At 38.5% G+C, this 116,415-nt stretch overlaps 3 protein-coding genes across 11 annotated transcripts; 2 read left to right on the top strand and 1 right to left on the bottom strand.

Moving 5' to 3' along the window:
• The first annotated feature begins 1,561 nt into the window (after nucleotides 1–1,561).
• On the top strand, nucleotides 1,562–2,566 carry Gpr119 (G protein-coupled receptor 119). The gene has a single exon (XM_013118239.1). The coding sequence runs from the start codon at nucleotides 1,562–1,564 to the stop codon at nucleotides 2,564–2,566; it is 1,005 nt and encodes a 334-aa protein (XP_012973693.1).
• An 11,369-nt stretch (nucleotides 2,567–13,935) lies between these two features.
• Nucleotides 13,936–53,613, bottom strand: Slc25a14 (solute carrier family 25 member 14). Of its 8 annotated transcripts, none has more exons than XM_040744597.1 (12): nucleotides 53,467–53,584; nucleotides 53,090–53,336; nucleotides 48,990–49,037; nucleotides 47,536–47,629; nucleotides 45,807–45,954; nucleotides 42,419–42,513; nucleotides 37,808–37,893; nucleotides 34,678–34,773; nucleotides 21,850–21,974; nucleotides 19,821–19,956; nucleotides 15,434–15,514; nucleotides 13,936–14,363 (listed from the first exon to the last, which is right to left on the bottom strand). In XM_040744597.1, exons 2-12 carry the CDS (start codon nucleotides 53,162–53,164, stop codon nucleotides 14,322–14,324), a joined length of 1,026 nt encoding a protein of 341 aa, XP_040600531.1. In that variant the 5' UTR covers nucleotides 53,165–53,336; nucleotides 53,467–53,584; the 3' UTR covers nucleotides 13,936–14,321. The 8 variants fall into 8 exon arrangements, with proteins under 8 accessions (XP_040600531.1, XP_040600532.1, XP_040600528.1 ...); XM_040744598.1 differs by having other exon boundaries at nucleotides 53,099–53,336; XM_040744594.1 differs by lacking the exon at nucleotides 53,090–53,336 and having other exon boundaries at nucleotides 53,467–53,613.
• Nucleotides 53,614–58,461: 4,848 nt separating this feature from the next.
• Nucleotides 58,462–115,485, top strand: Znf280c (zinc finger protein 280C). 2 transcript variants are annotated; one of them, XM_021231057.2, is made up of 18 exons: nucleotides 58,462–58,511; nucleotides 73,521–73,670; nucleotides 77,829–77,894; nucleotides 78,230–78,354; nucleotides 80,885–80,993; nucleotides 85,497–85,634; nucleotides 85,765–85,874; nucleotides 91,500–91,720; nucleotides 95,849–96,006; nucleotides 96,185–96,285; nucleotides 96,964–97,110; nucleotides 101,363–101,494; nucleotides 105,300–105,607; nucleotides 107,071–107,208; nucleotides 108,473–108,535; nucleotides 113,355–113,473; nucleotides 113,618–113,654; nucleotides 113,777–113,929. In XM_021231057.2, exons 1-18 carry the CDS (start codon nucleotides 58,502–58,504, stop codon nucleotides 113,790–113,792), a joined length of 2,148 nt encoding a protein of 715 aa, XP_021086716.1. In that variant the 5' UTR covers nucleotides 58,462–58,501; the 3' UTR covers nucleotides 113,793–113,929. The 2 variants fall into 2 exon arrangements, with proteins under 2 accessions (XP_021086716.1, XP_040600527.1); XM_040744593.1 differs by lacking the exons at nucleotides 58,462–58,511; nucleotides 113,777–113,929 and adding exons at nucleotides 69,381–69,507; nucleotides 114,279–115,485.
• Nucleotides 115,486–116,415: the final 930 nt, after the last annotated feature.

Genomic DNA, 116,415 nt, shown 5'->3' with positions numbered 1-116,415 from the left:
AGAGAGAGAGCTTTTGAGGCCCATCCATACCTATTGAATCAAGAATATGAGTTTTCCAGGTCATTCTAATGTCCTCACAAGTTTGAACATGAGCTTGCATATGAAGTCAAAAGCCATGGAAACAAAAACACAAATTAAGTCCTGGTATAGGATTAGGCCAGATTCAAATCAGCATCCTAAATGAAGGTATCAAAGATTAAAATACCAAGCCCCCATGACACAGGCTTTTCTGAGCCTTGCTAGGAAAGACATCTGCCCAAAGCCCTCTCCAACTGTCAAAACATCCTGATGTTTGCTCCTACTCTGCACCTTGCTCTCCACTCTCTACTTAAAACACTAACCTTTCCCATTTGTGCTTTCACCTGGATTGAGTAAATAGCTTCTAACCACTCTTCTTCCCACCCCTCTCTTCTTGGTATCCAAGATGAGAACAGCAGGGAGGCAAAAGGTTAGTTATAATGTACCCGAGTAAATGGATATACAACCTAAAGTGGAGTGACTTCCACAGCTGGCCTCTCTGTCCTCATCTCATCTGCTTTGGCAACTCTCTCACCCTTTGACCTAACTCCCATGAGCTCCATCCCTGGAAAATTCCACTGCCAAATGCTGAACTCATCTCTTCTCGGAGATGATCTCAGGTCAACAGGATGAAAGAAACAAGCCTGCCAGCCATTACTTACTGACCAGAAACATAGTATGGAAACAGTTACCAACCACTGTACCCGTGAAACAATTAGAAATGGAAATTGGCTCACTTCTAAACCAAATAGAAGCTATTAACTATTCTTTGCCTTGTCTTTACTGTCCTTCTGAATCAATGAATTGGCATCCAAGGGATAAGAAACAGGGAAGGTGTGCGTCCTGTTTGACAGAATTGGCCTTAGAAGTGCTGGGAATAAAAAAATAGCTTAAATGTGTGGTAACACTCCTAAAAGGATGCTTAGCCCCTCAAATACCTTATCTCTCTTCTCACTTCAACTGATTATGATCATTTTGCTTGATTAAAAGCAATCATAATAGTGAGAATTATTTATTAAGCAAATGTTTAATTAAGCTGAGATTAGTTACTAATCTAGCACTTGAATCTTAGGAAGAAATCAAAGTTTAATATGAAGCTATGGAGGGAGAAAAGTATGATTAGAGTCAATTAGATCTCTGTCAGACAGGAAGCCTTGATGAAGGTCCCTATCCCTTCATAGCCCTTGAAGTGTCAATGAAGGGAGGGGGTTCCAATGGACAGTGTGTACCAGGTACTTGGAAGTTGTCTAGTAACTTGGATGGTAGAGGGGGAGGGACTAGCTCACGGACCAGGACAGATTTGCTCAGAGATTGCTGCCTTCAGAAAGCTAGAAAAGCAGGAGGCTGAGGACTGAAAAGGAGAAGATGAGTAATCCTAATGACATCAGGAACCCAAAGATGGCATGCTGCCAGGCTGTACTGCCAGTAATGGCCAGAACTGTGCTGGAGCTCTAAACCTACAGCACACCTTATCCTGTCCCATGAGAATTGGAGCTCGAGATCCAGCATGCCCTTCTAAGTGGAAGTCCTGCTACCTCAAGCCATGGAGTCATCTTTCTCATTTGGAGTGATCCTTGCTGTCCTGACCGTCCTCATCATTGCTGTTAATGTACTAGTGGTCGTGGCTATGCTGCTATCAATCTACAAGAATGATGGTGTTGGTCTTTGCTTCACTTTGAATCTGGCTGTGGCTGATACCTTGATTGGTGTGGCTATCTCTGGTCTAGTTACAGACCAGCTCTCCAGCTCTGTTCAGCATACACAGAAGACCATGTGCAGCCTTCGGATGGCATTTGTCACTTCTTCTGCAGCTGCCTCCGTCCTCACGGTCATGCTGATTGCCTTTGACAGATACCTTGCCATTAAACAGCCCCTCCGTTACTTCCAGATCATGAACGGGTTTGTGGCCGGGGCATGCATTGCAGGACTGTGGTTGCTATCTTACGTTATCGGCTTCCTCCCACTCGGAGTCTCCATATTCCAGCAGACCACCTACCATGGGCCCTGCAGCTTCTTTGCTGTGTTTCACCCAAGGTTTGTGTTGACCCTCTCCTGCGCTGGCTTCTTCCCAGCTGTGCTCCTCTTTGTCTTCTTCTACTGTGACATGCTCAAGATTGCCTCTGTGCACAGCCAGCAGATCCGAAAGATGGAACATGCAGGAGCAACGGCTGGAGCTTACCGGCCCCCACGGCCTGTCAGTGACTTCAAGGCTGTCCGTACTGTGTCTATTCTCATTGGGAGCTTCACTCTGTCCTGGTCTCCTTTTCTCATCACTGGTATTGTGCAGGTGGTCTGCCAGAAATGCTGCCTCTACCAAGTGCTGGAAAAGTACCTGTGGCTCCTCGGAGTTGTCAACTCCCTGCTCAACCCACTCATCTATGCCTATTGGCAGAGGGAGGTTCGGCAGCAGCTCTACTTCATGGCCCTGGGAGTGAAGAAAGGCTTCACTTCAATCCTCCTCCTCTTAGCCAGGAATGGTGATCCAGAGAGGCCCAGAGAAAGCTCCTATCACATTGTCACTATCAGCAACCCAGAGCTCGATGGCTAAGATGGTAAGGAAGGAAAGTTTCTAAGTGTTTTTCTTATTCTCATTCTGGATCCCAGCTAAGAAATAATATATGACACCACCCAAAATGAGGCAACTTGCTTCAGCAAATTGACCAACCAACCTCCCACATTCTACATCCTCAGAATGAGGTAAATGAAACTGGATCCTAACTTTCATCTATAATCAGTTTCTGCACCTGCAAAACTTTATGTTTTCCTGTTCTTTGGAAATATGCCTGTTTGCTAGACAGGTATACTGGCTTCAAGGATTATACTGCTGAAAGGGGTTTGCATACCAGATCCCACCTTTTATCATACCAGAGCAATGTCCAATAGAAATTTAATGCAAGGTGCCTACACAATGTTAATGTTCTAGCAATCATGTTAAGAGACAACATCAATGTTAATGTTTTTAAGTCTCAAGCTGTGATTCTTAAATTCTTATTTTAATTGTACATACACAAGGTGACACTTCAAGCGGGCAGTGGGCAGTATAATATACTGATCAGAGTAACATTTCCATCACCTTAAACATTAATATTGATGCTTTATTTAGCCTAGTATATTCAAACTATTGATTCAACTGTTAATCAAATGAAAATTGCTATACTTTTTTCATACCAAGTTTTGAAATCAGGTGTGTATTTTTCTCTTACAGAGTGTCTCAGTTCAAAGTAACCATATGTCAAATGTTTGAGAGCCATAAGTAGATAGTGTCCCCATACAAGACAGCACAGTACTAGGGAGATTAGGTTCTTTCCTTGTTAACTATTTATTTTGATGATTCACTACAACAATCACTCCCATCAGAGTTCCTGCCTTCCCTATCTGTATCACATGTTATATATGGCAAGTGTACATTGAATACAGGAACCCAGATTATAGAGCCCAATGCTTGTCTTTCCTCATGGAACTGAAAACGATGCTTCTTTAGTAAACTCCCTCCCTAGTGATTGTTTCAACAGTTAACATCCCCAGCCCACCACCTTTTTAACTCTCTGGTGCCCCTTCCCCTCTGTTGCCTCCTATGTCACTGGTAGCTACCTGCTGATGAAAATGCAGAAACTGAGACACTATAAGGGAAGAAAGAGGGAAAGAGGTAGGTACCAAGACAGGCACTGCCAAGCTCTCAAGCGTGAACTCACCTTGCTCCTCAGAGTTACATGTTCTTGAATTCATTCTGAGGTGTGCATTTTTCTAAGCAACTCAGTCATCTAAGATGCACCAAAATTGCACAGGAAACCAGCTCATCCATTTCTTCTGCATAGTATAGAAAATGACAGTGTTGAAGGCTGAAGATGTAGCTGCATGATGGAACACTTGCCTAGCACATACAAGGTCCTGGGTTCCATTCTCAGTAACCCCCCCAGGCAAATGCCCATACTTCCAGCTGGGAATGATGCTTGAGGTCCCTCTGATAGCAAAAGTCGAGGGCAGAATTCAAGGGAGGGGATGACCAGGAACTCAGGCATCATGCTGTACTTAATTCTTTCCTCACCCTTCTAGTCTCCACTGTGGATTATTAGAGTATGGCTCTCAGAATGCTAAGCTTAATAACCTCCCAGAAAGATACTCAGATGATAACAAAAGGTGGCACAAAGAAAGGAAAACAGTGTCGATTAACTTTTCTGGGATTTGCACCTGAAAAACCCTGAAATGATATTCCCTCACTATCTCTAAAATGATCACTTTATGTGTCCAATGTGCAAAGGCTCATTGCAAGACACCATTGGAAATCTTCATTCGAATCTGAAATACCATTCAGAAGTCATCCTCCTCTCCACAGGATGCTTTTCAATCAGGTTTTTAAAAAATTTCTGTTAGTCTTAAATTAACTCAGCATTCTCGCATCAGCCACTCAGAAGATAATAATCACTCCTTTGACATTCCATACCCTTTCAGATCCTTTCTCGATATCCTCCATCTAAGAGCCTGGTTCCTGCTGCTCTGTACCAGCCCACTGATATAACCCTGCTTTGGTAAGATGCTCTGTTCCTGCACTGTTAACCACTGGCTCAGAGGAGGAACAGGCATGCTTTCTCCACAGCAAATTGTATGTTCCTGCAACCGAACAAGTTTTTGTTTTTGAGTGGATGGCAGAACCCACTAAGCCTGACAACCATCATGTAATGGTGGTCTGTGTTACTATAAACTAGCTAAAATACAAATCAGAAGTGGGTTTGAATCAAATCGAAAACTGGTTCAAAGCAACCCCCCATTGATGTTCACAGCTGAATTCCTGCCCTTGCTACAAAGAATAGATCCCAATTTAAATTCAATTAGCCTGATTTAATCATTCCATATTATAAACACATCAAAGCATTACATTATACACCATAAATATACACACTTACTTTTCAACCAGAAATAAAAATTAAAGGTATTTTAAGAGAAAAGAAGGGTCTAAGGGGAAGCTAGGTGACAGGTGAGTTATTAGCTTCAGTGTAAGAAACCTTGCTATCTCTATGAGGAACATGTACAGCTGAGAAACCACAGGCTTCAGAGTCCAACAGACAAGTGTTCAATTAGTTAATGGTGGCACACGCCTTTAATCCCAGCACTTCGGAGGCAGAGGCAGGCGGATCTCTGAGTTTGAGGCCAGCCTGGTCCACAGAGTAAATTCCAGGTCAGCCAGGGTTACACAGAGAAATCCTGTCCTGAAAAAAAGGGGGGAGGGAGGCTTAGACTCACTCTAATGTTCAAGGCCAAGGGTGGTCTTCAGAGTGAGATCTATTTTCTCATCTTTTGAAAAAAACTTTAGATTTATTTTTATATTTTGTGCGTATGAGTGTTTTTCCTGTTTGTACATCTGTGCACCGCATGTGTGTCTGGTGCCCAGAGCAGTAGTGAGCTTCCATATGGGTGCTAGGAATAGAACTTGGGTCCTTTAGCAAAAACAAGTGCTCTTAACCACTGAGCAAACTTCCAGCCTCACTTCTTATAATTCTTGAAACAAAATTCCTCTTGTGTTAAATTGGGTCAATTGGGGCAACCCTATATAGTGAGGAACAACTCAGGCAATGTATGCCAAGATGCATAGTAAACTACAAGACATGGCTAGTATTCTTCTTCATCAAGGAAAATCTTAGCAAGTTCCAGGACAGCCAGGACTATAAAGAGAAACTCTGTCTCAAAATAGAAACAGAGAGAGGGAGGAAAGTAATGAAGGAAGGTAGGAAGAAAGGAAGGAAGGAAGGAAGGATGAAAAGAAAGAAAACCCTAAAGAATAAAACATGTAAGTGACCCATCTAAGGGAGTCCATTATATTCAAATTGCAAGGTCAATTTGTCTCAGAATTAACTGTGAAGCCTTCACCTGATGAATAAGCCTTTTTTTAAAAAAATGGTTTTTCAAGACAGGGTTTCTCTGTGTAACAGTCCAGGCTGGCCTTGAACTTGGGATTTGCCTGCCTCTGCCTTCCAAGTGCTGGGATTAAAGGTGTGTGCCACTACTATCTTGCTTTTTTAAGAGGTAAGATTTGGGGTACCTGGTCTAGAAAGAGTGTTCAGTGATTAAGATCATTTGCTGTTCTTGTAGAGGACCCAGTTTTATTTCTGAGAACCTACATGGTGCCTAACAATGATTGTAACTCTTGTTCCAGGGAATCCAACACCTTCTTCTGGTCTCTGTGGTTCACAAGCATACACTCAGGCTGGCTCTCTCTCTCTCTCTCTCTCTCTCTCTCTCTCTCTCTCTCTCTCTCTCTCTCTCTCTCTCACACACACACACACACACACACACACACACACAAATAGTTTTTTTGAAATATATTCAGGAGTTCAAGGCCAGCCTGGCCTATATCATGAAATCCAGGAGAGCCAGGGCTATACAGAAGGTAACTCACAAGTGTAACTCCAAATCCAGAGGATCTGATACCCTCTTCTGGCCTCTGCACACACTGTATTCTTTCAGTGCACAGGCATACATTTTGCCAGACACTCATATAATAAAATGAAGTAAAAATAAATAATATCCCAAATAAAAAAGCTTCCAGGAGCAGCTTATTTTAAGTTTTTTTGTAAAAATTATGCCTTGAGCAAGTTTCATATTAAATCTTTAGGAAACTAAACTTATGCATATCACCTTTCTGTTTCAGATTCAGGACTTCTCTCAAGAATATGAAATCACATACCCTTCTGTATAATGTGTTTTAAGTGTTTTAACAATTGATAAAGGCAAGTTGCCCTGACCTGCCAACACTCTTATATGACCACTCAGTCCATCTCTAGGAGTTGGCCAGCCAGAAATGCCCTTGGAATATCCTCTCTCTAGATGAAGTGTTAACAGACTCAAAGGTGAATTAAAGTCATGAGCTTGATTTCATTCTCAGCAAGTCTGGACGCTGGCCAAACTGAACAGAGACCACTGAAATGAGCAAGCATGAGAGATCCTCCAAGAACATGCATAGAATAAGAGGAAATAAGATGGCAACAGCTGGGGAAAAAGAACAGCAGTGTACTCCAGGAAAAACCAGAGCTCTCTGACTATCATCAGTCACTCAAAAAGGAACGAGAACTTCAGCATCTTCCCTGCATCTTTCAAAGGCTGCTGAGAAGTCTGGAATCCACCTCCTTTCCCATGATTCCTCCTTTGCTATTTCTTCAATATTACAAACTCAGTGGGGGTACCTACAAATGTTAACTGCCATTCATTAATTGTGTATCTGTCCACCCGTCTATCCCACAAACATTTAAGAGTTAGGTGCTATGAAACTGCATCATTGTTGGGGTTTCTTTTAGAGATGCACACTGATGTTTGAGATATATTTATTAACCCTTTTGTATTGTTAAAACTTTTACTCATTTTAGAAATATTTGAAAACACATAAAATTATTCAGGTGCTTATAATTACACCCTCCAGAGATAGTCACTTTTATTCCCCATCTTTTTTCCACTTTATATTATAGTCTGTACTTTTGTCACTGTATCTTCTTCAAAAGCACAACTATGGCTGTATGTGTGTTTTCAACAAATGAAAACATAGTATTTTAATCACTTCCTATAGCTTTCAAATTTAGTATTTCTCATTGTTAATCAGCAGAAATAAACTGTGCACAAATCTCTGATGTGCCTCTGTTCAGTTACTTAAGGGTACAATCTCCAAAGCAGCATTCCTAAGACAACAAGTAAAAAGCCTTGATAAGAATTTTGATATAGGCCTTGTGTGGTCATGCATGCCTTTAATCCCAGCATTTGGAGTCAGAGGCAGACAGATCACTCTGAGGTTGAGGCCAGCCTGGTCTATGTAGTGAGTTCTGGGACAGCCAGGGCTACATAGTGAAAACTTGTCTCAAAACAATAACAAATAATAATAATAATTTGACTTAGGTTTTCGCTGGCATTCCTTGGAGTGCTGTGTTTCCCTAAGATAGCTACTAAGAGATATCATAAATGAACCACAAATAAACAGACAACACTGACATAATTATCTCAAGGGAATCAAAGCACACAAGTTGCCAAAAGCATGAGCCATCCAAGAAAAATTGATTTAGGTTAGGTCTGGTTTGGTTTAACAAAATGAAATCTCTTGATAAGTCCTGCTATCAAGATGCATAATCTGTCTCCTGAAACTCAGAAAGCTGGACTACAGAACACAGTCGTTTAAGAAAGCCCTTCACTGTGACTTCATCAATACAGCACACGGTGTGTAATATCCAGATATCAATTTCAGTGTTATCACTCAAATTTTCCTGAGGCAGTCTCTGTGCAATACCACAAACTGCTCACAAGAGTGAGAGGCAAACATTTACACACAGAGCTAGGAGGTAAGTCTTGATGCAGTTGAAGAGGAGGAAAGACTCACTAAACAGGAAAGATGTGCTCTGTCTGTTGGATCAGGCACGGAAGGATAAAGTGCGTGAGAGTTTAACATGCCACCCAGCCATATGCTCCCTGGGTTTACAAGCTGGTAGGATCACAATCAGTCACCGGGCTCAAGCAGCCCTCTCATGAGGAAGCCTGGAAACAATCGATGCAGAGATTAAGGGTCTAAATCTGCTTTTCCATACAGAGCACCCCCATTTCTTTAAACTCTACCCCTTTACAGTGGCACAAGCAGGATTCACTTGCTCCTGAGTGCCAGAGAAAGTTAGATCATGCAGGGTAGAAAGGCTGAGCAAGGCCCCACACACGTCTGTTCTGTTTTTATATATGCTGCCTGACAATCCCATGATGTAATCCCATTTCCCATTCACCATAATAAATGTGCATCAGCCCCAGTCTCAACTGTGTTGACATTAAGGCACTGATAAGTACGCTGAGATAGCACTGTGTTAGGTCATGTAAAAGACTGCACTGCCTTACAAAACTGTTAATTGCATTTTTATGAATTTGTTCATTGAGATATGAAAATACTTCACATAGAAAAGCAATTGAATGTCCTATAAGCTCAGGAGTAATTTGAAAAGGGGTAAGATGCAAAATACATAGACAAATAAACAAGTAAATAGATAAATAAGTTGCTGCTGGATGGCCATGAGATGATATCAAGTGTGAAAATTCGATTCAGAGTATGTGGTTCTTAAAACTTTACACCTCAGGAAGTTCCAAGTACCTCTTTAAGAGGACAAGGTCCTCTTATATATAATAATATTATTTTTTTCTCTTATTGACTAAATAAGTGATAGCATCATAGATGTGCAGTAAAAAATGTTTACAATGCCGGGCGGCACACACATTTAATTCAAGCACGCAGAAAGCAGAGGCAGGCAGATCTCTAGGAGTTCAAGGCCAGCCTGGTCTACAGAGTGAGTTTCATGGCATCCAGGGCTATAAAGTGAAAACCTGTTTCCATAAAAAAAAAAGTGTTTACAATGAATAAGGCACAGCTCCAAAAACAACTGGAGTCTGATGCTAAGACAGTGAATAAAGGGAAGCATCCTTTGCAACGTTTAGATTAAAAGTTTAGAATGTATCATTATTGGGGAACAGCCATTCTAATGAAGAAGATCCTTTTTTCTCTGAAAAAAAGTGAATCTTTTAAAATATTTTTAATTTTATGTGTATGACTGCTTTGCCTACATGCAAAATACCAGCAGAGGCCAGAAGAGGGCGCTGTATCTCCTGCAGCTGAAGTTGGTTTGTTTGAGACAGAGTCAATGTAGATCAGACTGTCCTTGAACTATGTAGATCAGACTGGTCTGGAACTCACAAAGATAGCCTCACTCCAGGAATTAAAAATGTGGACCACCACATCCAGCCTCAGGAAGGCAGCTTCTTTTTTTTCCCCCAAGACAGGGTTTCTCTGTGGCTTTGGAGGCTGTCCTGGAACTAGCTCTTGTAGACCAGGCTGGTCTTGAACTCACAGAGATCCACCTGAGGAAGGCAGCTTCTTAATGTTAGCTTACACTACTAAAGGAAAACTGAAGTGATTAAAATCTTAACGAACAGAATTCTTTATGAACAGGTACAGAATAGCTTAACCATTTGTCCTATGAATTTGGTTATTACAAAATATAACTTTACACCCCTTGGTAGTGGTGGCACACACCTTTAATCCCAGTACTCAGGAGGCAGAGGCAGGTGGATCTCTGTGCATTTGAGACCAGCCAGGTCTACAGAGCAAGTTCCGGGATAGCCAGGACTATAGAGAAACCCTGTCACGAAAACAATAAATAGTAGATAGACAGACAGACAGAGATAAATAAAACTTTACATTGGAAGAGAAGGCTACAAGTCTAACCTCATGTAAAAATTTAAAATTCCAACATCTCATCGATTCTAATAGCTCCACCTTCTTTTTTTCCTTGAATGCTTTGTACTTTTATTTTTATTTAAATTAGAAATAATCTTATTTTACATATCAATCCCAATAAATCCACACTCTAAACATCTTTCTGAACCCTGTAGTGTTACCTGCTGTGAACTTTGCTGAATTTGACTGGAAGAAGGAGGGATAGGATAACATTGAAGGTAATGGAAAAGAGGGGCTGAAAAAAATGCAAAGCAGTAGGAAGTGGAAAATAAAGGGGAAATGATATAGACACAGTCAAGGTCTCCAAGAAAACCATCTAAATGCAGTATCACAGTTAGTGTCAAAGAGCCATACAAATACTACTGACCTCCTTTCTCTTATGATACTGTGAAGATCCACAAATTAATGGAATCAGTATTTTTTAGAGCTCACCTGCTATAAACTTTAAGGGACTCCTATCAGGTAAGTCAGTATATCTTTTTTTTTTTTTTTTTTTTTTTGGTTTTACGAGACAGGGTTTCTCTGTATTGTTTTGGAGGCTGTCGGTCCAGCCTGGCCTCGAACTCACAAAGATCCGCCTGCCTCTGCCTCCCGAGTGCTAGGATTAAAGGCGTGCGCCACCACCGCCCGGCAGTCAGTATATCTCTCCAATAGTCATAAAAAGTATGAGCTCATGAGCTAGACTTTGGTTAGCATTTGCTACTTTCGATGAGCAAAATGCTTCACTTTCCTATGTGCCAATTTCTAATGTGAAAAGATGAGACTAGTACCTGCCTCACAGGGTGATTTTAAGGAATTCGTTTTATAAATACATTATACTTACAACAGTATCTAGCACATAATAAATCATTGAAGTATCTCTCTCTCTTACACACGCACACACACACACACACACAGACACACACAACTAGTATGCAGGTCATGGGAAAGGCAGAGGCTGGAGATGTCCATCTGGAAATCATCAGTATATAGACAGAACTTAAAACCATGGCAGTACTTCCCCTTCTATTGGCTCCAGTTTGAAGTAATCCTTATCATAAATCATTTGTCTGGTCATTCTTTTTTTTTATGAGACAGCATTTCTCTGTATTGTTTTGGAGGCTGTCGGTCCAGCCCGTCCTCGAACTCACAGAGATCCACCTGCCTCTGCCTCCTGAGTGCTGGGATTAAAGGCATGCGCCACCACCACCCGGCCTATCATTCAATTTTTAAATTAATACATACTATAGTACCTTCTGAACCTTCACTATATTTAGGTATTTTATCTGATACTTTAGCTACAGATAAATTCACTCATTCAATTGACAAATATTTGCCATGTGTAATTTTGCTAGACATTAAGAATCCAGCAGTCAGTTAAATAAAAAATATGAAAAAAAAGAATCCAGCAGTCAATACAATTCCTTTCCATTTTGTTTGTTTTTTGTTTTGTTTTTCTAGACAGGGTTTCTCTGTGTAACAGCCCTGGCTGTCCTGGAACTCACTCTAGACCAGGTTGGTCTCGAACTCACAGAGATCCGCCTGCCTTTGCCTCCTGAGTGCTGGGACTAAAGGTGTGCGTCACCACCACCTGGCAATTCCTTTTTTTTTTTTTTACAGAGATTACAGTCTGAACAGGAATAAGGATGTTAGTTGAATGGTCACACAAATAAAATATAAAGTTGTAAACTGTGATACAGTGTAAGAAATTTTCACAAGGAAAGGTAATGACATTAGGAGAGAGGAAATCACTTAAAATTGCTATTGAGGGATGTAAGTAATAAAGAGGCCATGAATGGGGGCACAGGAGAAGTCAGAGTGAGGGGAAGGAGTGGGAATGATGTAGATATGGTACTCATGTACTAAGGTAGATATGGTACTCATGTACTAAGGTCTCGAAAACAAGTTTACAAAATACCAAATGCAAATTGTTAAAATGATAACCAAACAAACAAGGAGAAACTACTATACACCTACCAGAAGTTGTGAAAACGATGACACCAGCAAATCCAGAAAGGATGTAGAGCCACAGTAACTCTTGTTCATTGCTGCTGGGAATGCAAAATTGCACAGCCACTATGGAAGACAGCTTGGCAACTTCTTGTACGATTAAACATTCTCATACCATTCTGAATTCGGCTCCCTGACATTTTCATAAGCAAACTGAAATGTTACACCTATATAAAATCCTACACACAAATGTTTATCACTCTTTTATTATTGTGCAAACTAGAAAACAACAAAATGTCGTTTAGTAGGCGGATGGATAAACTGTTGTGGACAGATGATTGGTCTGTGTTGAGGGATTGGTCATTGGCTGATGGTACCACTGGGATGTAGTGAGAAATGATAGGTATGGCCTAATTGCCAGACATAGGTCATTGGAGGTACATCCTTGAAGGCTATATTGGTACACAGGCCCCTTCATCTCTTTCTCCTTGCTTCCTGAAAACTACAAAGCTGATAGCTTTCTTCTATGATGGTTTTCTGCCACAGTCCCCAAAGTATGGTCATTTCACCTAATTGAACTGAAACTTCTCAAACCATGAGCCAAAATAATGCTTTTCCCCTTTATATTTCTTTGATATTCTGTCACAGTGGCAAAATGTTATCTAACATAGCACTAAACCACAATGAGATATACAGCCATTAAGAGATATAGAACAGGGACAAAGAGACAGCTCAGTGGTCAAGAACACTTGTTGCTCTTGTAGACGATGCTACAGTTCTCAGAACCCATGTGGCAGTTCACAATCTTCTGTAACTCCAGTTCCAGGAGATCCAACATCCTTTCTTGGCTTCCAAGGAGCACACAGGTGGGACATATACATAAATGCAGGAAAAACACTCATGTACATAAAATAAAAATAAATAAATCTCTAAAAGACATAGAGGACACTTAAACTAACATCACTAAGTGAAAGAAGCCCATGCAAAAGAACACTATACAATTCCAATTATGTTACTCTGGAAAAGGCATTACCATTGAGACAGTAAAAGTCTTGGTTGCTAAGGGCTAGGAGGATTTTTAGGGCAATAAACCATTCTTTATGATTCTCTAAAGGCAGATGTATGTTGTTAAACACTTGTCAAGATGTATAAGGCCTTATCCAAATGGTAACATCCACTCTTCCTTTGACTCAGCTTAAATGTCAACTCCACTATGAAGCTTTGGCAAAGCCTCTAAGTAAAGCTCTTCTCCTCCATCCTCCTGCAGGTCTTTGATTATCCTTCTCATAGTACTTAGAAGCTACTATTATGGTTTACTTTCAAACCAGTTTCTACTATAACATGAGATTAAAAACAGAGACAGACTCATTCTTTATATCCCCAGCATCCAGGAAATAAAAAGCACATAACATGTGAATAAATGCACGAGTGGATAATTATGAAGACCTTAACTCAGAGCACAGGGCCATATTGTAAACCTTGGTTAGCATTTTATCTGTAGAACCTTCCAAATGATCTACTTGCTTACTTGTTTCATATTCTGGAAAGAACCACTGGTCTGATGTTTCAAAGCAGGTGGCATTATGCTGACAAATGACCTTGCAAAAACACAATGTACTTATTCTAGTCCCATAAATGTATTTTAAGAGTCTAGTCTCGATTTCATAGTCACTTTCTCTTTTTCACTTTCTAGAGATGCAACTTATAGTTAAGAAAAAAGAGAGTAAATGAACACAAAGTCAAAACAATTCGGCCAATAAATACTTTAATGATAACCAAGGTCTCTAGCATACATAGCAGTAACTGTGTTGGTAGCCATCTGCTGTAGCCTGTCTGGGGATAACCAACTACATTTAACCCACATGTGAAAAGAAGGCCCTTTTGAATGTCACCCATCAGTATCCATCTTCACAGAAGACACCAATCTGGGGTCACACTCTCAATGTTAATACTTCCTCTTAGGGAAGAGGTAACACAAATGCATAAACAGCCTTAAGTCATCCTACTACTCTTCAGTCAGACGCCCCTGGGAGACCACTGGTTCTGTAAACACATACAACTTTGTCAAAATACATTAGGAACACACAGGAGAACAGTAGAAAGGGTGGCAGGACTGGGCTTAGATTTTCAGTTCTTAGATTTGAAGCCTCTTGAGCTGCTCGTATGTAATAAAAAACTGAAAAATGAGTCACGGAAGATTTCTGAGTTCATATTGAAAGTTAAACTTGTTTTGAAAATTATACATTGCATTCTCTTAAATTAATGCACTTATTCTAAAAGGGACTGGCTTCATAAACTTAAGATAAAATGTGTTGAGTGCCTACTATGTATCTATTATGATCAGTGCACTGAACAATGAAAACAGATTATAATATAGTTTTCAAAAGCAAACAGAACAAACACAATTCCAAAGAGAGATATTCTCTATGTTCAGCCTACAGATTCTAGAAGGACAGGGAATTATTTTTCAACCCTGCTGAGTTCATATGCAAACACACAGAACCACACACAGTGTCCCGCACATGGCTCTATACATAGGAGGCACTCCAGCACAGCTGAAGGAGAGAAAATGTCCCCACGATAAAGAGTCCTACTTGGCTGTGGATTCTTTCACTCTGTGAATGTTTTGTGTCCTGCTAGGATTTTCCAGCTATTTAGGTCTCTTAGTTAGATGTTAAGAAATCTAGACCCCAACAGCATGGCATTTCCGATGAGCATCTTCTGTCACTGTTGCTAAAAACTTCATAGCCCTTTTAAGACTAGCTGTGCAAGACGTTTTACTTTATTACATTTATTTGCTTATACATTTGTTTGGCTTTTTGTTTATTATTTGCTGGGGAGGGCATGCACTTGCCATGGTGTGTGTGTGTGTGTGTGTGTGTGTGTGTGTGTGTGTGTGTGTGTGTGTGTGTGTAGTTCAGAGTACAACTTATAGGAGCCAATTTCTCCTTCCATCTAAACTCAGGTCACCGAGTATGGGGGCGAGCACCTTTGCACACTGAGTCATCCTAGACATTTTGATTTAAAGAGGAACATTTGGAACATCTTTTCTGTGCCTTTAAGTGTGTATTTGCCCCCACGGGAAAGTGTTTCTCCACTTGGTTCCATTCACACTGGTTTCCAATGGGATGCTTGAGTTTGTTACTTGCCTATTAAGGATTTAATAATCAAAATTATCTTCCCACAACCTACAATTACCTTGGACTTTGAAGCACTGGCTTCCATTCTCAATTTCTAAAAGGATACAATGATGTTCCAGGGTCCAAGTCGAAGCCAGTTTGGCCAAAATCCTTTATAGAGGGCAAAAAAGCCCTCATGTTTCCACATCTGAGGTAAAGATATAACCAAAAATAGTGAATTTCCCTTTCTTTTTACATTTAACAACTACTTTCCATGCCCACATAAACTTTGGCTATTATGAATGTCCTCTTTTCTGAAGATAAACTTTATAGTCTAAATAATTTGTACTCTAAATCCATCAAATCATTATTCAACAATTATTTACTGAGTATTCAACATACACAACAAATACTTCTTTTTTTGAAACACTTTTTATCATATATTTAAATTAGAAACGAGCTTGCTTCCCATGTCACTCCCAGCTCCCTCTCCCTCCCCTCCATGCCAGCTCCCCCCCCACCAACCTCCCCAGCTCCCCCACCCAATCCCCATTCCATTCCCCAGGGAGGGTAAGGCCCTCCATGGGGGATCTCTAGAGTCTGTCATTTCGTACCCTAACTAAATGTAGTGCATCACAAACAAACAAAAAAGACAAGAAATAGGAGTTGTTGGGTAGCAGAAGGGAGTTTTGAGGGAGAGGGACAGGAATAAGAGAGGATAATGCAGGATAATTGATCCAAGAACATTATATGAGTATATGTGATGAAATTGTGAATACTAATTACATGGGCAGTATATCTGCAGTAACTAGAGATAGTTACATAAAGTGACAGCACACCTAAAGGACCCTATCACCAGTCGTTTATGACTTATGTAGTCCTCACATCATAACATATCAGGAGTATTGTGAGTCACTGGAAGAACAGCAGAAATGAACACTGCTAGGTTATAAAAGGCATTTGATCTAACTCCTCCTCCTTTCTTGAATTATTCATTCTGAAGGAAACTAGCTATCTTAGCATGAAGAGAGGTCTACATCATAGGGAACTGAAGCATTTAACTAACACCGACAAGTCATCATTGAAGCAGATATGATAGCCCCAGTCAAGCCTTGATGACTGAAGCCCTGGCTGACATACAGCTTCTTAAGAAGTCTTATTCTAGAATCATTCAACAAGGATGCTTTTCAATACCTGATCCCCCCAAACTGGAAAAGAATAACTGTTCTTTTAAAACCCTGAGTTTTAGAGTAATTTGTTACATAGCAGTATACAGCTTATACAGTCTGTGCCCCTATAGAATGTATGTTCTAGTGTGGACAAGCAAATAGACATTGTTATAGACAGACAGATATTGGTAGATATTAGCATATTAAAACATTGTTATCCAGAAATGATAAAAGGGATGAAGAAAACCAAGGAAGGTAATAAGGACTAAAGAAAGTCACTTTCCGCCCGGGCGGTGGTGGCGCATGCCTTTAATCCCAGCACTCGGGAGGCAGAGGCAGGCGGATCTCTGTGACTTCGAGGCCAGGCTGGAACAACAGCCTCCAAAACAATACAGAGAAACCCTGTCTCGTAAAAATCAAAATAAATAAATAAATAAAATAAAAAATAAAAAATAAAGAAAGTCACTTTCCTTCTCTGACTCCATTTTCTACTTTCAAAATTGTTATGACCTGATGGTAAATTTCATATGAATGCTCTGAGGACTATGTGTGGGGAACAACATGAACTGCTTTGCATTGTGGTACCCTGATTTAGATAGTAGGAGGCCTCTATATGCACCATATGGTCTCAAGAACTGGATGACAGACTAAAGGTCAAAAGCTGATGTCATATGCTAAATTCTGCCAAAAGGTAGTTTATATAATAGACAAATATCTATTAAGTAGTGATAATATGTTAGGTGTATTGTCAGATACTGAAAAATATAAAAATTCATTTCTGCTTTTTCATTAGTGAAATGAATTTTACCATTGTTTTAAGAAATGAACACATTTTGATAAGATGATACTCACAGCCAGATTTAAAAATATCTTTTTTTCCTCATCCTGCAAATTAAGAACCTAGGAATAGGAGTCCTTATTCACCAGTTGAGATGGGGAAGACAAATAATGATATAGTAATAACACTACTGATGGGCAGCCACAGATAATATGTATTCTACCAATGGACCGCCAGCAAATTCTGAAGGAGTCAAGCCCAAATTCATGTTTTAATTATGAAAATTACTCAAAATAAAGCCAAATGCAGATAACCTAAAAATATATAATTAAATGATAAGAGACCACAGAGATAATCTAATTATCATTGTCTCAATAACAATAAAATCCCAAATGATCTAAGATCTCCGCCTACAAACTAAAATCAATCTTTAAGAATTGTAAATCAGACCATACATATTACCTTCCTACTTAAAAGTTCTCAAGTGGCTTTCATTCTAATTGTAAATTCTCTGCAACGGTCTACAGGTTTCTACATGATTTAGACTCCATTCCATTCTACAGTTTCACTCTACTATTTTCTCATTCATTCACCATACTCAGGCACACAATACTTATTTTAACTCTAATATATCAAATTCATTTCAAATCAGGCCCTTTATAATCTTCTCTTTCTTTATGAAATGGTTTTCTCAAGATTTTCATGTGGCCAACTCCTTCCCATCATCCAAATTATCCACAAGTTTTTCTTACGCACCTTAGCTGAAGGAATTCAGACTACCAAGTTGCTATTTCAATATGCTGTTATTTTCTTCATAGTGTTTACTTCTATCTAAAATTATTTGCCTATCTCTCTCAACTACAATATAACTTTAAATAGGGATGAACAGTGTTTGCCTTGTTCACTTCTATATCCCACCCCTCATATCTCTTGGAACATTAAAGTTTTGTTGAATATAAATGCACGCACACAAAAATATTATGATGCTCTAACAGTTCCAAGACTCATCTGAATGAGTACTACCTGGGAGATTCCAGGAAACATAAATTCTCAGATCCCATTTCTGATATGCTGAATTAATTTAGGTAATTCTGAAACATGTCCAACTTAGAAGTCCCACTCACTGTCCCACCCTTATCCCCTTAGATTAGTGGTCTTCAACCTTGGATGAACACACAACCACTTGTGAAATTCTAAAACTATCGATAACCCAGGCTATGAGTTGACTGAGTTGGTTTCCTTAAGCCAAAAGGTCTGAGTTTACTGCAGCATACTAACTGTGAAACTCTAAGGAAGGTGATCCCTCAGTGCTTCAATATCTATCTCATGGGGTAATGAGGAGGATTAAATGACTAAATGCATGTAAATCTCATTAGAACAGCTCCTGTCATACAATAAAATATCCAACAGATTGAGTTATTATTCAATTTACTAACATCTCCAGAGAACTTATTTCAAATGTCCCAAATATGGGCTATAATTCCCTACCATAGATTTCTGAGTTTTAGTATTTATTAGGCTATATTGATTATCTATTTGTAACTGCCAGTACTTTAGTAATAGCTATAATTTCCCTGTAGCTATTAAAATATTGCCCCATAAATAACAAGTAGCTGTTTGTTCAATGAAACTGATAACAGCAGAAAAACCATATGGCCCCTTACATTTTGTCCCTGAATTTGTTTTTATAGCAGTAATGTAACCAATACCTCTATATACATTTATGATAGTCAGCCCCAACAGAAATACTCAAAGCAAAATGTGATCAACAGAACAACCTGGAACTTAAATCAAGTATTGGGTTTTAAGGTTTCTTAAGTACCAGGATTTGTACTACAGAGTCTCTCTCTTATTTGAGGTTGGCAAATATGGGATATAGTAAATCCTATCAATTTTTAAAATTTTATGTGTATAGGTGTTTTGTCTGTCTATGAAGGCCAGAAGAGGGTGTTGGATCTCCTGCCATTATCCAGTTGTGAGGTATCATGTGGGTGCCGGGTATTGAACACAAGGCCTTTGATGAGCTATCTCTCCAGCCTCCTAATTAAAAATAGAATTTCATATATAAGTACTCATTTATGTCATTTTCATCCCTCCTGCTCCCTTGTCAACTTCCCCTTCCATGACCCTGAATATATTAAATCTTGATAATAATAATTCTACATAATAGCTGGGCGGTGGTGGCGCACGCCTTTAATCCCAGCACTTGGGAGGCAGAGGCAGGCGGATCTCTGTGACTTCGAGGCCAGGCTGGACCGACAGCCTCCAAAACAATACAGAGAAACCCTGTCTCGTAAAAACCAAAAAAAATAATTCTACATAGTGTTGTTAATATAGGTATCCTGTATTTTGAAGCATTCAAATTGGAATAATATTAAGAAGTACTATGCATTAGCAAATTGCCTAGGAGACAGGTTATTTGCCTTTGAATCATTCTCAAAGGCTACTAAAAATACACATAATGGTTGTTTAAAGTACAGAATATGCAGCAAGAAGAATAAAGACTGAAAAAGATCCCAAACATCAAGAAAAACAGAAACTGTAACCCAAATCCACAGTATACATACCTTTAAAATGCCATCCAAAGTGCCCTTGTAGAGGTCCACATGTCCCACTATTGCCCTCTGATTCATCATTCGTGTCCTTACCACGTCAACTGGGTTAGATGCCAGAGCCCCAGCCAAACCACAGGTAAAGCTAGAACTAAAGGTGAAAACTAATTTAAGAAGGTAGATTATCCCCACTTCCACCACTTTCCCACTTAAACAGAATTTAGGCCAAATGCAAAAGGTGTAATTACTCAGATCCATTAGACAAAACCCTAACCCTTCATTATAATCTAAAGAGAAAGAAAATCCTTCCTAATAAAAGGTTATCCCTTTCATTTTCCTTCTAAAACTAGGTCTCTTTTATAGAGGAGATAGTCCATAGACCTAACAACATCCCTAAGCAGGAGGTGTCCTGTACCATTGAAATCTTACATAAAATTTTATGAGCACAGCATCATATGCCAAATACATTTAAGTAGCAGAATATCATAGAGGTTATATGACAAACAAAATGTAAGATGAGAGCAGAAATAGTCCTCGTCAAAAACCGTTTCGCTTCAGAAACTCTACAAAATTTGATCCTTTTATCCTGTGTCCCACTGAGAGGAAATCTCCCTTCTGATAAGGGAGGGGCAAGAAAAGCAATGTGCTTATGAGAAATACAGGTTGATGAAACTGGGGCTGCAGCTCACTTCACAGTATTTGCCGAGCAAGCATGATGCCCTGGCATCGATCCCTAGCACCGCAGAAACAGGTGCACATCTGTAACACACTGCACATCTGTAATCCTAGCACTCTGGAGGTAAAGACAGGAGAATCAGAAATTCAAAGTAATCCTTGAAACACAGTGAATCTGGGCCAGTATGAGATATGTGAATGTAGTGATATATTATTTATGATGTATTAAAGCTTGACTAAGGATTCAGAAAAGCAAAGCAGCTCGTCACTAGCTTCTTAACTCTACCTCAAACTGAAAGGGCTGATCCTGTCTCCATGAGCTCTCACCAAGCCTCTGACTGTTGCCTCTCGTCAGCACGGATAAGGAATGAATGTTCCTATTTTCAGTGTGGCTGGAGAATAAATGTGTCATACTACTTGCTCCTTCTTTTATACCCCATTGGTGCTGGAATTAAAGGTGTGAGCTATAATGCTCTTTTAGACTGACTCAATCTTACGTAGATCTGGGTGGCCTTTGACTGAAATCCATCTACCTCTTAATCCTGAGTCCTAGGATTAAAGGTGTGCACTACCATCCCCTAGCTTCTGGCTGCTAGAACTAAAGGTGTGTATCACCACTGCCTGATCTCTATAGTTCGAGGCTGACTATGCTTTTCTGAACCCTCAGTCAAGCTTTAATAAATCATAAGTAATATAGCACTACATATGAGACTTTTCCTCTAAAGAGAGAAAGTAAATAAACTACAAGCTATCTAAGAATAGCATACAAGCCAGGTGATGGCGTTACACATCTTTAATCCCAGGAGGCAGAAGCAGGAGGATCTCTGAGTTTGAGGCCATCCTGGTCTATAGAGCTGGTTCTAGGACAGCCAGGGCTATTATACAGAGAAACCCTGTCTTGAAAAAACAAAACAAAACAGTATCATACAAACATTTAGTAGATCTCTATACTATGCACAGCTCCCAAACGGGCCAGGTGTCCACAGCATCTGAGGGTAAGTGTGGGTAATGGGTGGGGGAAAATATAATCAAAGTACTTCATATGCATGTTATATGAGCATGTTGTGTTATTATATAATACACATATAAGAAAATATCATACTGAAACACATAATCTTTAATGAATATACACTAATCAAATAATGAGAAAAATAGGAAATTCCAGAATATAACCCACTATTTTATATAATTAATAAATAGCAATTAATTTAAAAGTATAAAATATTCAGAAGGCTTTAAATATTGTCCATAGGAGACAAGTATTAAGGCCATGCATATCAGCTATAAATCACCTGAGGATATCAGTAAAACAGGCTTTTTATGTTCAATCTGTTGAACACAGAGAATGAATCAAACATAGCTCACTTACACAAAGTGTGTTAAAATGGTGTCTCCCAGCATTCCTGACAGTATCAGGTGCTTCTTGGTAATATCATAAACTGGCAGCTCTACCCCCACAACGATGGCAGCACGCTGAGCAGTTGGGACCACACCCTACAAAACCAAAGTGATACCAGACACCTGAGAAATACTATGAGTGGCATATATCTTAAAGTGAACAAAAATTGGTCAGTGGTGGAAATTGCCAGAAAAAATAAACTCAGAAATGTATAGTTCATCCTTTCAAATCAGTGACTAACACTAGGATGTTTATAATCCCCAATCTACATGCTGTACTACAAATAAAACCATTCATAACACCTAAAGCACAAGAGACAAAAGAAAAATAGATAAAACACATTGAGTCGGACTCCACCATAATTAAAAACTTGAAATTTAAAAGATACCATGAAGTGAGTGAGGAAATAACCCACACATACTTGAAAATCATAAAGAATTCAGTCATTAGAAAAATGTACATCAAAACCATACATAATGACAGTCAGGTAGTGGTGGCTCATGCCTTTAATCCCAGCACTTGGGAAGCAGAGGCAGGTGGATCTCTAAATTTGAGACCAGCTTGGTCTACAGAGCTTGTTCCAGGACAGCCATGGCTACACAGAGAATCCCTGTCTAGAAAAAAACCCACAATGGCATGCCATTTCTTTTACACCTACTGGGATGGCTGTAGTGCTTTTGAAGTAAAATAGTAAGTATTGGTAAAGATGTGAGGAAATTGGAACCCTTCCACTGCTGACAAATATATAAAATGGAACACAAACATGGTAAACAATTTGCTATCTCCTCAAAACATTAAACATAAAATTACCAGAGTACCTGCCAATTCCATACATCAGTATTTGCCCAAGAGAACTGAAAGCACATTTTCTTTTATTGTTGTTGTTGCTTTTGCTGTTGTCGTTTTCAAGACAGGTTTTCTCTGTTTAGCCCTGGCTATCCTGTTCTGTAACTCACTCTGTAGACCAAGCTGGCCCTGACCTCACAGAGATCCACCTGCCTCTGCCTCCAGAATGCTTGGATTAAAGGCGTGCGCCACTGCCTGGCCTGAAAACACAGATTCATGCAAAAGTGTAGAAGGCAATGCTCACAGCAATAGCTAGCACATTATTGAAAAGCATAAAATAATCCAAATGCTCATTAATCAATGAACAGATAAATGAAAAATACAGTATACTCCTCAAGTGGAATTGTTATTTGGCCATAGAAAGAAGTGATAAACTGGAGTGTAGGGTGTAGCTCAGTGACAGAGTATTTGCTTAGAAAGAGAGGAGGGAAGGAAGGAGAAAGAAGGAAGGCACACAAACCTAGTCCCTGAAGACGGCCACACTACAATTCTATTTGGATAAAATATGTAAAGTAGACAAATCTATATGGACAAAAGGAGAGCAATGTTTTTATAGTGTTCTGAGGATTGGCAGTCATGGGGTGACTATTAAATAGTAGGGAGTTTCTTTTTGGTAATTAAATGTTCTCAGCTTAGACAATAGTGATGGTGGCATAAATCTATGAAACCACCTGATATAATTGCATATTTTAAAGATTTTTACATTATATGAATTTTCCCACTAAAGCTGTTAGGAAAACAATAAAATCATAAAGGAAAAGGCCCTGAAGAAGGCAAAGTTCAGTAATAAGGTGGCAAGTTAAGACCTTCCCTTCAATATGACTCCCAAAGTGAGAAGTCAGGACAGCAATGTGGAATCTGTATTTCAAGGACAGAAAGAGAATGTGACAGAATCAAGAAAGAGGTGAAATAAAGCAAAAACTAAAATCACAGAGATACAGAAAGGTGAGGCAAAGAGACCTACGGAACAATCCACAGCTGCAGCCCCATCAGGAGGCTGAGAAAGGTGATAATTAGCAACCACACAAAAGCAGTAAAGTCCAGGCAGCCGGAGTGGCGACTAAGTGGCACTCCTGCAAGCATTAAATCAAATACGGAGATGTGATGTGACACTGAGTGTTCTTACATGGCCGACTAGCATTTGAAAAGCAGTCCACTGCATCACTCCCCAAATGCTGGAGTGTAATAATCAGGTATCACCTTGAGAGGGGGCCCAATGCTTGACAAAGCTATTCTACAGAACTGAAAACAAGGGGGGATCACAAGCTCAGGAATAGGGATACCTAAGACACCTAGAGATACCTTGTCACAGTGTCTGGATGGAAGATGTCCACAAGAAAAGTTAACATAGAGAGAGCAAGTTAGACACAGACCTACTGAGTTTTAAGTGGAAGGACATGTGAGGCATGGAGGATGAGGACAGAATGTGCTCCCATCCTCCGTAGTGAGCAGTGAGTCCTATCACCTGTGGGTTACATCAAAGCTGAAACTCTTACAGAGAACCTGAGGTCAGGTCCTAGCACCTATATCAGGTAGATCACCACTGCCTGTACCTCCAATTCCAGAGGGATCCCCTGCCTCAACTTTAACCCCCAAAGGCACCTGCAATCATGAACACATACCATACATAAATGCATACAAGTATACATAATTAAAATAACAAAAAAGTTTTAAAAATACATGATCATGAGCCCTTAGTAAAGAATAAATCTTGGGTTGGAGAGAGAGTTCAGCTGTTAAGAGCACTAACTGCTCTTCCAGAGGTTCTGAGTTCAATTTCCAGTAACCACATAATGGCTCACAACCATCTGTAATAAGATCTGGTGCCTTCTTCTGGCCTGTAGGCAGGCATACAGGCAGAACAGTACATACATAAAAAAATAAATCTTTTTAAAAAAGAATAAATCTTGATAGAGCAGGTAAATAAGAATTAGGTGAGAAGAATCAAACATTATTAGCTCTTTTAATGAGGCAAAAACTATGATAAGGAAAGGACAGAAGAGTACATATCTTTTCAATAACAACCTTACATGTAAATGGTATTAAGTCACTAGCAAAAGGCCACAGACTGGCTGTATGGAATTAAAAGAACAACATCACTCAAGATCTAAGCATCTGTTATCAATAAATGACTTGCCTCACTAGCAAAGACATACTGAGACTAAATGGAAAGTAACAAAAAATGACAATCAAAGCAAACGGAATTAGCTACACCCATAGATGACAAAGCTGACTTCAAAACAAAATTATTGAGAAAAACTAAAGAAGGTCCCTGGATGGGGTTATGGCTTAGTAGTACACTACTTGTCTGACATACACAAGGCCCAGAGTCCAAACTCTAGCAAAGAAAAGAAAAGAAAGATCCTCACCACACACTAATAGAATAATAAACCAAGAAAATATTACAAAGTAGATATACACGCACCACATATTGGTACACCCAATTTCATAAAACAGTCATGATCAACATAAAGTGACAAGTAGGTACAGATAAAATCATAGTGAGCAACTCCAGTAACTCATTGCCACCAACAGATATCATCTAGGCAAAAATAGTGAAGAAACCAGTTTAAACTACAATACAGATAAAATGGACAAAATAAACATAGACATCTACAGGACAGTCTACCGAACAGAAGTATCATACAAATTCTTCTCAGCAGCCCATGGAACTTTCTAAAGAATAGGTCATATTTTAGGCCATATAAATTTTAAGAAAGCCAGGCATGGTAACACCACCTTTATATCACAGTACTCAGGAAGCAGAGGCTCGAAATTCAAGACTAGCCTGGTCTACATAACAGGTTGCAAGCCAGCCAGGACTATATAAGTGAACCCTGTCTCAATTAAAGACAACCAAACACCCTATGGGGCTGAAGAAATGCCTCAGCAGTTAAGAGTACTATGTTCTTCCATAGGACCGACCAAGGTTCAATTCCCATGACCTATTTGGCAACTCACAAGTATCTGTAACTCCAGTTCTAAGAGATTCAATACCCTTGTCTGGCCTCTACAGACACCAGGTACTCATGTGGGTAAATAGACATACATGCGGGCAAAATATCCATACACATAAATATAGATTTTTTTATATTAAGAAGGGGTTGGAGAGATAGCTCAGTGGTGAAGAGTGTGCACTCCTGTTACACAGGACCTGAGTTCTATTCCCAGCACCCATGTCAGGTGGGTCACAACTGCCTGTGACTCTAGCTCCAGGGCAACAATTGGCATGGCTTCCAAGAGCACCTGTGAACACATATAGATACACATAATTTAAAATAATAAGAATAAATCTTTTTTTAAGTCTTAAGAGGCTGAGGAAATGGCTCAGTCAGTGAAGTGCTTGCCATAGAAGCATGAGGACCTGAATTCAACTCTCAGAAGCTACATTTTCTTTTTAAAAAAGGTGTGGTGTGGTGATGCATACTTGGAAATTTCAGTATTGAGGAGGAAGAATGAGAACTACCTCCAGTGAGAGACCTTGCCTCAAAATAACAAGGTAGACAGGTCTTGAGGAATGACATCCAAGGTTATTATTCTGTCACCCGCACAAATCCTCTCTCTCTCTCTCTCTCTCTCTCTCTCTCTCTCTCTCTCTCTCTCTCTCTCTCTCTCACACACACACACACACACAGACACACACACACACACACACACACACACACACACACACACACGATGCTGAGGCAGAAGAATCCTAAATTCAAGGCCAGTGTTAACTACAGAATGAGTTTATGGCTAGCCTTACCAAATGAGTGAGACCCTATCTCTCAAAATATAAAGTAGAAAGAGGGCTGCCGATTGAGTTCCATGGTAGAGGGACCGCAAGGGATATACAAGGCCCTAAACTCAACCTGCAGTACTAGAGGAAGAATTTCTCTAAACAAGGTGAGCCAAGTATCCACACTCATTGTAATGACAAAATAATAAAATCGTTGGTAGCTGGGCACAGTGGTGCACACCTGTAGTCCCAGCACTTATGTGGTGGCAGCAAGTAGATCTCTGTGAGCTCAAGTCTACACAGCAAGTTCCAGGCCAGCCAGAACTACATTTTGTCTCTAACATGTAAAAAAAAATTAAAACGACAATAAAAGTCAGTGAGGAAGGGAAACTCCAGAATTTGAGGGTGAGAAGAAAGGATGACACTAGTGTAAAAACAGAAGTGTGAGAAGCTGGAAATGAAAAGGAAAACAGTTCTTCCCTTACAGGCCCTTGTGCAGTGAGAGACCAGTGAACCAACAGAATAGTCCTATCAAACACACATGACCTCAGATGCCTGGGAATACATGACAAATCAAATTCTTATCATTTTCCCAGAGATGAGCGCAAAGGCAAACAGATCCCTGGGGTTTCTGGACATACACTCCAGCTGACTTAGTGAGTTCCAGGCCAATGAGAAACTCTGTCTCAGAAAAATGTAGATGACACTTGAAGTTGTCCTGCATGATATGAAATTATATACAGCACTGCTATTCTAAGTTTAGACAGAAAAGCATATATATATATATATGTATATATATATATTCTTTGGAAAAGATTAGAAGGAAACGTATTAAAATAGTTTATCTGTTTGTAGAATTAGAAATAAGGTTATTTCACTTTGTGCTTTTTTCATTTTTAACTATATTTTAATTTTGTGTGTGTGCGTGTGTGTGTGTGTGTTTGTGTTATGTGACTAAGTACACACAGGCATGCTACCCATGTGAATGGATGTCAGAGGACAACTTGCAGGTGTGAGTTCTCTCATTCCACCATGAGGATCCCAGAGATTGAACTCATGTTGTTATAATTGGAGAAGAGTGTCATTACCCAATGAGCCATCTCACCCATCCCTCGTTTTTATGCGTATCATTTTTTAAATTTTTACAGTTTTGTCTTTACAAGTTTGATTGAAAATTGCTGCTTTTGTGTGCAGGCAGGTGCATGTGAACAATCCTCTGCAGCTACCCACCTTGATTTTTAAGACTGGGTCTTTTACTGAGCCCTGGGCCTCACATATTAGGTAGGCTATGCTGGCTGGCTGGCCAGCAAGCCTTAGGGATTCACCCATCTCTGCCTCTCCAATACTGGGATTGAAGCACACACCATGTGCCTGGCTTTTGATATTTTCATGGGGGTTATGGTAATCAAACTCAGGCCCCTCATGTTTGTACATCAAACATTTTACCAGCAGAAATATCCCCACAATCCACATTTCTCCTTAATTATGTATAAGGGATTTGCCAAGTACACTTGAACAAAAATAGAGAATCAATGAAAATAAATAAACTTTAAGAACTGAAAACAAAGTATCATGTAAGTAATTGCTTTCTGAGGCAACTTTTATAATAAAGTATTTCATCATCTCTGAATTCCCAAACCCTATTTACAGTTGATGCGCTGTGCCAAAGTTGATCTTGCTGACCTAGCCTAACAGTAGCTTGCTCTATGACTTCCCATCTGCTTCACTCTGCTAAACAGAATGACCATTCCTGTAAGACCACAATGATGACCAACAAGCAACTAACTTAGGGATTACTGGCTGATTTCAGCCCATAGATATTATTTATGTGGCCTATACAACATTTCTAAAAGATTCCATTTGTTGTCAATTAAGGGGTTTCACATAGAAATGCAAGTTTCTAGCTTCTTCTTGAAAAGTCAAATTTTAGGGGCTAGAGTGATGGCTCAGAGGCTAAGAGCCCTTGTTGCCTTTGCAAAGAACCAAATTCACTTTCCAGCATCCACATAACAGCTCATAACTTTCTCTAACTCCAGTTCCAAGATATTAGATGCCCTCTTCTGGCCTCTGCTGGCACTATATGCCTGTGGTGCACTTACATAACATTCTGGCAAAAGACTCATGCACATAAAATAAAAATAAAGAAATGGGGAAAAAAGAAGTCAAAATTTAGCCACATGCATGCAGCTTCCCACTAATGCATGACAGCAACAGACCACAGCTAAAGAGTAGCTATGCTCTTTGAACAGGTAATATGCACACCAGCTCACCAGATAAGCCTGACCACACAACTGTCTCTCCAACTCTTATGTAAGTTCCATTTTGTTGCCACTTCTTTGTACAGAGGAATTAGAAACACCATGAAATTTTTTTCAGGACCAAATGTTACAACCAAGGCAAGAATATTAAACAGACTAAAAGGATCACATATTTGCAGGGGGTGGGGAGTAAATGAATTTCTATGATGAAATTTTTAAATTTTGAAACAAAATTCGAGTATATTAAAAAAAGATTTCCATATAGATTTGTGTGCAGGCATACTAGGCACTGAGTCTACAGACTCATGCGTGCTAGGCAAAGTATCCACCATGGGGCTATACTTTTCTTAGAACTATATTTTACAGGTATCCCCAGAACTATATTTTTACATGCAAACAAAGTATGTCCACTGTTTTGGAATAATCTTTTTGTACACTATGAAGATGTGTCACTTGGACTGATTTAATAAAAAGCTGAGCAGCCAATAGCTAGGCAAGATTTTTGGAGCAGAGAGGATGCTGGGAAGAAGAAGGAAGAGACATCATGAGATGAAGAGCGAGCAGAACGGGCAATATAGTGATGAGGTAATAAAGTCATGAGGCATAAAGTAAATTAATAGAAATGCATTGATTTAACTTATAAGAGTGAGTTGCATTAATTTAACTTATAAGAGCGAGTTAGAAACAAGCCTAAGCTATTGGCTGAGTTTTCATAATAAGCCTCTGTGGTGTTATTTGGGAACTGGCTGGCAGGGCAGAGAAAGACTCACTACATATGGCATTCAACGTCCAGCCATGTATTTCCATATATGACATGAAAAAAAACTTTAAAAAGGTTCCAAACACACAAAAATGGAACCAAATGAGTTTCCTAGTGCTACAGTCTCTTGTGCAAGCTGAGGTACACAGATGTGGCTCCCAGCCACTGCCTGAGGGCTTGAGCTATAAGCTGTATGGATGAGGAGTGGGTTGGAGGTAGGTGGGAGGAGAAGGAGAGGGAACTGTGGTTGGTATGTAAAATAAATTAAAAAATAATAAAATTTCAAATAAGATTTTGCTCATGCAGACAGAAAAGGTTACAAATATACAGTAAAGCATGCTCATATGGGAAAGCAGCTCATATGGGAAAGCACCTCCAAACAGGCTACACTGTGTTTAACAATGTATGTAGACTTAAAAAAAAGAAAAAGGGTATAGAACAGTCATAAAAATTAAATAAATAAGTAAATAGTTTTTAAAATAATAGAATAAAGCTCAAGCCTTTAATCCCAGCACTCAGGAGGCAGAGGCAGGCGATCTCTGTGAGTTCAGGACCAGCCTTGTCTACAGGATGAGTTCCAGGACAGCCTGCAAAGCCACAGAGAAACCCTGTCTTGAAAAACCAAAAAAACGGGAGGCAGAGGCAGGCGGATCTCTGTGAGTTCGAGGCCAGCCTGGTCTACAGAGTGAGTTCCAGGACAGCCTCCAAAACAATACAGAGAAACCCTGTCTCAAAAAAAAAATAAAAAATAAATAAATAAAAAAAATAAAAAAATAAAAAAAGAAAAACCAAAAAAAAAATAGAATAAGTGATTTAAAGAAAGTGTAAAGTAATTAAAAATAATGAGCCATGTAGAGATGAGAAATACACAGGGAGTCTGGATCCTGTATATTACTCTGCTGTCTTTGAATTTTTTGATTACTGATAAGCAAACGACAACTGCTAGATAAGACATAGCATTGTGAAAGGGACTGTGGAAATAAACCCACCTAGAAACTTAAGAATGCCTCAACTTTAAAATGAAACTCAAAAAATATTTTGCTTTTGGGAAGAGGTTATGCTTTTGTTTCCACAAAGGCTGTGGCTTTGTTCAAGGTTACTAGAGATCAGATTTGACAGGGAAAGACCCTCTGAAAATCCTGGTTACAGACATAAAGAAATAAACCCAAAGTAACTACAATAAAGGTGACATGTATTTTACCTGCTCAAACATAAAACAAAAAGTCATCTTTGGCTGGCTTGTGTACAATGGCACAGTCCATACTTGTATTAATACAGATATGTATCTTACCTTTGGAAGTTTATGTGTTTTCAGAGCAAGGGAAACAAACACCAATGAAAATGGGCTCAGATGATCCAGCCTCTCAAGAGTGTCTCTGTTGAATTTTCCTCAGATTTTGGTTGATTTAAGTTATAAGAGCAAGTTAGAAACAAGCCTAAGCTATCACACAAGCTTTCATAACTAAAAATCTCCATGTGGTTAAAAAACATAGAATAAAAGATATGGGTTGATTTAAGTTATAAGAGCAAGTTAGAAACAAGCCTAAGCTATCACACAAACTTTCATAAATAATAAGTCTCTGTGTGGTTATTTGGGAACTGGCATGTGGGACAGAAAAATCTACCTCAAGCCAATCTCAAGAAGACACATAACAAAATATACTTTTACTTCTTTTCATTATGTGCCTTAATAATGTTAAATAGTCTGGAAAATAAAGGTAGCTATCTTCAGCTCCTCAAGAAATTAAACAGAATTACCAGATAATTCAGCAATTCCACTTCTATATATGTACCCCAAAATATTAAATAGTGTCCCCAAAAGTATATTTTCATACCCATGTTCACTGAAACATCATTTACAATAGCAAAAAAAATGAAAGGCACCCAAACATCCATCAGTGGTTGAATAGATAAAACGTGTGTGTGTGTATGTGTGTGTGTGTGTGTGTGTGTGTGTGTTGTCTACACCCATATATACAGTGTGTCTGTGAAGTATTTAAGTAATGTGCACTCATATATATTATCCAGTCGTGAACAGAAAGGAAATTCAAAAACATTATATTGCATACATAAATCTCAGGGACACTGAGCTAAATGAAATCTCATAAAAGGACAAACTTATGAGTCCACGTATTTGAGAAACTTGACAAATTCACAAAGACTGAGGGAAGTATGGGAGTTGCCAGGGGCTAGGGGAAAGTGAGAATGGTCTTTTAGTGGTTATAGTTGCACCTTTACATGATGAAATGAATTCTGGATTCATCATGGAGTACAGAGAGGCTCATAAGGTCCCATTCCTCATTGAGGATTTAAAGGCAGTTGACAGTTGCTAGAAGTGAGGAGCTCATGACAGTTGCTAGAAGTGAGGAGCTCATAAGGCCTCACCCCTGCCTGAGGATTTATCGACAGTTAATGGTTGCTGGGGGAGGAAAGGACATTTTATTTCAGTGATGTGGACACTGGGAAGGTATCCATGCTCTTGTAAGTAAAACTAAACACATTGGTTCACAAATAAAAACAAAAGCATGGAAGTAGAGATAAACTGGAAGGAAGAAAGGGTTCAATAGGAGTAAGAGGGGAACAAGAGAGGGTAATAAGGGGTGACTATAATAAAAATATATAGGTATATTGAAATAGACACTAATTGTTTATAATTAATATATGCTAATAAAAATAATAATTTTTAACATTCTAGATATTGGTTGTAAACAATGTGAATAGATTCAACACGATTGGAGTTCTATATATTCTGTATAATAATTACCACAAATATAATTTAAAATAAAATGTCTGGGTTCACCTAACCTAATTTATAATCTCATTGCATGGTTTTTGTCTCTTGGCATCAATTCATGAAAATGTTCTAGTTAGTTCTATTCTTGTTTTAAACTGGACTAATCAAGAACGTACACCCTACTGTTATCAAAAAGCAAACCTCAAGGATCATTAATGGTGCTATGATCATTAAGTAAAAAGTTATGTCTACATCAAAAGAATACATAACACCATGTACTTTGCTTCTGTATATCTTGTGCTATGATCATACAAGTGGTGTGGCCATAAAAGTAGTTACAGTCGATTATTAGGTATTGGGATATGCACATGTTGTCAGAATTTCACCTCATAAATTACCTGCTAATTGCAAAAGGGATAAAAATTTACCTTTTACAACAGCAAGACCTGCTTGATATCATACGACTAAGTAGGTAATCTCTGCAACTGCTTAATGTGGTGTAACAAAACACATACCTCTTGCCTTAGTGCCAAAGGGTTAAAATGGATGTAATAAAGCCACTCGTCTCAAGTTTCAGGCAATAGAGGAACAAGCCAAAGACTACAAGGAAACACACTATATGATAACTATCCTAGTCTCATAAATAGGCTAATTTTTAATATGATCTAGGTTTTAAGTATTAGGTACTTTTTACTTATTTTATGTATATGCACATTTTGCATGCATATATGTTTATGCACTGTGTGTGCCTGGGTTCCTGCAAAATTCAGAAGAGGGCTTTGATTCCCCTGGAACTAGAGTCATGGATGGTTTCGAGTTGCCATGTAGGAGCTGGCATCCCAACTGTGTCCTCTGCAAAAACAGCAAGTGTTCTTAACCACTGATCCATCTCTTCACCCCCTTAAGTATTGTTTAGTTTCTTACAATTGACAATAGTATTGTTAGCACAGAGAATGTTCTTGTTCTTTTTCTAAATTATACTTTACTTTTTTAAATTATGTGTATGTCTGTGAGAGGGTATGTGCACATAAGTGCAGAAAACTTCATTACATGAAGCCCAAACTCAGGTCTCTGCAAAAGTAGTCTGTGCACTTAACTGATGAGTCATCTCTAGCTTCTTCTTATGAGACAGCTCATAAAGTGTATAGGGAACTTTCATAATGTCTATAACATACTATCATATTGTTTAGGAACATAAAGTGTGTGTTTATATACTCAAAGAGACATATCAAATACTTATGCCAAAACTTAATCAGTTGTCTAATCCAGATCATGGGTATTAATAGTTCAATTCTTTCAGCTCTATTTTATTTGAATTTTTAATGTAAGAATTAGCTGTAGAAACTTATAAAGGAAAGAAAATAACAAAGCTCTCATTTTTATGTAAAGTCTATTAATGAACTTGGCATCCTATTCCATACTCTTTTGCATACTCTAATAACAGACTTGTTTGCTTAGAATAATTCAGTGATCACAACAGAATAAAAAGTTATTCAAAGCCGGGCGTTGGTGGCGCACGCCTTTAATCCCAGCACTCGGGAGGCAGAGGCAGGCGGATCTCTGTGAGTTCGAGACCAGCCTGGACTACCAAGCGAGTTCCAGGACAGCCTCCAAAGCCACAGAGAAACCCTGTCTCGAAAAACCAAAAAAATAAAAATAAAAATAAAAATAAAGTTATTCAACAGCCTAGTGTAGTGGTGCACGCCTTTAGTCCTAGCACTCAGGAGGCAGAGGCAGGGGGAGCTTTGTGAGTTTGAGGCCACCCTGGACTACCTAGTAAGTTCTAGACCAGCCAGGACTACATAGTAAGATCCTGTCTCAAAAGGAAAAGGTATTGCAACAAAAGTTACGTATAGTGGAACAGACCTGACTTCTTAGCACTCAGGAGACACAAGCAGGAGGATCACAAGTTCAAGACCAGTCTGGGCTACTTACTAAACCCTGTCTCAAAACAAAACAAAAATAAAAAAGTTATTGCGACAATGATAGCAAAAGCAAAGTATAAGTAAAGACAAGAAGATAATGACAAAATGTTTGATATGATTATCTTTAAGTGGTAGAGAACTACTGGAATTTTTCCTCATATTTTTGTAAATTTTGTCAATATTATATGGTACATCTTATGCTTTATAAATATAAGGTTAGAAACACTGTTATAACCTTTGTTGAACATAAGTACTACAGAGACCCATTATAGACAAACATTGCTATGTTTAATCCAAAACTGACAAAACTATACTAAAACAATAAATTCACTGTGAACTTTAGGAAAGTAAGATGGCTATCTCAAATACTACTTTTTTCTCATATATACAACCCTAAACCTCATGTATGAAAATAGGAACCCTGGGTAAGTTTTGATCCTTCCATGAGTGGTAAGGAGTTTTTTCTACCTTGCTTGGGGTTAGTCACAATCTCATGGCTTAATATGAAAATTCCAATGAAGAGTATAATACAATATCAGTAAAAGAGTACTCACTCTCCACAGACCCCTGGTACCTTCTTGCTGGTATATATCAATGAAGCTGCCAATCATGCTCCCTTGGAACAAACTTCCTTGAGCCTGCATTCGAATCTAAAAAAAAAGTGAACGTTTTATCTTGGCAGAGAAAACCAAAATGAAACAAACAGTTCACTCGTTTAAAATTAAGAAATTATTTTTAAAACTCTGCTATTATGATGAAAGTAATGAACTAAATTGTATAGAAAAATACAATTTGGGCCAAAGTATATTCTGTAAAGATTTTCATTAGGCCTCATATTTCCCATAGTAGATCTATCTTTTCTGGAGTTGGACAATAGCAAGTATTTAGTAAAATATAACTGGCTTGAACCAGGAGTGGTGGCACAGTACTTTAATCCCAATACTCAGGCAGCAGAGACAGGTGGATCTCTGTTAGTTCAAGGTCCACCAAGACTACACAATGAGTTCCAGGACAGTCATGGATACATAGTAAGACCCTGTTTGAAAAAAAACATGTAATTACTTTAGTAAAAAGTTATAGACTACTCAAATGCCAAAAGCCAACATCAAAAACCTACTGGTTACAAAAATGATGACATATCCATTTAACAGAAAACAGCAGAGACATAACATTTTCCCCTAAAGTAGACTTCAGAAAGTATTAAAAATTAATTGCTAACAGAAAAGTGCTGCAAAGCAGTATATATAATTCTTACCAAAAACATGCAAAGTTTAAAAAAATACTACAAGCACAGTAAGAAGTCTAGAGAAGCATACATATGCAAATATTAGCAGAGGTTTATATATGAATGCAGAGTCTATAAATGAGGATTGTTCTCTTTTGAGTCCAATCCCCAGAACTCATGATCAGAAGAGAGCTGATTTCAAAAGGTTTGCTCTGACCTCCACATGTACATACATGTACCCCCCCTACAAAATAGTAATGATGATGATAAATTTAATTTGGAGTCTAAGAGACAGCTCAGTGATTCAGTGCCCTGGCTGTTATCCCAGAGGACCTGGGTTTGGTTCTCACCAGCAACATGGCAGCTCACAACTCTTCTTAACTACAGTGTCAGGTGATCCAACCCTCTTCAGGCTCTATGGGCACTAGGCACACGTGGTACATGTGCATACAATCAGGCAAAGCACACATACATAAAAAGCAAATATTCTTTTCTTTCTTCCTTCTTTTTTTTGAGACAGGATAACCATGGCTGTCCTAGAACTCTTTCTATAGACCAAGCTAGCTTTTAACTAGGTGATCCACCTGCCTCCACTTCCTGAGTACTGGGATTATGGTGTGTGCTACCACCATCTGGCAATTTCATTTTTAAAAAGAATGATCATTTATATCAAACAAATAATGATCAAAATAATCTGCAGTTTTATATTTGTGGATTCAACCAATCTCAATTGAAAAATACTTGGTAAAAACTGCATTTGTACTGAACATATGCAGAATTTTTCCTTGTCATTATTTCTGGATTAATAATAAAATAAACATATTTATTTATGTTTATATTATAGTAAAATCATAACTAATCTAAAGTGTATTTAAAATATCTAAGGGAATACACACAGGTCATGCACAAATACTGTTTCATTCTATGTAAAGGACTTAAGCATGCAAAGATTTTGTTATTCACTGGGGCAAAGTCCTGGAAGAAACCCCTATAGATGGGGCAGAATTTTCTCTTATGCATCATAAACTCTGCTGCAATTGCTGTTAGATGATTCTTCTACCACTTGGTTTGCATTACCCTGAATCCTGACTTGTAGTTTCTGTTATTGTAAGCAACGAACTTGAATTTATTCTCGTAACTCAGGCTTGGAGACATGGCTCGGCAATTAACAGTGCTTGCTGCTCTTCTAGAGGATGTAGGTCTGATTCCAACACACACATGGTAGCTCACAACTGTCTATAACTCTAGTTCTAGGACTTAGATGTCCTGTCCTGGCTTCCAAGAATACTACATGCAGGTGGTACACAGACAGATGTGCAGGCAAAACACCCACACACATAAAATACTATTTTTAAACTTTTTATTCATGGTTGTAAATACCTGTATTCCCAGTAAGGCCGGAGAACCAGGAATTCAAGGTCATTCTTTGCTACTTAATGAGTTCAAAGTTAGAATGGGCTAGATAAGATTCTGTCTCAGAAAAACTAACAAAAATCCTAATTTGTGGTTCCCTCGAATAATTTAATCATACATTTAAAGATTTATTAATTAAGAAGGAAAATTTTACCATTTGTCAGATAAAGCTGAAGACTGGCATTAAAATAAGTGTTTCATTCTGTGATTGGTAAAACTTTAAAGCAGTCCAATCACATTCTTATCAATCAGTACAAGCCAAGATATATCACACTGAAAGCTAAAGCTCATCCTTAATAAAAATGTGGACAAGATAAGACAGAAACAGTATAAATTTAACAAACTCTTTTTTTGTTTTTTAATCTATTTATTTTTATTTTATTTATATTGGTGTTTTGCGGTGGGTGTCTAGTCAATTGGAACTGGAGTTACAGACAGTTGTGAGCTGCCATGTGGGTGCTGAGAATTGAACTTGGGTACTCTGGGAAGAGCAGTCAGTACTCTTAACCACTGAGCCATTTCTCTAGATAAAGCAGTTATGAAAAGAAACTTCTCCAAAAACCTCTACCTCAATCTATCCCTTTGATGTTCCAGTTTATGCTACAGGTCAACATACTATCTGAAGATTTGGAAAAGATAAGGGATAGGTTTTGGTTTTATAAAATGCAAAAGGGGCTATTAGAAATACATATTCATTCTCATACCACTTGGAGAATACAAACAGTAAGGAATCTGGAAATCAATTCCCTAGAACTCCACAGCTTTGAAAATAACCCATAGGGGATTGCGAAGCTCAGGCTGAAAACTAAATTAACACCTATCACATTAAACTATTTTTGAACATCTACTATGAAGCATAATGTCATACAAGTTTACATATATTATCTCTAATTCTTAACATTTTTATACTATAAGCACCACATTATCTTCATTTCAAAACAAGAATGAATGAGACCTTGCAGAGTTCAGAGATTTGTCCAGGAATTTAACTCAAATATGAGTTAAAGCTGTGGTCTTTCAACTCCCATGGCAGACATCTCTCTTACCTTTAGAACATCAGTGGGGTTGGCTATAGTAGATGAAATCACTCCTGACACTACTCCACAGATCATATTAATTAGGAGAGTTTCATCTGTAAAAATGCAAAATAAATAAATAAATAAAGGTTCATTTTATTCAGTACTCATTTCTCAGAGTACCTGAGATACTGTATGAAGGAAATCCTTTTTAGAGAGATGACTTAAAAATGAACTTCAAGGTTTATCCAAGTAAAGACTCTCAAATATTGGTAGAGCATCCCAAATTTATACAAAATATATACACATTATAAAATATAAACCATTATTTCCTTAAAAACATTATTTTCAAGACATCATATTCTTCTACATAATTATCAGTATAGTACACAACTTAGAATGTGGCATTTTCTTTTTGACCACTTCAAACATAATGCATTTGATTTTAAGTCTTTTAAGTTTTTTGAGACTAAAATTTATGGTTTGTTTTGTTTTGGATTTTGGTTTTTCAAGACAGAGTTTCTCTGTGTTACAACCATGGCTGTCCTGGAATTCAGTCTGTAGACCAGGCTGGCTTTGAACTCAGAAATCTGCATACCTCTGCACCCAAGTGCTGGAGATTAAAGGTATGCACCACCACTGACCGAGATTATAATTTTTTTTGTTTTTTTGTTTTGTTTTGTTTTACGAGACAGGGTTTCTCTGTATTTGGAGGCTGTTGGTCCAGCAGGCCTCGAACTCACAGAGATCCGTCTGCCTCTGCCTCCCGAGTGCTGGGATTAAAGGCGTGCGCCACCACTGCCCGGCCCGAGATTATTACAACATTTCTCCCTTCCTTTTCCTCCCTCCAAATTCTTCCATATACCCCTCCCTGTTCTTAAAATTTATGACCTCTTTTTTCCACTAATTGTTATTACATATTAATATGTATATATGTATATTCCTAAATATAATCTGTTCAGTCTCAATAATGTTATTTTTACGTGTGTTGTCAGGGCTGGTCATTTGCCAATGGATAACCAATTGGTATGCTCTTACCTGGGGAAGACCACCTCTCCTGCTCCCAGCTTTCTGTAGTTGCCTATATAGTTCTTTATGTAGGGTTGATGCCTTGTGGGCTTTCCCCTGTCCAGTTTGGCATACTGGTTGGTGTCATCCTTGATCAACTTTTAAGTCTTTTTATGGATAGTCGACTTTAAAGACTTAATAACCAGATGCTAAAAGATATAATCTTATGTGTAATAAAGTTATCTAAATATTAATAATGAATGGCCTTATATCTCTCCTAGCCTCCATTTTCGTACAGAAGGCTTCTATAGTCAAATAGGGAAAAGCAGCAGCATAATTCTTGGCATTGAATAATGAATAGAGAGATTTACACATGCAAGTCCAGCACTATGCTACTGAGTTACACCCTCTGGTCTAAAAGAAATAATTTAGAACTATATTCCCTCAGCTAGAAACAAGAAGAAAGGAATAACAAGACATATTGTTCTACAGAGAAAATTCAACCGCCACCATTCCTTCTTGTGAGGATCCTATAAAAAGGAAATTAGTAAACCCATGTGAATAATCTACAAAAGGAAAATATTTCCAGGAGAGATGAAAATGAATCCTCTAGTATTCCCATTGAAGGGGCTCCAGAAAATGCTGATCTAGAATAAGAAATTGCTTCAAGAGATACTGCTAACATGAAGTGTCTCCAGCTTTCCCAGCCATCTAGTATCCCAGGCCTATGATCAAATATCCATTGTGCAAGGATCAGGCTCAAATGAAAACACATACAACTCTGCATGTAGGTAAAGTGGCCATGGGTACATCAGCATCCAGACTACAACAGACTAAAACTTGCCTATCTACCAAAAGCTCATCAAAAGTAGCATCCAGAAAATGCCCTCAAGTCCTCTAACTGATGAAGAAAACATTCATTTTCAGGACATAGTTTTTTAAGAATTATTTTAGGTCCAAATGGATTAAAGACCTCAACAAAAAAATCCAGTCACACTGAACCTGTTAGAAGAGAAAGTGGGAGGTACCCTTGAATGAATTGGTACAGGAGACTGCTTCCTGAGCATAACACCAGTAGCACAGACACTGAGATCAACAATTAATAAATGGGACCTGCTGAAGCTGAGAAGCTTCTGCAAGGCAAAGGACACAGTCAGCAAGACAAAAAGGCAGCCCACAGAATGGGAAAAGATATTCACTAATCCCACATCTGACAGAGGGCTGATATCCAAAATCAACAAAGAACTCAAGAAGCAAGTCTCCAAAGCACCAAAGGATGCAATTAATGGGCTACAAAACTAAATAGAGTAGAGGAGTCTAAAATGGCTGAGAGGCACTTGAAAAAGTGCTCAACATCCCTAGCTAGCCGGGAAATGCAAATCAAAACAACTCTGAGATACCATCTTACTCCTGTCAGAATGGCTAAAATTAAAAACACCAATGACAGTTTCTGCTGGAGAGGATGTGGAGAGAGGGGAACACTCCTCTACTGCTGGTGTGAGTGGCAACTCGTACAGCCACTATGGAAATCAGTATGGAGATTCCTTAGGAAAATGGGAATAAACCTACCACAAGACCCAGCAATTCCACTTTTAGGCATATACCTAAAAGATGCACATTCTTACAAAGACATCTGTTCTACTATGTTCATAGCAGTATTATTTGTAATAACCAGAACCTGGAAGCAACTTAGATGCCCCTCAACTGAAGAGTGGATAGAGAAAATGTGGTACATTTACACAATGCGGTACTATTCCGCCAAAAACAACAATGGAATCTTGAAATTCACAAGCAAATGGATGGCACTAGAAGAAACCATCCTGAGTGAGGTAACCCAGTAACAAAAAGAGAAACATGGTATGTACTCACTCATATATGGATATTAGACATGAATCGTGGGAGTGCCAGTCTACAATCCCACTGCCAGAGAGGCAGGGAAACAGTGTGGACCCTAAAAGAGATATGCATGGCACCCCAGAGAAGGTGGAAGGAGGCAAGATCTCCTGAGCAGATTGGGAGCACAGGGTGGGGGAGGGGACAGGGAGCCAGGAAAAAGAGAGCAAGACAAGAGGAAGGGAGAGGAGGACATGGGGGAGCAGGAAAGTCGAGTTGGGGGAAGAATAGAGGAGAGCAGGATGAGAGATACCATAATAGAGGGAGCCATTCTAGGTTTGAGGGGAGATCCGGCACTAATAAGAACTCCAGAGATGTACAAGGATGACACCAACTGGCAAACTAAGCAGTAGTGGAGAGACTACTTTAAATGCCCCTCCCTGATAATGATTTTGACGACTATTTTACATACCGTCCTAGAGCCTCCATCTAGTGACAGACGGAAGCAGAGGCAGACACCCACAGCTAAACACTGCACTGAACTCCTGGAACCCAGTGATAGAGAGGGGAGGAGTGATGAACAAAGGGGTCAAGACTGGGCTGGTGAATTCCAGAGAAACAGCTGACCTGAACAAGGGGGAGGGAGTTCTTAGACTCCAGACTGATGGCTGAGAGGCCAGCATGGGACTGATCCAGATCTCCTGAATGTGGGTGTCAGTGAGGAGACTCAGAAAATCTATGGGGTTTTTAAGTAGTACATCAGTATTTATTCCTGGCACATAATTGGACTTTGGGGACCCATCCCACAATGAGGGATGCTTTCTCAATCTGGACACTTTGGGGAGGGCCTGGGCCCTCCCCAGAACGAGATGACAGACTCTAGAGATCCCCCATGGAGGGCCTTACCCTCCCTGGGGAATGGAGTGAGGATTGGGTGTGGGGCTGGGGGGGGGCTGGGGAGAGGGGTGGGCATGGAAGGGAGGGAGAGGGAGCTGGGACTGACATGGGAAGCAAGCTTGTTTCTAATTTAAATATATAATAAAAAGTGTTTAAAAAGAGTTATTTTAGGGGCTGGAGAGATGGCGCAATGGTTAAGAGCAATGACTGCTCTTCCAGAGGATCAGGTTCAATTCCCAGCACCATATGGCAGCTCACAGCTGTCTGTAACTCCAGGATCCAACACCCTCACATAGATATGCATACAGGCAAAACAGCAATAAAACAAAAATAAGCAATTTTTTTAAAAGACTTATTATTTTAAGCCAGGGGATGGTGGTACATACCTTTAATATCAGCACTCAGGAGGCAAAGGCAGGTTAATTTCTGAGTTCAAAGCCAGCCTGGTCTACAAAGCGAGTCCTAGGACAGCCCGAGCTATTTCACAGAGAAACCCTGTCTTGAAAAATCAAAAACCAAAACAGCAATAGAAAAGAATCATTATTTTGGGGAGGACATATACCATGGCATATGTATGGAGGTCAGAATTCAACTTTATGGAAGGTGTTCACTGCTTCCACTTTTGCATAGGTTCCAGGTATCCACACTTGCATCAATTTACCCATTAAGCAATCTTGGCAGTCGACAAGTTTTTAGTTGATAGTAAAAGATAAATTTGAAGAACAGGAACGTCTAACTCACGCATCCCCTCTGTAGGGATTTAGCCCAAGTCAATACAAGTTCCCTTTTTTCCTGCAGTAACTGTCTTTCATTCTCTGGCATCATGAGATAAACACTTCACACTAAGCATGATTTCAACAATTCCTTTGAGGATAACCTCAAAAGAGAGTTAAGCATACCAACCTTCCAAACGCTCTACAAATAATCGCTTCAAGCTTTGGTAAATACCAATTTTGATGGTGCCATATGATGCCTGTCTTAGTAAGGCAGGTGCAATTCTGTCCGAGAGAGAGAGAGAGAGAGAGAGAGAGAGAGAGAGAGAGAGAGAGAGAGAGAGAGAGAGAGAGAGAGAGAGAGAGAGAGAGAGAGAGAGAGAGAGAGAGAGAGAGAGAGAGAGAGAGAGAGAGAGAGAGAGAGAGAGAGAGAGAGAGAGAGAGAGAGAGAGAGGGAGAGAGAGAGAGAGAGAGAGAGAGAGAGAGGGAGGGAGAGAGAGAGAGAGAGAGAGAGAGAGAGAGAGAGAGAGAGAGAGAGAGAGAGAGAGGGAGGGAGAGAGAGAGAGAGAGAGAGAGAGAGAGAGAGAGAGAGAGGGAGGGAGAGAGAGAGAGAAAGAGAGAGAGAGAGAGAGAGAGAGAGGGAGGGAGAGAGAGAGAGAGAGAAAGAGAGAGGGAGGGAGGGAGAGAGAGAGAGAGAAAGAGAGAGAGAGAGAGAGAGAGAGAGGGAGGGAGGGAGGGAGGGAGGGAGGGAGGGAGGGAGAAAGAGAGAAGTTAATTTTATTTCACATGCATTTGTCGATTTTACAATTCTTTTATCTGTAACTTTCCAAGCAATATAGCATGCATTTTTTCACTTACCCATGAAAAACTGACAGAGAAAGCTCATATCCCAGGTCATAAAACTAACATCAACAAAGCTAAAAGAACTGAAATTATACAGAATATATTCTCTGGCCATACTGAAAGCAAAGTAGAAACTGATAAAGATGATGCTCAAACAGTTGGAAATCTAACAATACACATCAAAAACAACATATGTGTTAGAGACAGCTGCAAAAGAATTTTTGAATGTATAGATATAAACAAAACCTCAAATACATCCTATAAAATAGATGGGACAACAACAATTAAAGAAAAAGATACCTGGTGGTGGTGGCACACGCCTTTAATTCCATCACTTGGGAGGCAGAGGCAGGCGGATCTCTGTGAGTTCGAGACCATCCTGGGCTACAAAAGCTAGTTCCAGGACAGCCTCCAAAGCCACAGAGAAACCCTGTCTCAGAAAAAAAAAAACAAACAAAAAAGAAAGAAAAAGATGCCACAATGGGAGACAGAGAGCAAAGAGATACATGGGAATGGATGGGGAAAGAATGGGAAGGAGGAAATTATATAATTCCAAAAAGTTTAAATATTATAAAAATGCAAAAAATGCATGGGATACAGTCAGGTCTGTAACCACAGCTGCTGCTTGCAGGCTAAGGTAAGAGAATGAGGAATTCCAGGCCTGCTTGAACTAAGAGTACAAGGTAAACCTGAGCAGCTTAATATGACACTCTCTTATATAAAAAGTAAAAAAAGAGCACTAGGTCCTTCACAGATAGAGCACTCACATACCACATGTTAGGCCCTAGATTCAATCACCAAACAGGGGTGGGGTGTAGAATATGCAGCCAAAGCATAGGTGAGACTATATAATTTACAGTCAAATGCTTGCTGTAGAAGAGTAAACTCCCCAGAAGACAACTTATAGAACTATGAAAAATTAATTCCTGATATTTATAAGAAACCAAGTGCATGGCACTTTATTACAGTGGTTCAAACTAACAGGATTAAATATTTTTACAAAATTAACATGGGCTTTTTCTAATTCAGTTTGATTTGGTCTGATTTGGATTGCTCAGGGGAGAAGCTTATCAGGGTGTAGAAACTTTTCACATGGTTTTTAAATATTTCACATTGTGTTTACTTTTATTTTATGTATATGGGTATTTTGCCTCCAAGTATGTCTATGCATCATACACATGCAGTGCCCATAGATGCCAGAGGAGGGCATATAGAACTTCTGGCAGTAGTTAGTCGCCATGTGGGTGCTGGGAATTGAACCCAGGTCCTAAGGAACAGCAGCCAGTGCTCTTAACTACTGAGCCATCTTTCTACCCTCACTGAATTAATAGTTTAATTAAAATTCAAAAAATAGAAATTCCCATCCCAAACAAGTTTACTGAAGAACTCCGTAAAACCACTGAAGAATGAACATTAATCTCACAAAATCTCTCCAGAAAACAGAAGAGGGAATGTTTCCCAAATCATTTTGGCTAGTACTACCTTGATAGCAAAAACCTGACAAAAATAGAATAGTACAAACTAAATCCACAGACCTATATCACTCATGAAGTTAGATGCAAAAATCCTTTAGAAGCTGGGCATTGGTGAAGCACACCTTTAATCCCAGCATTCGGGAGACAGAGGCAGGTGGATATCTGTGAGTTCGAGGTCAGCCTGGTCTACAGAGCAAGTTCCAGGACATCCTCCAAAACAATACAGAGAAACCCTGTCTCGAAAAACAAAAACAAAAACAAATCCTTTAGAAAATATAAACAAATTGAATATAGCAACATACAAAAGTTAACCCACACCACACAGGTTAAAAAAAATCAACCTTTATTTCCTAACAATTCCAGATACATCTTTAACCCGATGAAAAAGGAAGCAACAGCGCCAAAATCTCAACCTACTTAAATTCTGCTCAGAAACTGAAGATGTTCTCACTCACGCCTCCTTTGAGATTCATCCAAATTGCAGAACTATACTTTATGAGATATAAATAGAAATAAAGCAACAGCTCAAATGGTTAGGATTGAAGAAGAAGAAAAAAACAGATGATTAAATATGCATATTTCTGACTCTTTTACTTGTATCAGGAAAAGAATATTGAGGATATCCATGCTTATGAAAGAAAAAAGTAAAAGAAATGATCCATGAATCATTTACTTCAGGATGAGGATCTGTTTGTTTGGGTTTTGGGAGATTTTTTTCACCAAGAAAACTATATTTTAAATAAGCCCAACCCAAGTTACTGGTAAAATTGGTTTCTATCCTCTCCGAAATACTGGTAGCCTAGATTTAGGATGTCGTATGAAATCAGCAGCAGGGGAACCACACACTGGACAATAAATCATAAACTGATAGGTACTCAAAAGGTGATAAAAAGATTCTCCCTTTCTCCTATTCTTCACTCCTATTTAATCTGTCAGAATAATATTTTGTTCACAAAGAAAATCTTAAAAGAAGCCGGTGTTAGCCAAATCAGGAAAATTCTCACAAGAATATATACAGCTGCTTTTCCAGCAGCCATCAATGAGTGTCAGGAAGTCAGAAAAAAAGCTTATCCTACAACGATATTATCCATTTTCACATTTATTACATACAGCCAGATTAACACAAAATCCAAAGCTCAAGACTTACAAGCAAATGAAATATACAAGAGTCCACCAATAATTAGAAGTGGAAATGGTGAATGAAAATGGTGTAAGCTATCGTGCAGTTATTCATGATATAAAGAAAGAAATCAGACTTACCCTGAATACAGAGCCAAAATCCCTTCTTCTTTATAGATTCGGAACAAGGCATGAAACATCCCTCTATATTTTATTTCTTTGAAACGGACATCAATGCTCTGGCCTTGTACTTGCAGTCGTGTTTTAGTAAGGTCCACAGGGAAAGTGCCTATGACAGAACACACTCCTAAGTATTTACAAAGAGCACAGTTAGGTTTGGGCTAAATATAAGGCAATGACAATATTGGAATCTAAGACAGGGTCCTTTTCATAACACTCCGGGATCTACTACACCACCACTGTCAGAGAGTAAAGGCTAGAAGTGACATGCACTAGCCTCTCTAAGAAGCACAACTTGCCACACAGTACACCTGACACTTCTGCCAGAAATGCAAAGAAGTGTAGATGTTTCTTTCACTTTGTAACATACCAATGCTAATGGCATTTATTAGTCTTTTCCTCCCATCTTCTCCCACCTCAAGTCTCCCTATCTCTCCCTCATAAACTCTCCCCACAACATCACAACCACAGGAAAGTATTGCATCTCTGCTTTAGATGCTCTTACATGTGGTTACAATAGTGTGGGGGGGGGTGGGGGTAGCTGTGTGTGTGTGCTTACAACTTTGTAATGTTATGAGAAAAATAGTCAAACTCTCACTTGGTTCTTCTCACCATGGTGTCTTGGATATTTCAGGAGTAATACCAGAAGAATACTTGAGCCATTAATTTTTTAGTTATGTTTTATTTGTGTGCATGCATACATATGTGTGTGGGTCCATTTGCCATGCTCATGTATGGAGGTAAGAGGGCAACCTACAGGACTTGCTTGTGTCCTTCGACCACATGGGTCCCAGGGATCAAATTCAGGCCCATCAAGCTTGACAGCACACATCTTTTCCTGCTGAGCCATCTTGTCATCTCTAGCAGGAACCTTCCCTCTTCCTTATCTCAGCACACACAAGTGGCTGTTGCATGAACAAAATGGGTTTTAACAAAGATTTAAAGATCTAAAACTAACAAGTTCTTTACATATGTAGTTCTGAGCTTTTGTTACCTGGATAGTATAAGAACAGAGTATATACCAAGAAAGTCATCAAACACTGATGGATTGTAGACACTAAGGAACCATTTATGGAAAAGAAAAATCTGGAAAATAAAAAGTCACAATCTAAAAATATTTCAAAATTTAAATCAAAATAGAGATGACTCCTGTTTGATCTGGTTTGCTTCTAAAATGGAAGAGGGATTAGCAAAAAAAAAGCCTTTATAAACAGAATATTATAACCTATTAGTGTACAGGAATACACAGAAACCACTATCATATATAGTCCTTTATGATTATGCATATTTGGCTTGGAAAAATTAACAAATCACTAAGCTATCAAAAACATTTCAAAATTTGACTTCTTATTCTCATTTCCCTTATCATTACTAGTACCTTCTCAGGAATATTACTTGGTAGTTATGCAACAATAATTTTTTTGTTTTTCAAGACAGGGTTTCTCTATATAACATCCCTGGTTGTCCTGGAACTCACTCTGTAGACCATGCTGCCCTTGAACTCATAGATCCTCCTGCCTCTGCCTCCCAGGTGCTTGGATTAAAGGCATGTACCACCACCACCTGGTGCAACAATACTTTTTAAAACAAAGATGATGACACTCTTTTTATTTGTTCTCTAGTCTTCTCCAAAAATAATTGGTGCCATACATAACCATCTGTGGCATAAAACTTTTTTTCAGATTCTTACCGAATTCGGCAACAATAGAGGCAAGGCCGCCATACACGAAAGGTTTCCAGTTCAGGCCAGACATCTCATGGCTTAAAGTGGAACTTTTCTGATGCTAAAAATAAACATGAGTCAGAACAAGGCACAAGAACGAAGAGAATATTGGTTAACACTTAATTATATGATTGGAATCAACAAAACTCGCAAGTCAAACAAATGTGGGAGAAAAAATAAAAACCACCAAGTGGAATGAGACAAAATGGAGAGTCCCGTTTCATGTGCCAGATGATCATGAGTTCATTCTTTAATGTCATTCTGTATGGTAGGTGTACAGTCAATCAAAAAATCAACATGTATTCTTCATTCTCTCTAATTTAATTTTCCCCTCTTCCCCACGCAAAGATTCTTTAGCCCATCCAGCACACCCATCTGTGACATTCATCTAGACAATCATGAGTCAAGGAAACTGGAATTCCAATTACATAGGCTGAGGCATCTTATAAAAGCAGTTCACGGTATTCAGTTAGCTTGATTCAGGCACAAAGCACAAGCTCCCAACACTACCCCCTAAAGTTCTCAGCTCTCCACTGAAATTCAGCATCTCACTTCTAGGAACTGAGCTAGTTATATACCAAAGCAGCTACACAGTGAGACCCACGCTGAGCTAAGTAGCAATTCACGTTGCTTCTGGCTCCTGGCAAAATGACAGCAATGTGGCTATATCACACTTTCTGACACTGAACATCATCCATCCAGTGATCTCTGAACTGTAATAACATGCCCAAGTACTACACTTTGTATGCTATAATTCTTTAATGATGTACTTTTGTCCTCAGCCCTTCTTACTTCTTTACATCTTTACATCAAATCCTTCTTAGATCTGTCCTAAAACTCTTCAGTTTTGCTGGGGCGGTGGTGACACACGGCTTTGCAGAGGCAAAGGCAGGCAGATCTCTTGTGAGTTTGAGGCCAGCCTATTTAACAGAGTGAGTTCCAGGACAGTCAGAGCTACACAGAGAAACTCTGTCTTGAAAAACAAACAAACAAAAAACTTCAGTTTATATTTTCTGCTGCTCTTCGATCCTTCACTCTAGGATTTGCTTTTCCACAACTAGGCAAATATTTGTCAGTTGTAGCATGTACCGGAATCACTTAAAAGGTTATTAAAACATGAACTGCCAAGGCTCTCCCCGACTGGTGGTTTAGTCATGCCCTGAGAATCTGCAAGGTCTCAAAGAATACTGATGCTTTAAGAACTACTGCTGTGGGCATCACCTGCTAAATCCTGGACCACTTGGAAACACTACTTTTTCTTAAAAGAATTTCAGATTGCCTTGAAATATTTCCTTCTTTTTCAGAGCTTCAAAGTATGTATACTTCCCGATTTCAAAAGGGTTTACAGTCAAATAGGAACACTCTGAAATAAGATCATCTAACATCAAATCATGGCTCCAGATTTGCATCTTATCACTTACTAGCTGTGACTCTGGGAAAGTTATTCCATCTTTCTCTGCCTCCGTTTTCTGAAAACAATAATAATAAAAACTTATGTCATAGGGTTGCTGTGCTGTATACAAGTAATACATATTTAACAACTAGACAAATCCCTGAAACTTTGTTGAATAAGTTAGCTAGTTATGACTACACTGCTGAATTTACATCTTAATAGATAGTATTTGCTGGCCAGAATTTACATCTTAATAGATAGTATTTGCTGGCCATCTTCCCCTAGCCAGTTTGGTTTAGCACTGTTGAGCCACAGTCTGCTCTTAGAGGAAACAGCATTTTGATTGATTTTTTACAAAAGTAATTCTCTGAAACAAAGCAAAGAGCAGTCTCCTAGAGAGGCTAGCAAGTATGCAGATAAATGTCTTATTACATACTACAAAAATAGTTGTGCAAGCTTCCATTCAAACATAGTATATATTGCATATGTGAAAGATAGCCCTCTTGGAGGGAAAGTTCATTAAAACTCTAAAGAGAAAAGTAGGAATTTTTAGGAGAAATATGACTATGTCATACTTCCTAAATTTACAAAAAAAATAAATTTTATTTCAGACATGGTGGCACATGTCTGTATTTCCAGTAGTTCAAAGTTACCCTCTCCTACATAGGGAGTTTGAGACCAGCCTGAGCTATATAAGACCCTGTCTCCAAAAGAACACACAAATTAAGAGGGGGAAAACACTCTCTGGTGTCAAATTTAGAGATTTCCCTAAATAGCCTTTGATATTTCAAATGTCTGTTGTGCTCTCCCCCAGACTTTCCCTTTACAACTTCATGCATCCTTTCTCAGTACAGAAAAAAAAATCTACCACAACTTTAGTACCTACTACTCCATGTTCTAAAAAGTACTTAGTGCTTTATCATTATTTGTGTGTGTATATGAGTGCTTGCTTATATGTATGTCTCTCCACCATATGTATGCCTGATGACCATGAAGGCCAGAAGAGGGTGTCTGATCCCCTGGAACTGGTTGCAGATGGTTATGAGCTGCCATGTGGGTGCTGGAACTTGAACCTGGGACCTGTGGCAGAGCAGCTACCGCTCTTAATAACTGAGCCATTCCTCCAGCCCTCTACCCAATCTTTTAATGAGGAAAATGTGCTCAGGGTTCAGGAGCAATAACAAGTCACTAAAAGTTGGGGACAAAGTCAAACTAGGAAACAGAATGATCAGTCACTGGATCTTAGATCAGAGGTTTTCCAAAGAAGTTTTCACAATTCAGGAGTGATAGGAAAACAAAACAAAACTTAGGCTGCTTTTTTTAATCAGCATAACATATGCCATTTAAATGACTATTAAATCATACTGCTTATCCATGGAGCACTGACAAATCACCTTTCTTATATAAAATGGTAATGGTAGTAGGGAATTGATAATACTTAGTGTCTTTGTTTGACTAATAAGCATAGTGATCTTTATCTGTATCTGCTCCACCATATTTTCATTTAAATTTCATTAGCCCATAAAATTATACAAGTCTGTAGAATGTAGAAGACTGACTAAAACCAACACTGTCCCTTTACCACCTCCCCAGTCACAGCTGATAGTAAAATCTCTCACTCCAATGTCAGAAATCAAAGTCCTGGAAGACATTCTGTATCTCTTTCAATGGTACCTTATATCACCCTTCTTTACCCTAGAACAATTTGGAGGTACATGGAACAAATTTATGGCCCCACAAAGGAGCCCTTCAAATATTTAAAGTAAGCTTTCATCTTCCTCTATTTTTCTCTTTATCGGGCTAAATAATCCTGATCATTTTCTTGACTTTGTACATTTTACTTCAGTTACTATAGCTGAAATCTGTTTCTTTTGAGTGGCATATCACACAATTGAAACATTAAAGTTTCAACAAATGTCAGAGTCTTTTACATAAAACTGTATACATGTATGCAGATTATGCCCCATCTATTTTTTCTACAGTATGTGATTTTTTTGAGAAATTCATTTATCAAACATCTTAAATTCAGGCATAAAATGATGACTAGGGTGAGGTTTATTCTCTAGTTGTCCTATCTCTTCTCTTAATTAGGTAAGATTCCCTAAAAAATGACACCATATTTCACCAAACTTTTTATAAACCTCATACAAACTAGTATAGAATGAGAACAAACATACCAAATAGTTGAGTGTCTTATGTATGCAACCTGTATATAAACAATTACAGAGGAAGTCACAAAAGTGATTTACTAGACATGGGCAATACTATTACACCTTATACAACATGCTCCTGATTCCCAGATGCTCTAGATTACAAACTCTTGCCTCTTGCTTTTGTTGCAGAGAATTGCTTCATAAAGTATCCCAACTCCTCATAAAGTTATTTTGACTTGTGGAGGCTAACCTCAGTTTGGGGTGAAAGGACAGAAGTCATATCGAAATAACAATATAAATACCTAACCCTAACCCTAACCCTAAATATTTTATTATATAAAGAAGCCAGTGAAACTTGTCTTCAAAATTTGCATATCTATTCTTAGAATATGACTGTGGAAATCTTGATAGCCTAACAAGTAACAATAAAAATATCCTAAATCCATATCATATAGCTCCTACACTTACTTCAAAATCTGGCCAGGAAATTCTGGGTGACCTTCTTGGTTTCTCCTTTAAGAAAGAGCAGGGACTACAGATTCTCATGTTTGGAAGATAGCAGTAGGGAGCCTAAAATTATGTGTTAAAGGCATAATAAATACTCAAACCTGCAATTTTGGGGCTGGACAGATGGCTCAGTGGTTAAGAGCACTGGCTGTTCTTCCAGATGTCATGAGTTCAATTCCCAGCACCCACATGATGGCTCACTATATGTATTACCAAAACACTATATATAATAAATAAATAAATCTTAAAAAGTGAGGCACTGAAGTAAAAAAAACCTGCAATGTCTATGAATATAATTGGTCATGCTTTTAAAAATCACGCCTGTTTTGGTAATACATGTCTTTGAATCCAGTACCTGAGAGGCAGACGCAGGGGGATCTCTGTGTGCCTGAGATCAGCCTGGTACATATAGTGAGACCCTGTCTCAAAAAAATAAAATCACAGACAGGCAGTGGTGGTGCACACCTTTAATCCTAGCACTAAGGAGACAGAGGCAGGCAGATCTCTGTTGAGTTCAAAGCCACCTTGGTCTACAAGAGCTAGTTCCAGGACTGCTAGGGCTACACTGAGAAACCCTGTCTTGAACAACCAAAAACAAAACAAAAAATAAATTAAATAGCAGAAATATATTTTAATATAGAGAGTATTTGCCATTCCACCTACCTTCCCTGAACAATCATCTAGTGTAAGAAATTAACTATTAGAAAAAAATGAAGTGTTAAACTTATAGCAATCTATAAGAACAAGGGGAGCATGGAAAAGAAAACAATAGGCATGCATTTGAATAATTTGGAAAAGCTGTTGGAAGTCAGAGAACTTAAATTGGGTCTCAACAACTAGCAGACTGAAGCTGGGCAGGAGCAGGAAAGGAAGGTACCTGAGCGGGGTTAACAGGATGCACGAAGACAAATGTGAAAACATACACAATCATGTAGGCATCACTATAGTTTGTACTGAGACAGCAAGGAAGCAGCGTACACAATATGCTTGTTGGCTGAACAAGTAAAAGGATGTTGGAGGAAGACTAGATTATTAATAGGGAAATGAATTAATACCCTATTTTAATTAGCTACTAGGGACTACAAGCACAGTGGATTGCACACAGAAGAGGTAGGGAAATGGATTAGGAGGGTGTGAAATAGGCAGGAAAGAATGCTCATTAGCAATGGGGTTAATCTGCTAAATGGAGACAAAAGACACTTTATAATATAAATGAAGAGGAAAGAGTTAATTCTACTCTATGTATCTCTAGGGGTTGGGCAAGGAAGCACTGATAGAAAATTATAATTGTCCCTGCTGTTACCTTGTCTGAGAAACAAAATTCATGTTGATAAACGCTGTGGTCCCAATCAAGTAACTGAACTGCATTTTAACAGATGCCTTCAATGCCTCAACCTCAGGAGTGACAGGGGGTTAGAAAGTGATAGGGAGCACCCCTCACACTGATACAATGGAGATGTTTGCTTACTCCGCTTACAATCACAGCCGCCGTCGCAAACTTCACCCTTAGAAAAATTAGGATTATTCCTGGAAAGATACCCATTCACCCTGTGGGCAGCAGGATCTTGTCAGTTCCTCAGCTGTCAAAGCGAGTGCGTAGAGAGAAGGGAGGCGCCTGAAGGAGGCGGCCTCCCAGGGGGGTCGAGGAAGCAGGGTTCAATCGAAGAAGTAAAGCCACCGATGCCAGAAGAGTGAAAGACAGGGAAGGGACTCGGCTGAGGGGAGAGAAAGATCAAACGACCATTAAGCCCCTCCCAGACCGGGAACCAGGCCAGCCTGGCCCCGCGTGGCCTGCCGCAGCCCAACCCCGCTCCCCAACGTGGAAGTCCAGGAGCTCCCCCTCACCTGCTCAAGCTCAACAGACGACTGAAAAGCGAAGGCTCCCACAGTAGGAAACACCACCGCAGCGCCAACCCGGAAGCATTGAAAGGAACGGAAGTAACCAAGGCGTCGCCTCGGCAACAGTGGCGCGGCCATCTTAACTCCGCCCCCTCCCTGCCTGAAAAGGAAGGCGCGAACGAAAGGAAACCTTTAGGGTCAAAAGGCCAGTGTCCGGAGGGCTGTGGTAAAGGTCGGGAGCCAGCCACCTGCCTTTCGGGAGAGGGAGCTAAGACCTGAGAATGTGGCAGCTTCTGCAACTAATATACTCACAAGAGAAGGCAGAGGCAATGCCTTGTCACCCATCCACCCACCCACCCACCTACCTACCTGGAGCTTTCCAGAGTCAGCCTCAAAAATGCGAGACGATGGGAAGGGCATCATGTAGAGGGAGGTTGGCAAAGGATTAAGATAAAAATGGGAGAATTTCTTTTGCTTACTTTTGGGGGACCCTTTTCTTTCGACTGCTTTGGCTCGCCGAGCCTTGATAGGAGGGTTTGTGCATGGTGTTATTGTAATGTTTGCCATGTTTGGTTGCTATCCCTGGGAGGCCTGCCCTTTTCTGAAGGGAAACAGAGGAGCAGTGGATCTGGAGGCGATGGAAACACTATAAACATACACCACACTAACACATTTGCAGTTTGGTTGCATTCTTTCAGTTTTAGCATTTTTTAATGCTATAATACACAAAATTGTAATCCTCCTTATCAAAGTTTGGCATTTTCCTTATAAAATGCCTTCTATTATCTAGCCTCTCCCATAAAAACCAAGTTTTGACCACACATATTCTGTCTTGGGTTATGTGTACATTCTGAGCTACCTAATTGTATAAGTTATTCAAGAAAACAGATCATGGAATCTAGTTCTAATGTACCTTGGAAATTTTTTATAGACACTTGTTTAGACCCTGCTAGAACATCTCTTGCTGCTCCTAAGAGCCACTCTCCCCCTCAATTTATTCTTCCTATCAGTTTTGAGTTCGTTCCAGACTATCACAAAGAAAGAAAAAAAGAAATTCTCTAAGATTGTATCAACTTCAAGATACTGGCCAAGCTCCTCAGATTCACGACGGTTTCTTTTTTTTTTAATGTATTTATTTATTATATATAGTGTTCTGCCTGCATGTATGCTTGTACACCAGAAGAGGGCACCAGATCTCATTACAGATGGTTGTGAGCCACCATGGGAATTGAACTCAGAACATTTGGAAGAACAGCCAGTGCTCTTAACCTTTGACCCATCTCCCCAGCCTTCACAAGGGTTTCTAAATCTTCCTTTTTCACCTTTTTCCTATGCTTAGATGGTCAAGCCTAGGACATCATGCATGCATGCTAGGCAAGTGCTCTCCCACTCAGCTCTATCATAACCTAATATATTCAAAACATTTCCATTTCAGACTGCAGTCAATAGAAACTGTTAATGAGACAATTTAGTTTAGTTTGTGCTAAATCATTGTATTTTGTACTTGCATTACACTTCAGATTCAGACTAGGCACTTTTCAACTGCTCAGTAACCACATGTGGTAGGTGGCCACCAGGCAAGGTAGCGGAGATCTGTCTGGTGCATTATCACATATCTTCTTCAGAAAGCCTTCAACGAAGCATCTAGCTCCCTGCTACTCTACTGAGACCAACTGACATTATCAGGACCACTTGGAGCTTGTAAGAAATTCTGATAGTCAGACTCCAGTCAAGGCCTATTTAAATCAGAATTAGCATTTTGCATGATGTCTATGTGATCAGTTCGCATATAAAACCTTAAGTCTGTTTTCACCTCTTCTTGGACACATCTAGTCCGCACCCAAGAGGCCTATACTACCCGTAAGTGGTTCTAAATTATTACGAAAAAAAATTATCAAATGTTATTGAATATTCTCAGAACCCAGAACTATCATATTTAAAGAACACTGTGAAGTAGGGGCTAATTTTGGCTCCTTATCTTTTGTAGTTGTAATTATTGTTTTGTAAAAAAAAAAGAAATGGAACTTTTCATAAAAGTTAAAATGTTTTATCTTTTTACTTTTATTGTAGCAAAATGTGTTATTTTAGAATAATTTGGAGGAGAGCGTGGTGGCACATGACTTCAATCCCAGCACTGAGGCATAGGCAGGTGAATCTCTGTAAGTTCAAGGCCAGCCTGCTCTACAAATCGACTTCAAGGACTGTAACAGCTGTTACACAGAGAAAACCCATCTTGAAAAAAAATCTAGAATAATTTGGATTTACAGAGAAGTTATAAAGAAACTATGGTGTTCTCTCATCAGCTTCTCAAATTGCTAAGATTTATGTAACTTGGCATGTTAGTCAAAAAGCAGAGTAAAAACAGATTTTTTTCTCACATAATATATCCTGATTGTGGCTTCCCCTCTCTCTACTCCCAGTTCCTCCCAATATCCCCTGCCATCCAGATCTGGCCCCTTTTTGTCTCTCATTAGAAAACAAACAGGCTTCTAAGGGGATACAATATGATGAGATAAAACAAAAACTAACACATAGGAATCGGACAAAATAAACAGAACGAAGGAGACCAAGAGACAGGAGAAGAAAGAGACCTATCCTCCTCTGCACACTCAGGAATCCATAAAAACAATATACTGGAAGCTATAATATATAACAGAGGACATGGTGCAGACATGTGCGGGCCCTGTACATAGCTGCAGATAATTTGCCCTTGTCAGAGCGGGCTTAGCTACTGACGCCCTAACACCAGGATATCCATGCTGCAGTGTAGGGGTGAAAAAGCTCCTCTCTGGAGGAGGGGAGAGTAGAGAGGACCAGGAGGGTGACAGAGAGGGAGGGAGACAACTAGTGCTTCTCTTGCCAGTACTCCTTCCCCATTCCTTCTCTCCATCCTGCCAGGACTGGCCTGCCCTAGACCTTGACCAGCTTGGGAGCCCTAAGCTGTCAACTCCCCTGAGCTCCCAGAAGCTGAGCCATGTGCACGTGCAGAGGTGTGTGTGTGTGTGTGTGTGTGTGTGTGTGTGTGTGTGTGTGTGTGTGTGTGTGTGTTCGCCCATCTCCAGAGAACCATAGAGATACAGGATCAAAGCCCTCTTGTCCACCTGTAGCTCGCCCTCCCTCCCACCCCAATGCTCCATGAACACACGTATCAGTGGGAATGTTAGCCCCTAGTGCACTAGCCAGCTAATTGAATGTAGTTCCCTGGCGCATAGAAACAGGCCCGGCTTCCCCTTTTTCCACCAGTGGTCCCTTTGCCCAGCATGGGCCCTTGGATAAGTGAAGAGGAAGCTGCCTGTCCCTCAGGAAAGTGAGGGTGACCCTTTTCTTCGATGAAGTTGGTTTCAATACCAGCCTCAAATGCCTACAACCCTAGAGAGAAAAGCACTGAGTTTACCCTGTAGTTCCCAGTTTGCTTCTGCCACCTGCTGGAAGGAGATAGGCAGCAGCAAGCAAGCACCAGGGCCTCCAGAGACTCTGAGGGCCTGGAGAATAAAGCCCTCAGTAAGGGCATGGGGACAAGCTTCCAGGCCTCTCTGTACAACAGACAAGTAGAAGGATGCCCCCTGAAGAGCATGGAGCTGTAGGAAGGGGAGGAACTTCCCCTCTCTCTCTGCCTCCTAGAGCCTCCCAAAAGCAGGAGATACAGCTGCAGAGGCATGCTGTCCAGGCTAGAAATGTTTGTCATCCTGTTCTCCTTACCTCATGGAAGCTCAGATATAGAGAGGCTGAACCATAAAAGGCCCAGAAAGATGTTTAGCACACAGAAAGGAGGAATGAGAGTCCTTGGTCAGATTGAATGTGTGCCCAGTATTTCAATTTTACAAAGCAAAGTGGGCTTTAAGTTTCCAAACCCAGTGCTCATCCAACTCCCTGTTTCTGCAGTACATCCCAATATGACTTTGGGCCGCAGGATAAAAGAGCGGGAAGAAAATGGATCAAAAACTGTCTTCTTCATTTTACAGAGTAGAAGCAGCTGCCAATCTGTAGTTGGCCTGAGTGGGAAGCTCCAAACAGAGCAGAAAGGAGCAGACTTTAACACTGTTCAATTCAGAAATGGAAGTAAGAATTTTCCAGAGACAAACGGTCAATTTTGGGGTGCATGGATGGACTTAAAAAGGCCTATGCAGAAGAGACATTGCTGAGGGAGACGGTACACCTAAAGTAGTACGTTGCAAGGAAAAAGGCAAGGTTTGAGGACAATGGCAAGGCAGAAAGGAACCACTTGAACTCTAGGTTGGAATATAATGGAAATTATTTCAAGTTCTTTCTTTCTCTCTCTCTCTTTCTTTTTCTTTTTGTTCTTCGAGACAGGGTTGTATTGCCCTGGAACTTGCTCTGTAGACCAGCAGGCTGGCCTTGAACTCACAGAGCTCCACCTGCATCTGATTCCTGAGTGCTGTGATTAAAGGTGTGTGCTAGCCCGGCTAGAAATGATTTCTTCCAACCTAGAGTTGCTCGGTGTATGTGTGTGTGTGTGTGTGTGTGTGTGTGTGTGTGTGTGTGTGTGTGTCAATTGTTGCTAGAGATTTCTGTGATGATTTCAGTGATTCAACTACGACCCAGTGTCAGACCCTATCATAGCCACCCCCAGTTCATTAGTATCACACGCTAGCATAATCCCAGTTCCATGAACCTGAATAGTTACATTTCAGGGTATTGTTTAGCTATGATACAACTGAGGTCAATGAGAGTTGGTTTTAGGAAAGTTTTGTATATTCTTCTTCTGGGGGGAATGTGCTGGCTATTTTTATGTCAACTGACACAAGCTAAAGTCATTGCAGAGGAGGGTGCATCAATTGAGAAAAATGCCTCTATAAAATCAAACTGTACACAAGCCTGTAGGTTATTTCTTAATTAGTGATTGATGGGAAGGCCCATCCCAATTTGGTTTGGGCTGATGGTCCTGGGTGCTATAAGAAAGCAGACTGAACAAGCTGTAGGGAGCAAGCAACACCCTTCCATGGCCTCTGCATCAGCTTCTGCCTCCAGGTTCCTGCCCTGCTTGAGTTTCTATCCTGACTTCCTTCAATGATGAACGGTGATGATGAGAAGTAAGTCAAACAAACCCTTTCCTCCCCAAGTTGCTTTGGTGATGGTGTTTCATCACAGCAATAGCCCTAGTTTGCACAAGGAGTTTTAGAAGCAACTAACTCTTTTGCATGTATTCAGAGGAACAAGGGGCCCTGGGACTGTGGGCAGCCATCTTCCAGCCACAAGGAAAGGCAAGGTAAAATTAACCAGACATTTAAAAAGGCTAGGCAGAAGGAAAATCCCCTTTGATGACCTTATTGAGCCCCAGATAACAAATTTTCTGAATACAGTCTACATTTACTGATTAGGTCATCAGAATTTGAGGTTTCTGTTACTTATAATACAGTGTTTCTAACTAGTACAGGTCCAATGACCAATTTTTTTGGTAACAAAGACGCAAACATGAAATAAGAATATGGATTGGCCAGGTCTTAAGGAGTCCACACTCAGTGGTATAACTCCACAGTTCAGTACTGAGGCTACAGGGAAGACCCCAGAGAGGAGGAGGTATATAATCTGATCTGATAGATTAGCATTTGTGTTCCAGAGGAATGAGTTGTCACCCTCGCCAGACAACTAATTCAGAAGAAACAGCCACTTGCTCAAATCCTCAGTCATGGCAGCTCCTGTGGGGAACTAGCTGGTGATATGTTTTCATACTTATTATGACCCATAATGGTTTCTTTATACTTCCTTCTCCTTGTTCTACATCGAATTCCTTGAGGTTAGGGCTGCCAGGCATCATTGCTGCACCATTCAGTGAACACTCTTTAATAGGACACTCAAAAAATGAGAGCCAGAATGAAAGCTATCAGTCTTTTGACATATATCATTTTGATTTTTTGTATGTTTGCTTCATGCTCTAATGCAGCCTTTGTGTGTGTTATTTTGATGAGAGGATATAATATTATTGCCACCAGTATAATTCCTATAGTAACTGCCTAGTTGGTGCTAGAAGGAACAATATGGCGTTTAAAAGATGGTTTAAAAACAATGAGATTCTTCAATTCATGGCATACTAATTACAGCTGAATGCTCACTATTTTCCTCTATCAGGCAGCAAGAATATACTACTTACATAGTTTCCTGATAGAATTATTTACATTTATAGTTATTCACATTGTTAGATACAAGGAGTTCTCTAAGACCTATTAGCATTCATATTTATTTTTAAGATAAAACTCACCTAACATATAAAGAACTGTTTTACAGTGTTCAATTCAGTGGCATGCAATATTTTCATTACACCAGACATCCATCACCTCTCTAAAGTTTTAAATCCTTTTGTTATCATAGGAACAACTCCTGCTCACTAAGTAATCACTCCACATTCACCCTCCACACACACCCTGGCAACCACTAATGTGCTTGTCTCTATGGATACAACTATTCTGAATATAAGATATTTTTAAACATCATGTGATTTTTGTATCTGGCTTCTTCATTTTAGTACTATGATTTCAAGGCTTACCTGTGTTGTACCATTTACTGGGACTTCATTCCATTTTCAGGCTAAATAATGTCCTATTTATGAATGTGCCACATGCCCCATGGAATTCCATGAGGAAAAAATACTATTTTCACATAGCGAAGAAGGATTTTGTAACACAACTCTTAATACAAACACGAATCGCTACAAAATAGACCAAAGACTTAATATAAGAATTAAGATTCTAAATATCTCAAAAGGAAATATAGATGTGTTACTTTGACCTTGTATAAGGTCATAGTTCTTTAAACTTGATACCAAAGGCAAAAAAGAAAAAGTAGTTAAGCTGAGCTTCATCAAAATTAAAAATAATGTTTGGGACTTGAGAGGTGGCTCAGTGGTTAAGAGCACTGGCTGCTCTTCCAGAGATCCTGAGTTCAATTCCCAGCAACCACATGGTGGTTCACAACCATACATAATGAGATCTAGTGCTCTCTTCTGGCCTTCAAGCATACATGCAGGCAGAACACTGTACGCATAATAAAGAAATCTTTTTTTAAAAAAAGTTTGTGCCTCAAGCAAGTAAAGGTAAGGCAATACAATGAGAGAAATGTTTGGGAATTATTATTATTATGAAATTATGATTAAGATTATTAAAGAACCCCGGCACGTCAAAAATATAGGCAATTTAGTTTAAAAAGGGGGGGAGGGACTAGCAAAGAGGCTCATCAGGTAAAGGTTCTGATTGCCAAAGCTGATAACCTGAATTCAATCCCTAAGACTCATGTTGTAGAAGGAGAAAACCAAAGTTGTCCTCTGACCTCTACATACAAGAGTTACACACACACACACTGACTCACACACCACCACCACCAACAACATTTTAAAATGAGAAACTATGAATTTGAGATCGAGCAAGTTGGGGTACATGAGAGGGATTGGAGAAAGGAAAGGGGAGTGGGAAGTGATGTAATTGTATTATAATATCAAAAAGTATTTTAAAAAACAAAGCACGACTACTTCAGAGATACAGAGGTAGTTCAGTGGTTTAGAGCATTTATTGCTGATATGAGGAAATAAAAAGTTGTGGGAAAGTCTTTAGTAATAAAAGAAGAATGATAGCAGATAACAACCCACATATACTAGATGTGATAGCTATGTCATCTGATGTCTTAGTTACTTCTCAGTTGCTGTGACAAGACCATGGCCAAGGTAACTTATAAAAGAAAGTGTTTGGGGCTGGAGAGATGGCTCAGAGGTTAAGAGCACTGGCTGCTCTTCCAGGGGTCCTGAGTTCAACTCCCAGCAACCACATGGTGACCCACAACCATCTATAATGAGATCTGGTGCCCTCTTCTGTCATGTAGGCATACAGGCAGGCAGAACACTGTATACAGAATAAATAGATCTTTTATAAAGATAAAAGAAAAAGCTGAGTGGTGGTGGCGCACTCCTTTAATCCCAGCACTTGGGAGGCAGAGGCAGGTGAATTTCTGGGAATTTAAGGCCAGCCTGGTCTACAGAGCAAGTTCCAGGGCAGGCTCCAAAGCTACAGAGAAACCCTGTCTCGATAGAGAAATAGATAAATAAATAAATTAAAAGAAAGTGTTTGAATTGGGGCTCACAGTTCCAGAGGGTTTCAATGACCATCACAGCAGATAGCATGGCATCAGGCAGGCGAGAGTGTAGTAGATGAGACCTCATATTTCCACACACAAGCTTGAGGTGGAGAGAGCTAACTGGGAATTCCTTAAACTTTTGGAAACCGCAAAGCCTATTCCCAGTGACAGACCTCATAATCATTCCCAAACAGTTCTACCTACTGTGTATCAAACATTTAAATAATGAGGCTATGGGGGCCATGGCCATTCTCACTCAAACTACCACATCTGAACTCAGTCTCTGTCATCCAACCAAATTATACTAATGAAGAGAAAGGTAACACAAATGAGAAAGTTCTTCACTGACTACTCAGTTCATGTTCAGCCCTATATAGTTCATATCAGAGAGAAAAATTTGGAATGTAATGTAATCATCATACAATGCCTTTGTAATCATAGTGTTCACTGCACTGAACATCAACAAGCTAACCAATGTTAGACAGAAATCTTTTTTTGTTTATTTTTAAGTTTAAATTTAGATTAGAAACAAGGTTGCTTCACAAGTCAGCTCCAGGTCCCTCTCCGTTTCCCTCCCCTCCTCCCGTGACTTCCCCTCAACCCCTCCCAATATCCCCTCATTTCCCCAGGGAGGGTGAGGCCCTCCATGGGGGCGTCCACAGTCTGTCATTTCATCCAGGACAGGGCCCAGACCCTCCCCTAAGAGTTCAGGGTGAGAGTGCATCTCACATTGTTGGATGAGAGTCCAAAGTCCATGTGAATACTCAGGATGAATACTGATCTACTGCCCAAGGCTCAATAGATTACCTAGGCCTCCTCACTGACATCCCCATTCAGGGGGTCTTGATCAGTCCCATGCTGGATTCCCAGCCATCAGCCTGGGATTCAAGAGTTAACCCTTGTCAGGTCAGCTGTTTCTGGGGTTTGGACCTCATACTCTAATGGTTTGACTAGGAATTGCCACCATACACTCATGTGTTTGAATATTTGACCCATAGGGAGTGGCATTGTTAGAGTAGGTGCGGCTTTGTTGGAGGAAGTGTGTCACTATAGGGGTCAGCTTTGGGTCTCAAATGCTCAAGATAGGTCTAGTGTGGCACTTCGGCTGCCTGTGAATCAAGATGTAGAACTCTCAGCTCCTTCTCTGCCTGCATGCTGCCATGCTTCCTGCCATGATAATAACGGACTAAACCACTGAAACTGTAAGCCAGTCCTAATTATTTTCAGTTTTAAAAGTTGCTGTGGTCATGGTATCTTGTCACAGAAATAAAAACCCCAATTAATACACATTCCTTGCCAAATATCATTGTGAGAATCGTAATATACATGAAAGATCCTTAGTTTAGAACATGTCATTCATTCAGCATTGAGAATTCAAAACAGGAAAACCTTATAAATGTAATTAATGTAGAAAAACTTTCAATGATGAGTCAGTCTTTACTAAGCAGTGTGAGATATTTGTACACTTGGTGAAAGTGTATTTTTGTGATTGGTATAATAAAAAGCTGAACAGCCAATAGCTAGGCAGGAGGTACAGGTGGAGCTTTCAGGCAGAGGGAGGAAGAGGAGAGGAATTGAGACCCATAAGAGACCCCAGGAGATAGAGAAGAAGCAGCATGGGCAGTATAGAGAGATGAGGAAATGCTACAGAACATAGATTAAAATAAATGGACTTAATTTAAGTTATAAGAGCTAGTGGACAAATGTAAGCTAAGGCAGGCAGAGCTTTCATAATTAGTAATGTCTCCATGTCATTATTTGTGAGGTGGCCTCATCCTCTCTTCTAGATTCTATGGACACCCAGACACATGCAGATACCCAAACTCACAGAGATCCCCCTGCATCTGCCTCTTGAGTGCTGGGATTAAAGGTGTGTGCCACCACTGCCCAGTTCAGACTTTCATTTCTAAGCGGATTCAAACTTCTTCAGACTGTCACAACTATCATACTTTTTTAATTTGGAAGGATAGCACTTCCCACATACTTTTTCCTGCAAAGTACTATCTGCTAGAATATCACACATCCAAGCGAAAATTATGACACAAAATCTAGAATAAACTAATCAAGTTTCAACATAAAAACTGGGAGTGCTTTCTTTTGTTGACACTGTTATTGTTGTTACAATGTGCATTCATTCTTCACAAAAACAGTGGTGATGGAGGCCTCAAGAGTACACTGATCACTGGAACGAACTCCCTACAGTACCAGAGAAAAACTCAGCCTATGCAAAAATCAGGACACAGAAATATAAGAAATACAAAAACCAAGATAATGTTAATTGTGGGGAAACTAAGCCACAATGGGCCTGACAGCTGGCCTAGAGCGTGCGCAGCTGATATCTCCTGACAGCCAGCCTAGACTGATAGTAAGAATATGCACTGTAGATAGCTCCTGACAGTCCTGACCACCAGCTGGGGTCTGCAAGGGGCCCTTGCGAACAGCAGGCGAGAGGTGACATGGACCTATGGACAGGAGCCACATCACCTCAGCACATGCCAGCTCAGTGGATCTCCTCCCCGGGGCAGGGCTGGGGAGTATGTAAGGCTCACCCCTTCCTGGAACAAACTGAGCTTGTTGGTTCAATTTGTTCCCACACCTGCTTTCTCCTACCCATAAAGGACACCTGTTGGGATTCTGCAACAGTTATATTACAATATTATAAACCTTCAATATTTCATTTTAAAGATACCGAAATGATTGAAATGTCAACTAATAAGTTCAAAAGCCTAGAATAAAAGTTACTAGCTATCATAGTGTCAAAATAATACAAGTGAGCAGGTAGATGAAGGAAACAATTCAAGATTCGGATAAGAAATTTAACAAATTTCAGTAAGAGGAGAGATTCTGAAGAACAAAATCCAAACAAAAATCTCAGATTAAAAACTCAATTAAAAAAAAACCTCAATGGACAGAGAAACCCTGTCTCAAAAAAACAAAGCAAAACAAACAAACAATACACAATACAGTAGACCAAATAAATGAAAAAATGTCAAGGATCTAAATACTGAGAAATTATTACACTCAGACAACAATAAAGAAAAAAAGGGGGGCTGGAGATAATGGATCAGCAACTGAGAGCCCACACTGATCTTGCAGAGGACCCAAGTTCTGTTCCTAGAACATATCAGTTGGCTCACAACAGCCTCTAACTCTAGGAGTTCTGGGGAACCTGATGCCCTCTTTTGGGGGGGTGTTATTGTTTTTGTTTTTTGAGACAGGGTTTTGTCTGTGTAATAGCTCTGGCTGTCCTGGAACTCATTTTGGACACCAGGCTGGCCTCAACTCAGAGATCCACTTGCTTCTGTCTCCTGAGTGCTGGGATTCAATTTATGCACCGCCAATGCCTGGCCTGATCATCTCTTCTAGATTCTATGGACACCCAGACACATGCACATACCCAAACACATACCCATACACACAAGTAAAAATAAAAATAAATCTTTTGGAAAAAAGAGTAAGCAATCATGATCACAATTGTCAAGACCTCTGGGGCATCATTATGGTATGATAACCTATGAATTGGCCTTTAATTCCAGCACTTGGGAGGCAGAGGGAGGTGGATCTCTGTGAGTTCGAGGCCAGACTGGTCTACAAGAGCTAGTTCCAGGACAGCCTCCAAAGCCACAGAGAAACCCTGTCTCGAAAAAAAAAAAAAGACAACCCATGAATTGCCGGGTGGTGGTGGCAGTGGCCCATGCCTAGAATCCCAGCACTCAGGGGGCAGAGTCAAGTTGATCTGTTATTTTGAGGCCAGCTTAATCTATGGAGAGAGTTCCAGGACAGCCAGAGCTGGTACACAGAGAAACTCTCTTGGAAACAAAAGAAAAGAAAAAGAAACTATAAATTAATGTAATGTAATGTAATAAAGGCTCTACAACAACTCAAAAGTCAGCATTATGCCGGGCGGTGGTGGCGCATGCCTTTAATCCCAGCACTCGGGAGGCAGAGGCAGGCGGATCTCTGTGAGTTCGAGGCCGGGCTGGACCGACAGCCTCCAAAACAATACAGAGAAACCCTGTCTCGTAAAAACAAAACAAAAAAGTCAGCATTATATTTAATGGGGATATAATGAAAGTATTCTCTCTTAAATCTGAAACACAGCAAGGATTTCTACACTCACTTCTCTTCTTCAATTCAGTACTTGAACATTTATCCAGGGCAATAAGAAAAGAAAATGAAATGAAGAAAAGAAGTCACATTATGACTTCACAGACAATACCCTATATTTAGAATGCCCTAAATATTACAATAAAAGACTTTTAGAGCTGATAAACAAATTTAGCAAAATGGTAGAATATAAAGTCAACAGTCAAAAATGATAGCTTTTCTATGCACCAATAATCAATTCACAAGAAAGAAGTTAGAAATGTAAATCTTATTCACAATAATCTTCAAAACAATAAAGTACGTAGTAATAAACTTAATCAAGTGGGAGAGAGACTTCCATAATGAAAACTATAAAGCACTGTTGTTGGATTTTCCTTTACTCTAGCCCCACGATGGAATACCAAAATGTAGCTAGTTATTTTTACTCTTTGTTCTTTTGGGGACCCACCACCCAGCTCCCAAATAAATCACATGGAAGCTTATACTTTCCTATAAATGCCCAGCCTTAGCTTGGCTTATTTTTTTGCCAGCTTTCCTTAACTTAAATTTTTCCAACTACTTTTTGTCTATGAGCTTTTTTCCGTTTCTTACTTCTGCATATCTTACTTTCACTCTTACTCCATGGCTGGCTGGCTGACTGGCTGGCTGACTGGCTGGCTGGCTGACTGGCTGGCTGACTGGGTGGTTGGGTGGATGACCCCTGACATCTTCCTCTCCTTGTTCTCTTGCTCTTCCCTTCTCTTCCCAGATTTCTTCTCCTGTTTATTCTCTCTGCCTGCCAGCCCTACCTACCTTTCTCCTAACTAGCTATTGACCGTACAGTTTGGGTATGTGTTCTATAACCATCAGGTGTTACTGACAGGCAATGTAACATAGATTTACAGAGTTAAATAAATACAACATAATAGAATGCAACATAAAAGAATGCAACACATCTTTGCATCGTTAAAACAAATGTTCTACAACATAAGCAAATGTAACACCCCTTAAAATAATTTTTCACAACAAAGCACTGAAGATAAAAATCGAAGACATGCTAGATGTGGTGGCACATGCCTTTAATTTCAGCACTGGGGAGGCAAAGGTGGGCAATTTTCTGTGTATCTGAGGCCAGACTGGCCTATTGTAGTGCAAATTTTAATCAGTATTAATAATAAAAACTCAGTCACTCAAGGGGTAAAAGCTGAGAGATTAGAGAAAGTAGCATTTTCAGACTGCCTGCCTCAGACTAATTGCTGCTCAGGCTGTCCTGTGCTCCCGTCTCCTCCTGCCATCTTTCCTCTCTCTGCCCAGCCATATCCCTTTCTGTCTCCACCTCTGTAGTGCTTCAAAAGGTACTTTCTAGGAAGCAATAAGAGAAACTACAGAACAGAACATATTTCCAAATCATATGTTATGGTTCATATATGAAAGGCTCTCAAAGACCTCTAAACAGAATAATATCATTATTATACTAATATTTTATAATTATAATAGCATTAATAGCAAATGTTCAAATATTCTTCCAACTGTATCAAAAATATTTTTCTTTTTTAAAATTCATTTATTATGTATATAACATTCTGCTTGCATGTCAGAAGAGAGCATCAGATCCCACTATAGATGGTTGTGAACCAACATCTGGTTGCTAAGAACTCAGAACCTTTGGAAGACCAACCAGTCCTCTAAACCACTGAGACATCTCTCCAGTCACCCAAAATAAATTTCTTATGGTTCATTTGATCAAACTGAGACTCAAGCATGTTCCACTAGCATGCAGGAATATATACTAGGTTTCCACTAAAGAATGACTCCAGGAGCTGAATGATGGACCCTAAATTATTTTGCAGGCCCAGTGTCGAGGAGGATTTGCAAATATTGAATTAAAAGTGGCAGCAGATATGAAATGAAGCCTGAGGGAAGGAAATTATCTATAAGTAGGTCCTGGTACTCATTACTGCCTCAAGATATTCCTGTAACATAATTCCTCTGAGGGTTCCTGGATTTTTCGTTGTTATTCAAGAGATAAACATTGGTGAGATTGACAACTGAAACATTTTGTTGTTAAGCTTCATTGGAAATAGCTTGCTGCATGTTCATCCACATAAGTAATTTTTAATCTAAAAACTATTCTGTTGCCACTAAGAATTATAGATAGAAAAACCAAAACAGCCACAACAACAAAAGAATTATAGATAGGAAACCATTCTCTTCAAACCACACAGAATTTGCTATTTCTTTGCTTGGCAATGTTTACATTGGCAAAAAATGTAAGGATAAATTAAGCATTCCCACCTACACACAAATCGAGTTGGTATATATTTTGTAGCACTTAATTTTCTTTTAGGGGCTGGAGAGGAGGACTCGGGTTCAATTCCCAGCACCCACATGACAGCTCACAACTGTCTGTAATATCTGACACCTTCACAGACAGATGTGCACATAAAATTAAAAATAAATAATTTTTCTTTTTAATTTTTTAACACTGTACTTCTGATTGAGTCATCATATAAACTGCCTCTTTCTAAATTGAAATGTTTGAGACCTAATTTTTTTTAGGGTTTCAGATATAAGCAGCAATATTTTGGGGGGAAATTTAAACATTCTACAAAGGAATTCCAGGATGGAGAGAGAGAGAGAGGGAGAGAGAGAGGGAGAGAGAGGGAGAGAGAGGGAGAGAGAGGAGAGAGAGAGAGAGAGAGAGAGAGAGAGAGAGAGAGAGAGAGAGAGAGAGAGAGAGAGAGAGAGAGAGAGAGAGAGGAGTGTGTTTCCTGTTCATGCTACAGGTTGCATGTGGAGATCAGTGGATAATTTGAGGAATTCTACCTCCTTGTACACATGTGGGTGCTAGGGATGGCCCTTACCTACTGAACAATTTCTCAGGCCGGCAATTTTTACTTAACTTGCCAGGAGTTGCAGATTTTACCTTTAAAATTTTCTGCCCACACCAAAGGAGAATGTAGGAATAATATGAAATACTGTGTAAAATTTAAAAGACAAGGTTTCGAAAATAATCATGTAAACAGTATTTTAGCAAATGTTTGTCTTGTAATTTAAAAAAAGGTTGGGCATAATCCCAGGTAGAAACAGGTGGATCTTTGAATTTGAGGCCAGCCTAGTCTACAAAGCGAGTTCCAGGAGAGCCCAACAGCCAAGACTACACAAAGAAACTCCGGCTCCAAAAAAAAAAAAAAATTAAAAGAACTATATATAAGTATAGGACTCCATATGACAGGAGTGACAAGGGAAAACAAAATTTGGTTTAAAACAAACATGGTGGATATCATCGATGACGTATATACGTCGAATTAATTTCTCTTTTCTGTTAAAACATGAATGGTATCTAATCCAGCATTTTTAAAAACCGGTGCCGTTAATGTTTATTCGCAGAGAACGCTCAGAATTTCGATTTGCGTGTGCTTAGATACAGTATGGAGCCCTAACTTGGGGGTCAGTGTTCCCGCGCTCCTTCCGGCTTTCCCAAGGCGGTTATCCCGGTGTGCGCCCGAGCCTTCGGGCTGCTCGTGGCAGTGCACATGCTAGCACCCAACAGCGGTCTGGCGGCCCCTCCCACAGGGACCCGGATGTGCACGTTAGGAGGCGGGGTTTACCCATCAGGCAGTGCGCGCTGCTATATATTCTGAGCGTTCCCCGAGAACCTCATTTGGCGCTCGAAGCCTCGTCGCCGGCTGTGGTGCTTTTCGCGCTCCTCCCTTTCTGCTCGGCCTCCTCCTCGGCCTCCGCCTCCTCCCCTCCTCGTGCCCCCTCCCCCCTTCCCCCCCCTGTCCCCCCACCTCCTCCTCTTCCTCCTCCTCCTCCTCTTCTCAGCCGGCTCCCGCTCCACCTTCTCAGAGCTCCTCCGGACGTCCTGCAGAGTCGTGGGTAAGCCTCTCCGCGCCTCTCTGCCTGGGAGGCGAGGGCAGCGGCCGCGGGGCGCAACAGGGGTTTCCCGTCTGAGGAGAATTAGGGACCCGGCCGGCCGGCGGGCGGCGCGAAGCTCGGGGCCCACCATCTTGCGGCGGCCCCGGGGAGGTGAGGCGAGGGGAGGGTTTTGGGGAAGGTCGCCTGGGCAACGCGGGGCTGGTGGTGGTGGCCACGAACGGCCACCCTCTGAGGCCCGAGCTGTTCACGGGCCCCTCAGCCCGAGCTGTTCACGGCCCCTCAGGAGCCGCGCCCCGCCACATGGGCCCGAGGCGAGGCGAGGGGAGGGTTTTGGGGAAGGTCGCCAGGGCAACACGGGGCTGGTGGCGGTGGCCACGAACGGCCACCTCTGAGGCCCGAGCTGTTCACGGACCCTCAGGAGCCGCGCCCCGCCACATGGGCCGCGCGGGCTGAGGAGGCCGTTTGGCCGCCGGGCCGTTCTGCCTTGGCGCTCCCGAGACCCCCCCTCCGTCCGCTTTTTCTGTCCTTTGGGGGGGGGGTCTCTTTTGTACGGTGGCCGGCGACGGAATCCTCCCAACCGCCGCCTTGGGAACGGCTGCCGGGCCAATCCGAACTTTCGAGCCTCAGGCTCCCGCGCCCCTCTGGTTCTGCCCAACCCCTTTCCCAGGATCGCCAGCACGTTGTCTGCGCCGCTCCCCTTATTCTCCCCAAAGGGACTGCCCTCCTCTGCCTCACAAGTCTTGCTCTATTTACTTATTGTCTACACTCTAGAGGATCAAAGCCCTGAGGGCAGAGACGTGCGCTGAGATGCAAGGCTCTCCATCCTTAAGAGTGTGTGCTCGGTTTGATGAGCGACCGACAGGGCGAGCATCTCCTTCTGAGGAGGGAAACCGGCTGCTGCCTGTCCCTCGCAGTGTGCCTCAAGTGCCAATTCTTTTCAGGAAGAAGTCGTGGTGTCAACACAACCACTTTCTTCCAAATGCGGGAGACCTTGTCCAAGGACCTTTCTTTGTTTCAAAGATTTGCTTTTTTTTTTTTTTTTTTGAAATTTTTGGTTTTGTTGATTGGGGGTTGGCTTATACGTTTTAGTGTCATTAAAACTGTATTTGATACCTAAAAACAGGGGTTTTGTTTTGTTTTGGGATTTTTTTTCGTTTTGGTTTTTTGAGACAGGGTTTCTCTGTAGCTTTGCAGGCTGTCCTGGAACTCACTGTGTAGATCAGGCTTGTCTCGAACTCACAGAGATCCGCCTGCCTCTGCCTCCCGAGAGCTGATATTAAAGGCATGCTCCACGTGCACTCCACCAACGCCCGGCTTCCTAAAAAACTGTTTTAAACTACAAAATTCTCGTAGGTATTTGTAAGGTGTCTTGCTTTGAAAGTTAACTGTAAGTATAAATTCAAGCTATCTTTTTTAAAAATATACCGAAAATATTAAGCTAGATCTCTGTGATTTGCTTTAATATCTCTGCAAATGCAATTATAGCATTTTAATGTTTTACTGATATCACTTCTTTACAGGGCTGTTAAGTATTAGAGAACTGTTTTAAAGGTGAAGAAATAGCCTCAAGCATTATGTGGTCCATAAATAAAACCAGTTATGCTGTTTTTTTTCTTTTAAATTTTATTTATTTATTTATTTATACTATTTGTTTTTGTTTTTGGGGGGGTTTTTTGGTGTGTGATGTGCACACAGCAGTTTAGAGGTCAAATGACAACTTTTAGTACTAAGCAGGTTGTACTTCTGTATTTAGGAATATATGTATACATACAATATATGTGTGTGTACATATATATATATACATTCATATAAACATATCTGTATATAATGAAAAGGAAGCCACGTATTTGAAAGAGAGCAAGGAAGGATATATAGGACGGTATGGAGGAAGAAAAATGAAGAAGGAAATAGTGTAATTATAATCTCAAAAAATCAATAATTTAGCCAGGCAGTAGTGGTGCATGCTTTTAATCCCAGCACTGAGAAGGCAGAGGCAAGCAGATCTCTGATTTCAAGACCAGCCTGGTCTACAGAGCGCCAGGAGAGCCAGAGCTGCTATACAGGGAAGCCCTGTCCCAGAACAAACAAATAAGTAAATACAAATTTAAGAGACAGGGTTTCTCTGTCTATCCCTGGCTATCCTGACCAGGCTGGCTTCAAACTCAGTGATTCACCTGCCTTTGTTTCAGGACTGCTGGGATTATGTTTGTAAGGCATATCCAACTATGGTATCAAAGCATGGATAAATTACTTTAAAAATGTTAGTATGCATGAGTCTCCTTTGTTTCTTTAAATTTGGTATTGCCTTATTTGTCAGGTTTTTTAGCCTGAAGATTAGTGCCTGCTTTATATCAAAAGAGGAAGAAAAATGTGTTTTTCCCTCTGATGTTGACCATGTAATGTATAATTAAGGTGCATTAAAAATAGTGTAATTTTTATTTGTCATATTAAATCTTGCATTTCTTGATAATAGACTGAATTAATAAGTGGTAGAAGAAAAACGTTGAATGTAAAATTGAAAAACTGAATTATACTTAGTTTAACTTAGAAAATCCCAAGTAATATTTTGGGGCATAAATTAAAAATGAAGGGTGTCAATTCATAATATTGGTTACATTTGGGAGGATGAAAGGTTTTATATTTCAGGGGCATAGGAGAACTATCAAATATTTTAAAATATTATGCTAAGAAATAATTTGTGAGCTCAGAGTGTGACTCGGTAGCAGACACTTATCTCTAGCATGCATAGGCTGTGTGTTCAATCCCCAGCACTGCAAAAAAATTGTCATACATGCATAGGAGGCGAAATTTAAAATTCTGGGAAAAGGTATCAGTTTGTTGGGGCTTTTCTTTTGCCATGCCAATCCCAAATTACTGTTTTCAAGTACTGTTATTCAAGGCTATTCTAAAGATGGTGCCTCAAGGATTCCATATCTGCCTCCTGAGTGCTGGTATAACAGTTGACTGCCACATATGCTCAGCTTTTTCCCTCTCCTTAAAATAATTATTTTTTATTTTATGTATATGGATGTTTACCTGCATGTTATATCTGCATACTACATGCATACCTGTTGTCTTTGGGAACCAGTGAACTACAGTTACAGATGGTTGTGAGCACCATGTGGGTGCTGGGAATTGAGCCCAAGACCTCTGGAAGAGCAGCGATTTTTGTTTTGTTTTTTGTTGTTTTGTTTGAGAATGGTCCTTGGTTAGCCTGAAACTCACTGTGTAGGTCTAGTTTTTCTTCAACTCAAACAGAGCTGCCTGCCCCTGAGTGCTGGGACTAAAGGTGTGCACTACCATGCCTAGCTCATAACCATATTTCAAGAGTGTGGCACTAAGCTAGCATGATAGCACATACTTGTAAACCTAGCACTCAGACTGAGGCAGGACAGTTGTGAGATTTGGACCAGTTTGAAGCTATATAATGAGTTCCAGGACAGGTCAGCCCAGAAAAATCCCTGTCACTGGTTGTTCTTCCAGAGGACCTCAATTTAGTTCCCAGAACCCACACAGCTGCCAAAACACTCCAGTTCCAGATGATCCTACGTCTTCTTCTAGCTTCTGCAGGAATTGCATGCATGTGGTGCACAGACATACATATAAACAAAACATCTATATATTTAAAGCAAAAATCTCAAAAAGAAAATTTTGGCCACTGTAACTCAACTGCTGTTGTACTCAATCTTCTAGCTACTTAGCCAGTTTTTACTAACTTTGTTTTGAGATAGGACTTCGTTGTGTAGATCATCCTGGCCTCAAAAAACACTAGTCTGTTATTTTAACCTCCTGAATGAATGGTAGGTAGGGCTTCAGGGGTACACCACTACACTGAGCTCCTAGTTTAAATATTACTGATTGTTTTCTCAGTTTATTCTTCCTATGAAATATGTGGTTATTCAGTAGTTTCCCTTGGAATTATTAATGTTTAACTTTAATTAGCATACTTCCTATTACAAAAAAGTATTTTTACTTTTGAAGATAAAGGTTATTTCTCTTCTTTTGGAAATTAGATAATTCAAAAATGGCAGAACTTTTTATGGAATGTGAAGAAGAAGAGTTGGAACCATGGCAGCAGAAAGTAGAAGAAATTCAAAAAAAAGATGACGATGATGAGTTGATCTTTGTGGGAGAGATAGCAAGTTCCAAACCAGCCATTTCAAGTAAGTATTTACTTTTTTGAGTGGGAAAAACCTGTGACTGTTTTATATTCGGTACTTGATGTATTTGTTCTGTTCAAATGAAAGACTTGTATGAAAAATCAAGGTTGGTGATACCACCAGAAGTTGTCTTATTGTACAGGATTGGTTTAGTTATCCTGGACTTCTTGTGTTTCCATATGAAGTTGAAAATTATCCTCTCAAGATCTGTGAAGAATTGTGTTGGAATTTTGATGGGGATTGCATTGAATCTGTACATTGATTTTGGTAGTATGGCCATTTTTACTATGTTAATCCTACTGATCCGCGAGAGTGGAGATCTTTCCGTCTCATATCTCCCTCAGTTTCTTTCTTCGGTGCCTTAACATTTTTATCATACAAGTCTTTCATTTGTTTGGCTACAGTTACTCCAATATCTTTTATATTATTTGAGGCTATTTCCTGATTGCTTTCTCAGAGCATTTGTCATTTATGTATAGGAGGGCTACTGATTTTTGTGAATTAATTTGTATTCAGCTTTTTTGCTGAAGCATTCAGCTGTAGGAGTTTCCCAGTGAAATTTTTATGGTCACTTGTACATATACTATTATATCATCTGCAAATAAAGATACTTTGACTTCTTTCTTTCAGATTTGTATCCCTTTGATCTCCTTTAGTTGTCTTATTATTCTAAGACATCAAGTACTATATTGAATAAAAATGGAGAGAGTAGACAGCCTTATCTTGTTTCTGATTTTAGTGGAATTGCTTTGAGTTTCTCCCTATTTAAATACTGCTCCTATTTCACTAGGGGTTATAGATCTGTTTAAATTGCTTATCTGATATTGATTTGACTTTGGTAAGTGGTATCTGTTAAGAAAATTATCGATTTCTTTTAGATTTTCCAATATGGTAGAATATAGATTTTAAAGTATGTCCTTATGATACTCTTGATTTCCTCAATGTCTGTTATGTTTCCCTTTTCATTTATAATTTGGTTAGTTGAGATATTCTCTCTACCTTTTAGTTACTTTGAATATGGGTTTGTCAATCTTATTTTTCTCAAAGAACTGTATGCTTCATTGATTCTGCAGTTTTTTGTTTCTATTTATTGATTTCAGCCCTGAGTTGATTATTTCTTGCCTGCTATCTTGCTTTTGGGTGTAATTTCTTTTAGAGCTTTTCTGGTATGCTGGTAAGTGACTGGTATGAACTCTCCATTTTTCAATGTAGGGACTTAGTGCTATGAAATTGCTCTTAGAACTACTTTCAGTCTGTCCTATGAGTTTGGGCATATTGTGTATCCTTTTTTGTTCAATTCTAAAAACTTTCATTTGTCTTCACCCATTTTTCCATTCAGTAGTGAGGTGTTCAGTTTCCATGAGTTTTTAAGCTTTTTGTTTTTCTTATATCCAGCTTTAATCCATGTTGATCAGATAGAATGCTGAGTGTTATTTCAATTTTTTTGTACCTTTTGAGACTTGCTTATGCAAGTTGTAGTGTTTCTTTTATGAACTTGACACCTGCGTTTGATGCATAAATATTGAGAATTGCAATGTCCTCAGTGGAATTTTTTCCTTTAATGATTATGCAGTGCCCTTCCCTATCACTTCTGATTAACTTTGGTTTGAAGTCTATTTTGTCAGATATTAAAATGGCTATACCAGCTTGCTTCTTAATTCCATTTGCTTTGAATACCTTCTTCCATTCTTTTACCACAGGTGATGTCTTTTCTTGATGTTATTGTGTGTTTCTTGGATGCAGCAGAAGCATGCATTTTCCTATTTTTACATCTATTCTGCTAGTCTGTGCCTTTTTATTGGGGAATTGAGACCATTGATGTTGAAAGATATCAATGAACAGTGTTTGTTGATTTCTGTTATTTTATTGATGGTGTGTATTGCGTGTATTCTCTTTTGATTTGATGATCTGGGATTACTTATTCTTTGTGTTTACTTGGGTGTGGTTAACCTTTTTAGGTTGGAGTTTTCCTTATAGTACCTCCTGTAGGGCTAGATTTGTAGGTAGATATTGCTTAAATTTGGATTTATCGTGCAGTGTCTTATTTTAGTCCATCTATTTGATTGATGGTTTTGCTGGGTATAGTAGTTTGGACTGGCATCTGTAGTCTCTTAGAGTCCGTAGAACATCTGTCCAGGGTCTTCTTGCTCTTAGAGTCTCCATTGAGCAGTCAGGTGTCATTCTAATACATCTGCCTTTATTTGTTACTTGGTCTTTTCCATTGCAGCAATTTAATATTCTTTGTTCTCTACATTTAATGTTTTGATTATTATGTGCCAAAGGGAATTTCTTTACTGGCCCAGTCTACTTGTGTTCTGTATGCTTCTTGTACCTTGATAGACATCTCCTTCTTTAGGTTAGTGAAATTTCCACCCATGATTTTGTTGAAAATATGTTTCTAGATATTGGGATCTGACACTTAGGAATGGGGATGGACAAAGCGAATAGCAGGGGGATCCCACAGGAGGGATAAAAGCAGGTCATACCACCAGGTTCTGTTTAATTCCCCGGGAATTGTGGCAGAGAATGCATAGATACCTGTGTAGAGTCCCTCAGGTATCTGATACAGAGCTGGGGATAAGACTCTGGGGCATTCAACTTGGAAGAATGGAGGGAGAGGTGAAAATTTACAGCTAGCCCATCTTCCCTGGACATAGTGCCCCCCACACCAGTTTTTATAAAGAATTTAAGTATCCTATTTGTTAATATTTGTCTTTTCTCATTTTAGTTCAGATGTGGAGAAAAGGAAGTATTTGGAATGCTTAGGTTGCTTGTATCTAATAAGGATTCTCATATCCAGACAACTGCTTCATCATTTATACAGTTTTATCAGAGTTAGAAAACTTGTAATTCCAGAAATATTGAGAGTTCAAAGCCAGTCTGAGCTATATCCTGAGACCCTGGCTCAAAAATCAAAGTAGCTAAAAAATTAGCATATCAAATAATTTGAGAAAAGGGGTTTTTCTCTATATTTCCAACATGTTTTCATAGAACAGTGGTTCTTAATTTTCCTAATTTTGTGACATTTTAATACAGTCCCTCATTATGTTGCCTCTAACCTTAAAATTATTTCAGTGTTACTTAAAATTATAATATTGCTACTTTTATGAATCATAATGTAAATATCTAATATGTAGGATATATGGTATATGACCCCTAAAGTGGTCATGACCCACAGGTTGAGAACCATTGTAATAGAATATTTCATTTCCATAAGCCTATAGCAACTCTAATTTATGTTACTTTTTACTAATTCTTTGTATGAAGAAATTAAAAAAAGTTTTTTTGTACTTTTATAGAATATTTTTGTTCTTTTTACCTGTGTTAGCTTCAGAGAGGGAACCTCAGTTGAGAAAATGCCCACGCCAGATAGGCCTATAAGCAAACCTGTGTGGTGCATTTTCTTGACTGATGATTTATGTGGATGTCACGCCTGGGTGGTATAAGAAAGCAGCAGACCGAGCAAACCGGGAGGAGCAAGCCAGAAAACAGCATACCTCCAAGGCCTCTCTTGTCAGTTGTTGCCTCCAGGTTCCTGCCCTGACTTTCGTCAATGATGAAGTACAAGTTGCAAGATGAAATAAACCCTTCCCTCTCCGAGTTACTTTTGGTCATGGTGTTTTATCAATAGCAATAGAAACCATAACTTAGATATTACCTTCTTGTGATATGAAATTTTAACCAAATTTTAAAATTCTAAATTTAAATATGATTCCTTAATAATCAGAAAATTACATTCAGACAGGGGCAAGAGAGAACAGTCTGAAATGATCTAGAGTATCCTGTCAGGCCCAAACTGACTTCTAGGGTAGTGTATTCAACTCCTTAAACTAATGATATACTAAAATCTAGGTTTAACTTAATCTGTTATCTGATAATTTTCCTTTCAGAGCTCAAGTAATGATACTGAGAACCATGAGAGAAGCACTCCAATCAGCTGGTCCATAATGGAACTTCCAGATATCTAGGGGTGTGAAATGTGGCATGAGAATCGGACATGGGCTTGATTTTTGAGTAATAAGAACTTGAGTCATAAAATCTTGTCACCATTAAGGGGAATAAATATATTTCTATCATTGATTGTGTATGTCTATTTTTAGACAGTTTTCTATTATCTTAATACATATCATTTTAGTAATGAGTTTTTAAATATTCTTGCAGATATTTTGAACAGATGTAGTCCTGGCTCATCTTCAAAGGGACTAAAGAATGACTCATTCAATCCAGGTACATTATTAACATACTATCTTAATACTATATATTTGTTTATTTAATTTTTTTATTCATGTATATGTATTTGTCCCTTTGTGAGGTTTTATGTTCTATGTATGTACAGGTGCCCATGAAGGGCAGAAGGGGGCATTGAATCCCTTGAAACTGGAATTAATACGTGTTTTTTAAACACCTGATGTAGTTGCTGAGAACTGAACATGGTCCACTGTAAGAGCAGTGGATGTGCTTAATGGCTAAGCCCTGACTATTTTAATTTTAAACTCAACTATTTGACACAATTGTATGCCAATATATTCATTATATTTTTGTTTATATATATATATATATAGATAATTCTAAACCTACAAGTCAACAGTACAGAAATCCATCACCTAATCCAGTGGCTACTTTGCCTGAATTTCATCCTGAATCCAAATCTTCAGAGAGTTCTGGTTTTCAGACTGTTTCTAAACCTGTAAGTATTTTTCAACTTCACAGTTATTCAGGAGCACAGTGGATAGTATTTATCCAGCTAGAATTAAGAATGGTCATAGCTAATTATCATAATTACTCAAAGAAAATGTCATTATCTTTAGGTTTTCTTATTTGTTTTTTCCAGACAGGGTCTCACTATGTAACTCTGACTGTCCTGGAAATCACTATGTAGGCCAGGCTGACCTCAAACTCAGATATAGCCACCAGACTCAGCTTCATTTTAAAACTAAAATCATTTCATTGTGTTAAGAACACTATTATGCTGACACAATTATGTAGCAATAAAGTGAATATATTGTGCTTTTTTGTTATTGTTTTTTGAGACAGGATTTCTCTATATTGCTTTGGAGGTTGTCCTGGAACTTGCTCTGTAGACCAGGCTGGCCTTGCCTGCCTCTGCCTCCTGAGTGTTGGGATTAAAGGCATGTGCCACCAACGCCCGGTTGAATATATTGTGATTTTTATATACAGCCTTTCCTGATATATTAAAATCAACACTACAAATCCAATGGCTACCTTACCTAGAATTTTTTTTTGTACCAAAGTCTTGCCTCTCCCCCTTTGCCCTTCCCAGACCCAATAACCCATATTGTACTCCTGGTACTTGACAAAGAGGCAAAAAAAAAACCCCACACTGGAGAAAAGACAGCATCTTCAACCAATGGTTCTGGAAAACTGGGTGTCCACATGTAGATAATTGAAATTAGACCCATGTCTATCACCATGCACAAAAAAATGAACTCAAAGTGGATCGAAGACCTCAATTTACAACATGAATCATGGAAACTGCCAGAAGAGAACATAGGCAGTAGCCTGTGTGGTATAGGTATAGGAAAGGACTTTCAGGATTGACAAGGGGGATCTCCTAAAATTAAAAAGCTTCTGTACAGCTCAAGAAACAATCAAGTAAAGAGGAAACAGGAAATCAACTTTTTAAGAGAGTAAACTTAGGCATTCTTAATTGGGACGATTATTCACAAATCATGACTATTCTCAAACCCTTTGTTTAGTTCTTAAACATTTTTTAAGCCAGCGTGGTTGTTAACATGCCTGTAGTCCTAGTACTTGGGAAGCTGGGGGCAAGAGAATTGTGAGTTTGAGACCACTCTCCTAATAATAAGTTCCAGACTAGACTGGACTACATAGTGTGACTGTGTCTCACAAAATAAAATAGCCCCCCAATAGAGCAATAACAAAAACTATTAATAGAAATAAAAAATAGCGGTAATATTTAACATTTGAAGGGAAGCTGTTAACATGTTCAAATGTAAATCTTACATAATTCCTATGAAGGAGACTATTATTCCCAATTTATGGTTGAGGAGGCTGGAATTCAGAGAACCTAAATGATTCTCCGAAGGCCAACTCTTAACTAATAGACATGGGATTTCAAACCAAATTAATCCAGAGGTTTATATACATATCTGACCATATGTTTAAGTATATACTTTTAAAAAAGGCATGAGGTACCACTACATGACAGTTTTAGGTCCTTTCAATAGCTGTCTCCATATTTCATATGTCTATGTGCTGTGCATGAATGTACACCATGTTATGTGTTTTTTTATACCTACAAAAGCTGAAAAGTGTGTCAGATCCCCTGAAAGTAGAGTTGTATTCAGTTGTAGGTCTCTCTGTGGGTTCTAAGAACTGAGCCCAGGTACCCTGCAAGAGCAGCAAGTACTCTTATCCACTGAGACATCATCTCTCCAGTCTCTATCTCTTTAACTTCCTAAAAAACTGATGAAAATTTAGTAACAAGGCCAGTCATGTTGGCATATGGTTGTTACTAACACTCAGGAGGCTGAGGCAGGAGCATGAAGAGACCAGTCTGTTCTTCGTAGTCAGTAACAGGCTATGCAAGGTCATATTGGGAAACCCTGTTCCATTTCCTTTCCCTCAATTAAAAAGAGAACATCTAGTAAGAAAGTAAAATTCTTACAACCTAATCATCTCCCAACTTTAAACCTTAAGACAAGCAAACAAAATCTTTGTATTCCTATTGTAAAAGTTATATATGAGAAGGATTAAAAATAAGGAATTATATTTTATTATTTTTACTTTTATTTTCTGTAGATAGTATAGTCTGTTCATTCAGGGCCATATTTACACAGATTTGACACCTTTTCCTCATTTTTCAAACTATCTCTGGTTGAATTCACAGGTTTTCATATTTTCCTATTACAAACACTCTGTTAACATTTTCATTTCCCTAATACAAACTCTTAGAAATGGAATGATTATATCAAAGGATATGGAGTTTTGAAAGCCTTTAGTAACATACTGATGTTCTTGCAGAGAAGTTATACCAAAATTGAAGCCTTGCCAGTGTTGTCACTGTTTTTTTTATTTTAACATTTCATTTACAACTAATTTTAGTTTTCCAGAAAAATTACAAAAATAATGAATGCCATTATACTTTTGTGTTTTCTAACTTGTCTTTGTATTACTAGCATACAGTTTAGTTTACTTTTCTAATAATTAACAAAATAACTTTTAACGTTTTGCAGAGTTTTTCAATGACTTCATCACAAGATGATCCAGGTACTTCTTCTGTGTTACAATTAGACTCAACCAACGATACACCATCCTCCAGCATACTGAAAAAGAGTACAGAAGGTTTGATTTAGTATTGCTTAACTTTGTTAGTGTTCATATGGAATCTCTGTGCAAGGGTCTGAAGATGGCTGATCTCAAACTCAAAGATTCCCCTGCTTCTGCCTCCTGAGTGCTGGGATTAAAGACGTCACCACCATACCTAGCTGAGTTTATTCTCATTTAAAACTACCTGTAAGCTGTGAAATCTTAATATCATTTCTGTGAGTCAGAGAAGTCGCCTGATTACTTAAATACTCCATAACAAGCAATTTATTATTTGGAGACCATTAATTTATAAAATTGCATGGCTTTACTGTATTTCCCAGTAAACTTTCTCTATAATAAATCGCACACATATATATGTGAGATAGTTAAATGTGATAACAGGGTGGTATTATAAAATGACAAGACTAAAGCGATAATGATTCGCACATGATCAGTACCTAGTACATATCCATTGAAGGAACAGAAATTGGACAATTGAAAGAAATTCATTAAAAAATTTTTACCATGACAAAATTCTTCATGGATGTAAAGTAAATTAATATGATAGTGGAAGACTGATGTTAGATAAAAAATAAATTACCTATAATGGAATAAAGTAACTTCTCTAGTGTAGTATATGCCACCAGTGCTAGTTCACCCACAAAGCAAGATGCTACTACAGTCTAGTAGCTAATTTGATATACTTCACTAGATAGGAACATAATTATCATTTGAATTTTTATTTACTAATAAGTAGTATATTACATTTGTCAAACCAAAGGAAAAGTTGTATAGTGATTTGAATGTCCAAAATATTTTCTCACTTTGCTAAATACTTCAGTTGATATTAACCTATATCCAATTAGCAAAATAACCAAAAACCAAAATGGATAGGGAAATAAAATAGTTGTCTTAATTTTTATTTTACCAAGCCCATGGTCTCATTCCTAAAACAAGTCTCAATTTGTGAAGTTTGTTGAAGTTAAAGACAGTAACTCCTCATTATTTAAAAATTTTCCATTGAGTGTGGTGGCACATGCATGATGGTTTTTGAGACAGGGTTTCTCTGCAGCATTGAAGGTTGTCCTGGAACTCGCTCGGTAAACCAGGCTGGCCTCAAACTCACAGAGATCCCTCTTTCTCTGCCTTTCAAGTAACAAAAGTTTTTTCAAATATAGAGAAGAGAGCTTTGTCCTGAATAGTAAACACTGTTAAAGTTGGATTAAAAGATTCAAGTTTAAACCCTCTGTTTTACAGATTTGTGTAGGCTTTATCAAGTCACCCTTTTTTTTTTTGGTTTTTTGAGACAGGGTTTCTCTGTATTGTTTTGGAGGCTGCCCTGGAACTCGCTCTGTAGACCACGCTGGCCTCAAACTCAGAGATCCACCTGCCTCTGCTTCCCAAGTGCTGGGATTAAAGGTGTGTGCCACCAACACCCGGCTCACCTAACTTCTTACATTTTACTTTTCTCACATTATTAAATATAGTTTTATTAGTGCATTCATTCTCTAGACCTAATGTGAGCCATTTGGAGATAATGTTACTCATCTTAGTATTTTATTGAGTTTGCCAAAGTAAGAAAAGGGAAAGCTGTTTTGTAAACTTTGAATGATTTATTAAAGTTTATAATAATAATAATTATTAATCTGTGATGTTTGAAAGCACATCTTGTCTAGGATGACCATGGAAGGTTCTTAGAGAAAATTACATTTGAGTTTGAATTTAAAGAAGGGAAATAGAATTTTTTGTTTGTTTTCAACACAGGGTTTCTCTGTAGCTTTGGAGACTGTCATGGAACTCACTATGTAGACCAGGCTGACCTTGAACTCACAGAGATCCACCTGCCTCTGCCTTCCAAGTGCAGGGATTAAAGATATGCACCACCACCACCTAGTGGGTAATAGACTTTTTTATTTGGTTTTTCAAGACAGGGTTTCTCTGTGGCTTTGGAGGCTGTCCTGGAACTAACTCTTGTAGACCAGGCTGGTCTCAAACTCACAGAGATCTACCTGCCTCTGCCTCCCAAGTACTGGGATTACAGTTGTGTGCCACCACTGCCCCGCTGGGAAATATAATTTTTTATTTTTTATTTTTTGGTTTTTTCGAGGCAGGGTTTCTCTGTATTGTTTTGGAGCCTGTCCTGGAACTCGCTCGGTAGACCAGGCTGGTCTCGAACTCACAGAGATCCACCTGCCTCTGCCTTCCAAGTGCTGGGATTAAAGGCGTGCACCACCAACGTCCGGCAGAAATATAATTTTTATGAGAGTAAGAGTTTTGTTTTTTAACCAGACATGATGGTCCATGTCTTTATTCCCAGCAGAGATATACATATTTCTATGAGTCCAAGACCAGTATGGTTTACACAACAAAGTTCAGGACAGCCGGAACTACGAAGTGAGACTTCCATTGCAAAAATTAATAATTTTGAGAGACTCTTTTTGATAAATTTATTCTTTGACAATTTAACACAGGTATGCAATGCATTCTGGCCACACTCACTCCCCCCACCTCATACCTGTCCCACTCCCACCAAACCCCTAGTCCTCTAACCAAGTCCCCATCCCACTTTCTGTCTTTTTGTTTTGTTTTTGCTTTTGCTGTGTGACCCACTGTATTTAACTACGGCTACCTGCTCATTTTTATTTGTGTAAATAGGAAGACTTAAAAGTAGCAAATAGCAAAGATCAGAGCAGTAAAAATTAATAACTTGAAGCTGGGTATTGGTGGCATACGCTTTTAATCCCAGTACTCAGGAGGCAGAGGCAGGCGGATCTCTGTGAGTTCGAGACCAGCCTGGTCTACCCAGCGAGTTCCAGGACAGACTGGGTAGACATTACAGAGAAACTCTGTCTCAAAAACCAAACTAATAATAATAACTTGAAGGATCCGTATCTTAAACTCTATCTCAGAGTGGTTTTCTTTAATTTAGATTTTCCTGTGCTTCAAGTTATATATTAGGAAGCTGGTGAGATGGTTCAGCAGTTAAGAGCACTTGCTACTCTTCTGAAGGACCTGAGCTTGGTTCCCTGCTACCATGTCATATCAGGTGGCTCCCAACCACCTGGAGCTCCAGCTCTGCAGGCATGCATGTAACATACATTCACAGAAATGCACAAACAGCAGCTCCAGGACATCTGACAATTTCTTCTGGTTCTGCAGGCATGCACAGAGATGCACAAACACATGTACATAAATATAATAAAAGTAAATCCTTAAAAGTTATATTAAAGTGGACTATTTTTATTAACTAGCATATTGTATAATGTTACCTAGTGCAAAATGCCAAAATTTATTGATTATTCAAGTGACACAGGTATCTTAAAACAAAAAGTAACAAAATCAAAGTCAGTCTCAACTGCTGGCAGTAATCACTCAGTAACCATAGCCTCTAATGATAGGAAAAAGAATTCTGTCATTGCAAGGAATGAAACAGCATAAATACTTCAGAAATGTCTACTGCTTCTCCTGTGAATGTACACTTGAGAGCATTAAACTGTGTGGTTCTTTAGAGACTTTGTCACAGAGTACAATTTATTTTGGATTATTTTTATAATATCACTTTTTTTCTGGATATGTACCTGTTTCTCAAACAGATGCCATGGATTATCTATCTAATCCTTTGTATGTTAAGATGATGGTTTTCAAACACAACTATTTCTCCCAAGGAAATCTCTATTTAATTGCAAAAGTCAGATAAGACATAAAAGCAAAGGCTCTATCTGAAATGCCCATAGTATTTAATTAACTCAGGATAGTAGTTGGAAGGTCATTGTAGAAATTCTAGATTTTTTCATATGGATGGCTGAAGCGTTTTTGTTTTCACTTTCTACATAAGGAACAACCAAATAATGTAAACAACTTGTCAGATTATTAGTTGGGAGAAGATCAAATTCAACTTTAATTGGATAGCTCAAATTTTAAAAACACCTTTAAAGAATTCTCCTGAGGTGGGCTGTGTATCACACACCTTTAATCCCAGCACTCAGGAGGCAGAGGCAGGCATATCTCTGTGAGTTTGAGAGCACCCTGGTCTACAAGAGCTAGTTGCAGGACAGCCTCTAAAGCCACAGAGAAACACTATCACAAAAAAACAAAAAATTCTACTGAAATTTAGAATGAGTGTTTTTTACATTTGAATGCATTTAGTCACTAAAACATAAATTAATTTTAAGAACTTAGCTAAGAGAAAGTAATCTATCTACCTTTTTCTCTCTTTTTTGTTATATTATTGTTATTATTACTTTGGGTTTTGTGGGATTTATGCTTTTCATTTTTATTCAGCCTGCTTTTAATGGATAGCTTTATTTGAAAGTTTCTCTTACATAAAGTTTATTTTGTGAATCTGAAATATATGTGATCCATAGCAGTTGCTTCCTTGTATAGTTTCTGCTTTTGACTATATAATTTTTTTTTCATTTAAGTTAGCTCCAAGGTGTTTTTAATAAATTTTAAATCTAAGGCCATTTTATAGCAAGTTACATAAGTAATATTCTATACAAAACATTTTAAATATCTTCCATGATGTTCAAATCTTTGTAGGTATCGATCAAACTTCATTAGGATTAAAACATCCTTCCACTTCCAAAGTAAGCAGTGTTAATCCAAAAAAGCCAAAGACCAATGAAAGTGTTTCTGAAACAAGTCCTTCTGAGACTTTCTCCCAGGTGGTAGTATCAAGTAAGTATGAAATCTCACTTAGAAAAATGTATTAGTTAGGAACAAATTTTAAAATTGTGATGATTTTTTAAAGATGTTTAAGTTTTTAATAGATTGATTTTTGCTAATAAAAGTCCTCAATTTATTTTAGATGAAAATACCTCATCATTTCACTCTAAAACTGGAGCACCTTCACTAACATCTTGTCCAAAGTGCAATGTTAAGTTCAGTTATTTGGATCCTTTGAAATGCCACATGAAGGTAAAATAATTTCAAATTTTGAGTTTTGAAAATGTTTATAAATCCATGAAATATTAAGAATAATAGTAAATTTTTGTTTGTCTAGTTATTTAAATAATAAAGCTTTTATTGTCATTTTCATATGAGTAAAAAATGAATTTTCATAGTGATTATATAAAATTTAAATTATTCCAAATCATGAAATTATAAAATTTTAGTTCATCATATATATACTATAGTATATGATCATGCATACTCCAAAGTATGGGTGCATTGCATTTTAATTTTAATTGAAAATTAGTAAACTAATATTTTATTGACTAAATCATACCATTCTTTATACTTCTCATAAAGCAGGCATTTTGTTAATCTTCAATATTACCTAAAATTTCCTTATATTTTACTTGTTTCCATGTTCTCATATTCATTTAATATTTCTCAGTGGAAATCTTAGTTTTATGTCTTATTTTTCCATAATTTCCTAATGTAGCATTTCTTATAAAATGATAGTTTTACCTCGATCCAGGCTAGGATATATAGAGTTATAAATGAATTATACTTTTATGCACTTTTTAGCTCCTGAACTTGGATTTTAGATAGATTTGAAGCTACTAAAAATGTATGGGATTTCTACTTAAAGTGTGTTACTAGATGATATAGTATTCCATTGAATCTTTGTAAAGATAGTCTTCTCTTTGCCTGTCCAGAGAAACAGTAAGATAAGTAAGATAGAAAATATGTGGAAAGAAGGGTAGAGATAATATTCTGCTCATTGTTCCAAAGACAGATTTTTATCAAACCCCACATCTTGGAAAAAAGTAGAGAAGTAAGAATGAGTTCTCAAAATTTCAAATACAAATATCTGTTCTAGGAGCAAAACTGATGTTGTGTTAGTCCATCTACCTCCCTGAGCATGTGAGAATAATAATCCAGTCTCACATCAGCAGTACTTTCTTTGATATTTGACAATTCTACTTTGTATTCTCTTTAGGATATAATTCTCTATCTTTCTCTCATAACTTCTCTGACATTTTAAATAAGTATCCTTTTGCCTTGTTTAATGCATTTTGTCCTAAATTCCATTTAATTGATTTATCTAATCATTTACTTATTCCTTATTTTTATGTGTGTATGTCTGTGCACATTGTTGTGTTTGAGTGTAAGTGTACACATGTGGAGGTCAGAGAATACAACCTCAGGTGTTAGTCATTGCTTTCCACTTTGTTTGAGACAAGGTCTCTTTGTTGGTGGTAGCTGTGTGTGCCAAATTCTCATATCTCTGCCTCCCATCTCTCTGTAGTAACAGGAGGATTGTAGACATGTGTTACTGTGGCCTTTCTGGGTCCTGAAGATCCAAAGTCAGGTTCTCACCCATGTATTGACAATTCTTTACCCACTGAAGCATTTCCCCAGCCCTCATAATTCTTATTTTCTTGTTTCCATTTGCTTGCTAAATTCTTCTATTTATTGGTTTATTCATTTTTTGAGACAGGGTCCCTATAGGAGCCCTGTCTATTCTGGAATTTGTTATGTAGACCATACTAGCCTTGAACTCAGATTCACCTGCCTGTCTCCCGAATGCTGGGTTTAAAGGCATGCACCACCTCACCCAGCTGCTTGCTGTATTATTTTATCCTTTTATTTTCAATATTTCCAAAGCCCTTTAATGTGTATTGCTATTTCTTTCTAACCATATTTGAAAACTCCTTTGCTTTCAGGAGTTTAGTTAAACCTATTTGCGGTCATTGATGTAAAAGATGTACCGTTTTCAGCCTTGATGCTGGAAGGAAGGACTTGGTCAGGCCTCAATTTGATATGCCAGGCTTAGTTGAGACTCCCCATGAGAGCGAGGCCTTACCCTCTCTGAGGAGTAGATGGCAAATACAGAGAGGGGAGAGAGGGAGTGTAACGTGTTGTCTTCCCACCAGCCGCTATGCTATATTAATTATAAGCTGTTGGCTGTTTGCTTGGTTTCTTACTGGCTAGCTCTGACTTAAGTATTTAACCCATAATTGCTAATCCATGTGTCCTTCTCTTACCGGAGGAAGTGTCCAGGCATGTTACTTCTCCCACATCCTACATCATGACTCACTGTGCCTCTGTTTTCCAGAATTTTCCTTGGCTCCTATTCCCATTTATCTTGCATCCCTATTGGCCAACAGTGCTTTATTTAATCAACCAATAAGACAACATATACACAGAAGAACTTTCCCCATCAAGGGGGAACTGTGGTTGGTATGTAAAATAAATAGAAAGTTTAAAAGAAAAAAGATTTAACTGGTAGTATAGGTATGTGGACATAAGTGAAACCATAAGCATACACCACTTTCAGAAACTTCCACCTGTCCGTTTTGCATTTTCTGTGATAACAACATAAAATCTATCCTCTTAAGAAATTTTTAAACTTTCATTTCAGTGTTATCAGCTATGCATGTTAATGTTGTACAGTAAATCTTTAGGGCCTATTTATCTTGAATAACTAAACCATATATCCATTTAGTAATAGTACTCTGTTTGCCACTTCCCCAGATTGTGGCACTCAGCATTCTACTCTCTGTATTATTATTTAGAGGATTGTAGATTTCTCGCTTAAATGTAATCATGAAATATTTATTTGTCCTGTTACTGACCTATTTCACTGTAATATAATATCTTCCAAGTCTATCCATTAGAACTCCCTTTTCTTTCTTTCTTTTTTTGGGGGGGTGTTTTTTTTGAGACAGGGTTTCCTCTGTATTGCTTTGGAAACTGTCCTGACCAGGCTAGCCAATTCCCCTCTTTTTTTTCTTTAAAAAGTTGCTTATTTTACATCCAGGTCACAGTTTCCCCTCTCTGTTCTCCTCCCAGTCCCTCTCCCAAATCCCCCTTTGCCCCCCTCTTTCTTTTTTTGGTTTTTCGACACAGGGTTTCTCTGTGGCTTTGGAGGCTGTACTGGAACTAGCTCTGGTAGACCAGGCTGGTCTCAAACTCAGAGATGTGCCTGCCTCTGCCTCCGCCTCCCAAGTGCTGGGATTAAAGGTGTGTACCACCAAGGCCTGGCTGCCCCCCTCTTTCTTAAGACTGGATAATGTTCCAGACTGTCTATACAGCACATTTTCTTTTTAATTTGTACATTAGTAGACTTAGATTACTTTTCATGTCTTGGCAATGGATAATTCTACAGTGAACTTGAGCCTGCAGGTTTGTCTTTGATAGCCCCACTTCAATTGTTTTGGATATATACCCAGTGTGAAATTACTGGATCATATCGTTGTTACATTGTTTCTAGGAACTTCTATATATTTTTCATATTGGTTTTACTGGTTTATATTTACACTATCAGTGTATAAGAATTGACTTTCTCCACTTATCTTTTCTCTTTATAGATAGAGCCATCCCAGTGAGGTGGAACCTCATTGTATTTTTGACAATTACTGATTTTGAGTGCTCTTTTTTTGCATATCTATTCTTCACTTTGCATGCCTTTTTAAAAAGAAATGTCTTCTCAGTACCTTTGCTTTACTTATTTTCCAAATCTTTGTTGAAAATTTTAAATAATGAGAACTAATGAAAGATAAAAGACATCACAATAAAACTAAAAATGAAACTCAGTGGAAATAACTGAATGTGTGGAAATAAGGGAAAATAGAATACAACATTTTCAGTAGGATTACTAATCAGAAGAGGAAATAGATGTAGAAAAAAGTTGAATAGGAATACTAATAGAACATAACAGTTTATTATTCAGGGTTCTCTAAAGAACAGAACTGATATGTGAAAATACATATGTTTAATTTAATAATAATGATATATTTAATTTAATTATTACTATGTATTTAAAGGAAATTGTTAAAATGACTTCTTAGCTGTGGTCTGAATGATCCAACAGTGGCTGTGTCCTAAGGAAAAGTCAAGGATATAGTAGTTGTTCAATCCACTACACTGAGTGTCTCAGCAGTTTCAGTCTGGTGCTGGAGTCCCAAGTCTAGAGAGCTGCCAGTTTGCAGTCCATACTGGAATCCCAAAGAACTGGGTTCAAACACCAGCAAAGGAATGACTCAGGGACGGGATAGACTTGCCAGTGAGAGTGGGGGCAAGCAGGCAAAAAGCCAAAAGCTTCTTCTGTGTTCTTTTATGTGGGCTGCCACCAGAAGCTGTGACCCAGATTTAGGGTGGATCTCAAATAATCCAACCAAGAAAAATCCCTCACATGTGTGCCTAGCTGCTTGAGTTTTAGTTAATTCTAGATTTAAAGTCACATTGACAAGCAAGATTAGCCATCACAGTCAGTGATGTAAACTTCTTGCATAAACGATCAGATGTTAATCCAATAATTTACTGAGATTTAATTAATATGGTCATTTTCTTCTGAAAGGAATTTTTCTCCTTTCATGCATAAGCCCCTTTCTAGTTTCCTACTATCTGTGTCTATTTTTAAGTTTACAATATTTTTAATGTTTTTGTTGTGCTACTGAATCATAAGAATTCTCGCTGTTTTCTAACACATTAAATAAACAGTTTAAATATTCAACAATTATAAGAATTCAATGATTTGCAAGTATTTTCTGTCTGTGCACCACTTACATGCCTGGTGCTCCTGGAGACTAGAAGCATTGGCTTCCTTGGGACTATAGGTACAAACAATTGTGACTATGTGGGTGCTTAGAATTGAATCCCATGTCTGGAACCACCTCTCCTGTCTGCTCCAGTTATTCTTAGAGAATCCTTCTAGAGAAATGGTACCACTGAAAATTATATATTATTAAAAATTTTTTATTGAGAAAAGACATTAGAAAAGTATTCTACATTAGAATCAGTTAAGTGAGATTTTGATTTTGTTTGATGTAAATTTCCCGCATGATTTTTTTTGTTTGTTTTTGTTTTTTCAAGACATGGTTTTTCTATGTAACAGCCCTACCTGTCCTGGAATTAGCTCTGTAGACCAGGCTAGCCTCAGACTCACAGAGATCCGCCTGCCTTTGCCTCCCAAGTGCTGGGATCAGAGGTGTGTGCCTCTACCGCCTGGCTTCCCCCATGAAATAAATAGGTAGAATGCATTGAGATTTTGAGGGTATAACTGGTAACTCTTTGTGGGACACACATTATCTAGTACCTTATTTTAGGAGAATGACATATCAACTGTGCTCAGAAATCCAGTGCCAACTATGCTTTACTAAAATATAACTATGTCATTAGGTAATTAAGCTTCATACATAATATATGTGACTTAAGCTATATCTTGATGAAATGTATTGTTTTTGTTCAAAGGGCAAATTAATAAATCTTATTCTAAAAAGAAAAATTGCAAGGTAATTTAAGGTTTAAAGGTTTTCCTTTTATTTTGGAAGTTATTTCTTTCAATAAATTAGTGGTGTTTGTTATTGGATTTTTTTTTGCAGTTTATAAGGAAGAAAGCCATTGCTTTTGATGGATATATTTCCTTCATTTTTTTGAGACAGGGTTTCCTTGTTTAGCTTTGGAGCCTGTCCTGGAACTGACTATTGAAGACCAGGCTGGCCTCACAGAGATCCGCCTGCCTCTGCCTCCCAAGTGCTGGAACTAAAGGTGTACACCACTATTGCCCGGCAGTTAATATCTTTCTACACATATTTTTGACAACTGATTTTTATAAGACACAAATAAAACATGCTATTTCTCCTCTTTCAGCGTTGCTGCCCAGACATGATAAATAATTTTCTGGAGACTCTTAAGTCAGAACATTCAAAGGCTGAAAACAAAAGTAACATTGTCTTAGAAAAAGGAAAGTTGATTATGCTAGTTAGTGATTTTTATTATGGAAGACATGAAGGAGCTGTTGAGGAAGAACTGAAGACTCACACAACTTTTAAATGCTTCAGTTGCTCGAAAGTTCTTAAAAATAATATTAGGTATGTAAATATTTTTTACTTGTTTGAATATGAAGAAATGATACTTTTCATCTTGATCTTTTAATATAAATATATTATTTTTCTTTACTATCATAGGTAAACCATTTTAATACTTCTACTAAGAAAGGCTATTTGTTACACTGAAAATTGTACCAGGCTTTTTCTTTGGGGTCACTAACCAGCTCCCATATCATGACCTGGAGACTTACTAGTTTTGAATGTTTGACCTAGCTTAGGCTCTTTTTCTGACTAGATCTGTTAACTTAAGTTAACCTGTTTATCTTTACCTACCTTTTTTTGCCTTGAGGCTTTTACCTTTTCTTTCCTTCTGTATATCTCATTTTCACTGTTTTTCTATCTGGCTGACTGGCAGCTGCCTGGCTGGCTGACTCCTGGTGTGTCCCTCTCATTCTCCCTTATGCTCTTTTTCCTTTCCTAGTTATTCTTTCTGCCCAGCAGCCCTGCCTGGCTATTAGTTGTATTCACCTTTTTATTAGATCAATCAGGTGCCTTAGGCAGACAAAGTGAAATAGCAGTACATCTTTTCATAATTAAACTAATGCAGCATAAACGAATGTAAGACATCTTTGCCCAGTTAAAATAATATTCTACAACAGAAAGTTTTGTTTTTCTTGTTTTTCATAGTTTGATACCTGGATCTACCCAGCTATAATTTTTTTCCAGATAGCTTAAGAAAAGACAAGAGTATTTACTGTAACTTAGGGGAAATGACGTATTTTCGACTTGACTGAGTTACTTTCCTATTGCTGTAATAAAACACCATGACCAAGGCAAATTATACAAGGTGTTTATTTGAGCTTATTGTTTCAAAGGGTCAGAGACCATGATGGTGAAACAGGCATGGTAGCAAGAACAGTAGAGAGCTCACATCTTTATCCACAAGTAGGAGGCAGAGGAAGATCAAAACACTGGGAATGACCGGAGTCTTTTGAAAACTTAAAGCCTGCCTCCACTTACAAATCCCTTCTAATCCTTTTCCAACAGTCCACCAACTAGAGAACTAGTATTCAAACATATGAGCCTATCAGGGCCATTCTCACTCAGACCATCACATTCCAAACTGTATTAGGGTTCTCTAAAGGAATATAACTAATAGCATGAATATATGTATATTAAGAGGGGATTTGTTAGAGTGACTGTGGTCCAAGTAGTTCAACAGTGGCTATCTTTTGATGAAAAGGCCAAGTATTTGGTAATTGTTCAGTCCACGAGACTGGTTTTCTCAGCAGCCCCCAAGCTGGTGCCAGAGTCCCAGGAAAAGCCTAAAGACTGAAGGAAAAGCCTTCAGTCTTTGTTGGAATCTAGAAAATGTAGGTGCTACTATTATCACCAAAGGAATGACTCAGGAACCAGGATAGTTGAATTTGCAAGTGAGAGTGAAGGCAAGCAGGCAAAGAGCATAATCTTCCTCCATATCCTTTTATGTAGCTGCCATCAAAAGGTGAGTCTTCTTACCTCAGATGATACAGTAAAGAAAATTCCTTGTGGATGTGCCCTGCTGCTTGGGTTTTAGTTGATGTGGTCAAGTTGATGACCAAGATGAGTTGTCACATCTTTATATTTATTTTCTTATGCTGAATCTTAAATTTCTCCATATAACAAGAACTACCTTATCTTGCCTAATATCCTCCATGCTAGTCTTATTTTTCAATATTAGCTCAAACTTTTATACTAGCTCAAACTTTTTCAGCTCCTATTTATAATTTCAGCATATTTACCTCAGAGGAAAAATGATTCTTTTTTTTTTAATCATCTTCATTAGAGAAGTTCATGTTACGTACAACATGTCTGCTTTGATTTTTTTTTTACAATTTTTATAGCACATATACAATGCCCAGTGGAGTTCTGAAGGTTTTTTTTTTTTGAGACAGGGTCTCACAGTATATCCAAATTCACTGTGTAAACTAGGCTGGCCTTCAACTCAGATGTGCCTGCTTCTGCTTCCTGATTATTGAAGTAAAAGACGTGTGCCATCGTACCTGGTTGAAAGTCTAAAAATTTTATAAATTTTTGTTTTAAAATTTAAGAACTTATATTTTATTATCTGAGTCATATGGCATGTTGAATATGTAAGATAGTGACAAACCAAAGTAACAAGACAATTGACTAATATTTTTCATTGCTTTTATAGTTGGTATTTGCGGTAAGTGACTTTGTTTTCCCAAATGTGTGTGTGTGTGTGTACTTCTAATATTTTTTAGAGAAAAATTTTGAGACAGGGTCTCTCAGTTTTGTAACTCTGACTAAATCTAGAACCTACTATGAAAACTAGACTGGCTTTAAAACCACATAGATATGCCTGCCTCTGCTTTAATCCTGAATACCTAGATTAGTGGTGTGTACCATCATGCCCCATGAGACTTTTTTTTTGTAAATATAGTTTAATAAATTACTCAAAGTCTTATCTTTTATTTATTCTTTCATTCTATTCATACTTATTAAATTACCACTATTTGTAAGATTTGGGCTATACATGAGTCCATTAAAATGTTCACATGGCTTGCAGACATTATAGACACTGTACAGTATAGTTTAGGAAAACTAAAAAGCAAAGTATTGGCTAGTAGCCTTTTTCTTGTCAAGTATATTGTTTGAGAATCTCATACATGCACATAATATTTTGATCAACTCCACCCCATTCCTTCACCCTTGATACTGCCCTGTCCCCCTACTTTTTCCCTCCCAAGGTCATTGCTGTTTTTTTTCCTTAAGCCCACTGGGTCCACCTAGTGCTTGTTGGTGTAGCATGTGGGGCTATCCACTGGAGCATAAGCAGTCTTTCTGGGGCCACATTCCTGAAGAAAACTGACTTTCCTCTCTCACCAGTTTCCATTAATTGTCAATAGTTTCTCCATTAGGAATAGGTCTCCATGAACCCTTTCCCAGTCCAAGCTGAGATTTTGGCTGGATTGATCTTGTGCATACAGTCACAACTACTGTGAGTGTATGTGTGTAACAGTGCTATTTTCCCAACATTTTTAAATAAAATTGTTTAAATATTTAACAGGGGTAAAAAAGTTTTACAATAAAATGAATATCTGTTTACCAATTTGATTTTACCATTCACATTGTACTATATAAATCAAGTAAATTGATTTATGTGTCTCTTACACTTTTATTTTATATATAGCCTAAAGGTACTGGTTCACCTGCATTTTATATTAACATGTGTCCTACTTTGGGTTTCTATTGCTGTGATGAAACACCTTCACCAAAAAGCAAGTTAGGGAGGAAAGGGTTTGTTTTTTTCACAGTTTCATATAGCAGTTTATCATCAAAGTCAATGAGGGAGGGCATGAATTCATGCAAGACAGGACCTGGAAACAGGAGCTGATGAAAAGGCAGGCCATGGAAGGGTGCTGCTTGCTGATTTGCTCCCCTTGGCCTACTCAGCCTGCGTTCTTAAAAGAACCCAGTACAACCAACCCAGCAATGGCACCACCCACAATGGGCTGGGCCCTCCCCCATCAATCACTAATTAAGAAAATACCCAGCGGGTTTGCCCCCAGCCCAATCTTCTGGAGACATCTTCTCAATTGAGGCTCCCTCCTCTCTGACTCCAGCTTATATCAAGTTGACATAAAACTATTCAGTACTACAGATCACATGTAGTTAAGTGCACTTGTTAACTAATAAGATGCTCAGAAAATTTTAGATTTTTGAGTATTTCAAATCAGAATTCAACAAATAATTGATTTACTACATATGTATTCATCCACAGAACTATGTAATATTTGAATACTTTTCAAAGGAAGTTTTAGATACCTACCAAAACCAAAGGAGTAAAAAAGATAATGTACTCCAAACATGGTAGTGCATGCCAGTGCCAGTGTTTCTCTGTATTGCTTTAGCAGTTGTCTTGGAACTTACTCTTTAAACCAGGCTGGCCTCGAACTCACAGAGATCCGCCTGCCTCTGCCTCCCAAGTGGTGGGACTAAAGGTGAGTGCCATCAGGGGTTGGGGATTTAGCTCAGTGGTAGAGCCCTGGGTTCGGTCCTCAGCTCTGGGGAAAAAAAAAGACAAAATAACAGTGAGTGCCATCAACGCCCGGCATCTTTTGTTGTTATAAAACTGCACTTTTGCATCTGTTTTACTATCATTTATAGGTTCATGAACCACATGAAACACCACTTAGAACATGAAAAACAGAACATTGAGTCCTGGGAAAACCATACTACGTGCCAGCACTGCTACCGACAGTATCCCAACCCCTTCCAGCTACAGTGCCACATTGAGAGTACACACACTCCTCATGATTTTTCTAGTAAGTGACAGTTTTACAGAATTTGGTTATCTGATTATGAGGGAACCTTAAAGACCACCTATTCCTATTACTTCTAGTAGTAATAGTAATACTGTATTACTTGATGTTATGATTATTTAATATAAATCTTGTTTTCATATACATGTGAAAATGATATAATATGCTTTTTCTCTTTCAGCTATTTGCAAAATCTGTGAATTGTCTTTTGAAACAGAGCATATGCTTTTACAACATATGAAGGACACTCATAAACCTGGTGAAATGCCATATATTTGCCAGGTATACATGTTTTGGTATATACTTCAATGTGTTTGTTCAATGTCTGCATGCCATGAAATAGTATTGTTCATTTTGATTTCTGAAACATCAAATAAACTAAATAAAATTAGTATACTAAAATTAAAATGTTTCTGTGTTTAATAAAATTCCCTTTTGGTTGAACGCATGCATTGTATGTGGGTTTAATGGGCTTGATTCGGCCTTCCTGGCCATAGTTCTGTAACTACTATAATAGACAATTGTCCAACTGGAGAAAGACAAAAATGGTATTATGATATAGGGAAGAACATAGATGTTTTGGGGAAATAGGAAATACTAGAGAACTTAACCAAATATTTTTTGACCAGTCTTTTTCCAGAATTTGAAGTGACTCCCAGTATTACAAAACAACATAAAAATTAGCTGTCTCTGGCTTAGCCTTAGCCTTTAAAATCTAAGTAAGAAAATACTGTTTTATGTAGCAGAAAAAAGCATAAAATAAAGATGTTAGTGCTTGAAAACATAAATCAATGTAAGGGATGATAGATCTGAAAAGAGGAATACAGTCTAGCTATAGTTTGAAATATCCCTAGTGCAGGATATTTTTCTAAACCAATGATGTCTCACTAGTAATTTGATATAAATTGTATGCAAGTTATAAAATTTTATGTTGAACTTAAACTTTATTTCTATTTCTAGGTTTGCCAGTTTAGATCATCAATATTTTCTGATGTAGAAACTCACTTTAGATCATCTCACGAGAACACTAAGAACTTGCTATGTCCATTTTGTCTCAAAATTAGTAGAATGGCAACCCCTTACATGAATCATTACATGAAGCATCAGGTGAGATTTAGACTTTATTTCTTCATATTGTTTCATTGAAAAGATATACATAGAACATTAATTAAATTTATTCTAAGGAAACAAAATTGGCCTAATTAACAGTTTATACTGATTTATGAACTATCCACTTCTTTTTCTTTCTTGCTTTCAGGTAATACTGAGGTCCATAACAAGTGAAGTTTCTGAAACATATCACTAGAAATAGGAACTGCAGAAGAGAGGGAAAGGGGGTAAATGAGAGGAATGTATAAGCTGCATATGTTGTCATGCAAGATTCATAGGCATTGTATCTAGTAGGCAATTTTGAAAAGCAAAGGAAAGGATTTTAATTGAAAAGACTATGGTTAAAGACCTATAGCCTTGTGATTTTTCCCTTTTCATATTTTTTCCACTTGCTAGTTCATTTTGTTGACTCTGATTTTTTTGTTTTTGTTTTTTTGTTTGTTTATTTTCAAACAGGGTTTCTCTGTTTAACAGCTCTGGCTGTCCTGGAACTAGCTCTGTAGACAAGGCTGGGCTCAAACTCGCAGAGATTTACCTGCCTATGCCTCCCAAGTACTAGGAATAAAGGGGTGCACCACCAACACCACCACCCAGCCAATGTGACTCTTATTACCAGAGTGTAAACTGAATCAGGGAACTGTAATTTGGTTGTAACTTGCTTGCTATGTGACTTTTGCCAGTTCTGTTATATAGTTTCTAAGATAACAATATCAGCGTTTACACCTTTCTCTGGAGTTCTGGTTTTATATTCACCTGGTCTTTTTTTTTTAATCATTAGCCTGAACTTTGGCTCAAAACTTTAATGAAATTGAGTCTGTTACATGCTTGAAAGAGCAGTAAACAATGTCTTTGGCCAAAACAAGTTGATGATTTATTTACCATGTATTACAAAACTTTTACTTCCTCAACACCACCCCTTAATATGGCTTTGGTTCTAGTCATTAGGTAATAATGAAATTAACTTCTTGTTAACTGGGAAAACAATTTTTCACCCTTAAAAAATTATGGCAAATCAGTGTCTGCCTGCCTTCCTTTTCTTCCTCCTTTCTTCCCTCCCTCCCTCTCTCTATCCATCCTTTCCACTCTTTCTCCCTCCCTCCGTCCCTCTTCCTCTCTCTCCCTCCCCCCATTCCACCCGTTTTTTGATGGTAACTCACTGTATAGCACTCACTGGCCTGGAACTCTTTGTAGACCACACTGGCCTCAAATTCATAGAGAGCCACCTGCCTCTGCCTCCCAAATACTAGGTAATAAAGATACGCTCCCACACCCTGCAACAAAATCTAGTAAAGAATTTCCCTAAAATAGTTCTCTTACAAATACTTTCTGATAAAGGAAATGACTGGGTTTTTTTGTTGGTTTTTTTTTTTTTTTTGGTTTGTACGAGACAGGGTTTCTCTGTATTGTTTTGGAGGCTATTGGTCCAGCCCAGCCTCGAACTCACAGAAATTCACCTGCCTCTGCCTCCTGAGTGCTGGGATTAAAGGTGTGTGTCACCACCACCCAGCCATGACTGGATTTTTAAAATTGAAATTTTAATTTTGTGTGTGTATGTGCATGTATCAGAGAGAGAGAGAGAGAGAGAGAGAGAGAGAGAGAGAGAGAGAGAGAGGGAGGGAGGGAGGGAGGGAGGGAGGGAGGGAGGGAGGGAGAGAGAGAGGGAGAGAGAGAGAGAGAGAGAGAGAGAGAGAGAGAGAGAGAGAGAGAGAGAGAGAGAGAGAGAGAGAGAGAGAGAGAGAGAGAGAGAGAGAGAGAGAGAGAGAGAGAGGAGAGTCTAAAGTCTCTATATATTTCTGGCTGTCCTGAAATTTACTATGTAAGCTAGACTAACCTTGAACTCATGGAGGTGCTTCTGCTTCTATCTCCCAAATGCTGAGATTAAAGGCATGTGCCACCATGACTGGCCTAAATTTTTTTATTACTTTAATTTTAAATAGCTTGCTTCACATGTCATTCCCACTTCCCTCTTCTGCCCCTCCTCCCACACCCCCTCACCATTCCCCCCAGCCTCCCACCCTATCGCCACTTCCTTCCACATAGGGGATATCTAGAGTCTGTCATTTCACTCAGGGCAGAGTCCAGGCACTCCCTTAAGAGTCCAGGCTGAGAGAGCATCCCTCTTTGTGTTATGGACACATGATGTCTGTTTGTATGCCAGGGATAAACACTGATCCACTTCCCAGGGCCCCATAGGTTGCCCAGGCCTCCTCACTGACTCTCACACTCAGGGGTCCTGCTGGCCTCCCAGCTGTTGGTCTGGGGTCCAAGAGCTCTCCTCTGTTCAGATCAGGTGTCTCTGCTGGTTTTGCCAGCCCATTCTTTGCCAATTTGCTCATCGCTCCCCTCTCTCTGTCATTGGGTTCCATGGGTTCAGTTCAGTGTTTAATTGTGGGTGTCTGCCTCTGCTTCCATCAGACACTGGATGAAGGTTCTAGGATGGACTAGCCTAAATTTTTGCTTATGTTTAAACTGGGTCACATAAAGTTAGTTTCATGCAAGTCTACAATGTGCTTTAAACATATCTCCCCTTTCCCCACCACCTTCCTCTTTCTCACCTATCCCTCCCCAGTCTTAATTAGTCCCTTTGTTCCCCTTGGCAGTTTCATTTCTCTTTTTAGTAGTTGGTTTGGGGTGTATTAATAACAACTCTCTTCTAAGAGAGTACTTAGAAGTTGGTGACTGGTAGCCTTCAGTATCTACCTGGAGTACCTTTGTCTTTAACCTTTTTCTTCATCCTTTTACTGTAATAACAAAACTGAGTACAGCAGTTTCTGGTTCTCATAAGTAATTCTACTGAATCAGCAGGCATGGGGGTATTCATGGGGATCACTGACTAGCTTAGTCTCTAACACACTATCAAAAACTGGCTCAAATAAAAATATTTATTTCTCACAGTTCTAGAATATGGAAAGTCCAAAATCAAGGCACCAGCAAAATTGGGTCTGGCAAGGGCCTATTTCCTGATTCACAGATACCCATGTTCTTACTGTGTCCTCACATGGCAGAAGGGGCAAAAAACCTCTCTTGTATAAGATACTATCCCACTTAGGAGGGCTTTGCCTCCGTCTAAATACCTTCCAAATAAGCTGCCTCCCAATGACATTACATTGGAACTCAGGATTTCCACATAAGAATTCATATAAGACAAGCATTCAGTCCATTCATTAAATTTAGAATACCCAAGAGATAGACATTCATCAGGAAAGAGAAAAGATCTTTTCATAAGGCTTATCATATATTCTCGGTTATTTTCAGTTTGAATAATTACTCACAAAAGATCAAAAAGCCATAGCTGAGCAGTCTTAGTCTTGTAATGGAAATTACATTATTAACACACCAGTAAGCCGGGCGTGGTGGCGCATGCCTTTAACAGAGGCTGGCAGATCTGAGTTCAAGAGCTAGTCCCAGGACAGCCTCCAAAGCCACAGAGAACCCCTGTCTCAAAAAACCAAAAAAAAAAACACTAGTAATACTGAATTTGTAGTTTATTATCTTTGAAGACTTTGGTTGTAACATTTTATATAATTTTAGAAATAGTACAGTTTACATAATATTTATGCAATATTAAAGTTTTTAGATATGCTAAATATTTTTATTAACTTCTTAATAGTAAAAGTAATTACCAACTACTAATCGCTTGTCTTATGTTTGAATAGTTCATACGTCAAATTTGTAATCAAAGTGCTTTTATACCATAATAGGTGTAGAATGTTTCCCAGTAGATTTTAATATAATTTCAGGTTGGGTACTTTATATCATAGCAAATAGTTTTGAAATTCAAAGACATACTTTTTAAAAACTGGAATAAAGCATTTGTGTAGTCTACATAAAATCCTAGAATTCATCTCCAGTACTTCAAAAACAAACTAATTAATTAAGGGATCCATATAGCCCAGTAGTAGCATAAGAGCCTGAGTATGATCCCCAGCACCAAAAAGGAAATGAAAACATGGCATTATTATGGGAGATGGTAAAATTATCTATGATAGTATGTAGCAAAGTAGATGTTAGTCAAAGAGAATTTTCAGGTCTCACGGTTTGTGGTGGGTAGTTGTTGGTGTCTGTAGAATGTAGTGGTGCATACCTATATTCCTAGAACTTGGAAGACTGAAACAGGAGGATCACAAGACACCAACAAAGTTCACCACATACAGAACTTTCAAGGGCAGCTGGGGCTGTATAATGAGACCCTTTCTCATAAAAGAAAAGAAAACATTTTAATATCATTCCTAATAATTTTTACAAACAGAATAAAGGAATTCATCGTTGCCAAAAATGCAGACTACAATTTTTGACCTGCAAGGAGAAAATCGATCATAAGTTAGAGCATCGTACATTTATAAAGCCTAAAGAACTAGAAGGATTGCCAACTGGAACAAAAGTGAGTATTAAATATATTGTATTTTAACTTTTTGTATAATAAACTCCTTGGCTGGATATGGTGGTGCATACTTATAATCCTTGCACACAGTAGGCAGAGGCAGGTGGATCTCTGAGTTCAAAGATAGCCTGATCTACATAGTGAGTTCCAGCACAGCCACGGCTACATGACTCTGTCTCAAAGAAGGAGGGAGGGGGACGGAGGAATAAGTCTACTTTTATTAAGAACTAAAGATTTTATTTTTTTAATTTGTGTGTGTTATGTGTTAAAAACTAAAGTTAATGGGTTGGAGAGATGGCTAAGAGGTTAAGAGCACTGGCTGCCCTTCCAGAGGACCTGGGTTCAATTCCCAGCACCCACATGGCAGCTCACAGTTGTCTGTAATTCTGGTTTCAGGGGATCTGATACCCTCATACCAATGCAAATAAAATAAAGTTAAATAAATTATAAAAAAAACTAAAGTTAAAAGTTTTAGTGTGTGTGTGTCTGTGTCTGTGTGTGTTAAGATTCCATGGGTTACAAGTAGTTATAAGCTACCACCCTACATGGATTCTGGAAACCAAACTCTGGTCCTCTGCAAAAGCTTCAAATGTTCTTAACAACTGAGCCTTCTCTCTTTAGCCAAGTTTCATTCTATGCTTGAAAAGTAAAACCTTTAATTGTTGTTTGAGTTGATTGACAGGTGCCTTGTTGAAGTGACATTTCTTTGTAGAGTCATTGTAGGCTGAATCACTTAAGTCGTTTTAGTATTCTATAGGCTGTTTTTTAAAATCTATTACATGCCTTGACTGCTAGACTACAAAGCATTTGAGACTGGGAGTCACATTTATCTTTTTGTTGCAAGCATCTATCATAGTGCCTTGAATGTCATGGATGTGTTGAAGTTGATATTACTAAATCTACATACAAAGAAACATGTTCTTTTCCTGGATAATATTATTGTTTTTAGTGAATAAGCACACATTTGACTATAAATTTAGTTTTCTGTGTTTGCCATATTTTTTCTCTGGCTTCTTTATATAAAGTCTGCTTCTGAATATGTGGTCCAACAAATGGATGGATAATACAAAATGAAATTATTCCCAAGCTTTCGTGTTTGGCTTTTAGCACATACTTTTGTGAGTATATCTGCTATTAGAATTACCTAAAATCAGATTAACTAAAATAACATGGAGCAATTACCATGAACATCTTGAATAAGAAAAGCATTCCGGTGTAACTTCTTGCAACCCATTTATCCCATGTTGAGACTATACATAGAGAATACTAATGTGAATGTTACAACCTCTCATATTTTCCATATTATAGTACAGTAATAGTAATAATACTAGTAATAGCCATGTCCTTTTTTATAACTTCTAATTTATACAGAAGTCCAACAAGATAGGAGAGTGAGCTAGTATTATCCATGTATTGTAGATAAAGAGACTTAGATGGAATCAATTCTTCTAGTCACAGGGAAGGGACTAGAAAAATTCCTTCTTTAGATACTCATGCAGTTTATACTAACTTGTAATTATCCATTAATATCTGTGTTTACATATAAATATTACCAATTTAAAGCTATAATATTTCAATAGCAAATAAACATTTAACTAAATAATATAAATATTACCAATTTAAAGCTATAATATTTCAATAGCAAATAAACATTTAACTAAATTTCATTTAACTGGTAAGACCATTTAAAATAAATGGGAAACTGGGCCAGTGAGTAAAGGTACTTGCCACCCAACAGTGCAAATCTGATTACCTGATTTCAATTCGTGGAACCCATATAAACATAAAAAAAGAGAGAATCAGTTCCAGAGTTATTCTTTGACAACTACATGTGCACCACATATACACACACACACACATAATAAACTTCAAAAACTAGAATAAATGGAAAATATATCTAATTGTACCATGTTTACTATTAGTAATATTTGACTTTGAATTATACTGATATTTTATAATAGCTTATTTAGAATATAATTCATGTATCAGACATTTTCCATTTAAAGTGCTCAGTTCCGTGGTTTTATCAACATTCAGAGTTGTAAAAGCATCATCTTATGCAATTTTAGATCATTTGCATTGTCAGTAAAAGAAACTCTACATCCATTAACAGTGACTATATTCGAGTGCTACTCTATGAATACTTTAATCTCTTCCCTCTGAATTTTCCCATTTTGAGAATTCCATATAAAGGAGATCATATAACATATAGTCTTTGAAGATTTATTTTATTTGGTATAATATTCCTAGGCTCATCTATCTTGTGGCATGCTTCATTCCTTTCATGACTGAACATACTCCTTTGTACGTATATTTTCATTCATCAGTTGATGGTATATGACTTAATGCTTATGTCTTCTTTGAAGAGATGTCTGCTTGTCTATGTTGTTGTTTGCTTATGCTTTGGATGGCATATTTCAGAAGTCATTGCCTGCAGGCATGGTGGATCTCTGTGAATAGTCAGCCTGGTCTATATAGTAAGTTCCAGAACAGCCAGTGCTACACAGAGAACCCCTCTCTGTCTCTCGAAAAAAGTAGAATCATTGACTAACCCCCATAGTATGAGAATTTATTTTCATGCTTTCTTCTTAGAGTTTTATAATTTAAAACTTGAGATCTAGTCCTTGATGTATGTCGAATTAATTTTTATGTTTAATTTGAAGTAAAATTTCTAATGCATCCTTCTATATGTGGATGTCAGTTCTTTTTTTTTTGTTTGTTTGTTTTTGGTTTTTTGGTTTTTCAAGACAGGGTTTCTCTGTGGCTTTGGAGCCTGTCCTGGAACCAGCTCTTGTAGACCAGGCTAGTCTCAAACTCACAAAGATCCGCCTGCCTCTGCCTCCCGAGTGCGGATGTCAGTTCTTACAGCACTGTTTAAATGTTGATAGAACGGTTGTTCCTGCCTTGAATTGTTTTGGCACTCTTGTAAAACAAAGCATTTGATCATAAATGTGAGCGTTTAGGCTAGAGAGATGATTCTGTATGTAAAATACTTGTACAAATTGGAAAGCTGAAGTTTTGGATCCCTAGCATACACATAAAAAATCTGGATAGGCATGGTGGCCCAACTGTAGTCCCAGAATGTGGAAGGAAGAAACAGGGGGTTCCAGGTACAAGCTAGCTAGCTAGACTAGCCAAATCAGCAAGCTCTTTGTTCAAGCAAGAGGTCCTGCTTCAGTATGTAAGGTGGAGAGCGATTGAAGAAGACACCTGGTACCAAACTGCAGGCCTCCACATATACACATCTGTGCACCAACACACGAATACACTTACACATATTACATAACTAAATGTGAGCCCTTTCAGGCAGTGTTTTTTGTTTTGTTTTGTGAGATTTATTTATTATGTATACAGTACTCTATCTGCATGTATCCCTGCAGACCAGAAGAAAGCACCAGTTCCCATTACAGATGGTTGTGAGCCACAATATGGTTGTTGTAATTTATCTCAGGACCTCTCAAAGCCAGTGCTCTTAACCTCTGAGCCATCTCTCCAGTCTACAAGCATTGTTTTTGGGGGGGAGGTTGGGGGTGGTTTTGGGGGGGAGGTTGGTTGTGTTTTCTGGTTTTTGTTTTTTTGTTACTGGTTTTATTTGGTTGGTTGGTTTTGGTTTTTTGAGACAGGGTTTCTCTGCCTTGGCTATCCTGGAACTCACTCACTCTGTAGATCAGGCTGGCCTCAGACTCAGAGATCCGCCTGTCTCTGCCTCCCGAGTGCTGGGATTAAAGGTGTGCGCCACCACTGCCCAGCCAGGCAGTATGCCACTTTAACAATCTAAAAATACATCCTATCTTTGTTTTCATAGGTTACTATTCGAGCTTCACTTGGATCTGCACAATCAAGATCATCAAGCCCACCTTCTAGTTCTATTCCAAGCACTTCTCTTCAAGTCTCAGCTTCAGAGTCTACAAATACAACTACTAAAAACAACTCAAAAGTACTTGGAAATAAAAGTAAGATAAGTAAGCCTCAGATAGTTTTAACCACAGTGTCTACACCCAGTACAAGTAAACCAGGACCAAGTGCAACTAAATCCAAAGCCAAGACCTCCAACAAGCAAAAGAAACAGCGCACTAGGAAAGACAAATTCAGTGTAGCTTTGAAGAACTTAAGGTAACTATTCATTCATACTTACTTAATCTAAAAAGTTAAGTGTTTATTTTAATGACTTACCATGTCACAGAACCTTCTTAAACATTTTCATAATAGAAAATTATCATGTAGACTAAGATTAAAAATGGTACTTTTTTTGCAACTACTGAGCAGAATTTGAACTGCTGTGCTTATTCTGTGATTTTAATCTTTTTCACCAGTCTTAAACTTTGTATTTTTACTTAATGACATTAAATTGCTTAACTTAGCCTTTTTCTTGTTTATTTGTTTGTTTTTGAGACAGGGTTTTTCTGTGTGGCTATCCTGGAACTCACTTCGTGGACCAGGCTGGCCTCAAACTCACTAAGATTTGCCTCTGCCTCCCTTAAAACCCTGTGTCATCACCACCCAGCTTAACTAAGCCTTTTTATTCTAGGGAAATATTTATATGTGCTAAGACTTTTTACACTTGTTTTAGCTTACTGCTTCAAAGCAAATTTTCAAAATTTAAATACCTATTTGATGTTCTTTTAAAAATTCTTCTGTAATGCAAATGCAACCTGACCACAGTTTTCCTTCCCTCCACTCCTCCTGGTTTCTCCCCTCACCTCCCTTCTCCCCCAGAGCCACTGCTCCTCCATTTCCCTTCAGAAAAGACAGGCCTCCCATTGGTATCAACTGAACATCGCATAACAAGATGCAGTAAGACTAGGCACAAACCCTCATATGAAGGCTGGATGAGGCAACCCTATAGGAGGAAAAGAGTAGACAAAAGAATAAGAGAAAGTCCCCATTCACACTATTAGGAGTCCAGCAGAAACCCCAAGCTAAAACAAACACAGCATGTATGCAAAGGGCCTGGTGTAGACCCATGTAGGCTCTGTCAGTGGTTGCTGCTTCAGTCTCCGTGAACCCCTTTGGGCCCTACTTACTTGATTCTGTGAGCTGTATTCTGGTGTCCTCAAGCCCTTTGGCTCCTACAATCCTCCCTCCCCTCTTCCACAGGGTTCCTTGAGCCTTGCCTAATGTCTGGCTGTGAGTCTCTGCGTCTGTTCCCATCTGCTGCCAGAGGAAGCCTCTCTGATGATGATTGGGCAAGGCTCCAATCTATGAGTATAGCAGATTATCATTTGGAATCATTCCATTGACTTTTGTTTTGTCTTGCTGTGTATTCGTCAATCATGTTTGGTTCTACCCTAGGTCTCTAAGCCATCCAGCTTCCAATTCCTGGCTATCCAGGCAGCATTGGACATGGGCTCCCTCTCATGGCTTTGGCCTCAAGTTAGACCAATTATTGGTTGACTACGCTCACAATATTTTACATATGTTAGACTTTTACATTCGTTTTTAGCTTATTGTTTCAAAGAAAATTTTCTAAATTCAAATAACTTTTTGATAATCTTAAACGTCTTTGTTTCAATTAATTGCTAATAAGGGTCTCATTATTTTGTTGTATGACATTTTTATTATTCTGTCTCCATAAGATGTCACCAGGGAACTCACACGTGTATTGAGTGCCATTCCGAAATAAAAGATTTTCCGAGCCACTTTTCTGCAGATTTAAATTGTAATTTTTGCAAGTACACCACTAATTGTAACAAAGCCTTTACAAATCATATGAGGTAAGTTGAACATGTATGGTGTTAGTCAAAAATACCTTTCAGAGCTGGGGGTGTGACTTTCTGATATACCATTACCTAGCACCTGTAAAGCCCTAGGTACAATCCCTAGCACCAAAAAAAAAAACCTTGCCATCCAGGTTTGATGGCAAATGCCAGCACTTGGAGACAAAGGCAGGTGGATCTTTGAGTTCAAGGTCAGCCTGGTCCACATAGTAAGACCCTGTCTCAAAAAAAGAAAAGAAAGAAAAAAAAGGCCCCAAGAGCTATGTCAATAAGTAATTAAAATAAATATTTTATATTTTATATATCATATAATATGGTAGCAAGAAAGAGGATTTAGTAAGTCAGAAATATGTATGAAGTGGTAGCACTAAAGCTAAAGTAACAGGAGACCAGACTTATGATCAAGGTAAGAATGAAAGCCAAAGTCCTCAAAATATGTGGCCACATCCTTCAAAGTGAGCCACTATGTACTGAAACTAGCAGCGATCTTACATAATAATGTTCAGGAAAAGCTAGGTGTGGTAACAAACTATTTAATCCTAGCACTCAGGATGCAGAGGTAGGCAGTTCTCATGTGAGTTTGAGCTAGACTGATCTACATAGAGGTCTTTAATTTCAGCTTATGTTTAAAAAAATACCTATTTGAGCTGGAAAGATGACTCGGTGATTGGTTATTCCAGAGGACTAGAGTTTGTCCCAGAACCCACATGATGGTTCACAACTGTCTATAACTCCAGCTTCAGGAGATCTGATGTTCTCTTCTGGCCTCCATGGTCACCAGGCATGCAAATGGTACACAGACATCCATGTAACCAAAACACTCATAAAAATAATCTTTTTAATAAAAAAGAATAAAAGGAAGGAGAAAGAAGGAAAAGGAAAAAATGAAATGAGAAAAAATAAGAGGTGCCAACAAGAAGCCCATCCCTCATAATACCTCACTATGTTGTACAGTAGAGAGACAAGCTAGTTCTCTTGGGTCTCTTTTTATAAGGGATACAAATTCTATGTGTAAGGCTGTGACCGAATTACTTCCCAAATGATTTTTTCTAATGCCATCACATTGATTGAGGTGAAGGGGAGGTTAGAATTTTAATATATTAATGGGTCCTTCCTCAGACCATATCAGAATCAACATAATCTCATTATTTATGTCATTAACTTCTATCCAAAATTAAGAAATAAAGCATAGACTTGAAAACATGCCCATAAAATTAATATGACTTATTCAATAAAATCTTGTTTGTCTTTTGTCTATTAGCTCTCATAGTGACCATCCAAGTAAACAGTTTTATATTTTTAAGAGGCATTCAAGAACTCTCAGGTAATTAATTGACCCTTTTCTGTTCTTTGTATTAAACAGTTGTAATTACATTTTTTTAACCTGGTGTTGGTATACCTAATTTGAAAATCTAAATGATTGTCACTGGATATGATAAGAATTATGTTTGTTATATTCTTAGAGCAAAGGAATAGCCTATCGTGACTAACCTCTATTTAAGTGGTGCCAGATAATGGATTGAAACTTTTATGCATTTACACTGTAAAATGAAAATAAAAGTCTCTTTAGTAATACTTGATTGGGAGTAAGTTTATTAAAATGCTATAGTATTTGAAATTAATATATAGTGTTTATAAATCTCAGCTTTATTCTTTTTTTAAATGTACTTTATTATGTGTATATGGGTGTCTTGCCTGTATCTATGTCTGTGTACCTACCACATGCATGTCTGGTACCCATGGAATCCAAAAATGAGCACTGGATCCCCTGAAACAGGAATTTCAGATGATTGCGAATCACCGTGTGTGTTCTGAGAATCCAACTTGGTTCCTCTGGAAGAGCAGCCAGTGCTTTTAACTGAGCCATCTGTTAGCCATCTGTCACTTTTACTCTTTATGAAAAAGAAAGTATACAACTTTCTTACTATACAGAAAGAATGTTTGGTCACTGTTTCTAAAGGTATTGATTCTGCTTTTGTTCAGAATCAACTACGTATTGTAGGATTTTTCACTGTCTTCTGATAGTTTTTTTTTACTACATTTTCTTTTTTTATTATCCCACTTACGTTGTCAGACATTGAATTCTGGGTAGCACATAATAGATACTTAGTTAAGTTAGAATATGTATTAAAAATATGTGTCCATGATATTAGGTCAGTAGCTCATAAAAGAAAGTTTGTTGCCATTTAGAAAATATACATACATACATACATAAGAGCTGGAGAGGTGAATCATGAGTTAAGAGTACTTGCTGCTCTTAAAGATAATGAGAGTTTAATTCCCAGCACCCATGTCAGGCTTCTCATATCGAAAGCCTGTAACTCCAGCTCCAGGGGATTTAGGGATCTTCTAGGCTTTTCAGGCAATTGCATACATGTGTGCATATACCCCCCCCCCGTGCACATAATTAAGACACAATCTTAAAGTATATACATTCATCATTGTAGCACTTGGGGAAGCATGCATATGGCCCCAACACTAGGAAAACTGCAGGATAGTGAGCTCAAGGCCAGCCTGATCTACCTGATCAAGTTCCAAGCCAGCCTGTTACCTGTGTCAAAGTAACAACAAATAATAATAGTAATAATAATAATAAATATTATTTTTGCCGGGCAATGGGGGCACAGACCCTTAATCCCAGCACTTGGTAGGCAGAGGAAGGCAGGCTGATCTCTGTGAGTTCAAGACCAGCCTGGTCTATAGAGCAATGTCAGGGTAGGCTCCAAAAGCTATACAGAGAAACCCTGTTTCAAAAAAATATATTTTAAATATGACTGACTAATTCATGGGAATTAGAAAAAGAAATATATTTGGTAGTACCTTTACTGGAAATATTAATTAAGTAATAGAAAATGGGTTTTGAGAAAGGGTTCTCTGTAACAAGTCTGGCTGTCCTGGAACTAGCTCTCTAGACCAGGATGTCCTCAAACTCAGAGATGTGCCTGCCTCTGCCTTCCAAGTGCTGGGATAAGGCATGTGCCACCACCACCCATAAAATTGTTCATTCTTTAGCTATTTATTGTTCATCTATAATGTGTAACACAAAGTATCAGTGATGAAGGCTTGGTACCAACTTTCAAGAAGGTACAATTTAAGCTGAGTATTGTAGCACATGCCTTTAGTCCCAGTACTCGGAAGGCAAAGCCAGGTAGATCTCTGTGATTTCAAGGACAGCCAGAGCTACATAGTAAGGCGCTGTTTCAAAACAATGTACAATTTATTGGGAGTATATAAAGAAGTGAACATTAATACAGTAGTATCTGGAATTTGTCATAAATACAGTGAGAATTACTTATTTCAGAGGAGACAAGGGTTTCTACTTAAAAGATGCATGAAAAAGAAAGCATGATTTGGAGCCGGGCGTTGGTGGCTCACGCCTTTAATCCCAGCACTCGGGAGGCAGAGGCAGGCAGATCTCTGTGAGTTCGAGGCCAGGCTGAACCGACAGCCTCCAAAACAATACAGAGAAACCCTGTCTCGTAAAACCAAAAAAAAAAAAGTTAGGGCCGGGTGTTGGTGGTGCATGCCTTTAATCCCAGCACTCAGGAGGCAGAGGCAGGCAGATCTCTGAGTTCGAGGCCAGCCTGGTCTACAAAGTGAGTTCCAGGACAGTCTCCAAAACAATACAGAGAAACCCTGTCTCGAAAAACCAAAAAAAAAAAAGAAAGCATGATTTGAAGTGCAGAAATAAAAAGGAGAAAGTATACATGTGCTTCTGAGTCACATTGAACAAATAGTAATACAGTTTGAATGGAGAACAAAGTCCATGTATTAGATCAAAATATGGCAAAATAAGTTTGAGCCTAGAGACAGATTTTTTAATCCATAATACAGTTCTAAGGAATTAATTAATTTTACTTTGAAAGACATTGAGAAAGTCAAAACAGATGCTTTTAATAGAATCAAGGGTATGGGAGGAAGATCAGTTTGGAGGAGTGTACATGGTAAATTGTAGCTACATATACCACAGAGTAGTTAAAGCTGTTATTTAGCAATTGATTGGGCTGGAACTAGAGAGATGGTAAAGTTAAAGGCATTTGTTGCTCTTGCAGAGGATCTAGGTTCAGTTCCTAGCACCTGTAGGTGGTAGCTTGCAACCATACATAATTCTAGTTTCAGGGACATCATATGTTCCAACTTCCATGAGCACCAGGCAGCATGTGGTATGCATAAATACATGTAGTCAAAACACTCATACACAAGCCAGACAGTGATGCACATCTTTAATACCAGCACTTGATCACTTTGAGTTTGAGGCCAGCCTGTATATAGAACGAGTGCCAGGACAAGCTTCAAAGTTAGAGAAACCCTGTCTCAGGGAAAAAACTACTCATACACAAAAATAAGATAATAAGTCTTTTTTTAGAAGCCCAAAAGAAAGAAGAGAGGGGCTAATGTGATGGCTCAGTAGTTACGAGCACTGGTCACTCTTCTAAAGAACCTGTGTTGATTGTCCAGCATCCACATGGCACTTCAAAATTGTCTGTAACTCCAATTCCAGGGGATCTGACTACCTCCCACAGACATACATGCAGACAAACTACCAATGAACATAAAACAAAAATAATATTTAAAAAAAAGAAGCCCATTTGTTAAAAACATACATAAAACCTTACAACAAAGGTATGGACTATTTTTATCAAAGAGTAAGTTTCATAAATGGAGGTAGCCTTAGCTAAGTTACTAAGCCTGACCCCATCCTGTTTAGAAAAGTGGTCATTATAACATCTATCTTTTAGGGGTTGGTTAGGTCATTGTTTAGAAGAGATAGGTGTAAAACCCTAAGTTTAGTACAGTGTAAATGATATTTGGAATTGTTATTAGATATTTGAAATGTTGAGATGATGTTTTTATTTGAACCTCAGAAGCAAGGAAATTGCATCATAAGAGAAACCAGGAATAAAGGGTGGTTTGGGGGAGGAAAACATGATTTTGGTTGTTCAAGGACACTTTTTTATGTGTGTAACACCTAGTCTTAAATATAAAACAGGATGTTAAGACCAGAGCTGCAGAGAAAAAAAAACAGCATAAGGTATACTACTGGGTTTTAGACCTATAAGGTAAGGTGTTTTATATGGTGAAGCTAGTTGTGGTGGCTCACAATTATAATTCCAGCACTGGTGAAGGGAGGCAGGAGCATCCTGAGTTGTGAGGCCCTGTCTCAAAGCAAACAAAACACAAGTAAAATATCAAGTATGTATACGCTTTGTTGTTAAACTAATAATTTTATTAAATAACTAAATTTAAGGTCTTCGCATCCCTTGTAACTTTATTCAAACCTAATTACACTAGATATATGGTTCCTAAACTGTACTGTTTTGTTTGCTGTTGTACACAAAATGCCTAGTAATTTGATGTATAGAGAATGCCCCAGGGCTTAGTTTTAGTTTTTTCAAGAGACTTCATTCTGTTTTCTGTAGTATTACAACTGTATGCTTCTAACAACATTGTATAAGTGGTCTTTCTCCATTATCTTCACCAGCATGTGTTATGTTTTGTATATTGATACAAGCCATTCAGACTTAAATGAAATGATATCTCATTGTGATATTTATAATTTTAAAATCTTTTCCAGACCTCTTGGCTATATTTCTTATTTTGAGGGGTTTTTTTTGCTCAATTTTGTGTGAAAAATATGCTGCTTTGTTCAGGTGTGTATACATCTGTAATAATATGAAGACATGCAAGAAATAATGTCTTCAGCCAAAATATATTTTGAATGAATGTTATCTTCTTGCTTGGCAGATGAGTCAAAGCATGGAATCTCTTTGACTTATTCAAGTTGCTAGTGGATCAAAGACTCCTTTGGGTCTCTGATGCCAATCTTTTAGCAAAAGATTGAACATGTATAGTTTATAAAGTGATAGCATAATGTAGCTATGGCTAAGCCAATTTCTTGAGAATCTTTTCTTCTTTTTAGGGCCAGTGATCAAATCTAGGGCCTTACACATGCAAGGCAAATACTGCCTACAACCTAACCCTTTGAGAAACATTGTAGATATATAATATTTAACAAAACTGGGAAATGATAGTAATAGCACATAACATAGAAATCAAGAGTTATTATATGGAACAACAATTACTGAGTTTATGTATGGATTGCCACATACGATTTGTCTTACTAGCTTTCTCTCTTTTTGTAGGGGCATCACTCTAGTGTGCCTTAAATGTGACTTCCTAGTTGATACTTCTGGCTTAGACCGTATGGCTAAACACTTAAATCAACGTAAAACTCACACTTGCCAAGTTATAATAGAAGATGGTATGTATATGTGTCTATTACTTTGAATTTATGATATATAAGCCAGTGGTTTGGATCTATTACAGTGTGAGCTCTTTACAAATTTAGTTGATACTCAGTCTTTGTGTATTACATTTCTAAACATAAAGCCTTCTCTGATTTCAGTTCCTGAAAGAACCTCAACTTCTGAATCCACTTCTGAGTAAGTTTAATTTTCATTATACAAGTTACTTTGATAGATTTTAGTACTGTTGCAATTTTTAAATATATTGTTATTAGAAATGAAAAATATTAAAGTATTTTGTTTTTGTTTTTGTTTTAAAGCGGCTTGTTGAAATAGATTCCTGCTCTATGGAGCTCGTGCAACCTGGTGCAAGACAAGTTGGAATTTCCTAAGTTCAAAGTTCTGCAGTGTTTGCTTTTACAAATCCTAAGTTCAAAGTTCTGAAATGTTTTCATAAAGACAATTAAAACCCACAACACTAGCTCTCATTTATTCAGCTCTTTCGGCTTTCAGATGGCAGTAGATTCCTATTCCACCTTATCTTTGTGTCAGGTTAACTTATCTTAACATGTACTTTTCTTCTCCAGTTGGCTCTGGAAAAATAACTTTAGTTGCTATAATCTTTTCTTGCTTTCCTTCACATAATTTGTGTTTTTCTCTGCTGTACTTACCTTGAGAATACTACATATCTAATAGTGTAGCTGTTCTATTTCTTTTTGTCTGTTTTGTCTGCTTCTTAATTTCTTATAAGTCTTGCTGATCAGATAGCTGTTTTTTCCTTCACTCTTTGTCTGTCATTTTTCTATTTTTCCTATTTTTCAGATGCAGAAGCAACACAGAAATTTCAAAAAATGTCCAGTGTACTCCTGGACAGTGTCCCCCTTCGTTGGACACAACTGATGCCTGTTCTCTCTTTCCAAGGAATGTGAATTGTTTGACTGTGAGACCTGTTTCAATTTGTAGCCTTGGGAATTTATCTGTTGTTAGGCAGAGTCCCTTCCTACCTGATTGGCCTTCCATAAGGCTGATGTTCATTTGGCCATCAATGACTTCAAGGTCTACCAAATTGAACACATCTTCCCACTGGGGGCTTTGGTTCTTAAGTTTAGGCTTATGAATTGATACTAGTCATGAAAGCCCATCAAGTAAGTGCTTTACCATACAAGTTCAAGTTTATCACTTTGCCTGAAGTCCTTTATCTTCCTCTAAGCATGAATACAGTCTGAGGTGTATCAAAAACCTGACTGTGTAGAGAGTGAAGATCACTTTCATGTTCGTGGAAAAGCAAACTTTGTGAAGTTCTGGCTCCAAAGTAAGTTACTTATCTTGCCATTTAAAGTTTTAGCCAGTAATCCAAAAGTTCTCAATAGTGCTAGTACTTAAATTCTTGATTTTTGTCATTGACCAAGTTTATTGATGACTAATTTGTATGTCTACTTTCATAATTTCTGATTCTTTTGTTCTGTTTGTTCAAAATGCCAAAAAAATTTCTTTAAATTTTTCTAAAGATTTCATGCAACTACCTGTTGGTAGTTTTTTTTCTTTCTTTTTCTTTCTTTTTTTTTGTTTGTTTGATTTGGTTTTGGTTTGTTTTTTTGTTTGTTTGTTTGTTTTGAGAAAAGGTCTCTACTATATAGATCAGGCTGACCTTGGCCTCACAAATTTCTCCCTGCCTCGGCCTTCCAAGTGCTGGATTTAAAGATGTGTGGCACTTGTTCAGCTCATACATGCTCTGTCTATCTTGAGACTATCATTAACATCTTAGGGCTCAGGAATTCAAAGACAAAGAACAAAACTCCCCTTACAGATCTTAAGTTTTAAGTTACTTTGCCATTCACTTAATAGTTATCTTCTTAGCCATTGATGTAATTCTTTTAGATAAAAATAATATATTCAAAAATATTGGGACCAAATAATGCACTTGTTTCTTGCCCACATATATATAGAGAGAGATGTATATTTTTTTTATTTTGGTGTTTGTTTATTTTGGTTACATTGAACATAGTTTTTTCTGAACAGTTTTGATGTTACTTATTTTTTTAATAAAATTTGCATTGTTAAACACTCTTGGGAATTATTTTATAATAAATAAGTTGATATAAAAATTTATAGATTGCCTTTAATCCCAGCACTCGGGAGGCAGAGGCAGGCGGATCTCTGTGAGTTTGAGACCAGCCTGGTCTACAGAGTGAGTTCAAGGACAGCCTCCAAAACAATACAGAGAAACCCTGTCTCGAAAAACCAAAACAAAAAAAATTATAGATTGTATCAAATAACAAGAGGAATTGTTTTCCTTTTCACATGGAAGCCTGCCTGCTTTGACTATAGACTAAGATTTTTTTTTTTTTTTTTTGGTTTTACGAGACAGGGTTTCTCTGTATTGTTTTGGAGGCTGTCGGTCCAGCCTGGCCTCTAACTCACAGAGATCCGCCTGCCTCTGCCTCCCGAGTGCTGGGATTAAAGGCGGGCGTCACCACCGCCCGGCCTAGACTGAGATCTTTACACAATACATCTTGTACTGTTTCCTTAAACACACTTAAAAGCTCACTAATTTTGAACTATTTTACAAGCTGTCAAGAGATGGCTCAGCTGGTAAGAACACTGACTGCTCTTGCAGAAGACCCAGGTTCCGTTCCAAGCACCCATATGATAGCTCATAACCATCTGCAATTTCTGTGCCAGGGAATTTGATGTCCCATTCTGGCCTTCGAATATACCAGGCATACATGTGGTACACAGATGTACATGCAGGCAAAATACACATAGACATAAAATAAAATTACTTTTAAATTTTTGGTGCAGGGTCATTATGTATACCTGTGGCTGTCCTGGAACTTGCTGTGTATACCAGATTGACCTTGAACTCACAGAGATTCACCTGACTCAGACTCTTGATTGCTGAGTATAAAGGTGTGTACCACCACACCTGTACTAAAAAAATTACAGCTAGCAAAAGTAT

Source organism: Mesocricetus auratus, unplaced genomic scaffold, assembly GCF_017639785.1.
Source record: "Mesocricetus auratus isolate SY011 unplaced genomic scaffold, BCM_Maur_2.0 Super-Scaffold_100003, whole genome shotgun sequence".
NCBI classification, from domain to species: Eukaryota; Metazoa; Chordata; class Mammalia; order Rodentia; family Cricetidae; genus Mesocricetus; species Mesocricetus auratus.
The sequence above is the reverse complement of the archived record's forward strand: the minus strand, read 5'-3'. Positions and strand labels throughout refer to the sequence as shown.

What these genes read in the sequence shown, in the direction of transcription:
- Slc25a14 (XM_040744594.1), bottom strand. Translation starts at nt 53,598, where the DNA reads ATGGCCGCGCCACTGTTGCCGAGGCGACGCCTTGGTTACTTCCGTTCC. An exon ending in ATTTGTAGAGCGTTTGGAAG is followed by an intron (nt 37,894 to 42,418) that starts GTTGGTATGCTT and finishes GCATTTTTACAG; the next exon opens with ATGAAACTCTCCTAATTAAT. An exon ending in CTTTGGATGGCATTTTAAAG is followed by an intron (nt 15,515 to 19,820) that starts GTATGTATACTG and finishes TCTTTACCTCAG; the next exon opens with ATGTGGAAACATGAGGGCTT.
- Znf280c (XM_040744593.1), top strand. Translation starts at nt 73,532, where the DNA reads ATGGCAGAACTTTTTATGGAATGTGAAGAAGAAGAGTTGGAACCATGG. An exon ending in CTCCCAGGTGGTAGTATCAA is followed by an intron (nt 85,635 to 85,764) that starts GTAAGTATGAAA and finishes AATTTATTTTAG; the next exon opens with ATGAAAATACCTCATCATTT. An exon ending in AGGCATTCAAGAACTCTCAG is followed by an intron (nt 108,536 to 113,354) that starts GTAATTAATTGA and finishes CTCTTTTTGTAG; the next exon opens with GGGCATCACTCTAGTGTGCC.
- Gpr119 (XM_013118239.1), top strand. Translation starts at nt 1,562, where the DNA reads ATGGAGTCATCTTTCTCATTTGGAGTGATCCTTGCTGTCCTGACCGTC.